This window comes from Podarcis tiliguerta (genome assembly GCF_965153285.1).
Source record: "Podarcis tiliguerta genome assembly, chromosome: Z".
Taxonomy (NCBI): domain Eukaryota; kingdom Metazoa; phylum Chordata; class Lepidosauria; order Squamata; family Lacertidae; genus Podarcis; species Podarcis tiliguerta.
Window position 1 is genome coordinate 44,072,524 of NC_139553.1, and position 144,179 is coordinate 44,216,702.

Genomic DNA, 144,179 nt, shown 5'->3' on the forward strand with positions numbered 1-144,179 from the left:
ATGACAGAAGTGAGATTACTTTTGCTGTTCCTAGCCATACACATTAGGTTTAAAACTGATGGATGGATTTGTCATTTAAAGTTAGTTAGAAGGATTACTCATGCACAGTCTCCTTTGATTAGCAGATATTATGATAACATTGCAAGCAGAACGGTGGGGCATTCCTGAAGGCTAAAGTGATTCTATTTGAGGGACGGGCACACTTTTCTGTTGTTGTTTTATCAAAAAGCTGATCGGCATCACAGAAGAAAATGCTACACTATAAGGAATGCATTGCTGTTGATGCATACTTTTCTTTTCTTCGGCATCCCACATTCCCTCCTGTTCTATTCTTTCACCCCAGATTATTACTGATGTTCAGGAATTCTGTCAGGGGCTGCCTTTTTATATCCCGTTCTGCAAGCGGAACACAAACAACATGACAGCTTTCAGGGCTACTTGTCACAGTGCTCATACTTTGCTCCGGGCGATGCCATATACAGAATATTACATCTCACCTCCTATTTGCATCAACCGAACACTTTAACAATAATGCAAATCATATCAGGGAAGTGTTGATTTCACTCTCAGCACTGGAGAGAGCAGAATAAAATTATGTTCCCCTTTCGCCTACTCATCTGCACTTGGCTTCCTAGCACTGACGGCTACAGAGAATGGCTGCAGTCACACGGCTTTGCACCAGCTGAGGATCTGAACAAGTCACAATTTCTTTCTAAAAAGTACTGTGACATGATCTCCCCACCACCATCACCACTTGTGACTGCTCACATAGGCAGTTTGACAAGAGACTCTGTGTAGGAGGTAGGACTTCTAGCTAGGGCTGACTTCATCATTAGATAACTTGCCTTTTTGCCAGCTAGGGATTACTGAGGGGACCTAATCTTTGTGAATTCTGGTGTAACAAGGGATGGGAAATCTGTGGCCCTCTAGATGTTGTTGGACATCAGCTTGCATCATGCACCTAGCTAGCATGACCAACAGTCAGGAATGCTGTGAGTTGTACACAATTTACATCTGGAGCCCCAAGGTGCCCCATCCCTGCTATAAAGACTCACCTAATTCTCAGGTTCTGGATTCATGTGTGGAGCAGACCTTATTTATCCCCTGGGTTCTGCCTTTCTGATGCAATTTTCCTCTATAAATAAATAAATGCATAGTATTTTGCAAGGAAATGTTTTAAAAATTGACTCTTAGTAGGAGGTTTTTTGAATGTGTATATGTGGGTGTAAACTCTAAACCACTTTAGGAGTCCTTTTCAGCTTCAGACCAGTGTGTGTGTGTGTGTGTGTGTGTGTGCGTATTTAAACATATACAATGTATGTATTTAAACATGAATTTTCATCCAGGTACTGCAGTGACCTGCCCTGACAGAAGGAAGATTCCTCCTTCCCCACTCGTTCACACTTCCTAAAGAATTCCTTTCACCTTTAAGAGTGAATTGTGCTCCCAATTTTAATGGGCGGGGGGGAGAGAACATGTGTCACCTATATGAAGTTTGGAAAATGCTGAGTAAAGGTCACCAGGGGAATCAATGCTCCAGAGTTTGAAAAGATGGGCAGAAGCCCAGAAGGTGCTGCAGTAGGGTGCCGTTCATTAGCCCTCCTGCTCTCTCAGCACAGATGCAATTTGTTAAGTTAGATTCTGAATGAGTGAAGGTTTGTAAATAATGCATGCACAGCTTTGCCAGGGGCATGATAGCGAACAAGTGAACAACTAGGTAATTTCCCCTAGGCCAGCAGCTTCTTGTTGCAAGAATAATGTGCAATAGATAGATAAATAAATAAATAGGTCACCAGGCAGATGCTGGTGCCTGATCACATCACTGCTTACACTTGGGCTGGGTATTGATTCTGGAGGATTTCCAGCCTGAATTAACTGAAAGTTCAATGGGATTTACTTCCAATAACAGTATGCTTAGGATCACAGTTGTCATTGCCAATTACTGTCCTGTTCTGGTCACAAGGAGCAGCTCATGGAGCAAGACAGTAGCCACCACAGCACCAAGGACAGCTCCTATTGAACGATGTGTTCAAACTACATCTGCAGCCGGACTGAATGCTTTGACATCCAGGACCCTCTCTTAGGTTTCTTCCTCTCCTAGAAGAGGAGATTGCCTTAAATGGGTACGCCCTTGGCCTGGAGCCAAACACCCCATCATCTCTCAATGAGCTCATCCTGGGTCACCTGTCTGAGGTGATGCATTGGCTCTATGGAGTATAAGTCATTCAAGGAAAGTCTAATCTCCTTGTGCAAAACCCTTGATGTCTTCTGTCTCTAATTCATGAGTCATTGGCATCTCAGTCCCAGGGGTCTGCAGCTCAGTGGGGAGGTCTGGGGCCTCTTCTGTTGATGCCATTGGCCCCTTAGTCTCTAAATATGTCTTTGGGTCATTGCTGACCTCCAGGGTCATGATAGTAACAGAGTTCTGTTCCCACCCCAACACAATTTCAAATCACATTAATCAAGCACCAGTCATTTTATTTATGCACATTGTCTTGCCCTTTGTCCCCAAGGACTTCCTGATAAATTCCCAAGCAACTCCAACATTCCATGACACAGCTTGAAAAATGCTACATTATTGGGGCTTAGTGGTTGATTTTTGAATGCACAATGTCCTAGGCTCAATGCCTGACATCTCCAGGTGGGGTTGGAAGAGATTGCTGCCTCCAGTCCCAGAGAGCCACTTACAGTACAGGCAACACTAGGCAAGCAAAAGGTCTGAATCAGGATAAGGCAGCTTCCAATGTTCCTATCTGAATCTGCTTCCAGTGTATGCAAGTTCTTGTAAACATAAAAGATAAAAGGGACTATCCAGTATCCTGTTCTTCCTCAGGGTGCCAGGCCTTGTGCTGGTGCAGCTTGTGATCTGAAGCTGATTCAGCTGCTGGAAAAGTGATTTGGGGAAAGGTGGGCTAATCTTATGCATCTGAAGGAGCCCCTGGGAAATCTCATCTCTCAGAACAACAAATTATAAGCATCCCTGTGGCTTCTTTAACTTCTGCCATAAGGAAATCTTCATTTTTCCCTCTCTGTCTCTGGAAACTGAGGAACTGTAATGATGGCTTCAAGCTACATTTGCCTCTTCTTTGCTGTTCTTACAGATTTCTTTTAAGAAATGAGAGCCCTGCTGGATCAGACTAAACACCCACCTTGGCTGCATTCACATGACACTTTATTAAATTTTGCTCACATTTCCTTGCTAATTCCCACATTGTATTTCAGCTTTCAGACAACATGAAAGCCACTTCTGGAAAATTAATGAAATGTAGGACATGTTTAGTGCTCAGTTCTATGCTATTTGATTCTCCCAAAAAATCTGTTCGCATCCCCCTTAGCCCAGAAAATCATGGGAGTAAAAGTGGCCAAATTTGGAGTGGTTTACTGGCATATGTTTCTTTCCTGATATTTTCCTGGGTGAATGATAGGACAGCAGAAGTGCACATGTGTGGAATAGGTAGAGGATTAACAACGTTGCTTGATGACATTTGCTGTTGTGTCCACTGGTGTGAATGACATTTAGTACAACATGCTGCTATATCAGTAAAAAAGCCACCATTCCATAATGTAACAGGTACTGTAGTGTGAAAGAAATGTTAGAAAATAGGACAGAAACACTAGCATTATAACTATAAAAACTAACACAATATTCCACACATCTGAATGCACAGTTAATCTTGTTTCCCACAGTGGCCAATCAGATACCTCTAGAATGTTGTTCTTCCTCATAGTGAGGGGCATGCCGATTCTGAGAACAGAGGTCCTGAATGGCTCCTGAATGTATGACATTCATTGCCATACCCTCCATGAATGTGTTTCATCTAATCACTTTCAGAAGTCATTTAAACTGAAGGCCGCCACATACCGGTATTGAAATATCAGGTTCCATAGTCTAGCAATGCACTGAGAGAAGAATTATTGTCCTTTGTCTGTTCGAAATCTGCCACAATTCACTGGGTGACTCCAAGCTCTAGTATTCTGAGAGAGGAAGAAAAGCTTACATTTATCTACTTTTTTCATCCCATGCATTATTTTATTGATAAACCTACCCTCCCCTGTTAGAGGCAATATACCTCTGAATACCACTTGAAAGGAATAAAAGGTGGGAAGAGAGCTGTCTTGCTTGCGGGCTTTGCATGGACAGCTGGTCAGACACTGTAAGAATAGAAAGCAACATCTGGAGGACACCACATTGACTACCTCTGCCTTAGATCAATTTGCTAAATGGTCTTCTGTAACCATCCCTACAATCCATATCCCCCTTTTTCCCCTATAGTGAGTATTGCCATACTTCATAGTGGGATGGCTGGGACCGAAGTTCTTTGAACTAAGAAACCACCCAAGAAAGCCATAAACTGCAATTCTGTAGTACTAATAATATATGTCTTTAAAATATTATCTAGCACTATATGATTTTCATAATGATTTATATTGCCTTGTTCCTCCAATGGAAGTCCATCTTCTTGAAGAGTTGCTTCAAATCTTTTGTTCCTCCTAAGCACAAATATCAACCAAACCAAATGAGTCACCACCCACACAAAACTCTTCTCCAATCCCACAATTCATACAGAATATCCATAGTTGTAAATCACCTGCCTTGTTCCCTTAGAAAATACATATATTCAAAGTTGGCTGTGTGTGCAGAATAGGAAAGAGGATTTCTTCATGATATCGCCAAACAACTTTATCCATTTGTGCTTACATTTAGCAACCTATTTATCTACCATGGGAGTCTTGCCCAAGCAAGCCATTTCTAAATGTAGAATCCTGTTCATTTAATTGCATCCTTGCTGTACTTGTTACTTTTATCTATCATTGAGAGCAAAACTCTATTTACTCTTTAACCTCTTCTCAAAGGCCTCTAAGCATGCAGAATATATAATGTGATTTAAACAAAAAGTAATGTTGTAATGATGGCAGAGAGATGTGTAGAAACAGTAGTGATGGGGAGGGGGGGTTTCCAACCCAATACATTTTGCTGAGGTAAAGGTCAAGATCCAGTTCTTCCCTGCTCCACCAGGGTGCCAACTTGAATAAAATATTGGGGGGGGGGGGTGGCAGGATAGCCCCATCCTGCATAAGCAGTCTCATGACACAGTGCACATACCCCAATTGAATAGCAATGCCTATGAACTCTGGCCCCCCTTGCCCCCTCAAATATTTTATTGGGGGCATGAAGGGACCTTGGCCCCTAGGAGTTGGCTTTGATGCCCTCCACATCCTATTTGCAGAATCTGACCTGACTGCTATTGAGTCTTGCATCAACACTGGCGATGGGACATCGTTCTCCACTGTACCTAAGGCTAGCTTGGAGATGGAAAGCTGGTTAGCCCACACCTGCCTGCCTTATTACCTGTCCAGAGGCTGGCACTGACAGATTGCTTCCTCCTCCTTGGCCTCAGTGCTGCCCTTGTGGAACTCAGCAGGGAAGAAGATGGGGCCCAACCTGGCTTTGCAATGCTGCGCACTGCTGCCTAACTGTTTCTTTCTCCCTGATTCCATGAACTCTAGTGGTTATATAATGGGAAGCAATATTGCGTGGAAATCCTGGTGAATAAATGATAGGGTAGTAGTAGTAGTAGTAGTGGTGGTGGTGGTGGTGGTGGGTGGGTGGGTGACCTTCTCAAGAGAAGTCTCCAGCCCATTTAAACCACCGCTGTTTTTGTGTGTGAACATATACCTAATGCTGTGGATAGATGTTTGTCACAATTTGGAAGGAAGGAGGGATAAAAGAGTGGGGTTTCAGCTGTGAGAGAAAAGGCTACATGAAATAATAAATAACCAGCAAAGGAAGACAGGAGTACACCTGGCTGTTTCCCACCCAAAGCCTCTACTAAAATGGACAAGGCTGTTTCTAGGGCATCTATTCCAAGGGCAGTCCACAGGGGTTCATGCCAGATATGAGACTCAAGCTCCCATCAGCCCCAGCCAGCCTGGACACTGTCAACTGAGCAACATCTGGAGGACACACAGTGTATATTCTGGCTCTGTACATTAATAATAATAATAATAATAATAATAATAATAATAATAATAATAATAATAATAATTTATTATTTATACCCCGCCCATCACTCTGGGCGGCTTCCAAAAGAATATTAAAATACTGTGATACATCAAACATTAAAAGCATCCCTAGACAGGGCTGCCTTCAGATGTCTTCAAAAAGTCTGGTAGTTGTTGTTCTCTTTGACATCTGGTGGGAGGACGTTCCACAGGGATGGTGCCACTACCAAGAAGGCCCTCTGCCTGGTTCCCTGTAACTTGGCTTCTCGCAGTGAGGGAACCGCCAGAAGGCCCTCGGTGCTGGACCTCAGTGTCCGGGTAGAACGATGGGGGTGGAGACGCTCCTTCAGGTATACTGGACCGAGGCCGTTTAGGGCTTTAAAGGTCAGCACCAACACTTTGAATTGTGCTCAGAAACGTACTGGGAGCCAATGTAGGTCTTTCAAGACCGGTGTTATATGGTCTCGGCAGCCGCTCCCAGTCACCAGTCTGGCTGTTGCGTTCAGGATTAGTTGTAGTTTCCGGGTCACCTTCAAAGGTAGCCCCACATAGAGCGCATTGCAGTAGTCCAAGCGGAAGATAACCAGAGCATGCACCACTCTGGCGAGACAGTCTGCAGGCAGATAGGGTCTTAGCCTGAGTACCAGATGGAGATGGTACACAGCTGCCCTGGACACGGATTTAACCTGTGCCTCCATGGACAGCTGTGAGTCCAAAATGACTCCCAAGCTGTGCACCTGGTCCTTCAGGGGCACAGTTACCCCATTCAGGACCAGGGAATCCTCCACACCTGCCCGCCTCCTGTCCTCCAGAAACAGCACTTCTGTCTTGTCAGGATTCAATCTCAATCTGTTAGCCGCCATCCATCCTCCAACTGCCTCCAGACACTCACACAGGACCGTCACCGCCTTCACTGGTTCTGATTTGAAAGAGAGGTAGAGCTGGGTATCATCCGCATACTGATGAACACCTAGCCCAAACCCCCTGATGATCTCTCCCAGAGGCTGCATGTAAATGTTGAAAAGCATGGGGGAGAGGACAGAACCCGGAGGCACCCCACAAGTGAGAGCCCAGGGATCTGAACACTCATCCCCCACCACCACTTTCTGAACACGGCCCAGGAGGAAGGAGCGGAACCACTGTCTGACAGTGCCCCCAGCTCCCAGTCCCTCAAGACGGTCCAGAAGGATGTTATGGTTGATTGTATCAAACGCCGCTGAGAGATCCAGCAGAACTAGGAAACTGCTCTCAGCTTTGTCCCTAGCCCGCCGGAGATCATCAACCAGTGTGACCAAGGCAGTTTCAGTCCCGTGATGAGGCCTGAATCCCGACTGGAAGGGATCCAAATGGTCCGCTTCTTCCAGGCATGCCTGGAGTTGTTCAGCAACCACTCACTCAATCACCTTGCCCAAGAATGGAAGATTTGAGACTGGGCAATAGTTGGCCATCGTGGCCGCATCTAAAGATTTTTTAAGAAGCGGTTTAATAACCGCCTCTTTCAGCGGGTCTGGGAAGGCTCGCTCATGGAGGGAAGCATTCACCACCCCACGAAGCCCATCGCCCAGCCCTTCCCAGGTAGCTTTTATAGGCCAGGATGGGCAAGGATCAAGGAGACAGGTGGTTGGTTTCACTCGTCCAAGCAGCCTGTCCACATCCTCGGAGGTAACAGATTGGAACTGATCCCACGCAATTTGACTAGACAGGACTCTAGCACTCTCCCGCCCCGACCCTGATCCCACGGTGGCGTCTACCTCTTCCCGAATCTGAGCGACTTTATCTGCAAAAAACTTTGCAAAATCATTGCAGGAGATCATGTGGCCTGTACTGGGCCCCGATGTAGCAGGTAGTTCTGCTAAATTGCGGACCACCTGAAAAAATCTCCTGCTGCTGTTTTCTGCAGATGCAATAGAGGCGGTGAAGAAAGTCTTCTTCGCCGTCGCTACCGCCATTTGGTAGGCTCGACATTGAGCTCTAACCTGTGTCCGGTCAGCTTCAGAATGGGTCATCCGCCACCGGCGCTCTAGCCGTCTCAACGATTGTTTCATTGCCCTCAGATCTGTGGAAAACCACGGGGCTGTCCGGGCTCCATGCAATCGGAGAGGGCGCTTCAGAGCCAAACAGTCAATAGCCCTGGTTAACTCCACATTCCAGCGGGCCACCAGGCAATCAGCTGAGAGGCCATCAACATGGGATAAAGCATCCCCTACCATTCTCTGGAAACCATTTGGATCCATTAAGTGTTGGGGGCGGACCATTAGCGTGGAACCTCCTGAGATGATTAATGCTCTCATCAGTTTTTCAATTCCAATTGAAATTCCACTTCCTGCTTCCCAGAAGTTGCAGCAGTCCTCCTTGGCTGGCAGCTATCTCATCTCTCATCCCCTTTCTACCTCTCCAACAGCCTTCCCAGTTAACCATTTGTTTTTGAGAAAGTTTTCCATTTCTGGAAAAATACTTTGTCCTAATCTTTCCTGGTTATTTTACAAGGGCACTCCACTGCCAAGGCTACACTACCCAAGTTACTCACACTGTGTCTCTATGCATTAATCAAATATGATAGTTTCTGGACTACTCTACCAGACTGACAGCAGCTGTGCTCCAACAGAATAGTGCCAAAGCTGCAGTGGGAATTGGTTCCCTTCTCATATTTGAACTAAATTCCCTGTACTTGTTCATGTTGTAGAAGAGCTTACCCCCTGAACACAGAGCAATAGTTTGCAGATATGTATAGACACATGTTCTGAGCAAGTAAAAGATGCATGAGAATATTTTTCATTCTATGAAATAATAGAATCAAGACACTTTTATAAGGGGTTGGAACCTGTCAAACCACAGCCTAGCATAAAAGTAGGACAATGTGTTCCTCGAATTTGGGTTTTTTTCTGTAGAAGTGGAAGCATGTTAGAAAATTTTGGTGTTTGTGATTTTCCTCCAGGTATAAACAAATTTAAAAAATCAACAAAACGTCTTTTAAATTCTACATTGCACTGCTCCTAGAAACAAAATACTTTATTTTTCAAACAGGAATAACAGGTGGAAAGGAGGACCTGTGTAGCAGGTTGAGCTGTCACTCAGAAAGAGGAGCTCAAGGCCAAATATTCTGCTCTCCACACATTTTCCAAATACATATATATATAGATATGCTCTTCTCGTTCCTTTCATCTCTCTCTCTCACTCTCACTCTTTCTCTGTGTGTGTTAGAAAGAGAGGGAGAAACAGAGAGAGGGAGAGGGAGAGAAAAGCGTGGAGCAGCACTTCTTGCAAGGTTGCTGTCAGCTACGTCCCGTCACTGACAGCGGCTGAGAACGCTGGCAAGCAGGGAGAAGAGATTAGTCTGGAATGCGGAAATGGACAAGAGGAGGCAGGCTGCAGTAGTAACCTGTTCTCCGAGAACGGAGAGCAGTGATGGGGGAGTCCAAGGGGGAAAACACAGTCTGTCAGTTTAAGCTCAGACTAAAAGTCGGGGAAACCGGAAATAGCCTATCCAAAAACTCGTAGGCTCGAGATAGTTTGCGGGAGGCGCGAAAGGGAAAGAAAGCGAAAGTGGGGGCTTTAATGTTGGAGGAGGAAGGGGCAGATCTCAGTCTCAGCAACTGCAAACTCGGAGGAGGACGCTGAGTGACTAAGCTCTGTAATGATTTGTGTGTTTGAGTAATAAATCTGAGAAAATCACTGCCGAAGTTGTCTCGCGTCTGTGGGAGAGACCCAAGCCATTACAGTCGCTCTGGATCTCTTTTAGGATTCAGTTAATCTCTAAATTAATGTTGCTGTGATTAACAAAACAGAATATTTCTTATTTCTGTGGCAAAACGTTTCAGTTTCTGCCTTCTTCAATCCACTGTGGTGAAATTTTACATAATTAATTATGTAACTAATTACATTATCATTACATTATTCTACATGGTTCATTTCAGTGCAAAGGAAATGCAATGCAAATGGGAAAACGAAGTAATCTATTGTGTATCATTTGCAAATTGAAAATGACAGCAACAGTGAATTCCAGTTGCATTCACTGGATTGATTTCCATTCTGGGCATGGGATGAGTAAGTAAGTGGCATTGCCTAATTCCAATTCCATTCCTGTTGAAATTATCTGACACCCCTACCTATCACAGGTATACTACCTTGCAACTTTCTGTAGTTTATTTCCTGCATCCTCTCTGCAAAATGACCATCATGCAATCAACAGGTGACCTTAGATTGCCTCTATTACCAAGGGCTCTATAAGGAATATTAGTGGGCAGAGAAGAAAAATAAAAGAACTCATTCAAAATCCCTTGCAGGGAATCCTGAGGCTAGAGTAGATAAGCAAACATGAGTTATTCAGTCTTGAGCCTCCTACTTAAAACCCAAAGACATGTTTCAAAGCATGGTATTTGACCTTTCAGAGTCAATATTTGACACCCCAAATCCATCATCAGATTTCAAATGAACAGCCACCTAGCAGCAGCCATACCACCAGGCTGAAGAGCATAAGGAAAGAAGTGAAACAAGGCATCCCATCATCCATGCTGAGAGTCTATTTCCATCTGGCTTTCCCTCAACAGCCATTCTCCCTGAATGGTTGACCATTCTAAGAACTGTAGGTTTAAGAACACGTGCCTGTGATTGATATTCTTCCTTCACCCAGATCAGACCATTTTCCTTTTGTACTGTGTATTTTAGATTTACAAGCCTGAGAGCTGGGACTGTTTTACTATGTTTGTTTGGAAACTGCTCAGGGTGACTTTTCAGTGAAACAGTGGGGTAAAAATGCTTTTGGCAACTAAATAAATAGTACAGTGGTGCCTCGGGTTAAGTACTTAATTCGTTCTGGAGGTCTGTTCTTAACCTGAAACTGTTCTTAACATGAAGCACCACTTTAGCTAATGGGGCCTCCCGCTGCCGCTGTGCCGCCGGAGCATGATTTCTGTTTTCATCCTGAAGCAAAGTTCTTAACCCAAGGTACTATTTCTGGTTTAGCGGAGTCTGTAACCTGAAGCGTCTGTAACCTGAAGTGTATGTAACCCGAGGTACCACTGTATTTATCATATCGTTCTGATGTGATGCATGGGTGTAGCCAGGATGTGTATATTTAGGATAAGTCACAGACTCAGAGAATTGTAGAGTTGGAAGGAACCATGAGAGCCATGTAGTCCAATCCCTTGCAATGCAGGAATCCTTTTGCCTAAAGTGGGGCTTGAACCCACGACCCTGAGTCTCATGCTCTATCAGCTGAGCCATCCTGTGCATTAGGATTTTTTAAAAGGAAAATCAGAAATGGGGTGATCTGATACAGAAATGTGATGAACTGCAATTAAGATTGGAAAAAGGAGAAACTGAGATTGAGTGATTCACCCATTCCTAAGGGTTACCAAAGGCCAAACTGGATGTCACAGGCATTATGCTATAGGTTGATGAACAAGTGGTGACTGCAGTTAGGAAGGGACTCTGCAGATTAGCTTTGGGTGCCCTGCTGGAAATGAGCCCTGGCAGCTTCCTGACACTGCTGACCGCTGATGTAAAATGAAGTATGCCTCTTGCTTAGCCAGTAGAGAGGTCCAAAAGCTGAGATTGGCCCTGTGGAATAAAATAGGGATATACCTGCTGGTTTTTATTAAATAAAATCTCTATATAAAAGATAAAGATAACAAGCAAGGTTGCATGGCTGTTTGGAAAACAGTGCATCCTTTTGCTTAGAGAACAATAATTGAGTCCCCCCCCCCTTCTTCTTCTTTTTTTCTAGCATCATTAGTAATAGAATATTCTTAGTATGTAGTCCAGCTGAACAGGAGTTATTTGAGCAACGGGTTTAGATCATTTAGGACCCCAGAATGAAACCTGCATATTAAGTATCCTGAAAGCCTCCTGTCCCCGCTCTCCCTCTCTCCACAGCAGGCTGTAACCACTTATAGAAGAGTGGAGAAATCTCCCTAAACACATATTTGCATAATATATCCTAATAGCTTTGAAGGCCTGTTAGAAGCCATTGGGTTGCTAATGTTCACTTAAATATCCATTCCAGAAAATAAAACGCAAGGGTGAGATAAAGGCTGAGATTATTGTGGTTATGACGTTTCATATTGTCATTCCAGTTATGTCACCGGGCTCAGACTGGTAGACTTTGCATACATATTTATGGAGCCCAGAGAACATAATCACACATTCAGCATGGAGCTGTAGGCAGCCAGGACACTGATGAAGACATCTAGATATCTGTAGGATGGGGAGCACTGTCTAAGCAGTTTCTGCCTTTACCACTGCAAAAAGATAGGCCCCTCACATTGTAGGAATGAGTACAATTAAGAGTTTTGACTCATACATTTATGAGCCTTCCTTTCCATTTGTTCAATTATGAATGATCACCGTATTTTTTGCTCCATAAGACACACTTTTTTCCTCCTAAAAAGTAAGGGGAAATGTGTGTGCGTCTTATGGAGCGAATGCAGGCTGCACAGCTATCACTAAAGCCAGAAGAGCAAGAGTGAGAGCTGCACAGCGCCTCTTGTTCTGCTGGCTTCCCAGTGAAACGGGAGGAGGAACGGAAGGGAGCCCCTTCCTTACGGAGCGCCTTCCATCCCTCATCCTGCTTTGCTGGGAAGCCAGCAGACCAAGAGATGCTGCACAGCTCTCACTCTTGCTGTGCTGGCTTCAGCGATAGCTGCACAGCGCCTCTTCAGCGACATGCGAGGAGGAACGGAAGGGGCTCCGTAAGGGCTCCCTTTGGTTCCTCCTCCCACTTCGCTGAAGAGGCGCTGCACTGCTCTGCTGAACTCAGCAGAGCAAGAGAAGGTACAGAGGGCAGCCTGTCAGTCCCTTCTCCCACCTCCTGGAAAAGCCGGGAGCCGCGCCGAGCAAGCGTGTCTGTGTCTCTTGCTGGCTTTTCTTGTTTCCCTCCTCTAAAAACTAGGTGTGTCTTATGGTCTGGTGCATCTTACAGTGCGTCTTATAGAGCGAAAGATACAGTAAATGAAAAGCTGCATTGCCCACCCAAGAAAGCTCACAATATCTCAAAAACACAGAAAATATAAATAATCTCAAAATTGATACAGGTATCCAAATTATTAACCATTATTCAAAAAGGACAGAATAAACCTTATTTTACAAAAAGCTTGGAAAAAATAGTTTTAAAACAGCAGCAGCTGCAGTGTAGAGGCCATGTGTACCTCTGATGGGAGGGAGTTGCATAATCTGGGGGCCACCATAGCGGAAGTCTTGTTTCTTAAGACTGCCAAATGCATTGACTTCACAACTGGGCACACAAGTAGGGCTTTTGAGAATGAGATCAGTAGCTGGGCAGCTATGTATGGATGCAGTCCTAAAGCACATAAGTGAACACGATTCTACTCAATGCTTTGCCAAACGTTCTGATTTGCAAAGAAAGGGGAGGGGGACATTAAGAAATATATTATTTTCTTTTTCACTTGCTTTGTTTTACTTGAAATATTTATATATGCTTTTTAGGAGATGATCATAAAGCAGATGGCATGGGAACATAAAACAATGCATATCAATTAAAGTTATATACTATAATAGTCAAGGAAATCTGTAAGAGTTTGTGTGGCTGGGTGGTGAGTTATTGAAAGCAACATTTCTCCTCCCCTCTAGCTAGGATGGTTCTTGAGTAGCTCTGTGGTGGAAGTTAAAGGAGGGCAAAGCCACCTCAACCAAAACCCTGGGAATTAGATCATGGGCATCTCTCCGTGCTGCTTGGTCTTCTCTCTACTCCCTTCAGAGCAAGATGGTCCTTGAGTTCCCTTCTTAATCACTTTTGCTGCCATAGAAGTCATCTTTTCCCAAGCTGTCACCAAATCAATCTCTCCTGAGAACTGTTCCAGATGAACATGTATGGTTCTCCACTTCTCCCTTCATTGTTGCTTCCTAGCCTGGCTTAATCTGACTGAGCCCTTTTTAAGGAGCTCATTTCCTTTCTTGAAGTGTTGGCAGAACTTGCAGGCAGTTGCCAGTCTTAACTATAGAAGTGATGAAGCAGTCAATTCTTCTTTCTGGTAGTGCAGCAGTCCATTTGTAAGCTCTTCCCATTTCTTACCACAAGAGCATAAAATGCCTTGCTGCATCCAGCTAAGGGCCCATATGTCCTTCATTCTTTTCTCATATTTTCTCATAATGACCAATCAGGTGTTCATAAGCAGGACTGCTCACCTTTGCATTTTAAAAGTAAAAAAAAACACATTGTTTCAAGATTTATTTTCAAATATAGTACAGAACACTGTTTAATTACAGGTTGGAGCACCTTTCAATTACTTGAGCTCCTTTGTATTTTTCTTTCTACTGAATTACCAATGCATACATCAGCAAGAGGCTTTAACAGAGGATTAAACAAATTCATGGAGGTGAAGGCTATCATTGATGCTGATCTTCCTCCATTGTCAGATAATCCAGCAGCTGCTGGAAACCACAGGAGAGCAGTGTGCTCTTGCGCTTGGGTCCTGCTTGTGGGTTTCCCACAGGCTTCTGGTTGAACACTGTGAGAACAGGACGCTGGACAAGATGAGCTAGCAGACTCTCCTTATGCTCTTCATAAAGGTAAAGGTAAAGAGACCCCTGACCGTTAGGTCCAGTCGTGAACAACTCTGCGGTTGCATGCTCATCTTGCTCTATAGGCCGAGGGAGCCAGCGTTTGTCCCCAGACAGCTTCCGGGTCATGTGGCCAGCATGACCAAGCCACTTCTGGCAAACCAGAGCAGCTCACGGGAATGCTGTTTACCTTCCCACCAGAGCAGTACCTATTTACCTACTTGCACTTTGACGTGCATTCAAACTGCTAGGTTGGCAGGAGTGGGACTGAGCAACGGGAGCTCACCCCATCGCAGGGATTCGAACCGCCGACCTTCTGATTGGCAAGCCCTAGGCTCTCTGGTTTAGATCACAGCTCCACCCGCGTCCCTCTTCATAAAATACTGCAAATACAATAGTTAAACACCAATCTTGACAATGATCAGATTGTGCAGAGCTCTACCAATGCACACATGCAAGTCTATGTCTTGGATGGCATTCAACAAAGTTTTGCTCTGAATAGAGTATAATTAATAGACTTAACTTAGGCATGTTCATTAATTTCAATGGGTCTACTTTGATTAAAACACATTTAAATACCACCCATTCATAGACCAACCTCTCCAAAAATGGAAGAAAAAGAAAGATAAATTTTATATGTAATGGTGCAGTCACTTGCATCAAGATTCTTTTAGCGAGGTGTGAATTCATGCTCAACATGCTATCCCCTTGCCCAGCAAGGCACTCCACCATGTATAATCTGTCTCAGAGAAACACCAGCCCAGAATGAGCTTTAGTTGTAAGAGAAGAAAGGAATGAACAGTCTATAAAACACAGAGCTGGGGAAGGAGTTTTGTGAGACAGTAGGTGTCCACATGAAGGATAGGTTCAAACATACCTTTTATTTCCCACATCTGGTATTTATCCCAGATTCTTGCTTTGGGCTATATTTTTAGCCCAGCATTAATAGGAGTTGCGGAAAGCTGTGTGCTTTGTGCTTAGAATACGCTACTAAATCTTATTTATGGCTTAACTCAACCACACACAAGCACTCCCTTAGAACTTCTTGGATCCTTCGTTTGCAAATGTAAGAGACGGCAGCCAATTTCTAAAGGACTGAAGTGCAAATTACGACTGCCAGTGCCATCGCTAAATATTTATCGAAGCACTGATGGTGCACTCGGAACTGCGCCTAACTTCAAAATGACACAGTTGCTGCCCACAGGGGCTTACAGCAGGCAAGCCAGAAGAGAGCGAAACAAAGACAACAGGAAATGGGCAAACACAAATGGTCCTTTACCAAGCAGTGACTGATGACAGTGAGTGCTTAGCCACTTGGGGACCCGGATTATCAACTTTGTCATCCTGACAACTGACGAGGAGTCTCTAGGAGGGACATACACCACACCTGATGGATCTGATGCTTGAGGTGCTATTTCAGATGGCAAATAGGAAGCAGCCTTAAACTGAGCCGGCACAGTAGCCCATCTCGCTCAATAATGTGCCAGAAGACCGAATGCATAGCATCCTCTTTCAGCCAATCCCTTCCTTTCCAGCTTAGTTGTTCCTTCCCATAATACATAAGATTTTGTTATGACTAATCCCTACTTTGCACCTTTGAAACCTGATGCATTCACAGACAAATCTGTAGCTACGTCTGGGACCTAAAATTCAATCTGAAATTTGAAATGGGCATTTTTAACCTTGCATGCTGCAACAGCCATATTTGTGAGCACACAGGCGCGCCCCCGCACATGCACACACACACATTCCATAAGAGGCAAAAGAAAAAGTCATGAGCATTGCTTTTTAAAGGAATCCCTTAAAATGAGGATACAGTGATGCCAAAGCAGAGGAAGATAAAATACTCTTGACTTATTTTGCTTCTGACAAGGTCAGAATTCTAACTTGCATGCAGTAGTTTATTTCCCCATAGAATAAGACTGTTTCTTGACACTTGATTTGTCCTCTGGAGGGTGATCTAGCCAGATGGCTGGGAGGATGCTGCTAGGTTTGAAACAGTGACGACTAATTTAGGAGGATTCAGAAACCACAGAATGGGGTCATCTCACTATCCCAGAGATGTGTCTTTCCCCCACCCCCACCCCCCACCAATACCGTTATACTGCTTCACTTTAAGCAGGAAACTCTGGTTCGTCTTTCAGATTACACTACAGACTGGATGAATTTATATTGGCATGCTTGCTTGTCAGATTTAATTATGGCAAAGTGAAAGGCATTATTAATACGATTCATATACCAATGCAAAGCGTTTGGAGCGGACAGAGGGAAATTAATATGTAAAAGAATCTAATTTGAGCGCAATTCCTCTGATGCTGGGAAAGGTGGGAGGGTTGCTAATTTCCAACTGCTGCTTGTGAGTAATGTTCATGATTATTTTGCTGAGGAAGGGGGAAAAATGGAGAATAAGCAGAAATGGCAGTTCTGGAAATTGTGCCCTATAAATTATGCTGATAAAGAAGGAAAATATAGTGTTCCTTTTCCTCTTGGTATTCACAATGCTGGAATAAGAAACAGGGATGGATATAAATGAAAGCACTTAGCACACAAAGGTTCAGCACTGCATTCATTTCAGGTGTCAATTTCCTTGCTTTCATTGTTTGTTTGTTCAAATATTTATAAGCTGCACTTTCATTAAAAGAAATAACAAGGCAATGTTCAAAATACTTCTACAATAACATCAATAAAAGAATGTGCCACTATTTACTGTTTTATTGATGTTTTTTACTGATGTTTTAATTTATGGTTTTTTTTTACTGATTTTATTATAATCTTGCATGTTATATACTACCTTGCTACACTTTTATGAATGTGCGTGCCATATACACTACTGTGAGATAAATAAATATAAAATTTCAATAAAGTCTGGTTGGTGAAACGGAGAGAGACAGAGACAGAGAGTCCAAAAGCCTGTGAAACAGTACAGTTTTCAAAAGACATCTTAAAGAAGGCAGGGATCGTTCCTGCTGGTCATCTACTTGAAGTAAGTTCCACAGGGCAGGGCCACCCCAGAAGCACCAAAGATTGACACATCAGAAGATTTCAGTTATCATCGTCAGATGCTCCTTAAAGATTGTTTCAAGCCAAGTTGCTTATGGATTTGCTTTGTGAATAAGCATCAGAACCTTGAACCTGCCCAGTGGCAAATTGGCAGCCACTGCAGCTCTCTCTGTAAAAAGGCACCATATCACCAGTAACCTTTTCCTGTGAACAGTCTGGAATCTGCATTCTATGCTAGTTGCAGCCACTGAACCAAATACAAAGGCAGCCGCAAATGAATTGTGCTATTGTAATCAAGTCTTAAGGATGTCAGTGCATGGACCGGGATGCCACATATTATAAACAGTTGTTGGTTCTCCTCACAGAAGTGTTAGGTTTTATGCAGGAAGTCTTGCATTAGGGGCAATTGGTACTGAGTAGGGGCAGTGACTTGTCCCCCACATGGGGGGAGGTGTCATGTGACACGTCCTGCCCAGTGTGCAAGCATTCATGCGCTGGGCTGGGCCATGTGGGTGTCCCACCCTCATAAATGCAATGCTAGTGCTCACAGGGCCGTCTTACCCATAGGCATTAGGGGTGTGGGGCACCCATGTGCTGGGCTCTCAGGGGTGCCAGGCCAAGTGTCTGGGAAAGAGCCCGCCCACTGGTCAGAGCGCCGTGGTGGGCTCTTCTGCTCCAGGTGGCTCTGCACCGCAAGTTCAGGGGCAACTGAGCCAATGAGATGCTGAGGCGGCTGGCCAGCTCCACCAGCTCCTGTGCGCCTGGGACTGCATGCCTGGGGGGGGGCAGATATTTGCCCCCCGGTGCTGCATATGCTTATGACAGCCCTGGGTGCTAATACACCCATTGGGGAATGGAGAGTATGGAGCTGGGTTCCATTCTCTGCCTCTTCCTCCTCATGCAGCATCAGGCAGGGAGGAGGAAAAGCATGGAGAGCAATTTTTGACCTCGCTTGTCCCAGCTCCCTCCCAGCTCCTGGTTGGGGCCTGGGGCACACGGAGGGTGCCTGACGGTGGTGCAGGATGTCGGCCCCCTCAATATTGGGGCGGCTAGTCCCCCTGTTTCAAAAAGCTGCAAAGTGAAGCCCACAGGTGACATGATTTGTAGAATGAAAGGAAAGGACACTCACAATCATCCCTTAAAAGTAATGCAGGAGTAGAAAAACTCTTCACCCCACCATAAGAACTTCACCAGTCCCCCCTCCCCCACTGCTTTAATAATGTTCAAATTAATCTATTGGAAGGTCTGTTTTTTAGGCAGAAATGGGGGATAAGAAATAGAAACAAAATTAAATGAAACAAAATGGGATAATACCATGTATACTATCACCCTTCGTTGGAGAAAGAACAAGAAAAAATAAAACTGATTTAAAAACGAAACAAAACGTTACCCATAAGGATTTTTCATAAGTATACTTTGAAATGCTTATTATTATTTACTTAACAGCTCTAATTGTATATTTAAACTGAAATAGTCAGAAGGAAAAGTGTCAAAGGGTTATCAAACGCTCACTGTGCACTTGTCATTTTATTGAGATAGTCTAAGAAGCGGACATGGGCTTTAAAAAACACACACAAAAAAATGTAACTTTCCATCATTTTAAATTGGCCAAATACCCAAGTACCTGTTTTACCTAATTACTCCAACTATCCATGATTCCAAATCCAAATTATCAGGCTGTTACTATCATCATTTTTCTCTCTAGATGTTGTTGGCATACTCAGCATGGTGATTATTTTTCAACAGCCTTTCATTTCATATTAAGGGCAAACGCTCCTCTTTGATGGAACTCAGCATTGGAAACTTGTTAGACATTTGTGAATAGCCTTCATGAGAGAGGAACCGATGCGTGCATTTAAAAAACCCTACATTATTTCTTCCTTTGTGTCTTCCTTTGATGTTTTATTATGGTTTATATTTGTTGGAAGCTGCGCAGAGTGGTTGGGGTAAGACAGTCAGATGTGTGGAGTAGAAAATGATGATGATGATGATGAATACTTCCTGTATGGCAAATCAGAACTGAATAGACAGACATAGCGGGGTTCTGAAATCCAGATTTCACATTGAGCTCATACTGACATTATGCATTAACAGTGCTTTCCAGACAATTGTAGGTTGCTTCTGAATTTTGGATTTCAAACTGAAATCTGGATTTCTCTGAGAATTCTGCAGTCCTGAAATTAGCTGATCTGGTATACCTGTGCATCAAAAACTTCTCACTGTTCTATTGTTTATTTCTAAATTTGGCACAGGGCACTGTATAAGTTGCTGCAACTTTCAATTACTTACAGACTTTTCTCCCTCTAACTTTTTCTCCTTGCCAATACACACATCAATAAAATACTGCATAAAAACAATATTGGCATGATCATACACGCAATCAAGCAGAGTGCTACCAATGCATACATGCGCGTGCATACATTCATGGAACACCCCCCCCCCCAACACACACACTAAAGCATTAGCTGGAGAAATAACTAAGTGGTCTCTGAACTCCTTGATGGGTTGATAATTAACTATTGCTGTTTTCTGCTAGCTAACTTGTATGTGTTTAACCTTAGACCAGGTAAGAAAGGTATTTGGTTGCAAATCTCAATTTTGAAAGTAAGTTGCCTTTGGTCTTTGTTTCCAGGCTCTGTGGAAATAAGGATGTGCAAGTGACCCTCTCTAGTGAGGGAAAAACAGCTCCAGGCAGATTGGAGTCTGTAAGGAGATACAGACCTCTGCTTTTACATCTGTTTGTAGAATTTTATAAGAAGTTGAGCCTGTGCTGAACTTGCACATGGATATTTTGGATATATTATTTACTGTTCTTTGTTATGTTTTGAAGAAAGTTCTGCAAGTAAAACTTTCATTAGACTTATGGGCCTTGACAATGTTTTCATTCCAAAAGGAGTCAGTTTTTATGCATCCAGTCGCTATAATCTGTGTGATTTGTTCCTGACACCTGCTCCTGACATGTATGCAGGTCTTATCAATTAAACTCCTCACTAAAAGAATTTCAACATACTTACACAAAGAGAACAATAAGACTGTCTCTTTTTGCTGCAGTGTTTTATCAGCGCTCATGTGCCCTTTGATAAAATAAAGTGGAGAAAGAATTAAATGAACTGAAAGACATGGAAACTGCAGCAACCTGTACATTCTCCAGTTCCAAAATTAATTTTATGATTTCCCCTGAGTCTTTTTGCAAGAATCCAGCCTGGAAACATGAGAGAAATAATGTTAAGGAGGCTTGGAGGGGAGTGGGATAAGCATGTCCAGTATGTCAAAGTGCCCTTTAGTTAAACTGGAATCACAGGCAGACCTTGGTAATATGGCACTTTGAGCAAAGCCAAAATTTGATGCCTTCACCCAGCCCCAGGCTGCCTTCTCACAGCTGGGTAAGGGAGGTGCTGGACTTTGGTAATGAGGCACAAGGCTCTATCAGGGTCCTCCTGCCTCCTTCTCAAAGCTGGCAAGCTGGTATCCCCTTGGCCCCTGTATTGGGGGAACCAGTCGCACTACCCCAAATGCTCAATGTGCTAGGATTCAGAATGAGTGGCATGAAAGACAAAGCAAACCAGGGAACAAATAATACATGGTTTCAGCCCAATGACTCAATAGGTTCATGGAGAATCTTCTCCTGGCCACTTGTCAATGCTGGTGAGGTCAGAGACATAAGTGAGTGGAGCAACAGCTGTGACTCTTGTCTTTCCACATTCCAACCATCCAGAAGTCAGGGGTTCTTACAGACACCCCTCTACATGCAGGCATGCAAGAGGCATTATCACTGTTCCACACCTTAAGAGGGTACAGAGCACAGCCAGTGAGGGGGTGGGCCCACCTAGGGAGGAAGTATTGCATGGGAAGAACTCCAAAAGATGGATACAGATACTTGAAGAGCTATACTTTGCCCCTGCTTGGCATTCAGGTTTCTCATTGCTAAATTTAGGAGTGGATCATGAGACAACCTCTAATCCTTTGATACGGCCACATGCACATATTGATGTTTTCATCCACTTAATATTTAAAAGCATGCAAAAAGAGAATGCCTTTAAGACTAAAGGGCCATGACCATTACAAAGAGTTAAAATATAATGCGAGAATAACAGTTTGCTACATAAAATTACCAGATGCAGAATTTCCATGAAGTAGTCAGTGGGGTTTAACAGATGTAAATGAGAAAAGAATCTCACTGATTTCTTATCTTTCTTTTTTCTCTTCCCACCCCCTTAAAAAAGAGAGAGTGTAAAATTGTATTTGCTGGAACTGTCTCATGAGACAGACGTCTCATTTGCATTAGGGTTTATCTGTCACTATTAAATTAATTTAAAACTCAGCTTGATTAATTCAATTCCATTTCTAATTCTGAAACTTTACTTTAAAAAAAACCCCTTTAACTTCGTCAAGTTAAATATAAAAAAATGAGCAAGGGGGAAAGATGTGTTTTGAATTGGCCCTCCTTCTACACTTGTCAATTAAATGGAAATTCACTAATTTCCCAGTCATTTTAAATTAAAGTGTAATTATTGCACAGATGACAAAGAAATGCCACAGATAATTCTCTTGGAAATGCAAGCATTGCGAGCACAGAGGCTTGCAGCCAAATGGACAATGTGTCATTGCAAGTCTGGGCCTCATTCTCTGCAGGGAAAGGATGCTAAACTTAGCTTGATATAGCCTTGGGTACAATTGCCTGCCATGCTTGCTTAGGAAGAAATATCTATGGGATGGGATTTGTCCCAAGGACTGTGTGCAACAGAGTCCATACTAGAAGCTTCTAGGAAGGAGAAGAAAAAGAGAGGTGACTAAAGTATGGTCTGGTCCCATTGTTTCTCGTTTTGCCTCATTTCATCTCCAGGCATCCAGTGTCCACTATGATTAGGGATGCTGAGGAAATGCCTGTAAATTACAGGTCAAGACAATATTCATATAACTGTTTCTTGCAGAAAACAGATATTGTTTCTCTTCCTTAGGGAGAGCAGCTCTTTGCGGTTGCAGAATGACTCCTCACAGACTCCCCTTTCCTTGTTAATGTAAAGTGATAGTTCTGCTGCATTAGGTCAAAACAAAATAGGAAGCTGGTATACACTGAGTCAGGTCATTAGTCAGGGCTGGCCCAAGACATTTTGGCACCGGAGACTGATCGCAAAATGGCTTCCCCCTCTCCCCACTAGGGAAGGAGTAGTGAGGGAATATCTGTATCAGGAACATGGGGGGAAGAAAGATTGACATCGGGATCTGCTGCCCAAGTGAATCCTGCCACCTGAGGCAGCCACCTCACCTCAGGGCAGGTTGGTGCCTGCTCTGAATAAAGATCTATATTGGGATCTGGATGTCAACTGTTGAGCAGGTCACACACAGTAACGCACAGGCAGATCCTGCTGCCTGAGAAGGTCATCTCATCTTGCCTGATGGGTGAGCCGGCTGTCATTGATTCATCTAGTTCAGTATTTTCCACACTGATGGGCTGCGACTCTCCAGGGAACATTCCCAGACTGATCCCAGTCACCAGTCTAGCTGCCACATTCTGGATTAGTTGTAGTTTCTGGGTCACCTTCAAAGGTAGCCCCACATAGAGTGTATTGCAGCAGTCCAAGCGAGAGATAACTAGAGCATGCACCACTCTGGTGAGATAGTCTGCGGGCAGGTAGGGTCTCAGCCTGCATACCAGGTGGAGCTGGTGGACAGTGACCCTGGACACAGAATTAACTTGTGCCTCCATGGACAGCTGTGAGTCCAAAATTATTCCCAGGCTGTGCACCTGGTCCTTCAGGGGCACACAGTGGTGTAGCGTGGGGGGTGCAGGGGGGGCCGGCCGCACCGGGCGCAACATCTGGGGGTTAGGGTTAGGGGGCGCAAATTATTTGCCTTGCCCCGGGTGCTGACAACCCACGCTACGCCACTGGGGGCACAGTTACCCATTCAGGACCAGGGAGTCCTCCACAACTGCCCACCTCCTGTCCCCCCCAAAACAGTACTTCTGTCTTGTCAGGATTCAACCTCAATCCGTTAGCCACCATCCATCTTCCAACTGTCTCCAGACACTCACACAGGACCTTCACTGGTTCTGATTTGAAAGAGAGGTAGAACTGGGTATCATCCGCATACTGATGGACACCCAGTCCAAACCCCCTGATGATCTCTCCCAGAGGTTGCATGTACATGTTGAAAAGCATGGGGGAGAGGACAGAACCCTGAGGCACCCCACAAGTGAGAACCTAGGGATCCGAACACTCATCTCCCACCACTACTTTCTGAACACAGCCTAGGAGGAAGGAGCGGAACCACTGTATGACAGTGCCCGCAGCCTTAGATGATGAGTGATCCCATGATCTACAGAGATCTTTGGATCTCCAGTTATAAAGATGTTCCAGTTAGCACCCCTACACTCTAGGGAAAGTATAACCCCACCCAAGATGGACATTCTTCACACTTAAGCTATGAAATTTTCTCCCACAAGAAACAGAGATAGGCACCAGCTTGAACGGCTTTAAAAGAGGATCAGGCAAATTAATGCATGATAATTTTATTAACGGCTGCTGGCCACAAAACTATGTTCTGCCTCTGCTGTTGGAGTCAGTATGGCTCTAAATAACAGTTGCTAAGAATCAGATGGGGGCAGAACACTCCTGCACCCAAGTCCTGCTTACATGCTCTTGATGGGGCATCTGATTGGCTACCGTGAGAACAGGATGTTGGGCTAGAAGGGCTATTAGCCTGATTCTGCAGGCTCGTCTTACGTTCTTATGAGGTTCCTTGGCTGTCAGCATGACTGAATCACCACCTTCCAAATTTAAGGCCAGGAGATATGATAAGATATGAGGTGTCATTTTTAATGTTTGAAAAGGATGTGTTTACTATCTTCTAATATAATGGCTTAAAGGCTTTGATTCTTTTCTGATCAAAGAGAAGAGCTTAATGCCATTTGATGAAGCATGAATTCATAGATATAATCAGCAATGTTCTTTCTTTTCTTTTTCTTTTTTTAGCGTGCTCCCACAATAAGCGTAAGTTTCATTTGTGCTGCCGAGGGCTTTGGTACGTCATGCTAGATTTTCTGCGTGCTAAAGCAGGACTATTCCCCACAGAGTAGAAGAAGCAAAAGAGGGAAGCAAAAGAGAAAATGTTCATGCCAGAACTAAACAAGAATCAGGTTGTAAGCAATATTTGCAGGGTGGTGAGGGGAAAGGTGCATTATTAACAAGGAACAGCAATAGAGGCACCTTGAACAAATGGCAGAAGAAATTAGCTTTTCAACTCAGGTAGCGATGCAATGGCAAATACCAAGGGAACTACCAGTCTCTGCTGAAGTGTGTTTGAAAAACTGAAATAACAGAAAGAAGGAAACACAGTCGACTGGCATTTGGAAATAATTGAACACATTATGAGGGTCATATCCTCAGCAGGTGTAAAAGAGAGTAGCTTTGGGGTGTTAAACAAGTTTATCTTGACATCAGTGTTTTATTTCCTTTAAACAGGGCATGTAGAATGTCATCTTCACCCCAGGTGTAGCCTGGTGGTAAAATGCTTGACAATTTTCTATTTTTGAAAAGGGGGGTATCTTTCAGCAGGACTATCTCTACTATTGGACACAGAGAGATAACTACCTTGTTTGGCAGATATTGAAGTATGGGAAGTGGTGGTGAGATATTGGTAGATAGAGCTGCATTTCTCATGTGACCTGCCTTGCAGTCCCTAAGATCACCTGCTGCTTTCAGGTACTACAGAAGATGATGCAATACTGCCAGTGTTGAAATGAGAATCAACAGCCACCACAGCTAGCTTTTGTAAATCAAATTGGTGAGGGGTGCTGCTTTGTCTTTTGCTTCAGGTAGCAAATCTCTTGTGCCCTGTGCTTCTATAATGGACTATGCCATGTGCTTCTATAATGAAGAATATCTATTGTGGGAAAAATGGTGATCTAAATATGTTTCTAACTATACAGCCTCGTAATTTTGACCTAGGTACCACAAAATCATGGAATTGTGGAGTCGTAGAGTTGGAAGGAACCCCAAGAGTCTTCTAGTCCAATTCCCTTTAATGCAGGCATCTCAGCTAAAGCATCCATGACAGATGCTTAAAAAGCACCCAACCTCTGTTTAAAAACCTCCAAGGAAGGACAGTCTACAACCTCCCGAGGGAGACTGTTCCATTGTCGAATAGCTCTTACTGTCGGAAAGTTTTTTCCATATGTGTAGTAAGAATCTCCTATCTTTTAACTTAGAACCAAGATGCAAGCTCCTCCATTAGGATTTCTTTCTGTATTGACACTCCAGCTTGACCCACCCAAATTCAAGAGGCCTCACTATTGACCCACTTAAACCTGTGTAAGGCACCAGCTGGCTCATGCCAGGGAACTTGCACCATACTCTTTGCATCACTGAGAGATTTCATGGGGCATAGGATTGGCTGGCCTGTTGCTCCACAGAGCCCTACTGACAGTGACTGGAAAGAAATGTTCAACTAGTCAGCCAGGAAGAATCGGGTGAACTGGGTTGCTGATAGAAACCCTGCTGTTCTTACGTAAGTCATGCCTTACTATTGTAACATGAATTTGGAACCAACATATATTTTGGCTTAAAAAAAGCCCTGCACAAAACCCCTTGGCTTATTTGAACAACATCTTTGCCCTGGAACCTGCTGCATTCTGCATGCAATCCACCCAAGCTCATTTTTTAAAAAAGGTAAACAGAAAGAAGAATAGTGCTCTGCTGAAATCAGTCTCCACTCCACCCCACATTTCTCAATTTCTACCTCATTTTCAAGGAACTTCAGATTTATTGATTTATTTTATAATTTTTCCGAGTGTAGGGTTTTTGGACTCACTGTATCATTGTGTGGTGGCCAAGGTTAGTTTGTGTTTTTCTTTCAAATAAATATAATCCCAACGCTATGGAAGCCCTCTGGCTGCCTACTCTTTCTGATCTGCATTGGAGGCAACAGCTCATGATGTTTTTCCCGGGCTTTAATTGAATCCCAACCACCCAGGAGGGCAGAGGAGTGCAAATCAATGATGAGTAGATGTGCTGGAGAAGAGAAAGGACACCCTTGACCATCTCAGAAGTAAAGTAAGTGCAACGAAAAAGCCCAGTGCCTCACCTTTGGAAATTTCAAAAAATTATCGCCTTTAGATAAATTTTCAATGCAATTTATTTTCGCATTAATTGATGCAGAATAGTCAGAGGAGTGGGAATGGGAGGAATTCTTGACACAGTGCTTAAAAAAATTATGGAAAGGGATGTTTGATATGCTTGTGTGCTCCATCTATCAATGATGTGCCTACTGAGATTTAGCTGCGAGCTGAACCAGATTATAAAACTTTAATAATTGTCTGCCATTCCCTCAAAGCACTGAAGAGGCCACGTTGTTCTCCAGTTTATATTTGATGTTCGATGCTGCTGAAGTTATTCCATTTTCAATCCAACTGGGAAGTCAGTGAGAAGAGAGAAAGTAAGCGAGGCTTTTCCCTTCTACCATGGCAATTAATGTCAGCTGGAATGATTACAGTTTGGAGTGCACTCTGGATTCTGCTTCATCTAACTAACATATCTGCACATGCTCACTGCTAAAATAATAACTTCTGCAGCTTGCTTTCCCAGAAGAGCCTTCCTTCAGCACACTCAGTAAACTAAAAAGTCAGTGTGCAGAATTACAGGCCTTTTGTTGTAGGGCTGCCTCCTTGTTTATTTTGCATGCAATTTACATGGTTTAACATGTATACCTAGCAATCAGGAAGATTCATGGCCATTGTGAGAGTGTAGTAAAGATTGTGGCCCCTTCTCTTCAAGGATGGAGAGCAAATGAAAGAAGGAATGAGTAAATAAATGCAAGCAAACAAGCACCAACCAACTTTGGTTGCTGTAAAGTTTAGGAATTCAATCTTTGCAGATTCTAATGTGTAGTGACCTGATCCACACCTCATTGACTAATGGGCTTATCAGAACCAGCTTTCACACTCCCTGAATATTCCAATGCAGTGCTTATCTCTTTTTTAAAAAATGTAATGCATATTTTGAGAGAAAATGTTTTTAGAAATCTGTATATATTTATTATTTTTATGCTGTCAACACACTTGGGTTGTGGGTTGGTATGTAACACATTTTAAAATATGTATCTAAATGTAATTTTGTGCTTTAAAAAATGAAATTATAAGTTAATAAAGAAAGAGAACAGATGAAACGTCTGGGTGAACAGATGTGAATGTGACATGGGTTACATGACTTACTTATGAGTAGACAGGGTTAGGATTGCACTGACAGTCTATGAGAAATGAACTGATTTTCCCATTCCTAAAACCCCACATGTTTACACTCTGTCTCAACGATGTCTACGCTGGCTAGGTCATGTCCACAGAATGGAAGATGGCAGGATCCTCAAGAACATGTTCTGGAGAGAGCTGGCTTCCAGGAACCAGGCCCATTGACAGACCAATTCTGTGTTACTAAGAAGTTTGCAAACATGACATGAAGGCTGAAAACATTAACCCCAGCATGTGAGAATCCCTTGAAGGTGGTGGCAAAGGAAGGGGTGGGGGGCGGTCCGCCCCAGGTGCCATCTCTGAGGGGGGTGACAAGAAGGAACCCTGTGGGGGGCTTGCCCCCCCACCACAGGCAATGCAGCGTGAACTGCTGTCATTGCACAGCTACAGCCGCATGAGGAGGATCCCTCCACCGCTGCGAGCAGAGGACCGTGCCGCTGCCACCGCAGCCACGAGCGGAGGATTCCGTACAGCGCATGCATGGCACAGCTGTACATAGTGGTCACGTGCATGCGCCATACATAGCTGCACATGCGCCACTGGGCAGTTTGATCCACCCCTGTGGGCTGTTTGCCCTGCCCCTCAACACCCGCATCGGGTGCCAGAGAGCCTTCCTTCGCCTCTGCTTGAGGGTGATCATAGCACCTGGAAACAGTCAGTCAGGTTGTGCATCCATAGAAGTAACCAGAGGATGAATGAGTGCTGGGAGGAGCACAGACAGAAGAAACACTGTGGTGCATCTTCAGCAGCACAACTGGGCACCTACATCTGTCCCAGCTGCAACAACACATGTCTCTCCTGTATCAGTGTCTACAGCCACGACAGGCACTGTAACACTCCAGTCTGAGCTCACCTCAGATGCACACTCCTTCATTGTCTCCCTAGACAGATGGATGCCTATCTATCACCAGATACAAACTGGGGGGGGGGTCTTCACTTAAAAGGCTTTCTGGGGAAGGAAGGGCATCCTGTATACACAGAGCTCATATGGTTAGAGCATGGTGCTGATAATGCCAAGATCATGGGATTGATCCCCATATGGGTGCATATTCCTGCATCGCAGGGAGTTGGACTAGATGATCCATAGGGTCCCTTACAACTCTATAACTCTATGATTCTATTTATCATTCTATCAAAAAGATAGCGGGAATGGTACCTGTTTGATATGTGGTGGGAGTTACAAAGAGTAAATGCGGGCATGCTAAAGACCCAGCTATATCATACAGAAGGGACCTATTGAAGAAATTATATCTGCAGGAGGCTATCTTCACAAACAGCAGTCTCCTTCATAAATTGCAGTTCTCAATATTCTTTGGGAGAAAGGCATGCATTCCAAATCTGTGTTGGATGTGCTTTAACAATATGGCGCTCATCTGCAGATTGTCAGGATCCAGTCCATTCCTTTTGTTGCTCTCCGGCACTGTGGTCTAAACCACAGAGCCTAGGGCTTGCCGATCAGAAGGTCGGCGGTTCGAATCCCCGCGATGGGCTGAGCTCCCGTTGCTTGGTCCCAGCTCCTGCTAACCTAGCAGTTTGAAAGCACGTCAAGTGCAAGTAGATAAATAGGTACCACTCCAGCAGGAAGGTAAACGGTGTTTCCATGTGCTGCTCTGGTTCACCAGAAGCGGCTTAGTCATGCTGGCCACATGACCCGGAAGCTTTATGCCGGCTCCCTCGGCCAATAAAGCGAGATGAGCGCCGTAACCCCAGAGTCAGTCACGACTGGACCTAATGGTCAGGGGTCCCTTTACCTTACTCTTATAATATCGTATTTTTCTGTTTACATTTTAGCAGCAGCTGTGGGCAGACATCCTGCAGTAACACACCTTATAAATAGTGAAATAAATACCCAAAGAAGGATATTGGGGGAAGGGCTCCAGCCTTACTGGCAGAGATTTCTAGGCAGCAAACACTGAAGGGAAGAAAAGAAAAGAAAAAGTCTGATCCTTCCCCCCCCCCCAAAAAAAAAGGCAACGCGCAATCAAACCTCATTTCCTTTCAGAACTTTGAGAGGCTGCTTTAAAAGCAGGTATTTAAAAACCCTTTCGTCGTTAAGCTTCCTTGATGGGGTCCCATTTTAAGCAGACAAATGGCTTTAGAAAGGTTTGAGGAGAAATGTAAATAGCTAATCTTGCCGATCACACAAGAATGGCAGCAGGCAAAACAATGAACTACACTGCAGGGCCTTCAGACCTGAGGAGAAACCCAGACGAAGGGAAAGCTTTGTGGACTGAATTAATGAGCAAACACAAGCTTGTTTATGAACAGCTCAGGCTCCTGAAGAACACTCAGCAAGTCAATAACCAGCAAGTGGGGATACTTGAATAGCAAAGGGTTGAATAGCCATGGAAAGACAAAAAAAAGTGCCTAAGACTTCTCAAGAACAGCAATGAGGTGCTAAACCTGCTTGACCTGAATTGCTTCAGTTCGCAAGGAAGGGGTTAACAAATGGCTTGCTCCCCCATGGAAGGGTGGCAGTGGTGGAATTGTGCACACAGAACATTTCAGTCAGTATGGACAATACTGAGCTAGAAGGGGGCAGTGGTCTTTCTCAGTATAAACTATTCCTTGTGCTCTTAAGCATCCCACAGTGTCCCTGATACACCATAGCCCCATGCCATTGTGGGAAATTAGAATAGGGACTACCAGAACTAGGGATGGGGGGGGGGTATGCTCAGTTCAGTTCCCATTTAAAGGGAAACCTACCTAATCCACACTTTCCAAAATTATCCGCAAACCAAAAGGAAGCCGTCTTATGAATATTCACTTCTTTAAATTCTACTATGTACTTTTCAGTCATGTGGTCTGTACAAATATGCAAATATTAGGGTAAGGTGTGAAAATAAATACACTTTCCCCCCTGAAAATACATTCTATTAATATAAATTCTTTGCAGAAACAAGAGCATTTAGTACTTCTTGTCAATGTTAGTTAGGAAAACACATGACATCACCATGCTTTGAATATGTGCATGAAGTGACATCACAATATGCATCGTCCTGCCCCAATTCCAGTATTTATTATTGTTTAGATTTTATCTTATCTTATTTTACTTTACTTTATTACCTACCCTTCACCATAACATCAAGACTTGATTACTACAATGTACTCTATGTGAGGCTACCCTTCTGCATGATAGCAGAAGCTCCAACTGGTGCAAAATGTTGTGCCTGGATGTTTGGTGGCGACGTACTACTGACAGCATATGGCTGTGGTCCTTGAAAGCTTGTACTGGCTGCTACATGTTACCAGTGCCGAGTCAAGGTTCTTGCAATAATTTACAAAGTCATTAACAACTGAGGACCATTCCTTATAACCCTGCCTAGTCAGATGTGTTAAGCCTGTCTGTGACCCCCCCCCCATGTCTCAGATGCATGGGTTGTATTCAGTATTGTAGGCCAGCAAGGATTAGCCAGGCCTCATCCATGGTGAACTCCATTTTAGGCACTTAGAATCACAGAATTGTAGAGTTGGAAGGGACCCCGAGGATCATCTAGTTCAACCCCCTGCAGTGCAGCTGCCCTGGATGGGGATCAATCCTGCAACCTTGGCATTATCAGCACCACACTCTAATCAGCTTAGCTCTTTCTATTTCAGGCATTCGAAGGATGTTTTCTGTTTTCATGATTAACTGTAATTGATTTTATCTATAGTATGGTGTGTGTGTTTTATAATCACTTAGATTAGAACCTTTGGTGATTAAGTGGTATATAAAAAGCTGAATTTGAAAAAAGTGCCAAGGAGGCTTTACATTCTAAAAATGCAAGGCTATAGCTAATGTTAGTATTACTTAGAGTAGACCCACTGAAATTTATGGACATGAATAACAGGTCCATTAATCTCGATGAATCCACTCTGGGTAGAATACAACCCCTGAATACAACCCCTTATATTAAAATTATTTGAAATAATTCACAATCAGAATAGGATGGGTCCAATTATTCACCGGGTGTCAAAGGCCAGGGTATTGAAGTGTGTTCAGCATATAACAAAAGCCATGCAGAGAAAGTGCCAGGGACACCTCTGTAAAAAGGAAATTCCACAGTTTAGGAATTAGGGTCAACACACACATGGGTGGTACCACTATAATGGGTGAGAAGGTACTGAATCAAAATCTGAGTCTTGGTTCTAATGTCTTCTAAAATTCAGGCAATTGGTTAATTAAACTGAAAGAACAACTCAGATCTGCTTAAAAATCTGATTCGTTGTTTGTTTTTCAATTTCAGTTTGGGCTTGCTCTCATTAAGATAATCACCGCTTGCCACTCATTTCTTCACTTAATACGTACAGTCTGTGATGAGATGCTAGAAATTCTAGAAAAGCACACACACAGACACAACCACAAATGCGCGCGCACACACACACACACACAAAAACACACACAGAGTTTCACATGGATTGGCAAAAACTAGTAAGCCCTGCCTGCACTGTAGGAAGGAAGTTCAGGAGGTTATTGTAAGAATCACAGTGAGCCATTTGACTCAGCAGGTAGGCAAAGGTTGTGCTTTCCATAATCCCTTCAAACAGACCTAGCTCTGTGGCCATTGAAGTCAATAGCAAATCTTGAACAGAATCACTACAAACTTTGGATCCTTTCAAATGTTCCCTCCCACATAGAAATAGGCAATAACTTTTGTACTCCATGTGAAAAGCATTCCAAAATAGATTTGGAAATGAATGGCTGCCTGCTTTGATTTATGGCTCAAGGCCGCTGCTTCTCCAGAACATAAAGGTAAAGGTAAAGGGACCCCTGACCATTAGGTCCAGTCATGACCAACTCTGGGGTTGCGGCGCTCATCTCGCTTTATTGGCCGAGGAAACTGGCGTACAGCTTCCGGGTCATGTGGGCAGCATGACTAAGCCGCTTCTGGCAAACCAGAGCAGCGCACAGAAACGCCATTTACCTTCCTGCCAGAGTGGTACCTATTTATCTACTTGCACTTTGACGTGCTTTCGAACTGCTAGGTTGGCAGGAGCAGGGACTGAGCAACAGGAGCTCACTGATGTGCTTAATGTTAAACATTAAGTATTGGAATCAGTGGTGGTCAGTGATGGGCACATTTCCCTCAGCTCAGTTTGAAGTTGGGCTTGACAAAATGAGGAGTTTTGCAAAACCAAAAGTGTCACAACTCCAAATTCAGAACTCCTTATCTTGATCTTGATCTTATCAGATCTTGATCTTATCAGAATGGTGAAGGAGTCCATACCCTCCAACATTTCTCCAATGAAAATAGGGACATCCCATTCCATAATGATACTTTTACTATTTATACCCCACACATGTTACTGGGTTGCCCCAGCCACTCTGGGCAGTTTCCAAATGTTTAATGTTTAATCATAAAAACATGATTAAACATTAAACATTAAAAAACTTCCTTATACAGAATTGTGTAGGGTATGGAGTTATACAGGTCAGATAACTCCATGCCCTCCAACATTTCTCCAATGAAAATAGGGACATCCTGAGGAAAGGTGGGACATTCCAGGATCAAATCAGAAACAGGAATGGTTTCTCTATATCAGGGACACTTGGAGGGTCTGGGAGACTGAACACTTCCACTCTGTACACCCAAACACCCCAGGCCACTAGAAATACATAAACCCCTCTTGCCTCCCTTCTCATCTGCAAAAGTCAGCCAGCAACAGTTGTGACTGGCCAGTAAGTGCAGTGAGGCTGCAATGTGATTTCTCTGGAAGTTTCTGTCCTGTGCCTCTTAATTCCCTCTTCCTGGCACCTAGAATACTGCAGTGGCAGCACCCCAGGTGCCAAGAGCCTTAGAAAATTAATTTGAGGGACTATGGTACCTAGAGAACTACTTCTCCCAGACTTCCCAGTGTCTGGGATGCTGCCATTGTAGCATTCTAAGGGAGGGAAAGGAGAACTTTCACAAAGACCTCATGCAACTGGGGCTGCACTCATTTTTATATGACATTTTACACAACTTTAAAACCCCTTCTGAAAATGTAGAATGTAGGGGAAGTTTAGTGCTTCTTTCCATGTTATTTGCTTCCATAAAACACATGCTTATATCCCCATTAACTCAGGAAATAGTGGGAGTTTCATTTTGTAACTTCATGTGAAGAAATTTGGGGTGGTATTCTGCCATCCAGTTCTTTCCTGTCATTTAAAATTTTGCGTGGAAATTATCAAGTAAGGACATGTTGGGGAACTGGAATTGCATCTTGAGGCCCCAAGCTAGCCCCCCATGAAATAACTACACATGGACACAGAATTAAGGTTGAAGGGTAGCATTAAGGTCACAACTTTATTGATTGCAAATTAAATGTGATATAAGACTATAACAGACTATTGCCCCAGTTGACAGAGTCTATGTAGGTAAACCCATAGGGGCAGCAACATTGGGGTTTTGGCCAACAGAAGCTTACCGCGAGGTTCCTGTGACCCGGCATGGCCCTAGCCCATCAAGCGGACTTCGGATGAGATGCGGGGGCCCCAGATTCCTTTAACGGAATACCTTTTGATCATTGAGGGGCAGGTGATGGCCACACCTCCCCTCCACACACAAAATTAAGTCAATGCCTAACCATCAAACCTGGAAAGTTGTGACGATTGCTAAGGGGGTAGGTGATAAACCAAGTGGCCAGTGCCAATTTTCCAAATGGATAAAAATTCCTACCCGTCCCCTGTCCCAAGACAGGTGATTCACACAAAGTCCAAAGCAAGGCTGAGAACGTGCACTAAGAGTGGGAGGGCGGGTGTTAAGCGGTGCCAATCCAGTGCCTAGGGCACTCTTGCACTGATGCTTATATAATTCCTTAACCACCCCTACTCCTTTCCTGATTGGCTGTGACCCGTGATACCTATTTAGAGAAATGAAACTTAGACCTAGAAACGAAACCCACTTAGTCAGGGGTGTGTCCAGGAGCCCAGTCGCAAGGACTGCCTTCTAAGGATGATCCCATTAAAGCACTGCCTGAATGCAACCTATATCCATTCTTGAACTAGATAGCTTTTTGAAGAAAGGACTCCTACAAACAGAGGACTCTCCCTCTGTAAAGTGCAACTCTGTAATTGTGTTTAGAGCAAGACTTTTTAACAGGCCTTCCTGTAACATAAGATCACACAGCAGCAGTATTCAGAGAAAACTATATCTCTCATATTCACATTATTTTAATTATTGTTTTCATTCTTATTGCCAGTTCATTCATTCATTCATTCATTCATTCTTGATATTTCAAGAATCCCAAAAGGGCTTGAATGAAAACAATAAAGTTTTGGTGTGTGGAAAGCCAATGAAATAGAAAAGAAGACAAGGTATTCACAATAAAAGCAGCAATACACCCAACACCTACCTCCCCCAGCTTGAACATTAAAAAGCCTGCAAATATATAAGTATGCCAGGCATATGTGTGCTACAATGATTATTCAAAAGTATGGAGTTAGGCTGATGAATGTTGACAATGACCAACGGATGGTCCTTCATCTCCATTGACCTATTTCTGGGTGATTTTTCACCTGATGTATGCAAGAATGTCAACCTTCCATTGAAACTGCTAATATTTTTGGACGCTCACTGCAATCCATAATGGTGTAGTGTCTGAAGCACCACCCAACTGCATTTAAAACTGAAGTGGCCAAAGAGTAGAAGCATATGGCCTCATTTATTCAAAAGATGTGGCACTCTTTTTTTTTTTTAATGGCCTGTGCTACCGGGGTTTCCATAAGGCAACATCTCCCGAGTGTCATATTTTACACTGCTCTGGTGTTCCTTGCTTTTCCTGATGATTTAGTACAGCTGCAACGAGGCAAACAAAGACATCTATTTTGTTGTTATGAATTGATCACCCAGTGGATTTTGATAAATCATTCCTTTCTTCTTATATCATGGAATTACTGGATGCTGAATATGCTCATGCCACCGAATAATGCCTTGTAATATATCTCTTGTGTTAATGCTAATGCAGACTAAAGAATAATTATTTGCTCTTTTTATAAAGCAAAAAAGCAAAAAGCAAGCTGTCTGTATATAATGCTTTATTGTCATGGCAAACCATTTAGGTTTCAGATTATGGCAACATGCTGAGCTTCTTTTCTCCAAATTACTGAAAATACCTTAAGAATTTAAGCTATTAATTTAACAGAGCTAATAATTCACAGTTAATCAAGTTCATGGTAAGAAATTAACTGCCATTTTTAAATAAAAAGGCTCGGTTGAATATGCATGTCTATCTACATGGGTGATTCCTATTAAGTGCAGGGGGGGGACGACACACCATGGAATTATTAGTTAATGAGTTAGTATTTCTAGATGCCTTTCCAAAAGGGTGAAAGAAAGAAGAAAAAGCCCTAAATTTCCAGTGAGCATAATTACTAAAAAAAGTGCTGTGGCAGAACAATCATTTTTTGAAAAAAAAAAAGACTTGAAAATAGGTCAATGCAATTCAAAAACCCATTACAATGAAGCACAGATTTAATATTTCAACTGTAACTCGCAAGAGATTTGTTCAGAATTATGGGGTGGTAAAAGACAAACTCTGGAGTGAGACCAAATAGCTAAGGACTCTACTAGTGATGTCAAAATGATGGAATAATATGATATAGGTGCATCATGTATAGGAAACTAATTTGGTTCAGTTTGCATTTTAATGTGAACATCCCACAACAATATGTGAACCGAAAGACAGATTTTCTTTGAAATCTGCACTTCTCCAAATGTTGTGATGCAGTCCTTCAAACAAACATAGCTGTCAATTTTTCCCTTTTCTTGTGAGGAATCCTATTCGGAATAAGGGAATTTCCCTTTAAAAAGGGGAAACGTTGACAGCTATGCAACCAAATAACATGTATAAATATGTGTATATTAAATTTTGCTATAAAATGCTTCTGTTAGTGAAAATAACAAAGAGACATGCATTATATCAGGTTGTTTGTGTAACACAAAGGGGAAGTATCTTCCAGCTCGGAAAAACACCAAGATTTGCAAAAGTACCCCCAAAAAAGGGAAGGATAAATAGCAGTGGCAGACTTTGGTTTCAACGGTGCCTTGTGTGGCACTAAAATTTGAGGGGGTGTGGGGGAAGCGCCTCTCATGCCCCATTCTACAGCACTGCTGTGGCGCTCCCTGCAGCACAGCACCCATTGTGACCACACTAGTCATACTACCCTAAAACTGCCTCTGAAAATAGGCAGCTGGAGTGAAGACCCCAAAGTGGCTTAATCCAGGATGGTCACAAGTCACTAAAAATTATTTTATGCAGACTTTTCTCTGACTTCATGCAAATTCAAGGTTGTGATACAGCATGACAAATCCTCTAGTCGGAGCTGTGTGATGACAGTCGGGTGTGTGTATACACAGTTACAAAGGTTCTCTGTCACTCCACAATCTTTGCTGAGCTGCAGCAAGATTCCAGGGGGGTTCCGTGAGCTCACCCAGAACTTGTGTTCCTCTGATCATCAAGATGCAGCAAAGACTAGAGTAGCTTGAGGAAATATGATTTACTCACATATTTCTGCCTGAATTTAAATGGAGGAAGCCCAGATCATACAGTGTGGTCTTCTCAAGAGGGGTTCCAGCAGTGTAGCACTGGAGTACAAGGCATTTTCTCCTAGTTTCATGAATTTATGAGTTTGCTCAAATTCTAGCTCTTTGTTGGTAATCTAGAGAGTCTGTCCCTCCCCCAAACTCTCTCTCTCTCTCTCTCTCTCTCCCTCACACACAAACACATCCAAGTAGCCTTTTTAACCACCCAGCTTAAATATTATGGCTCAAGTGGTAATATTCTTACAGCAGTACCAATGATCTAGAAACTAATTCCTTCCTGTGACAGTGATATATCACCTTTCTGTTCCACGTTACCACAGGACTGAAGCTATTAATTTTTCAGGCTACAATGATATTGAATCATAGCAAGACTTTTGTATGGAATTCTCAAACATCTTAATTATTTGCCAGGTTTGTGTGAGCGAGTCACTGCTTTTCCACAAGGATTGACAATCCCCTCTCTTTTTTTGCAGGATGAGGATGGCGAGTTGCATATGCATTTGGAATATCCAAGCAACTCCACATGCCCACTCTGGAGATATACCGAAGCAGCTCTGGATAAACCAGACTTTGAATAACCTATGGAGTTATTTATTTGTTTATTTTTGCAGCGCTGGCAATGGGACAGTATCATCCACCATACCTGAGGACAGCAGGCTGTCTTAGAGCAGAGGTGGGGAAGGTTACTTCTGGGAATGAGCTATCAAGGACCACATGCCAACAGTGGGTGGGGCCAGAGGCAAAAGTGTGTAGGGCTAGAGAGACAAATTACCTTTATGCAGAAGGCTAATTTCTACACACACTTTCACATACTTTGCTATTGTCTGTCCTTGCAACAAAAAATGCATCATCAGTGTTGAACAAAGCACAGTTTGGTTCTTCATCTCTCAACTTCTGAATCTGTTTGTGATCTCCTCCTCCTCCTTCTCATGAAAATTCATCAGCATGTTCGTGCAAATTTCTCCTAATATTCACATTTTTTGTATACACTTTTGCCTAATGTACAGATTTCTTTTGCAAAACATTTCCCCCTAACATAATGGGTTTTCTGTCTGTTCAATAATATAGTATGCATTTCTATGAACACTGTATACTTTTTTCTTTTTCTTTTGGTACACATTACTTGGTTGGACAACTACACAGCGTCTCCACCCCCATTGTTCTACCCAGACACTGAGATCCAGCGCCAAGGGCCTTTTGGCGGTTCCCTCATTGCGAGAAGTGAGCTTACAGGGAACCAGGCAGAGGGCCTTCTCGGTAGTGGCACCCACCCTGTGGAACGCCCTCCCACCAGATGTCAACTACCAGACTTTTAGAAGACATCAGAAGGCAGCCCTGTTTAGGGAAGCTTTTAATGTTTGACGCATTACTGTATTTTAATATTTGGTTGGAAGCCGCCCAGAGTGGCTGGGGAAGCCCAGCTAGACGGGTAGGGTATAAATAATAAATGATGATGATGATGATGATGATGATGATGCAAAGTGTGAATTCTGAAGTGTTGTTTCCATATTGTTTCATAAAGTATGAATTAGGTAGGCTCATCTTTAAATACTAACTGAATTGAATTTCCCATGTATCTATCCTTTCCCCACTTGGGAATCCCAGCAACTGGCATTCAGAGGCATAAAAAGAATGAGTACAACTTCTGACCATGGTTGGGGAAGAATCCAACCAGATGAGAAGTGTGCCTGGTCAGTCTGTTGCCCAGGTGCTTGCTGCTAATGCAGCTCCCACTTCTTATGGTCCTTTAAACTGGACTTGGACTAGACATGGGGTACCTCAAACAGAGGGCAGCTGCCTATAAAGTAGGACGCAAAGCACTCTATTTCTGTGGCATGTACTCTGTAAAACCAAGAACAGCCCTCTTTCCACTTGCAGGCACAATAAAAACTTCAGGGAAATTCTTTACAAAGATGTCTCTCATACACAGACACCTCCACCCCACGCTTTTAGACAGCATCAGTAAAGAATAAGGCATTTTGTTTTGCATTAACTCTTATTATTGCTACTTTTCTGCTAATCTCAAGCAATTTATTTTCTTCACAAGTAACTCTCTGGCTTTTAATAGTCTAAATCCAGCACTCGGGAAAACCAACAGTTAAGTACTGTGGCGCAGCCTGTGAAATTCAGCAATATATTCAGCATTAAGACTCTTCCTCTACCACTTGTGCAGATTATCAGCTTTTTAAAAATATGTTGTCATGGTGGTTGCTGAATGCAGAAATGAGTGAACGAAAGGTTCTGTAGTGCTGCAGTCCTATATTCTGCTATCTGGGACCTGGAGTAAGCACCATTCAACTCAATGGCACTTAAATATTTCGAGAGCACTAATAAAATATTTAAAACTGTTTACAAAATCAATAATGGAACAGACTCCTCTCCCTCCCCCCCCCCAAACACCCCTACCTTAATTTTATCTGGTTTCTTTTATTTTTGCAAATTCACTGAATACATTAGGAGATGAAGAGTGGGATTGTGTTTAAATTATTAAGGGTGGTCACATTTAAAGGGTAACTGATTGATTGTGGTTTCTGTGGACTAGGAATCTACTTTATCATTTGCATTCGGTGTGCATACTCCATGTGGGACTTAATGTTCTCAGAGTGATTTAAAACAAAGGTAGGCAAACTAAGAAACATGATGCAAAAATAGAAAAGAGATGAAGAATGAAGGTGGGAACCAAGCAAAATCTAGGTACTGATGTCAATGCAGCAAAAAAATATTGGCAAAGAAATGCTTTTTGGAATGTCTCCCAATCTACAGCAATTTTCTGCACACCCCTTCACATCAGGGAAAAGACTTGAGATAGTCTTTTCAAGAGGAGGGTGTTGAGGATCACATGGCCTTTGGAGCACAGTGGGAAGGGGCATGTAACTGACTATTTAAGCTTGTCCCACCCCTAATGCCTCCTGCCTCTCCTCCGTGGTGCCCTCCCTCCCTTGCTATACTATATGGCTTTGCTAGTTGCCTTTTGTGGGGGATGTATGGGAATTTTGGAGGAGCCCCTTCTTGACTTTTGGGCCCCATCTTTTTTGCCTACTCCACACAGTGGGTCTCCCACCTTGATATGCTTCCTATTGTGTTAATTATTTGATTTGTTTGGCATTTATTGTAGGCAGGGAAAGGAAGTTAAAAACCTAATGGACTGGCACCCTGAGGCATGATTAGCTTAAATGCATTATTGGGTCACCCTTGACCTGATCTGATAGAGTTGTGTTTTTTTGGTGGTGCTCTTTAGGCCTGGTGTGGCACTTTGCTGAATGCTGAACTGCGAGGCCTGGGTGCATGTGTGAGAATCCCACCCCACATCTTTGTCTGAGAGCCCATAGAGTGCAGCTCATAACATGACCAGTGGATTGGAGGGGTTCTCCCCTCCTGGATCTTTATTCAAACACACCAGCCTGTATTTTAATAAGTTGGTTAAAGAGCTTTACAGATCTTCCATTGCTATATTCAGTAAATGTAACCATTTAACCATCTTAGTGTCACAAAAGAAGTTCAGAAACAACATAACGATATGAGGTTTTGTGGGGCCCTGATCTAACTGTGGGGTATTGAGATCATACTTCAGCTAAGGATAGGGGAAAGATCCATGAATGACATCGATTCACTAATTATTCACCGCCTTCAATCCATTGCTAATTAATCAGAATAGAAAATTGAAATAGAACCATTCTTCCCAACTGGGTAGATTTTCAACGACAGGGAACTTTTAATATGGAGTGCATTGCCAACATAGCAAGATGTCCTTTGTCACTTTTTAAAATGTATTAATTTTCAAGAACATATCCTTCCACCACCCACTCGATGGAACAGAAAAAAAAAAGTCTGCCATTTGCACTAAAGAGGTAAATTACCAGAAAGGTGTGTTAATGCCATTCTTCCCAATGCGCTGCAGATGAGTACCTACCATTAATCTAAAAGACTTAATGTTGTTGTTGTTGTTGTTGTTGTTTAACTTTCTCTTCTTGGGTGGTCAAGAAAGCGGTCCTCACCAGAGTAAAACCTAAAATGCTGGCATCTGTGAATTGATTTTCTTTCATTCCCCTGCTGCAGCATAACTGTTAATGAAGTTGCTGGGTCTGTTGAGATTCTGGAGATTTATTTGTTGTACAGAACTTAATGTCAAGATGAAGTGTTATTGGTAGCTTTACTTTGATGGTTTTATTCATGGAGCAGAATCCTGGAACGCATGGCAGTGGAGCTCAGCTCCATATATCACTCCTGAAACATAGTTAAGCACCTAATTTTAACTTCACTTAAAAGGAAACAATTGCATTTAACATGCAAATATTTTGTAATAAAAATGGTTTTAAAGATAATTTACAAGAATTATTCAGCCGTATAATCGCAAAGTGAAAATTAAAGGACTGTTTTCCAAACCCAAATAATTGGATCTAGCAGAAGTTGATGCAGTGAATTAGCTTTTTGTGTTGCCACTCTCTCCACAATGCGCACATAACCAGTTGTGAATATACTTGTAAATGCTGTGTTTTGATTTGAATGCCTAAATCAAATCATATGTGCATGCTCTCCCTCGCTCTCTCTCTTTCATTCAACAGTTTTACAACAAGCAGAAATCAATAGGGAAACAATTCCCTGGTTTAGACATGCAGTGAAAGGAGAAACTTCCCTTCTTGATTTCTGCCATCCCTGTTAAAGGAACAGATCTTCAGTATACAAACAATGGCAACTTGAAATCAAATAAGACATATTTAAACTGCAGTGGCACCTCGGTTTAAGAACAGCCCTGTTTACGAACTATTCAGTTTACAAACTCCGCAAAACCAGTAGTGTCCTGGTATGCGAACTTTACCTCGGTCTAAGAACAGAATCTGAACGGTGGAAGGCCTCATTAGGGAAAGCGCGCCTCAGTTTAAGAATGGTTTCGGTTTAATAACAGACTTCCGCTACAGATTAAGTTCATAAACAGAGGTACCACTGTACTTCATATTCTTTCAATAGCCTAAGACTCAGCTATACATCTGCAAATAAACCGTTTAAAATGTGTTGTAAAGTGCAATACACAAATATTACACTAGATGACGAAACTGAGCTATGCAAAATTCAATGTATTTTTCAAATCATTTTTTTAAAAAGCATTTTCACAGTGTTTTTTTTTATATGTGTGTAGATTCCACCCTAGTTTTTCATGACCTCTCAATCTCTGGTCATTTTATGGAGGAAAATTAAGATATGGTTCACATGTGCATGCATTTCAACTAAAACAAGGGCACAAAGTCTCTAATGATGGGGTCTGGAACCAGTGGCTCTCTGAATATTGCTGGACTGCAACTCCAATCACCCATGTCCTTAGGCAATGCTGCCTGGGGCTGATACGTCAACTATTATTGGGAGTCAGATTACATCTAGAAGCTTCTTGGATTCCTGTATTAGTTTGTAGCTTGTAGAATAGGGATGTTGGAGAATTCTGATGGAAATCAGAGAAGAAATGGCCATCGTCAATTTATTCATCCCATGTCCAAAATGGAAATCACTCCAATCAGTATTCACTGTTGTTGTTGTCATTGCTTTCAGCCAAAAAGCAATGAAAAATTGATTGCAGCCCCCCCCCCCCCAATTTGCATTGCATTTCTGTTCCTTTGCATCAAAATGAATGGGGTGGGATATCATAAGAATAAGATAATTTAAATAATTTGTTATGTACTTTACATAAATTGCATAATTTTGCCACAACAGACAGAAATAAAAAAGTGAAATTTGCCGTAGAACATGAACTGCAGAAGAATGGAAGCAGTGCTGCATGTGACAAATATTTAGAGGTGCTGCTCAGTTCAGTATTCTCACTGGAGGCCCATTTGGCACCAGTGGCAAGGAATGTCTTTTTCCAGCTTCAGCTGGTATGCCTTTTGTGGCCATTCCTGGATTTGACTTCAGTACATTCTAAGTTTTTTTTTTCCTACCTCTCCAGACCAATATTCTGAAACGTTTTCCCTTCTCTCTTCAAATGCATGACTTTGCTACCAGGGAGAAAGAAATGAACATAAAATTGCACAAAATAAGGACATCATCTTGGCCTGACTACTTTTTTTTTGTCCTCTTAAGAATAAACAAAGAAACAAAAAATATGTATTTAGAGAATGTATATGCTAATTTTCACTTGTGTGATGAATTATCTTAGCAGTGTTCCTATGAAACACAATACAATACAATATAAGCTCCAGTCATTAAAACAAAATCAAAACAGTGGGGGATGAGAAACACAGCAAAAATGGCCAAGAAAATGCTGGAACACTTCAGGATCTGATCTTACCTCTTTTTTGTTAAGGTGGCTGGGGTTAGGGATGGCACAAGATGCTTTGGCATCTGAGGTGAGCTACAAAATTGTGCTCTCCCCATGAGAGAAAAGGAGTGAGTGAAGATCTACATCAGAAAAAAGGGAATGAATGAAAATCTACATCAGGAATAAGGTGGGGAGGGAAGAAAATCAACCTTACCTGACTGGTAGGGAGCTTGGTTGTAGCCAGCATCTCCAGGTTCCCACATCCCAATTAAAAGTCCTGGGGAAGACATTACCATATTTTTCGCCCTATAGGACGCACTTTTTCCTCTCCAAAAATGAAGGGGAAATGTGTGTGCGTCCTATGGGGTGAATGCAGGCTTTCGCCGAAGCCTGGAGAGCGAGAGGGGGCGGTGCGCACCGACCCCTCTTGCTCTCCAGGCTTCAGGAGAGCCCCAGCGCCAGCCCCACAAGCTTGGGGGACAGTGGGGAGGCGGAACGCCGCCATCCCGCTGTCTCCTGATGTGGTTTGGAGGCTGACGGTGGGGAGACACGTGCTTCTCCCTGCCGCCAGCCCCGCAAGCTCGGGGGACAGTGGGGAGGCGCAGCGCGCCATCCTGCTGTCTCCCGATGTGGTTTGGAGGCTGACGGCGGGGAGACGCGTGCTCCTGTTGTCAGCACCACAAGCACCTGGGGGGGGGGGAAATAATTTTTTTCCCCTTTATTTCCCCCCCAAAAAACTAGGTGTGTTCTATGGGCCGGTGCGTCCTATCCGGCGAAAAATACGGTATTTCAGTTTTAATGTTCAGGGGCTGGGATGACAGCAGAATGCTGTAGAAATGCTTAATGGAGAGTGGAAAAGTACAGTGTCAGCCCACCTATGAGGCAAGGTGGGGTGACTACCTTGGGTGACAGAATCCCCAGAGTCAGCAAATAGCCCCCCAAGGAATACATTGCCCACTGCTCTTGCCTTTGCTGTGGTGGCAGAAACTGCTGAGGAACACTCCTTGGAGGCTGGTTCTGCCTCCTCCTTGGCAGCCCCCTGCCATGCTGCCTCTAGGGATGAAATGGTGGGAGCTGACCTCTGGGGTCCCCTGGGCTCTGCAGCCACTCAGTGTAATTTAGAGAAGCCCCAGTTTCCCCCAGTTTTAAATTCTGTATTCCATATTTTGTGCTTCAATATTTGTGCTTCAATAATCATTTTTATTGTAATTTCCCTTTGTCTCCCCCCCACCCCTTATCTGTTTTTTGTTCCTGTTTTGCTATAAGATAAGGCAAGGCATTGTATGCTTCCTTCCCTCCCACTAATCTGTCCTCCTCCATCAACTTTATTGTAATAAACTTTCTCATTTTTGCTTGCTTGGTAATGAAATTCTAGATGCTGCAATTGCAACCACCAAGTTCCTTCCCATTTTTAACACACTGCAGAACTATTTAGTAGCAGTCTATTCAACAATCTTCTGAGAACCCACCAATCAAAGCCAAAAGCCACTTACAATGGAAGAATGAAATGGAAACTCACCCATGCCCAGACCTTATGCTATGCTATATATTTTTTTACATTACAGAAACAGTTAAGCCTTCAGTGGTAGGCAGACTAGAGAACTATTGACAGCTGATAGGGAAATTACTTTTGCACAAGCTCTGTAGAGTTCTCTCACCTATTAGGCCTTGGTGGGAAAAGGAGATAACTTTACTTAAAACTCATTCTGGGCTTTCTGCCAGAGTTTGACAGAGTTTACTGGAGAAAAAGAGTCCTAGCTTTCCAGTTATTCAAATTTGGATTTGGTGTTTGACAATGTCCTGCTGGATGTGAGTGAGGGTAGAAGGCAGGAGGAGGGAACAAGAGGAATGATTGACTTTGATTACACAAATCCTCAAAGGGCAACTTAACAGGACAAAATGTGGACATTTCTGGAGATGTATTTCACTGGAAAGGAGCAGTGAAGGTCAATTGGGGTTGGAATCCTACTCAAAGTCATCAGAATCTACTAGGGGTCAGTTCAGGTAAACAGCCCCATGATCATTCTCATATTCTAACCCAGACTTCACCAACCTGATGGCATCCAGGTTTTCTGGACTACAACTCCCAGCCAAAACACCTGGAGTACAGTCAAAGGCTGTTTTAACTCAGCCCTTCATTCTAACCCAAGAATTAGTATGATGAAAAGGACAAAAGAATTATCTTAATGAATAAATTAGCCTAGGCTGCTTGCTTAAAGGGTCTCATTTGAATACCTGCTACCTCTTTAAAACTAAGACTCTTACAAGATGCAGATATGGATGGCTTGAACAAGAGCATTTTCTCTCTCTTCACCCACCTTGCATTTTTTAAAAGAAAAACAAACATATAACCTCATGAAGAGCTTTATAAAACTTAAAAGCTTGCACACTATTTTCCCACTGCAGGTTGCATCCAACTAAGTTTTATACAGAGTAGACTCAATGAAGTCAATGGACCAAAAAGATTCATGTTCACTAGTTTCAAGGGAGCTCTTAATAGGTCTTGCATTGGAAGCAACCTTTACTGTCTGACCTTATGAAGGTATTGCCCTAATGTGTTTCGGATTTTTTCTAATGGGACCAAACCATTTGTCTTCACCTTTCATATGTATTTGTTGAAATAATTGCAAGGCTCCAGCAATTGCAGGTAGAGGGAACCATGTCTATCTGTGTCTAGGGATTCTAGATTTCAGCCACTAGTAGATTTCATATCATATCATAAGTTAAAATAAAGTACCATGCTTCTTTCTTCATATCAGCAGGGCCACCTTCTAGGAAATCAGATGTAATTTGTTTCTCTGTTGACAGAGGAAACAAAAACATATTGGGAAGCTTGTCATCAATAATGTACTGGATTCCCCTAGTGGTGCTGTTTCTTGTCCTGCCATGCAGAATGTTTACAGAGCTGTATACATGTACGGCAGCACCCGCAGTGGAAGTGGGTTGCTGTGCATTGCTTGCACAGGAGACAGATTTCCGTAGCTAGTACCTTTATATGCTATGCTTCATTATTTCATACCAGCATAGGGAGAGAGAGGCAAAAAGAATAACTCTCTTGGGAAATTACTCTCCTTCGAAACAACATAAGTAGCACTCACTGCACTGCCAACACATTTATAAGCAGACACGGCCAACTTCTTGACATGCGGGCATTCCATTCAGGTCGGCATGTGGTGATTTAAAATGGTCTCCATATTTCACCAGCCTCTAACAATGGAAGCTGAATTCACAGTGTATCCTCTGGGTCTCAAACAGGTCAGCAGAACAAGGAGGTACAGCCACATGGGTAGTAGCTTGGTCTCTTCTCATAAATCAAAGGGACTCAAGCCAGTCTGAGGCTGTTTTATTGGGACAGACAAAACACCATTGGCCTTTTGTGTCACCTGACAAGCACATGACAATAGATGGTGGCAGTTCCTGCAACTAGAACTCCTGCCTAGTTCAGCCTTCCCTGACCTGGCAGCTTTCAGATGTTGAAAGACTACAGCTCCCATCATTCCTCACCATTGGCCTTGCTGGGTGGGGCTGTGAGCATTGCAGTCCAAAAGCATCCAGAGGGCATGAGGTTGATGGAGGATGCCCTAAGTAGTGCTTCATTGTGGAACAAGAACAGCCAAACCAGTGCTCTCAAGATGTTGTTGGACTATCTTTCCCATCTGCCCCAGTCACCATGGCCAATGGTCAAGTATAATGGGAGGTATTGTCACAGTGCCTCGAGGGAACCACGTTAGCTACTCCTTGTATAGTGGATAGCAGGCAAGCACCTTCCTAATGAGCTACCTCAGTACAAAGAGAGAAGGGAGGGCACCAGTAAATGAAGGAGAGGAGCTCTCCAAGGTACAGTGAATAATATGTATTAGCCTCATGGTGTGTTGATTTTGTTTTGTTTTGTTTTGAGAAAGTATTGAAGACTGTATGATTTATCCTTTGAGGAAGGACTGGAGCAGAGTGGTAGAGCACTTTTCATACAGAAGGTCCCAGCATCTCCAAGCAGGAATGACCCTTTTCTGATACCTACAAAGGTAAACCAGTCATAATAGATAGTACTTAGTAAGATGGACCATTATATAGGGCAGCTTCCTATGTTCCATTAAATGGATTAAACCAGTTGTTGGAATGCATTCGGCTAATTGATTATTTACGGTGTCGCCCAAATATATCAGAGCTGCCTTACTCTGAATGAGGCCATTTGCTATCTAGTTCAATATTGCCTACTCTGACAGGCAACAACTGTCCTGGGTTTCTTTCCTCCATATTAGCTCTATATTACCATTTTATCAGTCTAAAAATGGTCTGGCACAAACAAAAAGTTACCACCTTGGAGAGAATTAAATTTCTGGCCCTGTTTTCATCGGTTACATGTTGGCAGGTCTGACAAACACAACAATGCTAGCTGTCAACTTTTCCCTTTCCTTGCGAGGAATCCTATTCGGAATAAGGGACTTTCCCTTTAAAAAAGGGAAACTTTGACAGTATCCATATACAAAACAAATTTAAGGAAACACACACACACATACACACGGTCTGCCCCGTGACTGTTTTCCAAAACATTGGCTTATAGAATGATATGAACTGTAAACCTGAAATCTAAAACCTGTCAGAAAGATGAGTTGTTCCCGCTGGGGAAAATGTTGCCACTGGAGATTTCATTTTAACAGGGTCCAGCACCTTGATTTGCCCTGTATCAAAACAATAAAACTGTTTGAGCAATGACTCGTCATGTCATTACCCTGGGCCTTCTGAGCCACCTGCAATACTGTCTCATAGAACTCCACATCTAGAAAGTATGCCGTATTCTTTCAAAGTTAAAAGTTAATGCCATTTGAAGCTGTTTATCTGTTTAAGCTACAGTGACATGAAACATTTTTTCAATATAAGAAGATTTAGACACCTATTTGTGACCACTGTCAAGGAAAATTCCTGCATTGTCAGTCTGAGACTACGTGAGAAAGCCAAGGCCCCAGTGAGAATTTCCTGCCACTAATAAAGAAGTATATTTCCATCGATTGTCACTGTGTGTCAGCCTTTGAAATATTTCCCAGCAAACCCTTGCTATCAAGTCAACATAGCACAGGTAAGATTTGTGCCACTGCGAGCAGCCGTCTTAGAGATGGATTTTATTATTATTATTATTATTCTGTTCCTCTCCACCCCCACCCCCTAAATACTGCAGCTGGCTTCTACAGAGAAAAGAAAACCCACTCTTTTCACTGCCAACAAAAGTGTCTCGGGAGATAGCTTGTATTCACCAGTCCCAGGGCTTGAATCCCTTTCAAGGAGAAAGAGAGAAACTCAAAGATTTAAAATTAATTATGTAAGAGAAATTGACAGTGTTTAAAGTAGGACCAACTTGCATAATTGGGGAAGGGGGATTCATTCCGGCTAATTTACACTTCTTGAAACAATAAATGGACTGAAACCGAGTTATCCTTTGAAATTTACACTTCTCCAATTTCATAATATGGTTTTACAACAAGAACAAAAGCCATGCAAAATGTAAATATTAAAAGAAAGTGTGCACAAGAATGTTTATATCAGGACAAGGGAAGCTAATGTTGTGCCCTCCAGTTGTGTTTGGATAACCCCACTATTCTTGGCTAACATCTGGAGAGCACCAGGTTGTCTACCCTTGATAGTAGAGGAAATCATGTCTAAAAATAAATTGCGTGACCAGGCAGCAACTGCCCCAGCCCCCAGGGACCACCAGAAAGGAATAATGACTCGTGACGTGTTATGGAATTAAAATTTGGCCACAACTTTATTAAACATTCAAACGTAGGAAGACATTGGCTTAGGCATTGAGCGTGTATCCCTCCCAGTCCTCCAGCTCGGGGGAACTGGGGCTCATAAGGGTGAATGGGATATGGGGGTGCACTGAAAGATGTGTGTGTATGCAGGCAGACCCCTCCATTTTCCCAATGACAACCAGAGATGCCCATATTATAACCTCTTTAAGAGGGGACCCTGGAATCAATGCATGGGGGGGGGGGTTGAGTCACTACTTCACACACACACACACACACACACACACACACACTTTACAGAAGAAAAGACTAAAGGATTCCGCCAAGGCCTTAAACCACCAAAGTTGTGACAAATTGCTACGGGGAAGACAAAACCTTCCAATGCAGGAAAATTTCTTCCCGGCTCTTCAACAGCAACCAGTCAAAAGACCATAGCAGTGCCCGCTAAAAAAACAGGAAGAAAAAGGTTAACCTGTAAACAAGAAACATTAAACAAAGGGAGGGTTGGGCGGTTGAAGCTCCTGAGCTGACTACCTGGCTGCTGCCGGCTCTTCCCCATATTTATGGGACTGGGCCCCACCTCCCAGCAATGTAACTTGACTACTGAGGCTGGGCATGAGCCCCCAAAGAATAACACTGAGAGGCAGGCCAGCCCACACAAACTGGTAAGTTCTCTGAGGCCCGAAGCACCTTGCGCGATCCTGCAAAGGACACCCACAGCATAAAGTGTGAGTGCTCATTATATCAGGGAAATTGCTTGCAAAAATGGATATATTTGGCAAAATTGTGTACAAAATCAAGGAAGAATCAGGCTATTTAAACAAGCACCACCCCCACATTTCCCTCTTCTATTGGTACCCACCCCCTTGCCCCATAACTTTACAGTATGGGATTTGCTAGCTGCTTTCTTGTGGGGGGGGGGCTGAGTAGGAATTGTGATTGGGAGCCCCTGATTGGCCCATAGGACTCTCCTTTATTGCCTACTTAACATGCTTGGGGTGTGAGACTGGAAAAGCATTTGTTTTCTGAATTTGGTGCAAATTGCATTTAGGCCTGGATGGTGAGGTTATATAATAAATGGCTGCTTGAACACCAGAGGCATTATTGGGTTAAGGGCAATCTTTAGTTACCCACCCCCATTGAATTTCCTCTGGGGTGGGGCCCTGGGGTGCCCTTTATTCTGGCCAACAAGGTGGATTCTGGCCAACAAGGCCATTGTGTGCATGTTAGGTTCACATTCCCACGCTTTCCAAACCTTGCTGTGTGGCCACAGAGTGCAGCTGTTAACATGCCCAGAAGATGAAAGGACATTATTCCCCCACTACCTTGATAATTTATCTACCTAGATGAATTTTATTTGGTTAATTTGCTTTTTATGCAGCTCATCTAATTTTGTTACATTTTAATAAATATAACCTGTTTGCCCATTATTGGTCTTCCTTTGGATGCAATGACAAACCAGAATTCAGAGTCTCACAAATATAAGCGCTATAGATTGTTGGGGTACCTAATCCCCCTTGGATAGAATCACCACATATTCTAGGCTTTGCCTTGCCTGTCAGCAACATTCTATCTCTGATGAGCTTGCAGGTTCCATATTATCCATCCGGCACCTCTGATCAAGGTCATTCCCCAGTAAGACCAACCTGCCCTGGCCTAATCTGGTGGCTACCCACCTGGCCACAGATCCATCCACAAAGCAATTTGGAGACCAGGGCTAAGGCTTTGTTCTGTTTTTCTTTTTTAAAAAGCCTACCATAAATGTGTGTTTGGGATAAGACAGTGTCTCCTCCTCCCCTTTCCATCCAACTGATGAGTTCAGTCTGGTGTGGTGCTGTTTCAGGGGGCAAAAAGGGAGTCCTGGTGGGAAAGGCATTGCCCCATCCCTAACGTCTCCTGCAACAATGCATTTGTCCAGTTGCCTGTTCCTTTCCATACTGTCTCCCTCTTCCCACCCATGCCTGCCTTACCTTCTTGTCTTCCAGCCCTAGATTGCTCTGGAACACTCAGCCCAATCCACAGTGATCTGGGGCTATCTCAGCCCAACACAGACAGTGCCTGGATCCCTCCAAATAAGCCCAATTTGATTCAGGCCTTGACCAAATTTAATGCACAGCTGTATTTATTATGCTTATGAGATTCTTATTTATCTAAACCAGTGTGGACTTGTTCAGGTGGCCCTCAGTGCTATAGTCTATCCCCTGGCTGGTATTCCATAACCTTTTTGGATAGGCCAATGACAACCACACCAGCTCCCTGTATACATAGTGTACAGGCATGCATCAAAGTGGGTGCTTGACAGAGAGCAAAATGAAAGCATGGCTACAGCATGCATCGCTGCAAAGGAGGAAAATAAAGTAAATGAATGAGAAGTAAATGAAGCTATAATTGGAGGAAGGAGGGATGAAATAGTGATACATGTTGAAGGGAGATGAAATTAAAGGAGATGATAGGCAAATTCTGCTTAAAAAGGGGAAACTCCAGAGCCAATGTTTGTGCTGAGTTTGAAGAAAGCTGAGCAGTGAGACTCCCTGCCACAAGCAAATCACCTTGACAAAAGCATTTAGCAATTTCCAAAGAGGGATTAGATAGCAATAGAGAAGGATGAAGGATGGAGAGTGGTGTGTGTCTAACTACACACATTTTTGCCTCAATTACCCATGGCCCCATAAAGATTACCCTGAGTGGGTATGCAGTCCTCATACTGAAAAAGTTTCCCTACAGTCCATTTTGAATGAATGGTAGAGTCTTTGACGTATATGGATACATCAGAACTTTTTCACTCATAAGAATGTGTTGGTTTATATTCTTTATGATTTACCCCACAGGGTGTTGTTGTTGTTTAGTCTTTTAGTCGTGTCTGACTCTTTGTGACCCCATGGACCAGAGCACGCCAGCACTCCTGTCTTCCACTGCCTCCCACAGTTTGGTCAAAGTCATGCTGGTAGCTTCGAGAACACTCTCCAACCATCTCATCCTCAGGGTAACTGGGCCACTTTAAACACCCACATCAGCTATCTAGGCAGCACATGATAAAATGAGGCTGCATTGAATTTTCATGAGATCCATTTTTCACAGGAGGAAAACATTTCAGGAGGCACATTTTTTCACTGAAAAAGCAGCATTCTCCTAGAAAATATTGCCCTTTGCAGCATAGAATCATAGAATCATAGAATCATAGAGTTGGAAGAGACCACAAGGGTCATCGAGTCCAACCCCCTGCCAAGCAGGAAACACCATCAGAGCACTCCTGACATATGGTTGTCAAGCCTCTGCTTAAAGACCTCCAAAGAAGGAGACTCCACCACACTCCTTGGCAGCAAATTCCACTGTCGAACAGCTCTTACTGTCAGGAAGTTCTTCCTAATGTTTAGGTGGAATCTTCTTTCTTGTAGTTTGGATCCATTGCTCCGTGTCCGCTTCTCTGGAGCAGCAGAAAACAACCTTTCTCCCTCCTCTATGTGACATCCTTTTATATATTTGAACATGGCTATCATATCACCCCTTAACCTCCTCTTCTCCAGGCTAAACATGCCCAGCTCCCTTAGCCGTTCCTCATAAGGCATTGTTTCCAGGCCTTTGACCATTTTGGTTGCCCTCCTCTGTACACGTTCTAGTTTGTCAGTGTCCTTCTTGAACTGTGGTGCCCAGAACTGGACACAGTACTCCAGGTGAGGTCTGACCAGAGCAGAATACAGTGGCACTATAACTTCCCTTGATCTAGATGCTATACTCCTATTGATGCAACCCAGAATTGCATTGGCTTTTTTAGCTGCCGCGTCACACTGTTGGCTCATGTTAAGTTTGTGGTCAACCAAGACTCCTAGATCCTTTTCACATGTACTGCTCTCAAGCCAGGTGTCACCCATCTTGTATTTGTGCCTCTCATTTTTTTTGCCCAAGTGCAATACTTTACATTTCTCCCTGTTAAAATTCATCTTGTTTGTTTTGGCCCAGTTCTCTAATCTGTCAAGGTCGTTTTGAAGTGTGATCCTGTCTTCTGGGGTGTTAGCCACCCCTCCCAGTTTGGTGTCATCTGCAAATTTGATCAGGATGCCCTTGAGTCCATCATCCAAGTCGTTGATAAAGATGTTGAATAAGACCGGGCCCAAGATAGAACCCTGTGGCACCCCACTAGTCACTCTTCTCCAGGATGAAGAGGAACCATTGATGAGCACCCTTTGGGTCCGGTCAGTCAGCCAGTTACAAATCCACTGGGTGGTAGCATAGTCAAGACCGCATTTTACCAGCTTCTTTACAAGAATATCATGGGGCACCTTGTCAAATGCCTTGCTGAAATCAAGGTAGACTACATCCACTGCGTTCCCTTCATCTACCAGGCTTGTAATTCTGTCAAAAAATGAGATCAGGTTAGTCTGACATGACTTATTTTTCAGAAATCCATGCTGACTATTGGTGATCACAGCATTCCTTTCTAGGTGCTCACAGATTGTTTGCTTAATGATCTGCTCCAGAATCTTCCCTGGTATTGATGTTAGACTGACTGGGCGGTAATTATTTGGGTCCTCTCTTTTCCCCTTTTTGAAAATAGGGACAACATTTGCCCTCCTCCAGTCTGCCGGGACTTCGCCTGTTCTCCAGGAATTCTCAAAGATGACTGCCAGTGGTTCTGAGATCACATCTGCCGGTTCTTTTAATACTCTTGGATGCAGTTCATCTGGCCCTGGAGACTTGAATACATCTAAACTAGCCAAGTATTCTTGTACTATCTCCTTAGTTATTCTGGGCTGTGTTTCCTCTGCTGAATCATTTCCTCCAAATTCTTCAGGTCGGGCATTGTTTTCTTTATCGGAGAAGACTGAGGCAAAGAAGGCATTGAGGAGTTCAGCCCTTTCTGTGTCCCCTGTTTGCATTTCACCATCTTCTCCTCTGAGTGACCCCACTGTTTCTTTGTTCTTCCTTTTGCTACGAACATACCCATAAAAGCCTTTTTTGTTGCTTTTAACCTCTCTAGCAAGCCTGAGTTCATTCTGTGCTTTAGCTTTTCTGACTTTGTGTCTACACGTGCTGGCTATTTGTTTGAATTCCTCTTTGGTGGTTTCCCCCCTTTTCCATTTTTTGTACACATCCTTTTTTAATCTTAACTCAGTTAAAAGTTCTTTAGATAGCCACCCTGGCTTCTTTAGGCACCTTCCATGTTTCCGTCTCATTGGTATTGCCTGAAGTTGTGCTTTTACTATCTCCCTCTTAACAAACTCCCAGCCATCATGAACTCCCTTTCCTTTTAGTATTACTGTCCATGGGATCTCACCCAGCACTTCCCTAAGTTTTATGAAGTCGGCTTTCTTAAAGTCAAGAAATTGAGTCCTAGTATGCTTGGCTGCTCCTTTCCGTTGTATAGTAAACTTCAGAAGAGCATGATCACTTGCGCCTAATGATCCTTCCACTTCTACCCCATTAACCAGGTCATCGACATTGGTTAGGACCAGATCTAAAATGGCTGTTCCTCTTGTTGCTTCTCCCACTTTCTGGACAATGAAGTTGTCTGCAAGGCCAGTGAGGAATCTGTTTGACCTTATGCTCTTGGCTGAGTTTGACATCCAACAAATATCTGGATAATTGAAGTCCCCCATTACTACTATCTCCCTTCCTTTTGCATGCTTGGCCATCTGTTCCAGGAAGGCATCATCTATGTCCTCCGTTTGGCTTGGGGATCTATAGTAAACTCCCACAATGAGGTCACTATTATTCTTCTCTCCCTTAATTTTGACCCAAATGCTCTCACTTTGGCTTTGAGGTTCTAAATCTTGGATCTCTTCACAGGTATACACATCCCTGACATATAACGCCACTCCTCCTCCTTTCTTGTCTGGTCTGTTTCTCTGAAATAGATTGTATCCCTCCATTTTTACATTCCAATCGTGGGACTTATCCCACCAGGTTTCAGTGATGCCTATTATGTCATATTTAGTTTGCTGTACCAAGAGCTCAAGCTCATCTTGTTTATTTCCCATGCTTTGTGCATTAGTGTACAGACATTGAAGTCCATTAGTCATTCCCCCGTGTCTCTTATTTAAGGATTTTTTCCTCCCACCACTAGGTCTGCTTGCTGTTTGCATAATTAAGGATACACTCATACACACCGAAAGAACATGTGAGGTCATGGCACCATGTGTGTTAACCTCACCACTGCTATCAGCCATACTCCTGCCCACATATTACGCACATACTGATGAAGACAAGTAGAACTCTTCTACATGCAAGGGTACTCTGAGTGGGCCAGAGTCAAATGAGGTGGTTCTAGGTGTTCACATTGATACGCTTGCAGAGTCCCTTCACATGACATCTAAACATGTGAAGACAGTGGGGCAGGGGATGTGAATAACCTTTAAATCCTCACAACCCAGGAGTGACCTGAGGTGTTTCAGCACCTGAGGTGAAATGGTCTAGTGCTATCCTTGCAATGGGGGCACAGCCTTTGTAAAGTGTGTCCCTCACTGGGCTGAGGGGTGTAGATCCTTTTTGAATTCCCCCCTCCCACCCACAAGTGGGGCTCTGCATCAGCTCCTCCCTTCAAGAGAAGCTGGTGAAAAGCCACACAAGTGGGCAGGGGGAGATCTCCCCCATGCTGGGTGACAAAGTTCATTGACTCGGCAAGATGGGAGTGGTTCCATCACCCAGCTTTGCCACCAGTCCCTCTCCACCCTAGAGGCTGTGGATACTGGTGGCAGAGGTGGGCACTGGAACAAGCATGCTGCCTCTTGAGGAGGTGCCACCTGAGGCAGCTACCTCTGCCACAACCCCACTCTTGCATAGTTTCAATGAATAGGGGTAGGTGTGTTCCAAGCTTCTGTAGCTGTAGTACAGTGTGCTCTTGAGATAAGTGTGTGCATTGAGAGACAGAAAATTGGGTTTTTGTGTTGAGTGCATTTTGTGTGCTTTATATCAGAAGCACAGTTTCCAACAGCAATTGCCACACAATAGATAATTCTTTTGGCCTTCATGGGTTGTGGGGTTTTTTTGGCAGTGGGTTAATCTGAGCATTTCAAAGATGTTCTTCTCAATTCTAGTCTTGTCTCTTTCTGTCCCTTAATGACGGTTCAGCAAGCATCTTTAGAAAACAGGGAGCAGGACAAGGAGAGAGATCCCACAAAGACTATAGCAACTATTTGTGATGAGATGCTTTTAACATTTCCTAAGCAATGTACATGGATAAGGCAGAAATAAAACACCCCTCCCTTTAAGGTGGAATACAGTTGCCCACACATATCTAGCTTGCTATCAATTCTTGAAACTGGTAGGGCATAAAAGGTACTTCCCTTGCTAGGCTGAGCAATATGTAACCTATCTATAATGAACCCCCCCCCCCAAACAACAACAACAACAACATGCACAACATTGCTGGATTATTGGAAGTGACTTGGGTGCATTGTTGTTGTTGTTGTTGTTGTTGCTGCTGCTGCTGCTGTTGCTGCTGTTGCTTTTGTTTTAAAGTAACTTTCTAATGCTTATTGACTTTCCTACAGTTATTCTACTACACAGTAACAGGGTTTTTTTGGGGGGGGGGTTGATAGTATGTGTTTCTCCAGTCTTTAAAGGACAAGGAATCCTTCTGAAGTATTAAGATGGAAGAAGCTCAATTTAAGAAAATTAAAATATTGAGAAGTTGCTTTTAGAAACACACCTGAATGAAACACACTTCTGTGAAACAATGAAACTCTTTGTTGTGCCCCCCGAAATGCCACTGATGTATAGCTGAAAAAATAAGCGGTGATTGAAGCATGAACTGTTGCTCCAGGAGCAGTGAGACACTTCCCTGTCCTTTATCCGGCTGTCTTGCATGATGCGCCTGCACCTGAACATCTTGACAGTTGCAGAGATGTGTGTTTTCTCTCTAGCCCTTCCATGGTTCTTCCCCTCTACACACAGCTGCAAAATCTGAATTGAGAAATGGAAGATTGGAACTAGCCTGTCCATCTTTATTTCCTGTCTTGTAACCTGAGATGTGGCCCTAAAAATCATTCCAAGCTCAATTCTCATTGGTGGCTTCCTAAGAGTGCCATTCCTAAATTGTGAGACCTGCTTAAACAATCATGTTTAAGAGAAGGAACATGAGTTATTCACTCTGTTTCCTCCATTTCATTGTAACATCCATGTGATACAAGTTGCTGCCTTATAGCAACTTAAGACTGTTTGCCCATTTGGCCTAATATTGTCCACTTCAACTTACAACAGCTATCATGGGTCTCAATCAGAGCAGGAACTTTCCCATAACTTGTTTCCCAGGCCACTTTTAGCTTAGAGATACTGAGATGTTACATTTGACCATTCTTTATGCAAAACATGTGCTCTGCCGCTGAGGAGCATCCCATGACCTAGGCCCCATTCACACTTAAAACTATCATCCCACTCTCATGGTTTCCCCCCAAAGAATCCTGGGGAATGTAGTGTCTTAAGGGTGCTAAGTGTTCAGAAACCCTCTTCTCCTTGGAGAGCTACATTTGCAGAGCGGGTTAACAGTCAATCCCTCTTCCTGGGGCACTCTGGTCATTTTAGTTCTGTGAAGAGAACAGGGGCCTTTTAACAACTTAGACTCTAACTCCCATCAGCCCCAGCCAGCTGATGGGAGTTAGTCATGAATGAAAGGGGTTGCTGGGACACAGGATCCTCTTTTCCTAATGTTGTGCTGTGGTTTGAGGAGAAAGAGGCAGGGTTAATCTAAGGGTTTTAGACCATGGTTAGCTACAAGTGAGCAACTTGCTCTAACAAAGGTATGTGTGTGTGGGGGGGGGGGTAATCTGAGACCTTTTAAGTGTCTCTAGACTACCTCCTGCAAGCTGCATCCCCTTGTTACAGAGCCTTAGAAGGCCAACCCTCTGGCCTGAAGATGAGCACTCCTCCTCCATTCCATAGTTTCCCTCCTGGTGTGCTCTCTGGCACTGGGCCGGTAAGGTAGGAGCCACATAGTTCTTCAGGTTTGGGCTCAGGTGGTCTGGGAGATTCATCTGGGGCTCCTGTTCAACAGCCTCAGGTGCGAGGGATTCCCAAAATTCCATAACCTCTGGGTCCTGAACCTGACCTGCCTCCCCATCTGGTGCTCCTCAAGCCTCTGACTCTGAGTCTAAATCACTGATAGATTCAAGGGTCATGACACCCAGTTTAAAGGGAAGAATGACTGGGATGGGAGGAAGTGGCTTTGTGGCTAGGAGGGGTAGAAGCAAACTGGAATTTTCTGGCTCAGATTTTAATTCAGGCTAAAGGAGTGAGGGGAAGGATTCTAATGCTCTCTGAGATGAGAACATTGGCTGGCTGCCTGCCTGCCTGCCTATCTCTTAATTACATTTATATCCCACCTTTCCTCCAAGAAGCTCAAAGTGATGTAATTGGCTCCCCACTTCCCATTACATCACCACAGCAACTGTGTGATGTCAGTAAAGCTGAGAGACAGTGACTTGCCTAAGGTCACCCAGTGAGTTTCATAGCAGGAATGCTGACACAAAGGATCTTTCTGTCATACTGGCTTGCAGTACTGAAAGAGAATGCTACTCACCACTCCCAAATTAACTGCACCACTTGGCATAATTGCTTGGCCCAACAAGCAACAACGGATACCTCCACATGAAAAGCAGCTATAAAGTTGTGTTAACTATCGCTCAGCTTACTCTCTTTTTTCTTTTTGTAATCTAGATAGATACTCTGGTAGCAACCATAATGAATAATCCAAGTCATGTTCATTTAAAACCAAAGATGAGTCTAGCTGTCCAGAGAATTGGAAATGATGGACTGATCCCAAAAGCCTTGAAATAAGTTAATTAGCAGGACAAATGCCACCTGGCAATGCTGTCTGGATGCACTTGTTATGATACCCAGCCTTGTATTTCAGCTTCTTAATAATTAGTGATTGGTAGTTAGCCAGAAGCAGGTCAGGAAAATAGTGGCACACCACAAAATTATTCTGTCCAGCTGGGAGAAAGTCCTGAGCAGTAACTACATAAACGTTTGTGCACAGAATATTGATTAAGGGAGTGATCCTATGGCAAAATCCACCAGGATGGGAAGCTGAGGATGCGGTGGATCTCTGGCTCAGCTGGGTGATTCCAAGCTTAGCTAAGTCTCCAGCCCTAGCTCAGCTGAAAGTAACACCAACTGAGCCAAAACTGGCTGAGCAAAGGCTGGTGCAAGCCCCTGAAAGGGAGAATGGTGTGAGTGGGGCCAGAGAGGAGGGATTTAGTCTGGATCCTAAGCAGCAGGCGTCTTTAAATGTGGACTATATATCCAGATCATTAATGGTGTATTTTCCAGCTCAGGAACAAATACATTGGTGCCTCGGGTTACAAACGCCTTGGGTTACAAACACTTTGGGTTACAGACTCTGCTAACCTGGAAGTAGTACCTCGGGTTAAGAACTTTGCTTCAGGATGAGAACACAGAGTGCATGCCAGCAGCATGGCGGCAGGGGGAGGCCCCATTTGCTAAAGTGGTACCTCAGGTTAAGAATGGTTTCAGGTTAAGAACGGACCTACAGAATGAATAAAGTTCGTAACCAGAGGTACCACTGTACTGCCGCTGAGAACAGCCCTAGAGGGAGAAAGCCAAGTGAAGAGGCAGCCAGTCTAGGCCACACACTCCAACAAGCATCACACATGTGCACATGTTGTTGTGTTCACAGGAGATGTGCTACTGCTCAGTGCAGCATTTGTTTGAGGGGCTAGAAAACAGGCTCCAAGTAGGCTCGTGAGGAAGTGTGGTGAGATATTCAGCAGTAGCTGATGCCCATTGCGATTGGTTGGGGGGAAGGCAGGGAGCCCAAACAGTTGATGGGGCCAGAGCCAATAAGCGGCAGAGCCAAATAATTCTAGTTTTCTTCCAACCTCCTCTTTGCTGCTGTGTTCTACAATGGCAACACTGAGGCTAAGGAGAAGGAAGCTGATGACTATGCTCTGCCTCTACAATCCGAGGCAATGCTCCTGTGTTTGTGCTTGCTGATTTCCCAAAGGCATCTGGTGTTGAGTTAGATGAGCTACTGGCCTGATCCTGCAGGCTCATCTTATGTTTTGTTTTTGTTTTTATGTTCTGATGTTTGGTGTTCTGATGGCCTGGTGTTCTGGATGTTTAAAAGAAATAAAGGTTGGGAAAGCCAACAATATATGTCAGATACCTTCATGTTTGGAAGAGCAACCCATATGCAAATGTCTCTATGGTTCAGGATGCTGAAGTGATTTCAGGAATAAGACAATAGATTAAATGCTCCCTTTCCTTCCTTCAACAATCCTGAGAGAGAGGGAGAGCTGTGAACCAGAAAACTAAGTAAGGTACTGTTGGGTTGAAGTCAGCACAGAAGACTTTTTTCCATTTCCAGTTGCTCATGAGTGGTTACTTAAGGATTCATAAGATTGCTAAAATGGGACTCTTGAAGGAATAAAGATCAGTGGGAGGGGGAAATGACGCTTTACACTATCAAACCTGGAGAGAAAAGGACACCATTTATTGTGTCTCATAACACAAACTGTAAGAATGTAACATAGGAAGGCTATTAGAGATCTGTTCTAGTAAATGAAAAGTTTATTTTTGGTGAGTTGAACCCTCTTCAACTGCAACATAAAAACCACATCTGTATATCCATGCCACAGACAGGACTTTTCAGGAAAACCCCTTTTCAATCAGCTTCTCCTTTGCATTTCTTTATATTTTTTGTGCAAGTAAATTAGATCATCAGGAAGTGCTCGTTGACTCAGAGATTGCCTTGTGCATCTTATTTGTACTGCTTTTCTTGATATTGCTAATGAGTCTAAGCAACACCTTGAGGCAAACCCCGATTAGCCTGGTAATTAAGAGGCTCCTAGCAGGCCTCTTTAGGTGATAGTTTTACTCCCATAAACCAAAGATCTCTTCTTCTACTGCTATTTGAATGAAGATATCAAGTTGAACTCTCTTCCCTCAATGTTCACTTCTTCTCCTAGGACACTGAAAACTAGCTGATGCTTGCTTCGCACCATCATTCACTTGTTAAAGCATTTTAACCAGAGCTGAGCCAAAACTTCAGCTCAGCATTATTAACCCATGTGTGCCCTAGATCAAAATATGTATTTTTTTTGGGGGGAGGGGGAGAAGACCAGGGCTGTCTTAAGCATATGAGGTGCTGGAGTGCAAAGATCCACCCGGTGCCCCCCTCCAGGTTGCCCAGTCCCAGGCACGCAGGAGGGCCGCCTCAGCATCTTGCTGTTTCAGTCGCCCCTGAACTTGCGGTGCAGATCCACCCACAGCAGAAGAGCCTGTCATGGCACTCCGACTGAAGGGTGGGCTCTTTCCCGGACTCAACTCTTGGGTCCCGGACTCTCAGCCTGGTGCCCCTGAGAGCCCGGCGCCTGTGTGCCCCACCCAGCGCCTGTGTGCCTATGGGTAAGATGGCCCTGGAGAAGACCATGAAATTTTGAATATCTTTTGCAGAAGAAGGAATGCCTTATCTTGAAAAATAAAATAAGAAGTGCCAAGGACTTACTCTTGCTTGCTTGCAAAAATGTAGATACACGTTTATGGATCGATGAATCTGTCCATTTCGGTTTTCTTCTTTGCTTATTTTTCCAATCTTAAATTCAGTTCCCCACATTTCTACAGTAATTTGTGATTTATTTTTTCATTTATAAAAAAACCCTAATGAACATTTTCTAGTGTTTTAATGAGAATTTCTCCTAATAAGCTTTTTTTGTAAACAGCTTTGACATATACTAACCTTTTGCAAGCAATTTCCGCTAATACAATGCATTTTATGCTATTTTCACTAATATGTGCACACTTTATACTAGTATATTCTACTATAGTTACCTTGTATTATACTTACGTTTTTTACTGTTTGCGTTTGTTGTTTTATTTTTCTTTTCTTTTCTTTCTTTCTTTGTGTATTCAGTAGAAATGCCTGTATTCTTTTTTGGTTTGTATTTGCATAGTAATTCAATTTTTTAAAAGGGTATATACTAGTATATTCATTTTTGTACTCATTGTTTGGTTGGTCCCTTACCTTTCCTGCCCCGACCTGGCCAAAGTGATCCATGTGACAGTCACCTCCAGGCTTAACTACTGTAATTCGCTCTACGTGGGGCTGCCCTTGAAGCTGTCTCAGAAACTCCAGCGGGTGCAGAATGCTGCAACAAGGCTCCTCACCCAGTGCTTTTCAAGCTGCACTGGCTCCCAGTGGAGTACAGGGTCAGATTTAAGGTGCTGGTTTTGACCTTTAAAGCTCTTCACGGCCTAGGACCCTCGTACCTACAGGACCGTCTCTCCCGGTATGCCCCACGGAGAGCCTCAAGGTGCATAAATAGCAACACCCTAGAAGTCCCGGGCCCTAAGGAAGTCAGATTAGCCTCAACCAGAGCCAGGGCCTTTTCAACACTGGCTCCAGCCTGGTGGAACACTCTGTTTCATGAGACCAGGGCCCTGCGGGATCTGATTTCTTTCCGCAGGGCCTGTAAGACAGAGTTGTTCCGCCTGGCCTTTGGCTTGGAATCAAATTGATCCCCTCCCCCTCTTCCCTTTTCCTTTCTTCTTCTGTGATGGAACTCCTATTTGGGGACCTCCCTGGCTTTTTCTAGACCATGTAGGACCAGTCTGGATAGTTGACCTTGGTGAAGACTTGATGTTTTCATCCCCCAAAAAGTTTTTGATTTGAGTTCCTACTGAAATGATGCGGCATTTCAATGTTGTATTTTAATCTTGTTTTTAGGTTGTATTTCAATCAATTGTTTTTATACCGGTGTTAGCTGCCCTGAGCCCAGTCTTGGCTGGGGAGGGCGGGGTATAAATAACATTTAATAATAATAATATTAGGAAACTGCATTACAGGATTCATAGAACTACAAATTTTGAAGGATGGCTGTATTCCGGTTCCCATCTTATGTTAGAAAGGAGAAATTGGGTAGGTTTTCCTTTAAATGCAAATTGAGTCACATTTCTCCTTCACCTCCAGCCACTGCCACTGCAGCTCAACACCACAAAGATCAACAACAGTATCTGTGCCTCCATGAGTTCCACAGAAGAAGGAAGGGGGAATGTAATGTGATAAATAAAACAGAGTGGGGTTGCTAAAATACTATTAGCCTCTCTAGGAATGGGCAAGGCTACATCAACATCTCTTTAAAGACCACCAAAAGAGGCAGTCACATTTCTTCCCTGCCTTGTATTCTGAGGAATCAGCAGCGGTTTCCAAACAAGCTGAAGCAAGCTTTGGTTGCACTCTTGAGCAATTTATATTCTTAACGGTAGCCCTGGTTCTTAGGGAAGAGGCAATTTTATCATTGTCTTCCAGAATCTTCATGAAACACCCTTAAAAAAAATAAATCAAGTTTGATTTGCAAGAGAAGAAAGGGATTAAAAATGGATATTCCCCCACTTCCCTTAGTCTCAGATGTTGAAGCTACAGAGGTAATAGTGGAGGTGATGATTTTGTTTTCATCACATTATTTAAAAACTCCTCAAGATGACTTAAAGCAGGAAGTAAAAAGCAAAGAGCAACTAACAAATAAAATAAAATTTCTAAGAACAGTAAAAATAACCAGGTTCCAAAATGCCATCATTCCACTAGCCCACAACTTCAGAATGGTCCCTATTATAATAGCAAAGCTGACAACTAGCACTTAAAAGAGAATTAATTATCAAATGCCTCAGAGCTAAGGAAAGACTTGATCTGGTGCCAAAAAGGAAGTGAAGCTAGTGCCAGGTGGGATTCCCTGGGGAGAGCCTTACAAAATAGGGAACCACAGGTGAAAAGACCCTCTCCCATGTTTCCACCTCCATACCTTTGTCATCAGGAGCAGCCACCTCCGAAGAATTCCATAATCAATGGTCCTGAAAGCCATCGGGGGATCCTGGAGACAGTTTCAAACTTCTCAAGTTGCTTGCCCGCCAAAGTTAATCACACGGAGCAACCAAGGTAGTTTCAGTGCAGAATGAATTGCTGGTGGAAATGGATCCAGAAAATCAGTCTCATCCAAAGACGGTCAGAATCTGGGTGGCAACCATCTGCTCCACATTTTGACCAGAAGTGGAACAATTTTTATGGGTCAAAAGTTATTCAGAGCTTCTGTGCCAAGCATGGTTGTCTTTAGATGTGGTCTCACTGGTGACTCTTTCAAGTTCCTAGGGATCCCTGCCGGTCTCATAAGGAGGTACTGATTACTCACTTGACCCAACCAGAGGTTCCCTCCCTGCTAGCAGAGGAAAGAGACTCTCGGTGATAATGCCTTGACTATGGACTGCCCTTCCCAATGAAAGCCAATTGGCACCTCTTCACCACTATCCATGTTGTGGCAAGCAAAATCTGTCTTGCTTATGAAAGCCTTTGGTGGTTAGTTTTAATTGAATTTAATGACTGAGCTGTCAATGTTTGTTTTGCTTGCTTGTTTGTTTGTTTCTAATCAAGATTCTGGTTTTGTTGCGGTGGTTGTTTTATTTGGGAAATTAATGAACCTTTCAGCTGCAGTTCCCTGGGTATAGTTAAAAGATTAAAATGATGCAATTAAAAAAATAAAAGAGAGAGAAAATGTTATTTATTTATTATTTATTTAGCTTCAACCCACCTTTCCAAAAATAGTCAAGGCTGCTGAACTAATGCAAAATTGGATAAAACATCTTATGTAAAACAGCAATGAAAAGAGAACCAACAGCATCCATTTGATAAGCCAGATTGAACCATAACACTAATTAAAACAAAGTATTGTACCTGAACAAAGGAATACAGGAGGATGCCTGACACCAAGTCAGAGCATTGGTTAGTCTAGCCAAGTACTGCCCACACAGGCTGGCAATGACTCTCCAAAATCTCAGGCTGGGCTCTCTCCCAGCTTACCTGTAGATGTTAAGGTTTGAACCTAGGATGTTCGGAATGCAAAGCAGATGCTCTGCTGTTGAGCTATGTCCCTTCCCCCGAGTAGGGGGATGAATTAATCACTCTTTTTGTTCAGGGATGGTCAAAAGAAAGACATCTGGTCAAAACAATTCCCATTTATTTTACAAAAGGTAAGGATGAGTTGCTGTTTCCTTAACACCAATGTGGTAGAGATCACAGCACTGGGAGCTGGGCAATCTCTATCTGTGTTCTGCAGCTGTCAAAGGGCACAAGTCAAGGCAGTAGGAGCAAGATGTGAAATGAACAGTGATCCATCTAGCTGGACAGAGGAAGCAGAAAGAGTCACACAGTTCAGGCTGATTTATACATTCTAAGTCTTGGTATGTTGAGCTGGGTGTGTGTGGGAGATTGAAGGGAGAGATAACAGAGAGCCAGAAAAATAATGGAGGTGGAAGACAGAAAAGAAATAAGGTTAAAGGAAAATGCGGGCAGCAGTGCAAGAAGGACAGACAGAAAGAAGGAGGGAAGAATATTATTTTGAGCAGGAATCCGTATTATTTTAGGCAAAATAAAAATGGCAAATTTAATTAATTATGCAGTATCCAAGTAAGTGCTGCTTGTAGTGCTAGGATTTCTGCTTGTGCAATTAACTTCTCCCTCTTCGCCCTCCCCAAATCTGCACCGGAGGTTTTGGGTGCTCTATTGGGTCTCTTAATATGATGATTTTGGGGAGACTAAAAACAAGAAATGTATTTTGGACTCAAAGCCTGCTTTCTCTAATTGCATTTCTAAAGGTGTCTAAGCAAGTAGCCAACACAGCACAATATGCTTCATGAATAAATATTTTCTCTCAAGCTACTACTGCCCTTCTATTTCACTGTGGATCCTGAGTTCTGGAGAGAGAAACAACCCCATGAGTACCATGCAAACATATGCACACAGTAGCACTTGCAAAAATACCTAAAATACAACTTGTGATCTCTTATGCACTCAGATCTGTACCATGCAATCCTTTGAATGTTTATTCAGAATGAAGTCCCATTCTGTGAGTGTGTGTAGTTGCTCCATAATAAGTGTGTTTATTGAATTTGGATAGCCTGAAGGATGTAAACACTGTCAACAAAAATACAGCACAATCAGTGGAGCAATACAAAGTTTCAGTTGGGTCTACATTTTAGTTAATGATCTAGACCAGCAAGGGGCAGTACCAAGGGAGGGGGTCACTATTATTTGGTTGTCTAAGGACCCCCAAAAAACTAGAGATGGTCCTGTCCTTCACTCAGTTTTTAATAGATCAGTTCCCCCAACACCAAAGATAAATGAAATCTGCATTAAACAGATTCTGAAATTACAAGATGCAAAAGAGTCTGGGGGAAATTGCAGTGTAAACAGTTTTTGAGATTTATCACAAAGTGAAGCAGCTACAGTTGTTTTTGACGAAGATGGTACCATCAGATGCTTTTATTTGAGGGAGGGGGAAGGAGAGATGGTGGTGTCTTGCCAGCACTAAATTCCATGCTGCCATTGCAAGCACATCCAGTGAAATTTATTTAATGCATTAAATTCAGGTTAGAGAGGAAAAGACTAGGGAGTTAGTGTACTTAACTTTAAGAAATATGAACAGTGGTTAGAATATGCAATAACCTTACCTTCCCAAATGACAATGTGAAATAGCATAGTGGCTGGGAATAGGGGAAGAGAGAAGATTATATCAAAAAATTTCATTCTTGCTATTAAAATCTTATTTGAACACTTCAATAAGAATCAAAATGACTCCTCTGTTTCCTTTCCAGACGATTGGCAGAGTGGAAAAGAAGTCTAGCAAGTTAATGGGGCGTGGAGAGATTGGTAGATAAGTGGGAATGAGAATCATCCAGAAGGATATTAAGGACAGATCTTTGTCAAATATAGTCCTGCTTTGATTTTTTGGGTCTGAAATCAGCAGTCACACAGAGACACACATGGCATGTCCTGTTGCTTCCACTTGCTAACTGCAACTGGTGTTTTACCACAATTTCTCCACCTTTTATTCATTATATATATTTATTTATAAAATATTTGTGTGCCTCTTTGCATGTGTGTGTGTGTGTGTGTGTGTGTGTGTGCAGTTTACAGCAATAAAAACATGAAATCATACAAAAAAAACCATAAAAAACAGACACCAATTAACCATTGTGGAAGAATGCATTCTTAATTGCCTGCATAGGCCTGGCAGAATAGAAAGGTTTTCAGCAGATGTTTACAAGTTGGCACAGTATATATATTGGAACAGTATTCCACAGGATTGGGCCAATTACACCAAAGGCTCAATTTCTTGTTGTCAGATGAGCCTCACCAAGTCAGGGAATGCCCCAAACAATGCTCCTACTGGTGATCTCAGTGATCAAGCTGGGGTATGCAGATTCAGGCAATCACTAAGGTACGCTGGACCTAAGTGGTTTAGGGCTTTGCAAATTAATAGAGGAACCTTGAACCTGGCTTGGTAGTAAGTAAGCAGCCAGTACACCTGTTTCAACAATGGTGTCACATGTTCTTGACCAGAAACTCCCATCAGCACTCTGACGGTTGCATTCCGTACCAGCTGGAGCTTCAACCCAATTCAAGCTATGTAATCAAATCAAATATGCATGGGCAGGCATGTTGTAAGGGTTTTGATTGCCTCCTTCACACTGGTAATTTCTGAAAGACTGGTTATTTCTGAAAGACAATAACCAGATCAAATATTATTAGAGTCACATGTAGTTTATCCCACATATTTTAAAGAAAGGGGGCACTTTCTGCCACCAAATGCAATAAGCAATATTGTCAGGGTAGAATCCATACCCATTTCTTCAAGACATCATTAGTTCCCTTTCATGGAACTTGAATGCCACCTGGAAGTGAATTGAAGGAAGAGAAATACACCTGCATCTGTTCTGATATTCATGTGGAGCAGCTGACAGAATGATTGTTGGTGCTCTTGACATCTCCCCAATGTTTGTTTTGTCGTATTTGTCAAGGATTTGTCGCAGTTGAGCAGTGGTAGGAATAGCAGTGCTCTGACAAAGCAAGGCTTGGTCATTGTGGTGCAGTGAAAGTTTCCTTAGCCATGTCAGAGAAAGCAAATATGTAGCCAAGGCTTGTTTGCTGAGAACCGGCTGGTAGAGTTTGTCCTAGGAAATAGCACATAGAACATTTCAGCACTTAAAATTGAGGCTTAAAGAAGTCAAATACACAGTTCTTCTGAGTTTCTAGGAAGTAAAGGTAAAGGTACCCCTGCCTGTACGGGCCAGTCATGACCGACTCTAGGGTTGCGCGCTCATCTCGCTCAAGAGGCCGGGAGCCGGCACCGTCCGAAGACACTTCCGGGTCACATGGCCAGCGTGATGAAGCTGCAACTGGCGAGCCAGCACCAGTGCCGTACACGGAAACGCCGTTTACCTTCCGCTATAAAGCGGTACCTATTTATCTACTTGCACTTAGGGGTGCTTTTGAACTGCTAGGTGGGCAGGAGCTATGCAAAAGCACTGGGCCAAGGAACCCATCGGAGAAGGCCTCCAAAAGAACATACCACCACCCCTTCATCTTATGAACAGGCTTCCTCCACAGAGCCAATGCTTCAGGCACACCTTTCTGCACATAACTACTGTACATAAACCTGCAGTTGGCTTCATACCAGTGTTCATTGCTACTCAGTGAACATGATAGCTCCTTTTTGTTTTGCATCCTGCTCCATAGGGAGCTAACCATGATCCTTGCCAGTTGCTGCCAACTAATACTGTTCTCATGTTTAGCTAGAAGGCACCTATAGGCCTCAAGTTGGAATGAGAGAAATCCAAACCACAGCAAATATTTTTGAAACAAGAAAGCAAGAGCAGTGTTGGTTTCTGTAATAAGCACCACCCAAACTGAATGCTTCACCACTTCACTCATTCAGTGGACAATTACATTACAGGTCAGTTCTAACATGACACATTGTACTTACAGTTTTGGACTGATCATGGTCAGTGTCCATCCTACAACTGTAAACAGTTGCCAGCAACCAAGAGGAAGTGCATATTGCTGAAGATGACATGTTCTTGTCCAGATAAAAAGTGGGGAGATGACAGTGGCCCCAAAGAGAGCCAGAGACATGGGCTAGCCATAATAGCATTAGGCATGATGCTTCATGGCACACATCCTGATTTGGAAAAATTACCAAAAGCTGTGTGAAGAATGTATTTAGACAGCCATATCATATTGCAAGAAAAGCACCTTAAGGTAGGATTTCGCTGTACGAGTACAAACACTACAGTGGTACCTCGGGTTAAGTACTTAATTCATTCTGGAGGTCCGTTTTTAACCTGAAACTGTTCTTAACCTGAAGCACCACTTTAGCTAATGGGGCCTCCCACTGCTGCCGCACCACCGGACCATGATTTCAGTTCTCATCCTAGAGCAAAGTTCTTAACCCAAGGTAATATTTCTGGGTTAGCGGAGTCTGTAACCTGAAGCAAATGTAACCTGAGGTACCACTGTATTATCATGAGGACTTAACATTTGTGTTCAAATGTTTTACCGAGGTCAGCAGCCTTTTGGGGATCATGGACACATTTGTGGACATGAGAAATAGTTGTGGGCACCACGCACAAATTGCAAGTACACACCCTTTAATCACTTGCAGCTGAAACATGTACACTCATTGTAAAAAGACTTGTAAACAATAAATCATGGTATTTCTGGTGAGGGAGGGTAACACACTGGAGGTAACTTTACCCCTCCCAGGTGAAACCCTCTGCAATCTCCCTAAGTTCTTTAGAAGAAGCTTCTATTAGTTAATTTCCATTGGAGTGAGAGGATGGATTAAAGGGGGCCCACAGGAGCCCCTTGAGCTCAATAGGACTCCCTCCTGAATAGCCATGCAAAGACTGAGTTCAATGGGACTTTACGCCCAGGTAAGTGGGTATAGGCTTGTATCTGTGGTGAGTTCGTTACAGAGGCAACTTCTTGATTCACAGCTCACCTGCTATTTCTTCCTAGTCAGGTTCTACACTAGGCAAATCAAAGCTATCATGTCTTGCTCTATCTCATGTACATTGCAGAGGTTGCCAAGAAGATGATTTCCCCCCTCTTTACTAACACCATTTATAATTTTTCACAAATACTTAGCAAGTGTCCTACTAGCTCATTACCATCCAATCTGTTATGCCTCCAAGTACCTGTTGGCCTAGGAATTGGCACATTGAGACTATTAGAGTCAATTCATTTCTTTTCATGATGTGCTTCAAGGACGCTTGTGTGCTCTCAACACTCACATGCTGTACTTACAGCAGGAATGTTTGAAATGCAGCATTCAGTCCCAACAAAGCAAAAAAAAAGGGGGGGGGACAGAGGCTCAGTCGACATTAATCAGCTCTGCTCCTTCGAAGTTAACAGACACTAGGCCCTTTGGTGCTGAGAAAGAAACTGACATGAAGCTTCTAAAGAGTCATCATACTGTAAACAACTTTTAGGTTGATCTTTAAAAATATTCAATAAAACATTAATGAAAGGTGTATTTTTAGCTATCGGGAACAGGATAAGTGAACTGATTTTAAATCCCCAAACATACGAAATGAGCCCTGCTGGACCCATCATCTGGCTGTGGTTGCTGGTCAGATGGCTCTAGGAAGTCAACAATTAGGATATGGTGGTAATAGTCATCTTCTCACAGTCATGCTCCAGTAACCACAGGCAGAGATGAGTTATTCATGAGAATACGTTCTCCATATTCTTCCCTTTTCATTTGTTGGAAATGGAGAGGAGCACTCAGAATTAAAGCAGGTAGAAGAATCTATGTCAGAAATCTATTTTTAAAAACACCCAAATTATTTATCATTACCATTGATTAATTGCCTTGTAAACAACAGTTTTGAGATGATTTACGTGTAAATTATTAAAAACAGCTAAAAGAACATTCAGCTTCACTGGATGTCCATGAGAGAGGGAGAAACACTTTTCTCAAGCCACTCGAGTTGCATCACATCATACCTTTATTCTAAACAAAAAATCCCAAACACTGCAGACTTTCTTAATAGTTGCTTGATCCCCTTGATCATTTTGCTTGCCCTTACCCAAACCTCTTCCAATTCCACAATATCCTATGGTGCAACCAGAACTGTACACAGTATTCCAAGTGTGGTCACACCATAGATTTATGGTACCTCGGGTTAATTACTTAATTCGTTCCGGAGGTCCGTTCTTAACCTGAAACTGTTCTTAACCTGAAGCACCACTTTAGCTAATGGGGCCTCCAGCTGCTGCCGCGCCACCGGAGCATGATTTCTGTTCTCATCCTGAAGCAAAATTCTTAACCCAAGGAACTATTTCTGGGTTAGCAGAGTCTGTAACCTGAAGCGTATGTAACCTGAAGTGTATGTAACCCGAGGTACCACTGTAATGGCATTATGATATCAGTAGTTTTATGGAAGGGATTACTCCTGTTTCACAGATGAGGAACACTGAGACTGAGAGATAAATAATTTGGTTAGGTGGTTGTAGCATTTGAGAGTAAAAAAACACACCTTGCAAATCAAGTAAGCTTCGGTAGTTAATAATATAACTACAACATCTAGATTCCACAGGGCATAATTGCGCAATGAGACAGACTATGTAATATTGTTCTGTATGTAATGAACAGATTTCCTCCCTGAACAGTTTTACTAGGTGACAACTAGCAACATGCTGATGAATGTGCAGGAACCATGTTTCCAGATGTCTCTCCCACAGGTTGTGTCACAATATATTTACTAAGGCTTCTTCTTTATTACAGAAAGAAGCATTCTTCCCAAGCAGGGAATGTCCTTGACAAGCACTGAAGAACAGCCTTGTCTTCATAACAAATGACATGCTGAGACGGCTTTCACAAGAAACAAATTGATTTTTGTTTGTCACAACGATGTGCATTTGGCATGTTCAAAATGTGATCTTTTAATGCTCTTGGAACATTATGCCTCCATTAGCTAGTGTAAGGGAAGGCAGACAGGAACAGGGAAGCCTGGGAGCTCTGTTTGGCAGTGGCAAAAAAATGGCAACCAGCAATGCTCCAGCATGATGGGCCCTATGTCTGGCAGCATTTGGGGCCACAGGATTTTTTGGATCTCCCCCTCTGCAGTTAGAGGGGGGTGTCTGCTGTCATAAGTCTCCTCCTAGCCACTGTTGTTTTGACACTGGAGAGGGAAAGGAGGTGGGGAGAATTCCAGGAACATGTCAGGGCAGATCAAGGGTGGCTCCTGACCTAGCATCTTATTTCCTCTCTCATTGAATATGTAATATCACCAAATTGTGGAGGGAAATGAGTAAAAACTCTTTCTTACTCCCTTCTGCATAATGCCAGAAAATCTGGGGTTTCATGGTTCATCTACCATAGCAGCTCCTCCCCAGACTCCATAGGGTTGCTCTGACAGTCTTAACAATATTTTCCACACCCACCCTTATTACTTTAGACCATCTGTTTCAAAGATAGCTTCCTGTCATTGGGACTGGTAGAGCAGAAGACAGGAAGCCCAATGGTAGACAGAGGCGGTGTCAATGACAGACAGAGCCAACTCATTTTAATTTTGCTTCCATCTCCTTCTCTGTTGAGTTCTACAAGGCCAAGACTATGGAAGATGACAGTACCATTCCCTGGACTGGAAAGCAGGCAGGTTGGGCTGGCTATGAGGAGGCTTGAGGTACTTCATTATTTTATTTATTCCATTTATATACCACCTTTCTTACAAGGAGGTCAAGGTGGCATCCATGCCCCCACATTTTTATTCTCACAACAATCTAGCATGTGAGGTTTGTTAAGCTGAGAGACAGTGGCTGGCCCATGATCACCCAGTGAGCTTAATGGCTGAATTTGAATCCTGGTCTCCCAGGTCGTATTCCAGCACTGTAACCTCTACACCACTAATTGGTGGGACACTCCTCTTTCATCTTAATGGATCACCATGGGCCTATGGTGACTTTTCACATGCTCCCATGCATTTCTGTTCAGTGTGTCTTTGGAAAGGTGTTTGAGAAAGATGCTGCCAATCATTTATATAATTTTAACTATCCTTAGGCTGCCTTTAAGTCATTGGACAAGAATATAATTCTACCACCACACCTGGAGCTCCACAGAACAACCAAAGGCTAATGAGAACAGGTGGGAATTATGACACTACACCCAAATGCCTATATGTATAAGGCCTAGGAAAAGCCCACTAGCAATGCATTCTGGGGATGTAGAGCCACCACAGAAATGGCTGTCTCCCTCATGTCCACCAGTCCAGCTACTCTCATAAATGAGTCCATGCAGAGGGCCTGCACTCAGTGTGCAGATAGGTTGGTATTTTAACATTTATTTTCTTACATTTATTTCCTGCCTTTCTTCCACCATGGAACCCAGGGCAGCAGGCATGAAGACTGTCCCAGGTCGTAACTCATCTGGTCGCTGACCAGACCCAGTGAGGTGGTAGCCTGAAGGAAATCCTTCATATAGCTTAGGACCTAGTCATTATCAGACAATACTAGGCTAGGCTGACCAATGACCAGATTTATTATCCCATTTTAATCATGTAGTATGCTCTTGTAATAAGCACATGTTGGAAGGAAACCTGTCTCCTTTGCATACAGGCAATAACTGCATACAATGCTACTTTTCTAGAAAAAGAGGTTCTGGAACTCACCATGAACTCCTCCCTTGTTCTCTTATAATGGCAATGGTGCCTGCCCGAGAGGCGCAAGAACTGAGTTCCAGCGAATTGTGGCTGAAAATAAGCCCTGACTGCATATATTTAATTTTCCTTCTATACAATTAGGCAGCTTCTCCCCGCCCTGCTCCCATTCACCATGTTCACTCTACGGTGAATTGCAGATGGGTTAAATTGTGGTCAATTACAATTATGTACTTGTGTCCCCCGGATCAAGATAACTCACATGAATCCTTTCAACCCGTTTATTACTTAATTTGGGTGTCAACGTGTCGTGTCAGAGATGTAATTCATTCATGCAGCTTTGTGGGTTACTGGCAAATAGCTCTGCCTTTCCCCCATTAACTTGCAGAATTAAAAACCCTGATTTATTTACTGCAAATATTTGGTTTTATTCCTCCTCACCCTTATCAGCCAATATTTATTTTTCTTCCATTTGCACCACTAACCTGAATGTACAATCAGATGTACTGCAGCTGGACGTAGCAGCCATTCATGCAATAAGAGGTATAATAATATGCAATCATTATGCACCATGCAATCTATTTGAAGTCTTTTAACAGATCTCATGAGGGAGACCAAAGACAAATAAAAAGAAATTTGCTTCCTGGCATCAGAGTAGTCTTTTGAGATGTGTTAAACCTTGCATGTTGCCATAAGAATTAACTTTGCATGACATCTTGCATTCCAAGTCTAAATCAAGGCACACACCCCCTCCCTCCTACCAGGCTTGTCAAAATTAGCAGACCAGTAGGGAATATAAACAAGGGAGGAGAGAAACATCACATGGTATTTAATATTGAAATCTATTTAACATCTTTAACAAGTCTCTTTCTCTTACCAAAAGGAGCATAATAATTATATTGAAAAACCCTCTTTGAAAAATGCAAAACCAAGAAGAGAATAATCAACTGAGCACAACAGAGTTTTCTAAAAAATGTTGGCTTCACCCCTTAAGGGCCCTACAATGTTTTATGATCCTTCCGTTTTCTTCTGGTTGTGCCATATGCTCAGAGTTGTCTCTCAAGACATACCCACGACACCATCACATTTCCTTCATTTAAATCCTTCCTCAATATCCACATTTTCTGCAAAGCCTATGGCATAACCTTCTAGATGCCTTTTCCTACTTTAACTTAGCCTACAGTGACACAGAGATGAGTGCTGTTTCTATGCATTTACTCTGAGGGGAGGGACATCCATAGAGCTGAGTCGATTACACTAAAAACATGACTACTTGTTGACATGAGTTTTGTTTCTGATCCATAAGTGACCATTAACAATGCTTCCCCAGATGAATTCAATGATTGACTTGCAACAAAGTGAGTAAGGTCATCCTTAAGGTATCCCATGCTTTAGTTGTTCAGGGCTCTAGTACAATAACCTTGGACCTGGCACAGCAGCAGATGGTGGGGCAGAAAGCCAGCGCAAGATTTTTAGAACTGTTGTTGTTTGTTTAGCCTAGCTAAAAAAAAAAAAAATGTATTCAGCGCCACTTGGAAACAGGAAAGAAGGGACCCCATCATAACTTGCTAGGAAGGGTGTCCAAAAATTTTAGCCCCTCCACACAAAAAATGTACACAAGTTGCCACTAATGACCACCAAGATGTTTAACCTGTACAGTATGGTCCAAAATATGGATAATCATGGTCTTGCAGTTATACAAAAGTTCTGATCTGTTCCTGAATTCTTAATTCCTCTTTGATTTTCATCATGGGCCTTGTCCCGTGGACAGTCTATTATTATGCATTCAAAGAGCATCACAATGATGGCTGTTAACAGTTTCCTAAACCACATGTCTATAAAGCACTCGGCTGGAAAATAGCAGGTGACAATACAAAGGGAAGAGACAAGGTGTTCCTAATCCTCAAAGTCAACCTTTAAAAACCAAGGGAGATCAGGTATATAAAAATGTCCATTAAAAGAAAGCAGAAATTTTGCAGCCATAAAACCACTACACTGGGGCATTTAAATGCTGTTTCTTTTTTTACAACTCAAGAAAAAGTGACTCTCATGTAGAATACCACGCAGCTATAATTTCCTTTCTTCATTTTAGAAGGAGAGCTATTAATGCCTCAGAGATGATCGAAGTACTTGGTTCAATTATGCATTTTAAAACAACTTCTTTCTGATGGGCTTCCCCCTCCCCTTTCAGTCTGATCACTCAGATGCTGCAAAAGCCTTGATGTTTATCTTAAAGACCTATTTGGAGAAAAATAGGTGAATCTGGGGATTTTCCCCCCTCCTTCAAAAAGAAAGTAAAAATTTGGAACTGTCATTCAGGCTTCCATCTCCTCTGCTTACAAGACTAAAAAAAGTGCAGTTGTTGAGCATTTGCTTTAAAAAACAATGACGAGGAGCCATTGAGAGCAAATAACTATATTTGTTACCATATTTTGAATAATTCAAGGACTTTTTTAGGTTGCATAGACACTTGACATGATCATTTTGAAAGAGCTAAATTAACTACTATGTAAACTCTCTGCAGGGAGACAATGCGAGAGATGGAATCCTTATTAGCTTCCTTGTATCCTTTGGGGGCATTTGGATTCTTGTATCAATGCCTTAGCTCATATCTAGCCCAGAGATCAGTGAATATTTCGGTTTCAGTTTCTCTTAGTTTCTCATTTCTTCAGTACTAAATCCAGTTCTTCCACATCAGTTTGCATTTAAAAACAAACAAACAAAAGAGTTGTCATTACAAAAAGTCATCGGCATTTTGTACAAATTTTCCCTACTAGAGGCATTTTATTACCAACTCTGCACATTTTCCCATAATAAAATATGTGTTTGTATGTTATTTTCACTAATATATGCATCAGCATGCACACTTTAAATCCATAGTATATTGCATGGCTAGAGAACTGTTTGCAAAATGTGGAAAACTGTGAATTAAAAATGTGAATTCGGTAAGTCTGTCCTTAAATGTGAAGTGAATCAAATTCCTCCTTCATCCCTATACTCTCTCCATATGTGCTTCCCAGAAACAAGCAATCAGATGCTTTTCTTCCCCATTCTTATTTTAGACAGGATGCTGCTGACAGTTGATGAAATGGATACAAGGCACCTTGGTCCACCATTTAAATGTTGGCTCATCAGTTGGCAAACGGTGATGCTGATGTGTGTAGGTAAGATACAGCTGTTTTGACCTGAGGTCCACATTCCCCTTTGACTAATCCACTGGAGACTATATGCCAGTGGCAGATGTGACTGAATGTCCCACTTATGTGTGTGCATTTTACTGGTGGAGTTACTTTTAAGTTCTCTTTGGGACTTTTTTCTTTACTGTGTAATTGCTTTGAGAGAAAATTATGATGTTACATGGGACTGGAGGAAGCATGACTGTCAGCAAACACATCCTAGCTGTCTCAAAAGTCATGCTTTGGATATTTTGGTGCCACTTTTTGAGCCTCATAGTCCAACTGCCATTTCTTTCTGTCTCTCTTTTGTAATGTTGGTAATATTTCTAGCCCCTTTGCAATCTCAGTAGCATCTTTCACAATTTGTTGAAAACCCTCTTCACATATGTAGCCCACAAGGCAATTCTTGGTCACTTGCAATTGGTTCATAGCTGAATTTAGATCAGCTCCCTTATTTTGTAGTAGCTTGTTTGCAAGATTGATTTCAAAAAGGATATTGTACCATGTGCCATAAACTTGATCTTACACCAGCAAGGGCCTTAGCTTCAATTAGATAAGCATTTTCAGGCTTGTGTCATCAAATATCTCTATCAAAGCATCATATATACTACCCATAGGATATCTCAGTGGTTTCACTCCCAACTCTCCCACCTTGCTTTGCTCAATGGCTTAACAGTTATGCCTATGTCTGATACATGGCTAGTTAGAATTTGCCAATGCTGAGTCAATGCACAGAAATAATTATCAATATTTTGAACAAAACTGAAGAAACAAGTTGTTTCCAGAAAACACTTAGCAGCAGCATTGATTTCCAAGTTTAAAGAGTGCATTACAGAGCACAAAAAGTGTGTGGGTTTATGTCCAGGACTCTCTTTTGTATCCCATTTTCTTTACCTTTCATGTTACTCCCATTAACATAACTGACCATGCAGATTCTCAACTGATAACCCCATTTGCTCAAACTGCCCAGGAAGAGTTTCTGTAATAAAGCAGCTTTAATCTCTTTTATGTAGGGGTGCATTTAGATACCAGGAAAGGATATATTGTTTAGATTTTATCCTTCCTTGCTTACATTTGCGAGATCAGCAGAGTACCATCCTTTGCAGCTTAAACTTGGAAGATAATGTTTATTTAACCTTCTACAATAATAATCCAGGATGCTTAAAGCAGATTTTTTTAGCTGAACAATAGATAGCAACAACAATAACAACACTTTTCGAGGTTGAATATATCAGCCATTGATGACACAATTTGCTAGTCTCCTCTCATTATTTTGGTAAACAAATATTCTGTTCCTTCAGTCTTTGGGGAAATCATGTGATGCAACCTGCTGTGGTCCATGTTGTATTATAAACTGCCACAAATTATCACGGCAATAGTCTATTTAGCAGGGTCCCTGTAATTCGAGTCAGGCACAATACCATCTTCTTTTTAGACTTTGCAGTTCTCTCATTTTTCTTGACATCCTCTTTTTCCTCTGGTGTTTTCCAGAAATGTCTCTAATTTGTGAAACTTCTGTTTTATAGTTTATATCATTTGTAGTATTTCAGGAAGAACCCTCCTTGCTTTGCTCCTTTGCCTTTTCTGCCTTTCATTTGTGGTAGTGAGTTCAAGATGGTCATTCTTTATCACCTGTAGCTTACTAGAAAAATGAATATATATTCTAAATAAGAAAAATATATGACTGAAAGATTTAAAATTAAGCAGATTTTCACTTTTTGTGTACATAGATATAGATATTACATAACCTCCATTCAACTCTATGGTATATGTATTTCATTTGATGTCTGAATTACATAAGAAATGATAAAAAGGTATAAAATAAAAGTAAATTATTATCATAAATTTATAAGATATAACAAAAACCTGTCTGCATAAAACTGTGCCCCTCAAAGGTTAGTATTGCACCCCTCTGAGGTCGGCAGTCTAGGCAGCTGCCCAGTTGGTCTAATGATAGCACTGGCCATGTGAGTACCTCTTTAACCAAATACCAACCTGGGAGTCAATCAGCAACATGATGTGAGATGAGCTCAGAACTTTACCAGTTCTTGCTGTTTTGGGAGACAGACTGCAGAAAAATGAACCCACATTGTGCTACATGAAGGCTCCCAATGCAGCAGGAAAGGTGAAACAGCTGCATGCACTGTGAGGGTAAGCCTACTGAGATACTTTTAGCCTGAGATGCAAAGCTTATGCAGCAACTGAGTGAAATAGAAGCTCAGCTTGAAGAAAAGAGAGAGATGAGTTGGAAACTCCGGATGAATTTCCTGCATTGGCTCTTCATGCAGGGTGAATAATTAACTCAGTCAGGTGGACCAGGGACCAGGACATCAAGATGTGATGCTAATAAACCCTACCCAAGTAAAATTATTGTTTTGTTTTTTTAAAAAAAGAACTGTGCATTTGTAATTTGAATTCCTTCCAAAATGAAACTCAACACTTATAAAGTCATTAGCAAAAATATTCAAGTTCACAATTTTATCAGCAACATCATCTTCTTTTCTTCCATCTATATATATTCATGCCTTCTGCTTTGGAATATGACAAAAGTGAAAACAAAAGCATTGTTACTTTCAGTCTTTTTTTTTTTTTACTTTTGCCACCCATTTACAATTTTTTTGTATTCACTTACCAAAAAAAGGTATCATTCAGCTTAGTTATGGTTCAGGATAAGCATTCTAAAATTACATGTGGGTATTGTAATTCAGAAACATTACCTCGCCTTCATATTAAATCTAGATGTTGAAACATCTCAATATATTTGCATTTAGATTTTTCACTTTATACTATGATTAATATAATCCTATTGATCCTTTAGCTGGTTGAATTATTCTCCATTTTCTGCCTGAAGTTTCACATAACATGCATCACATTTCATTAATGGTCACAGTCGAATTCACAGGCTTGTGTGTCGGTGAAATACACTCTGGGCACAGTTGCTTGAGCTATCCAAAGCCATTCCCAAGGGGTTCCCTTACATTGACCTTTGATGCTTTCCCCTTCCCCCAAAACCCTGTGTCATGGCTCCCATTTCCTGATGCAGTACTCAGGCTCACAGCTCAGTTTATGTAAAAGGCTGCAGTGCACTGGTCACTATAGTACATAAGTCAGGTTACAAGCCACAGGCTACAGCAGGTGCAACAGAGGTTAAGATACAGTACATGGCTAAGTACAATGCAACACCTTATAGGCCTTCTAAGCTCTTTTTTTTTAACAGTGGGTTGGGCACAGTGGATATCTCAAGTCATGGAAGCAGGCAAGCCAACAGACACTCCTTCATGTAAACTTGATTTTCTAAGTATGATAGTGCTGGTACCAACAGCTGCTTGGCATCGGAATTGACAAAGCCAGTTCCTGTTCTTATTGGAGGGCACCTTCCTGATGAGAAGAAGCTTTTTGGGGGCAGGAGGCAGCCCTGACACCACAAAAGGCTGCTTTGACATACCACATGAATTGTCTGATGGCACCAAGCCAAGCTTCTGACCTGGCAGTCCACTTGGCCCCTACTTGGGGGGGGGGGTCAGTGTTCTTCAACCTGATGTTGCCTTCTCCAGAGTTCCATTACTACAATTCCCCTTCCTCCCCTCATTCCTTCCTTGCCCTCTGACCATTCCCTCCCCTTCCCTGCCCAGTCCCTCCAATATATCTCCATGGGGTTCATGACACCCTATGCCCCAGCTCCCCAGCTCAGATCTTCTGGGAGGACAAAGAGATGCCCTATATTTTGTAACAATTTATCACAACCAACAACAACAATAGCCCAATCCCCACCTTCTGCTGGCAAGGCAATTTCATAAGCGGAACTCCAATCAGCTTAAAAAAAGATTTTTTGGGGAAGAAGAAGAAACGTTAATGAAAGGAGGAAAACAAGAATACTCCTCCACAATAGGGCTTTGGATAATGGGGAAGTGCCACTTTTGGTTTAGTTTCCCATTCTCCAGATCTTGAGAGTGCAGGTGTCAGAACCTTTCCCACCATGTCCCAAAGGCTCAAGTGATCGGAGTATACTAGAATATATGTCCTTCTTTCTTTTCTTTTTTTAAAAAATAGCGATAAAATAGAGTGCTAGTTTCCACATAAGCTTTTCCATATAAGCTTTATAAACTAGAGTTTCTCAGCTCATTCATTACAGCCCATGAGAGGAAATTGCTGCAGATGTGAAGAGGTTAATGAGCATGAGTGACACAAAACAGCTCCAACAATGTCAAAAGAGGACACCTAACTCTGTCTCCTAAGCAACTGAAACACACAGAGAGTGTGAAAAATCATTAACTTTATAATAAGCCAAGGTGAAGAAAACCCCTAATTATTACATTGAACATGATGCTATTAGGCAACACATTTATTCCATCATTTAATTGTTGCAAAATCTGCCCTGCTGCTGTTGTTTTTTAAATCATGCTTAATAACCAGTCTCTTTTCATATAGGTCCAGCTGAGAACTCTTTCCATACGCTCCTCAAGATTCGCTCAGAATTTAAATTCCTGTAGGCTACTTCCTTTTGGGAACAGGATGTTATAGAATGTGCAAAATGCATGATTTCTAACAATTATCAGTCCTTACCCTCAGAGCAGGCATGAGATGAACAACTTCTTCTCACTCTAGGGATGAAATTGTCAATCTGGTTTCTCCCAATTTCTCATTTTTCCAAACTTAAATTTAGTTTGCCACATCAGTGTGATTTTAAAAAGGAACATTATTATTTTTTAAAAAGTCATCATGAAATATTGTCAGCATTTCAGTACACATTACTCCTAATATTTTCATTCCCTCTCTGAAGGCAGCATGTTTATCCTCACCTCCTCCTTTGCAAAGAGGATTCCAGACTTCTATTTTCCAGCCTTGTGTACCCATCTGGATTCTCTCCTCCTCCTCCTCCTCCTCTTGTATCTTGGACTAGCAAATCATGTTTGGTCATGCCAAGGGTCTCATAACAACCTACTGCTTTGGGTTTGAGCTGTTTCTTTGGGTGAGCTATGCTGATTATCACTTACAGATTAAGGCCCAGTCACACCCTTTTGCTACTTCCCTGTGTGTGGCAATGAGCATTGGAGAAGGACTGGTATTCCATTTGTATCCCTTGGAATCTTTGCCATACTCTGTGTGGGATAATTCAAAACTATCAGAGCACAATTTAATTTCCATTGACTCCAGCAAAACACTTGATATAGTCACTCTTCTCCAAATCATCTTATAACTCAGACTGACCTCTGAGGTGCATCATAATAAGGGGTGTTTCTTTCCTGGTTGTAATGTAATTCCAAGTGACTTACTCCAGCCACCCATTGCAATATAACTAATCTCCTTCTCGTGTCACAGTAATTACCAGTGACGTCCCCTGCATATCTTAATATCATTTCTGTGCCATGCTGACATTAGGCTCATTATCTTCTGGCAGATTATAAGATGAGGAATCCTGCTTCCAACTGTCCCTGACAAGAACTTGTTTTTGAATCCATATGTCAACGCCTAGAGCTGAGACAAGGGGTCCTTCTGACCTCCTGAGGTAGAAATACGGCAGACCTCCTTATCAGTGCTTTGTATAATGCACAGATACTCAACCATTTAAGCAGGCTCCTGGTTTCTGAAGTGAAGGCACATGAGTTTGCCACATTTATTAAGGTAAGCAGGTCCAGGTCTGGTGAAAGCTTTGATATGTAACCTTCTGAGAGTCAAATGCATGTTGCTTTGGGCTCTATGACAGAAAACAGTCAGGACATGAAATAAGTGAAATAATAATGATAGAAATATAGCTAATTGTTTAATGGTACAACGCTGGTGTTGTCAATAGCTCTTACATTTTTAAAATGGAACTCAGATCAAATATTACAGTTCCAGTACCTGTTCTGAAAATGCTGGCAACCAGGCTAAAACCTACCAAGGTGAACCTAGTGTATGTTATCCATTTGCCATGAAGATTCTACTGCTGTCATACAAAATAGCATGGTGTTATGCATTTTCATGATAAGCTCATTCTAACCACTCCCATCAATTTCCATGATAGCTCATGTCCTAGATTAATGGGGATGGTGTGGTGTGCTTTTTGCTAGCATCATCCTATGCTAGTCCAGTAAGATCACTGAACAGTGTGATCAGAGTTTGAGCACTGGCCAATACTCACAATGATTCTATGTATCTACCTGGCAGAGACTGGCAGGAAGTCAAGGAGACAGGGGATGTGTGGACAGAGGAATGGGAGTGTGAGGAGGAGAATATTGGGTGAGGGGCCAATGATTCCGTGACTCCAGTGAGGAGAAACCTTCAATTCCTTCTCCAACACTGGCAATATCGACAGGACAGTTACCAGCAGAGGCAGGAGAAGTGGAGTGGGAGCCAGATACTGGTCAGCAAGAGCAAGGATGAATGGGAAGGTTCAAGAGATGTGAGATGGGGCTCCAGGGATCCCTGAACTCTTAGAGTATTTGAAGACCCAGTTGAGACAAAGTCTTCAGAATCTCCTGGAACATTCCCGCTGCACCTGCTGTCTCCTCATTAGAGAGAAGTTTGAAAAGATGAAAACAATTAGAGCAGCTCCTAAGAGGCTAACAGTTACTCAAATGTAACATGTCAGTCAAGGGCTTTTAAGAGGAGTGATTGGTGGGAATAATCTGTTGCTCCAACTCTCCAAGACTGGCACATATCTCCAGTAGCAGTTTGCTTAGAGAGTTAATCAGTCAGGAAATTTGCTGCATATCACGTGAGCATTAGGAGCTGATGTAACCCAGTTATTCACCAATAAAGAACCATAAAAATACAGTTTCTTGCTCTTGTTGGTCCAGGTGTGGGTCAGGAAACAATCTATGAATTATATTGTCTGCTTCCCCCTATCCTCCCCCCCAAAAAAAAAACCATGACAAAGCAATGCAGAGTCATACACAAAATATAATCAAACAATTTCATAAAACCTTTAACCAATTGAGATAAAATCTTAGCAGGAGAATATTAAAACCAAGAAAATTGCACACAGAAAAACACAGTCCCTACAGCCCATACAAAGCTGTGGAAGAAAGCATTCAGCTATCTCTCAATGACTGGCAGAGGCCAGAACCAGCTCTATCTTTGACGGGCAAAAGACTGGACAAAGTACATTCTGGTGGACTCTATTGGATCCAAAACTCTCCCCTTCCCCCAACACCTACCACTCACAGGGATGGGAGAAAGTATGGCAGCCGTGGAGCTTGTATACTTCTTTTTCATCCAGCCTCCCCCCTCTGGGTCCTGATTTGGCAGCTCTACCACCAGGCATCTGTAAGACAAGTACTGGAAATTAGAACCTGATTATTTCCTTGATTACACTTCCATATTCTTTGTCGTTGTTAATTTACCTCCTTTTAATTAACCTAGTGTGATTTTGATTGGTGCGTGTGTGTGTATGTGTGTCCCGATAATTCATATTTCCTTCTTCATTACTACCTTGGATACAACCAGGTTTCAATATATGTTTTTAGCTTGCTATGTATATATTTATCATCACTATGTATGTTAGAATTGGTATATATTGGTATATATGTTGCACACCACTTTTAAATACTAAAGTAAAATAAAGTAACTTAAAAGTAAGATTGTTCTTTGATGCAATAAACAGTGACAACTGTTTATTCTTCTCTAATTTTAGAGTGGTTTAAATTCCAGTTAAATTTTATTTTATTTGTTTATAAAACACATTTATATATATATAAAACCCCATAAAACATAAAAACATAAAATTAAAATAACATAAATCTAAACCTCAAAACTTTCTTGGGCTCCATGATCATTGCAGATGGTGACAGCAGCCACGAAATTAAAAGACGCCTGCTTCTTGGGAGAAAAGCAAGGACAAACCTAGACAGCATCTTGAAAAGTAGAGACATCACCTTGCCAACAAAGGTCCGTATAGTAAAAGGTATGGTTTTCCCAGTAGTGATGTATGGAAGTGAAAGCTGGACCATAAAGAAGGCTGGTCGCCGAAGAATTGATGCTTTTGAATTATGGTGCTGGAGGAGACTCTTGAGAGTCCCATGGACTGCAAGAAGATCAAACCTCTCCATTCCTAAGGAAATCAGCCCTGAGTGCTTACTGGAAGGACAGATTGTGAAGCTGAGGCTCTAATACTTTGGCCACCTCATGAGAAGAAAAGACTCCCTGGAAAAGTCCCTGATGTTGGGAAAGATGGAGGGCACAAGGAGAAGGGGACGACAGAGATGGTTGGATAGTGTTCTCGAAGCTACCAGCATGAGTTTGACCAAACTGTGGGAGGCAGTAGAAGACAGAAGTGCCTGGCGTGCTCTGGTCCATGGGGTCACAAAGAGTCAGACACGACTAAACGACTAAACAACAACAACAACAAACCTCAATAAATACTGGCAATGGTAAAAAAATAAAATAAAAATGTTCTGATGGCATGTCTGAACATTACAATTTTCAAAAGACATGTAAAAGAAGGCAAGGATGACTCTTGCTGGACCTCTACTGGCAGGGAGTTCCACAAGGCAGGGCCTGCTCAGACCCCGGTAGAGGTCAATTGAGACTCTGGGCCATGGGGAACCTCTAAACATTGACCCCTCAGAATAACTCATTGACTGGAGCATAAGGGATCGGGCAGCCCTTAAGGTACTATGGACCTGATTTATTTTCAGCTTTGCGAATTAGCGCAATAACCTTGAGCTTGGCCTACCACATACAGTAATCTGATTCCCCACCTCAGCATGGTGTGGTTGGCATGGACAGTGGCTGCACTTCCAGGGGTGAGGTCAAACAGCTGCCTTAGCAGCACTAAGTAACCTCCGCAGTCTGGGCAGTGTGTACGGAGGTCCTGGGATGCCCAGGTAACAAGACTTGCTGATGTGGTCAAAAGGAAAGCAGAGCAATATGTTTGGCACCAGCTTGGCTGCAGGAGTTGCTGGAAGGAGGCATACAAGGCACCATCCAACCATCTTAGGTATTCCACTCTGGATTTGCTTAGGGTGTACTTTTCTTCTTCTGAAGAGGTCCTGCAAGTCAGTGGAGGTTTAGGAGTTTTCCTTCTCCTAGGTGGGCTACTTTCCCAAGTTGACAAGCCCCATCTGCCCTTCATTTCCCTCTACAGCATGTGCAGAAACCAACTTCTTGGCTCTTAGACCCACTACAGGTCTCACTCACTCACTCTGTAGACCCATCAGCTATCCTCACCTGGTTCAGCTCACCAGTAAAAGCTGTTCCTGAGGTGTGGCTGCTATCACATGCTGACAGCTTCTAGGAGGCCCAGGTGAGAGGTGAGTGCAGGGGGGCGGGAACCAAGGGTGGACAAATTACTCCAGAAGGAGCCTAACGTGTCCTCCACCAGATGTACTACCCCTCCCCTAACACCCAATACATGGTGTTTGAAGTAAAGATTCTGAAAATAAGTCCCAGAATATATCACACAGGAATTCTCCTGTGATAGATGCATTTGTTTTCATCTACTAAAATATGTATTTCTGCTGTGGAGTCCCAGGAAAGTGATTTCTTAAAGCTAACAGATAAGAATCTCTCCTCTTTGCTGCTGAGAATAGAAAAAAATGACAATTTTAATCCTTTTCTCTCAGGTTCTCCTTGCAATCAAAAGGTTGACATTCACAGTGTTTTATTACCCAGGTCCCCTTATTAAAATGTGCCCTCTTGTGTGTTGCAGGCTATAATTCAGTGTATTTGTTTATTGAGAAGCTTGAATAAAAGAGGGCTGTTTTGAGAAGGGTTTTTTCTTCTTCTTACAGTGATGTCCTTTATATGTCCTTTGTTGCAATCTAAACTGATCATGCTGAGGGGAAGAATAGAAAAGGTAATTTTCAGATAGTTCCGTCTCAGAATGCCTTAAAAAAAACAGCTTCTGGACTGCAATATTAGTTTTCAAGACTCATAACCTATAAACACATTGTGGTAGGACAAAGTAGGTATTTCAAGCTATGTTTTCCCTGTTATTGCTCATATTTTGACAGCTCTGATCAAAGGGCTGTTTTACATGGGCATGTTCATCATTTGTTTTCTGTGACATCCAAGGATTGTTTGCATATGTCTCTGGTTCACGTAACCTATCTAACCTTCACATGGTGGTGTGTGGAGGGGGGGGAGAAGTGCTCCTCCACACCACAAAATTTGCACAAATAGACTGTGCCCATGTGGACTGCCACACACACACACACACACACACACACACAATATGAGCAGGGCCACTATTCATACCAAGCTCAGAGCTCAGGAGCCTATTTTCTATGAAGCCCAATTTCCTACTTTCTGTGCCTTTGTGAAATTAAGCCTAAGGGATTGCTGTGCACCCCCATATCTCTGTATGGTGAAATGCTTCAGATGTGCCAGTGCTTACCCATGTTTCGGGTTCCTTGGAATGAAGGTCACTGGTGTCTTTTGGATATATGGTTTTCTTTACATATATATGCAACCTGAGCATAGGATAGAAGTGCTCACAACATTAACCCTCCAGCACATCTTGCCTCCCTATTAGTTTCCCAGGGGGAATAATCAAGAGAGAAGCTTGAAGACACAGAAGAAATGAGGTAGAATGAAGTAGAACTTTATGAACCTACCAGTTGGTGGAAGGCAGTTTGCAAACATTTTGGAACAGATAATATGTGCATAGGAGATGTGGAAGGGAATGCCCAAGTTGTGGTGTGTTCCTGCACATAGTATGTGTCATGGCATACTTCCAGAAGACTGTACCTGTCTGGTTGCTTATTTGCATATATGTACAGATCTCTGCATTTAAAATCATTCAGTAGCCTGCTTACAAGTACATGTATCTTGGGTGAACCAAGTCTGCTGACTAAAGAAGATTTTAACAGGAGCCTTAATTGCTACAAGCACCGCTGGTATGAAGAATTAATGTGCGAAGAGCTGTTTCATTATGTTTAAGCTTCCATTGTGTAATTGAATTAAAAGATGTTGCATCAAAACAACACGCAAAAATGCTGTACTGAGCAAATCTGACTTGACAGCTGATGAAATAAGTGACAGACTCATATAAAATACAGCAGTTATGGGTATTGGCATTCTGTAGTAATTTGCATGTGCTGTGCATATTTTGTTTCTTCCAGATTTATTGCGTAGGAGGTGGGGGGAAATATACGAGACCGACAGATGTGGTGCATGAGAAGTCTTCATTTATAAAATGCTAAGCTTAGAAGACTCCAACACTCTCTCTTTTTTAAACAACAACAACAACCTGTCCACCCCCAGCCTCTGCCATTTGTATTTTGATGTGGCTGTTGGTGTTATCCAGGTCTCTGCATCTGGTTCCCAATGTTGCCCTGAGGGTGACTCACAATTGAAGAAACTTAAGGTTACTTTCCTCAAGTGGAAACCATCTACACCTGCTTCCAAACCTTAGTGGCCTGAGGACATTGTCTTCCCATTAGCCTCAGAGTCCAGGGATGATTCCCTGCAGCATCTCCCACTGCATAGTGGGGTGAATAAGGGCCTCTCTGCTTTTATGATTTTTTAAATTGAGTTATTATTATTTTATTTTGTTGGAATGAAAAATGCAAACCGACCATCCCACCCAACTCCCTTTACCCAACCAGAAGGCACAGTACAGATGGAGAGATTTTGAAAGTTTCTGATATCAATATAAATGAAAAAGTTAGCACAACTATATATTATGGAATGCAGAAGGTATAGTAGAGTATTTGTTCATGTGCTGGCCATTATACAAGTCTCTCCTTTTTGTTCTGTTTTTGCCCTCTAGCCATATAAAGTTTTTGTGTCAGTTTTTCAAAAAGTGCTATGTCCCAGTTTACATTATACCATCTTTGGACTTGCAAAATTATTTACTTATTTATAATTTCTAGCTATTAATATTCTTGCTACCATTAATAAGTAACTGATTGAATGTTTATATAACAACCCTTGGTTGTCTCCACTGAATATACCCAACAATGCTATTTTGAGAAGATTTTAAAAACAAATTTTCCCAGTATTTTTTATTATTTTTATTATTATTATTATTATTATTATTATTATTTCTACAAATATATTGTCCCAGAACTGGGAAACTTTGGCAGTCTCATAACACATGTGGGGAGGGACTATGAGCTCTACTCCCCCCCCCCCAGCGTGCAGGTAAGATTTATCAATTTAACTATTTTTGTGGACATTAAATGGCATTTCTGTATTATTTTCAAAGTGTTGTCTTTTAACCTGGCTGAAATTGCTTTATAAGAATTCCCACTACCACATGGTTGCCCAATCTTCAGCCATAACAGTTATATTCCAGTCAAATTCCCACACTCATTTCAGGGCATCTTTTGATCTCATGACTGCTTTAAGTAACATTATATATATGATATAACACTAATCATGATATAGAATAGATGTATGTTTCTGGGGAATAGTTTAGCATCTATAGAAAAATATTGCAATTCATTTAAATTATTTTCTTCTTAGGCATTAATGTTTATTTCCACATTAAGGAGCTACTTTAAGTAGGATGGGCAACCCTCCCAGCAGAAGACAATCACTGGAAGGGAAAGCTCTGTTTTTAAAGCCTTCAGATGACTCTAGTATCTAGCCCTTTGCTGAGACAACATTTTTCTCTAGCTCAGCTAGCCAAGTGCACTTGGCAATATCCATTGTTCTCATCGCTGCTCTCTGGAGGCTTCAGTGACTAATTCAGCAGCAAACTGACTTTCCTTAATTTCAGCTGAACCTGCCTGACTCGGCCTGCTGCTTCCCTTGTGATCCCCTGCTGCTGGCATCCAGAAGACAATGAAAGATTGCACCTTAGGGGTGAAGTGAAACCACTGGAGAGTTACAGCACCTGCTGTAGCTATAGAGACTGATACAGGAAAGATATGTTTTGTTTCAGCTGGGGCAGATGAAGACTTTCTCTCAAGAGCAGTTACAGATCTTGCACTACAGATTCCAGAGCCAGAAGTGTCTCAGTATCTCAGCAACAGATCTGAGAATTGGCCTCAGCCTTGGTACTCACCTACAAACAAATAAAAATGGTTTCAAAATCAGTGGATGACATTTAAACAAACCCAGAAATCACAACAGAACAGGATAGCGAAGAATTTAGAACAGGTTCATGTAACTACAACACATGTAGTGGAGAGCGGAAACTCAATTTTTTGCTTCTAGGCTCATAATGAAAGGGAGTTGCTCACAAATAAACTGTGTGAAGACCCTGACTGCCACTCATTTTCATCAATAGTGGCTTCCTAGTTTTAAATATGAATCACAAATAGTGTGTGTCTGTTCTCTTGAGGGAGCAGGTAAGGGCATATGGTCTTTAACAGATTAATACTTTTTCAGGCAGGTGCAGGAAAATTGTTGTACACTTTCTGTAAATTTGGCCTAGACCACTGAAATAGCACATCACTATAAATTGTGATGCTCATTTCCCCCCATTTGTTTGCACAAGAGCTTGGTCAGGCAGTTTAGGCTGTGTTTCAGGAAGAATTAATTTGACGCTGCATCTTTCTGTATTGATGCAATAGGTATGTTTCCAACATGGCATCGTGTTGTGAAGATGGGAGGTGCTAGAGAAAGGAAATAAACAGAACATTAATAGCACAGAGGTGTATCCAGTAAAGTCATTGTGCAAGTAGAACAACATCCACTTAAGCAAAAGAGTACTCCCTCCCTCCCCTTTCCTCCCCAATGTCCCTGCATTCCCTAAACCTGCTCTCCTCATATACTCAATCCCCACCCCATATAATGCATTTATGTACATTGTTTTCATGAGCATATGTATACTTTTCCAAGTATACAAATGTTTATATATCTATTTGGGGTTGGAGAACTGTATCACAAGATTTGGAGATGACTGGGTTTTGAAATATAGCTGTGTTTCAGCTTGCATATTCTTTGGGAAAGTGCAAATAGCAGCAGCAGCAGCAGCAAAACAACAACAATTTACTCACACGTCAACTTCAGGTCCCAGGGTGTGTCACAACAAATAAGTCACAATATTAAAAACAGCTTAAAGCTATTTGCAATCACAGAAATAAGGTGGTGACCGTAAAAGGTTAAAAATATGGAATAGTTCACAAATTTGGGTAAAGGAAAAATAGCCAGGTGTCAAAAATCCAGGGTAATCAGGTGCAAATTAAGCATTTGCAAAAAGCAAGAGTGTCAGGTGCACCTCTATGAGGAGGGAATGCCACAACTTAGGAGCTGCCCCAGAGAATGTGCTCTTGTGCCCCAGAGAATGTGCCCCTGAATGCCTGAGGGTGGTGGAACAACCAGTAGGGACCGCTCTGCTCACCTCACCCCATGAGCCTACAACCTTGTGGAAACTAATCAGGTCCAGGTATGGTCAATACCTGGATAGAAGGTTGTCTTGGTTTCCAACACTGAGTGGGGGGATTTACATATTTGGGTGTTGTGTTGGGTTGTGTGGGTGTGTACTTACTAATGGGCAGCATAATTGGGATTTTGGCACACCAAAGATGAATGTCTTTGTGAGGAAACAATGGCTCAGCCAACGTGGATGTAAGAAATGAAAAGCTGCCTCTCTCTCCATTTCTCAAGAATCCACCCCCCCCCCCTTTATCTGTACTCCCTGCCTTCTCTTCTATTTTCCTCCTAACTTTTAAATTACTTGGCAGAGATGTGGATGAAAAGAAACGGAATTGTGTCTCTCTGTGTGAAATAGAGTATGTATGTGATTGTGTGTCGCTTGTGTTGTCTGTTGCATTCGGCAAAGGAAGGGTTAGCCCATCCAGGCAGGTGGCAAGCATTTAGGTCTGCTATGCTGCCACTAGCAGACAGGAAGCTGATGTTCAAAGAATTAGACACAACAGGTAGCACATTTTAAAGGGATTAGTCCATGCTTCAAGTACGCCATCATACCTTGGGGCTGAAGGTCAAGTACTGAGAAGAAAAATAATCCCCCCCAGAAGAGCATCACCTGCAGTGATTTATTGCTAGTCCAAAAAAGAAATTATTCAAGAACCATTGAGAGGCATGGGGAGAGTTCGATATATATTACATGGGATGACATTGCACACTGCAAGTCAAAGGTATGCAGAAGCTAGCATTCAAGGCTTTTTAAACAAAACAGCTCTCAGAGCTGATGTCCCATGGGGATATGGGTGATTGAGTAGGCAATCAAGGTGTTTAACCAACAATGAAGCCACAGATTGCTCAGATCAAGTCAGCATCAGCTGCTTTAGATGGCCCATAATGGTCAGACCACCATCTGGCAAAGTTTGCGTTGGTAGTAGCAATTTTTCCCTGCAATGTTGGTAGGTCCATTTTGATGATCCAACCACAGAGACTGGTGGAACCTGATTGATTCCTGAATGCTCTGGAGAACTTTCCAGTTGACAAAGCTGCTGATCCTGGCCTTGCTGTGGAATGACTGGGAGAGATAGATGACTGACTCAAGCATCTTCTCCATCACTGCAGACCCCTAGTGGGGAAAATGCAGGCTCCAAAGCAAGCTAGATGAAGTCCAGAGTGCAAGTGGGGCAAGTCTTGTTAAGAAAAGTGGGAAAGGGTTATTTCTCCATGAGTCAGAAGAAAGGCCCCAACTCCCAGTGCAGCTGCAGACATTTTGCAACTGTCTAATCTGTGTTGCTCAGCACTTTAGCACAAGCACTGAGTAGATAAGATCTCAAGTTATAGTATTCATTGTTGGGGAGTACAGGAGAATCTGTTGGAGATGTGAAGATTGTTGGAACAATTCTTTCAAATACTTTGTGAAGAGTTCATCCGAGGAAAGTTGGACAACTTGCAAGACTTCCGGACTCAGAGAGCTCTGGCAGTTGCAGGACTTTGTTAGCAACTGGACTTTGCACTTGCTTGGTAGACTTTGTCTCAGCAAGGACTTTGTAATCTCAAATCCTCTCCTGGCTTAGAGAGTGAAGGCTTTTTGTAGCAATTGTAAATAGTGAGTGTATATAATGTATTTATTTGTTTGTATGTGCCAAGTGAAAGCTATCTCTGCTACACAATTATTTCCTATGGTGAGCTTAACCACTTAACTGAACTTCTGTGATGCATATACAACATCCAACAAGTCTCTGGTCAAATGAACAATGGATAGTTCCCATAATTTTGCCTACCATGAGGCAGTACAGATGGCCATGGAGGCATATTTTGCAGCCTGCATTACATCTTCAACTAGCTGGCCAATGGGACTCTTCCAGATAGTTTAGAGGTTAAAAAGGTAAAGGTAAAGGTACCCCTGACCGTTAGGTCCAGTCGCGGATGACTCTGGGGTTGCGGCACTCATCTCGCTTTACTGGCTGAGGAAGCCAGCGTACAGCTTCCGGGTCATGTGGCCAGCATGACTAAGCCGCTTCTGGCGAACCAGAGCAGCACACGGAAATGCCATTTACCTTCCCGCCAGAGTGGTACTTATTTATCTACTTGCACTTGACGTGCTTTCGAACTGCTAGGTTGGCAGGAGCTGGGACCGAGCAATGGGAGCTCACCCCATCACAGGGATTCAAACTGCCGACCTTCTGATCAGCAAGCCTTGGGCTCTGTGGTTTAGACCACAGCGCCACCCACGTCCCTGACAGTTTAGAGGTTACTAACACCAATTGTGTTTTAAGGAGTTGTGGAGGCCCAAGGGTCCAACGTGCTGGACAGTTGAAGAGAGAGTCACTCAACTTTCAAGAAACCTTAACTCTTCATTTGCTGCAGTTCTAAACAAAGTGCCCAGTGCCACAGTGAGCAACGTGTTGGGACCACTTCCAATTTATGCAGCCTGATGATGTAAGCAAGACTCTGTTGGCATATTACATTTCTGTCTGCCAATTTGTTACCAGGCCATGCTCATGGTATTGTTATTAATATATAAAGCCCTCAACAGCTTACAACCAGTCAATGTATCCCATAGGTTACCCCACAGATATCTCCGTAGTGAAAGAGGTTGTGGGACTGCGCATTTAGCCACTAATCACAGTTGCACTATTTCTCCTGCCCCTATTATTGCCATTGCCCTATTAAACATAACTTCTGGGGGAAGGGGACTTATCCCTTCAGCATTTAGAAAGAAAGAAAGAAAGAAAGAAAGAAAGAAAGAAAGAAAGAAAGAAAGAAAGGAAGGAAGGCAGGCATTTGATTTAAAGGTGGGAATGCTGGCTATAGCAAGGTTTCCTATATTTAAATTTACTTCTCCTCCCCTCCCACGCCCCACCATATCCGTTCTTACTTTCTCTAGATGGGAGTCTTGAACACATTATTAGCTGGTTTTGCTATTAGCATGCCATATGTGTGCTTCTCTCCAACTGTCATGCTAAAAAGGTAGAAGAATAAATTAAACTGCAAAGACAACTTTATTTTATTTTTATTTTTTGGTGATAATCAAATAATTTACGTACAGTATACTTAACAATGACAATGTTTTATGTACTTTCCATTTTGACTAAACTTAAGCAGCAAGGTACTGCATTTTGATAGATTTGTTTTATTATGGCTTTCTTTCTTTTCTCTCCCCCGCCCCTCCCTTTCTTTTTTATCAGCCAGTTGGTTTAAACAGGCTGCCATGGTTCCTTCCTAATTCTATTTATTTATTAGTTTTATATCCCACCCTTGCTCCCAAAGGGGGGGGGAGCAATAGAAGCAGCTACAAAACAGTTTCCATGCATATCCAGACTGGGAAAGATCTCAACTTAAAAAGCTTGTGGAAGGAGGAAGGACTACAGTAGGTGCTGCAAGAGCAACAGAGATGGTTCCTCTTCAATATTCAAGGGCAAGTAATTCCAAAGAGGAGATGCCACAACCCTAAAGGCACAATTCCTGCATTGTGTGGAACAGACCTCCTGATAAGATCTGCAGAAGGATCTCACCTGCAAAGTGCAATGAGGGATTTGGTATATAAGAGGTGAGACGATCTTTCAGGCTTCCATGTGCCAAAATTTGTAGGCGGTTATACACCTAAACCAGCACTTTGAACTTAGCCCAGTAGGAGTTGGCAGCCCGTGACCCTGTGTTGCTAAGTTAGATGAGATGAAGCTGAACAGGCCTGGATTCTGTCACTATGTGGGTGGGAGGCAACTCTATGTACACTATCTCTAGTTCTGCCGAAGAAAGAAATGAATATGTACAATATATTTAAATATCAACTATATATTTTGGAAACCAGTTAGTTGGTTTATCCATTCATCCATTTGTTTTCTATAGGTTCAGCCACCTCTTGAGATATTATCAACATACTTGGAACAAATGTTCCCAAGGTGGGGGCAGTGTGCTTCATCAATTTCTTGATGCTGGTCTCCATTTTTAAATCGAGATGGTAGGCTGAAACTTGACTGCGGTGTAAGTGACTTGCTCCATTTTTATTTTTATTTTTACATATGTTTCTCCACCTCTTGAGATATCATTGCTAAACTTGGCAGGAAGATTCCCAAGGTGGAGGTGGGGTTCAGCCTCAATGTATGGGTGCAGGGTAACATTTTTTATTCAAGATGGCAGGCTGAAATGTGACTTTGGCATGATATTTGAGATACGTTTGGCTGCTTCTCAAGATACAGTCTCCAAACATGGCACGGGGCTTCCAAGTTGGGTTTGGTAGTCTTCACTGATCTGTGGAGGTGGCTGGCCAAAATGTGAGTTTGGCATGCCTTCACCCCATCTTATGGCATGATGGGTTCAAACTCAGAAATTACACTAGGCATTTAAAAATCACCCCCCCACACACACAAAGTATCTCTGGGCTATGCTGGGAACTTCCTGTGTGTGTAGGAATTTTGAGGCCTGCTGCTGTATTATATTATCTCCTGTTGTCTTGGTTTCTAAATAAATAAATGAATAATCTCTGAACAAATGTGTGCAGCATATCAAAAGTAACACACTTATTATTCCAGGCCATCTGTAGACTTGAACAGAAGTTAATAATTATCAAGCTACAGAGCAGATGCATTTAGTTTGATTTAGAAATAGGACCCCCCCCCCCATTTAGACTTTAGGTATTCTATTCTCTTCTATTAGCAATAGTTTTTTCCCAACTGACTTTGCAACAGAAATTCTAAACAGACAACTATTCAGTTTTAATGAAGGAGAATATATGTATCAATAGCCTTATTTGCCTATTGAGAGACAGAAAAAGTACAGCCATTGTTGGCTGAGACCATCTGCTGGAGTTTAATGTTCCACACTGCAAGAAGAAAAATAAGAGAGAGTGAGAGAGAAAAAAACTGTCTTCCTTGCTCCCAAATTCGCATGCCACAAAGTCAACTTTCAGTGCTCTGTCAGTGAAACAAATGAAATTGACCACCAAATTGAAATCTTCTTAAAATGCAATAGCTACACAAATTGTCCCCTAAGTGAGGTAAAGGTCCCTGTGAACTCTCTTGATATCTTTCGCCCATGATGTGAAGTAAGACTGATACTATTTTTTGAGGGTGGTGAGACAGGTGCGTAGTGTGGGGGAGAAGGAGCAAGATTTTTAGGGGGTGTGAACCAGGTGCCCCCATGTAGGGAACCCCATCCTGTCCTGCCTGCCTCCAGGGGTCTTTGGGCCTAGGAGCCTGGCATGGTTTCACTGCCAGCCTCCCAAGCCCATCACTGAATGGCTGCCCAGCCAGCGTTGGGGAGATTTACCTGCCAAGGGCTGACTGGGCTCCTCCCTGTGTGTGCTGGCGGATGGCACAGCGTGACCCCACTTGACTCCTGTGGTGAAGGATGGGCGGGCATGCAGGCTCCGTGAACCTTCCATGCCATGTATGTACCCTCCCAGGGTCATTGGTGATGAGGGCTGTGCTGGCATGTTGGATTCTGTTCACCCTCCATGCCCTGCCCTCGCCCAGCGTTCACCTGTAACCATCTTCCTCTCATTCATTGAACCAATGCCCAAATCCCCAGCCTCCTCCCTAGACACCCACCCAGCAAAGATTATCTAAACTGCTTCCATTCCCTCGCACCCATATGATTGGCTTCTACTGTTGGTCTGGTGGCAGCAGCAAGCGGGTGTAAATAGAAAAGAGAAATTTCCCCTTTATCACCCTCTCCATCACTAGTAGACCTGGGAAGTGTAGTTTCTCAGTGGATATTGTGAATGTTGCTCTAGAGGAACATTAAGGAAGAGATGGCAATCATTTAACATCCAAAATTCTAATAACTTTACTATTGCTAACTCCTTTTCTGGAACCAAATGAAGTAGATTAAGGTTTACTACAGCTTCAGGATAAATAAATTCACAAATTCATCATACACATTATCCTCAACAGTACTCAATATAAATCCTGGTGTGTAGTAAACAGCTGGATGGACCTTCCTGTGTCCATTGTCTGATGAAGCAAATTATCCAAATTGTGCTTAAAAACTGAGGGGAGGCATCTGCTACATCCTCACTTCCATTGCCAGAAGCAAACCTTCATTCCTCGCACAAGAAGTGCCTCTTGAGAAAAGAAATGTTGTCGGCTTTGGAATGAATCCTTAGATGGAAGTGGAACATGACAAATGTCCTGGAATGATGCTTCCCACACACAACCAACCAACCTGGCTTGGTATGTTTACTTGTGAGTCTCCTGGGCTCTTCCACACACTTTCCAACAGCAATAATCACACAAATTGCAATTCACCAATTTTTATTTCTCTCGGCTTAATTCTATTTCCTCTCAGTGAATAATGCCCCTTCCATATTTTCAATCCACCCTCATCTTTTACTCTTGTCTATAATTGCACTACCATTAAGCTTCCCTCAAAATCTCTCAAATTTGTTGCACAGAAGGAGCATCTGAAATCACCATTTTTGCTTTGCCAAATTTTAAGCAGGGAATCTAGCAATGCTCCAGCCTGCTTGAAATGCACTCATCTTGCTGGTAATGCTGAGATATGCAAGAGTCTTGTGCCCACTCCATCCTCATGATGCCCTTTCCTTTCATGCATGACAACAGGACTTCCTAGGATAATCAATCAATGTTTCCCATGACATGCTAATCAAGAAACCATGGTTACTAAGATCAGAACAAACCAGGCTCTGAAACTGTCATTTGAATTTAGTTTCAGTGTCTGGTTTATTCCAAACCTCGTAACCATCATTGCCCTTTCTTGATGTCTTGGGAAGCCAAGGGTAATTAACCCAAAATGTCCTCTTTTTATGAGGTTACTGCACTGTGGTTTGCTGCCCTCATTACCTTCGAAATCCTCCATAACCTTGCCCTATACTCTTTCTATTCTCATATTTACTGTATCCTTTCCTGTGTCCTCCAAATGACCTCTTTATTGACCGACCATTCTGATTTGCTTGCCCACAGTTTACGCAAAGGTTCAGTCTTTATTCAGCATTCATTGTGATTTTCATATACCATACTTTTCCGTGTATAAGACGAGGTAATTTTTCTCTAAAATAATGTAAAAACACTGGGGTTGTCTTATATACGGATAGTGCATGGGGGGGACTGGTGATTCGTTGCAGCTGTGTGCTGCAGCTTGTCATTGCTGATTTGGTGGATGATTGGTTGCTGCTACAAGGTCTGCTTTGGATTGGCTGCTGCTGCTGTAATTGGGTGGGTGATTGGTTGTTGCATCTAGGGGTGCTGTGGATTGGCTACCACTGCAGGAATTGGGGCTTCTGCGGCATGAGTGATTGTCAGCGTTTGTCTGCCAGGTTAGTGATTCTCTGCATTCATCCCCCCCCAAAAAAAAGCTCCACAACTATGGTCAATCCTCCCCCCAAAAAGCTCAACAACTTTGAGTAATCTCCCCCAATTTTCTTAAATTTTAGTCTCCCAAAATAGTCTCCTGTCTTACACACGGGGGCGTCTTATACATGGAAAAATACAGTAACTTCCTCCTCAAACCAATCAGGGGTCATCTGGATCTTCTTGCATGGCCTTTATACATCATTCTGTTAATCATTTATTCATTGCACACATTTCAGTGCCGATCCCCTTCACTTTCCTAACCCAAGATGTTCGTTTTTTAATTGGATTGAATGCATCTGTTTACATGCCCAGGGGAACAGAGGGATGCTTCCCTCAGATATGACAATTCAAACCCACCTGCCCATACTTAGATAATTTGGTTGTTGTTTGGCAGATCTTCTGTTGTTATATTTGAACTGATGCAGCCTTTCCACCACTACTCTGTCCCTTGAGCCTTCTTACGTGGTATGTTGGCAAAGTGTGAATTATGTAGGTTTGCCTTTAAATCTGAAGTGATCAGATTTCCCCCCCCCCCATCCCCACTTCTGCCTCCATATTCCATGCCAACATTTTACAGGAAACATCCAAGAAAAAGCCTTCTGGTCCCGGGCCATTGCTTTGCTTTCCTAATCAGATGAACAGATCCTCCCCACAAAGAGCTGCTTGTCTTTTATAAGCAATATTTCTCCATCTGTCTCCCCCACTCAGTAATCTGCATTTGGGAAAACGGATGCAAAGAAGCAACAAATTGCTACCAGAGCATAACAACAGAAGGAAGACTTAATGTCTCAGTGTTATCCATGTGTCAATGCTTGTTGGAGGCACATGGATTGCAGATCTGACCTTTATTGTCTAGGACACTAGCATCTTTATCCTTCTTTGTACTTCAAGCTAAATGGAGCTGGGGTGTATGTGTGTGTATTGCGCCATTCCTGGAAAAAGGTCTCAATATACAATAAAATAAAAATATTCTATAGTATATTATATTACAAGGAATATACAGAATATTGCAGATATCGAGAGCTCCTGCTCTGGGGTCTGAGAAAGCTTATACCTCAGTCATTTCTGCAACATCCTGGGTCTGGAATAAAACTCTACAATATAGGGGGGTGAGGCTATCAGTGGCTTTTAGCTACACTGCCAGAGACAGCGTGTCTCTGAATAACAGTTGCTGGGAATCACAGGTGGGCAGAGTGCTGTTATGCTTGTGTCCTGCCTGCATGCTTCCTACAAGCATCTGGCTGGCCACTGTGAAGACAGGATGCTGGACTAGATGGGCTGTTGGTCTGATCTTAGGTATGTCCTTAGGTACACTCTCTGCCAGAAATGTCTAGTTCCTTCCTCTCTATCTTTCAGACATATAGTACAACTTACACACACCCTGACACCACTATGCTATACATTTCCCATCGCTCATGAATCAATGATGTGGAGCAAGTTGTATCCACAATGCATAGCATCATGGCATGGGCTGAAAGCACACATGCAGAAACAGTGCATTGGATTTGAAATGTCACAGAATCATATAAGTTTGTGAGCGCCAAAGCACACTCCCCTCCTGAATTTTCAGCAACTGCCTTCTATCATGGAGACAGAGCATAGCCATCATGACTGGTAACCATCAATAGTCTTCACCTCCCCAAATTTGTGTAATCTTCTTTTAAAGCCACCAAAATCAGTGGCCATCATTGCCATCTGCGGGGACGAATTCCATAGTTTAGCTATGTGCTGCATGAAGCACAGAGACATTTCTCTTATTGACACATACATATTCATCGTAGAACAATACCACCTGCCCTGATCTAGAACATCATACTGCTGTTGCTGGGTCCTTTGAAAAGCCAGAGAGAGACAGTGAATGGATAAGTGGAAAGAATATCAACTTGCCAATTTCTTATTCCAAGATAGCAGATGAGCATGTTCTGTTGTGTGGGAAGGTGTTGGGTGTTTCTTTCTTTCTTTTTAAAGTCATAGGGATGAAACTGATTGCACTCACATTTGTGTCTCAGCTGGAGTGCATGCATCTCCCACTGATAACTCATTTCCAGATGTGGACAAGGTCTGGCCTTAGGAAGTGTTTCAGCAGACCCCACTTCCCCTCCCCCTCTTCCCTGCCTGCTCAGTGAAGTAGAGTGAAGCAGCAACAATGCAAAATATGATCCATGGGGAACAGCATAGCTTCTGATTTCAAAACTAAAAAATAGTGTAGGTCTTTCAAATGCATGGTATGCAAACCATGAGCAGCACACAGCCCCAGGAAACAAATGCATGAGCACAGCTGATATCTGAAGTCAGCTGCTAAGATCCAAATACACTGGACCCCAACACTGATGTTTACCAAGGGCCATCTTGCTTGGACCTCCAGGATGTGTCAAACTTGTTTTCTGCTGTTTGTTCAGTAGGTCTTGAATCAACGGATTCAAAATACAAGGACGATTATTCTGATTAAACATTGGCAATAACATTCTGATGGCAAGAGCTGTAGTAAGGGAAGTGGAATAGACTACCTCAGAGGGTGGTGGACTCTCCTGCCTTGGAGCCTTTTAAACAGAGGCTGGATGGTCACCTGTCAGGCATTCTGTAGCAATGATTCCTGCATTGAAGAAGGTTGGACTAGATTACCATTGTAGTCCCTTCCGACTTTGCAGTTCTATGATCCATAATTCCCATGCTGAGCCATTGCATCCTAGCATTTCTGTGCTGAGTTTCCCACAATGTCCCAAGGCAACATCATCTCTGTCCTGTAAAAGAATGGCTGTAGTGGAAGAGCATGTCCTGGGTTAAGTCTCCAGCAACTCCAGGTAGGGCTGAGAATCAAGTCTCTCTGAAATCCTGGTGAGCCATTGCCAGCCAGTTTTAACCAGGAGTGGGGAATCCTTGGCCCTCTAGATGATACTGAGCAACTCTCATCAACCCAGACAGGCATGGCCAATGATTAGGGGTTGAGGGGAGCAATAGCATCTAGAGGACCAAAGGTAGACAGCACTGAGCTACATGGACCAGACCAAAGTTTTGACTCAATTTAAGGCAGGTTCCCATTTTTCTGGGTCCTGGGGTTATTTGTGGGAAATTCAAACAATGTCTTATCTGAATTTGCCAGGTCTTCATGACTGACTTAAGCAATGAAGCCTTTGTGTACACATATGTATTCCAGGTTTTACAGAAGCCTGCATGCAGTGACACTGCCCCACCAACCCCAGTCTGTCATCAGTCAGCCTTCATCTGCCTTGCTTCTGCTTACAGCCAGCCGAGGGCATGGCCCTGGCAGTCATCTTCCTCCTTCTTTATCTCATTGTTGCAGCGGAAAGAAGGATGGGGACAAAACTATGCAAAGTAGGCTTTACCTGTCACTGGCTGTGGGTCCACCTACCGTTGAGCTTCCTTCCTTCCTACTATTCCCAATGTGTGCCAGGTACCACTGCCTACATGCGTACAAGTGTGCACATGGAGGCTGCATAACTATAGATGACAAACTATTTGCATGAAGAGTTCAGGGTAAGGTCACTCAGCCTGCTCCTTCTCCTAAGCTGTCCAGCATAGATTTCCTATGTCTGAAAGAACTGCCCTTCATCATGCAATGTTTCCTTCTTTCATGCTGTCTCTCTAGACCGTGTATAGTCCAGAAGTCACAGCACCCATGTTGCTGTAAATAAGTGCTTGATGTAATAAAATTTTGCAAAAGGCAACAAGTTTTTAAAACAGGTTTAACCAGATTGGTGCATTTTCTGTCCTTTTATTTCCCTTGTGGAAGGCATACAGTTTGACCTTGTGAAATAAAATTATACAGTTCCAGGTAGAATTTTTCTATCCCCTTTCCTGACTTAAAGAAACCTCAAGGCTTTTATGAACCCTGTTGTGTTTAATTCTATTTAAGCACTTGCATTTTGTGACAAATAGATTGCTAGTGATTATGTGCCAGCCATCTTCGGTGCAAAACCTATGGGCAAATTATTAGCTTTTAAGGAAAATTACTTACCTCACATTGCTTTAAATAGTGAGAGGTTTGTTTACGGAGCATACTTTGGGTCACAGAGGTGGCATTGACCAGAACAGGAAGGATTCTAGCAGCAAATGCAGCAGAATGCAAATCAAAGCAGAATATAGGGCATCCTCTATGGGGTTTCCTAAAGGAGACGCTCCAGTTTCCAGGTAGTGAAAAGCATCAGCAGAAGAGAGGAGTGGCAAAAACAAGGTTGAAGGAGGTGCGGCTGTGTATACTCCCAGAAGTAGATACTAGCAGAAACAGTGGCATACAATGATATTGTGTTGATAAAATTTACAGGCACCTGTAAAAGCACTGGATGGAAATGATAGGACAATTGGAAAACGCTGGCATTGATTGAAATAAAGAGGAATGAAGAAGTTGATATCAGAACAGGAGGTCACCTTCTTTCCTTCTTTTTGGTATCAACTTTTTAAAGGCAGCTTAATACTAAATCATTTTTTAATATAGATAGTATTACAATAAAATAAAAAAGAAGTTTTAAAGCTTGCTTCGTTTCCAGGAACAATCTGACATTTTATAGAGAAATGGCCCAGGTAATAATAAGTTAACACGCGTGCTATATCGTCTGCAAAAGACTAAGACAAACATATATTCATCATTTGTGACAAACAGGAATTGAAAAGAAACTCTGGAATGGAGAGATGATAACCTAAGAACTTTGAAAAGCAATCTTCTTAATGAATGCCCTTGGAACTCATGTCTTGCCAAGACCCAATATTAATGTTAGAGTTTGACAAGTGGGGTCAAACGTTAATGATAAAACATCACTAATCTCTTTGCCCCCACCATCACCTTCTCCCTCTCTGCAATCTGGAATCTTGCCTTGGATTCCTGCTTTGTGTAAACATGACTTGAGAAAGCGGAGAAATAACACTGATATGTGTCCATAATGAATTGCTGTTATTGCTGCTGCTGTTTTATTTTATCTCTTTCCATAACATCAGTGTGCTTGGTACTATGCAACAACACAGGAGGAAGGGTTCAGAGTGGATAGATGACTGGATAGATTATTTGTCAGATGGAATGGACCCTCCCAAGCACCCATTGAAGCAGGGATGTGGGAGAAATTTGATTACCTTTGCATTTAAAGACAAACCTACGTAATTCATATTTCCTGAAACAATATGTAAACCACAGCCGTCCATCAAAATTCACTAAACTGTGCATTAAAAATACATATGTTAATGAAAATATCATGCAAACATGCATTATATATGGGAAAATTGCTTTGCAAAAAAAGTATCTATTAGGCAAAAAAAAAAAGTGTATATTAGAAGAAATTCACACTGGTGAATTTCCATGAGGATTTAAAAATAAAATGGCAAACGGATATGAAAATGTGTTAACCCAAGTTAAGACTTGAAAAAAATGGGAAAGTGAAATTGATAGATTCTCCCATCACTAGCCATGGCACAGGAGGTCTAATATAAATGTTGTGCATATGAATCAAGGATTCCAGGGCTTTACTTGGGGACTCCAGATTAACCTTAAATCTTATGGAAAGCTCCAACAACTTACTGGAGGGAACCGGGTTGGGTAACACACTCCAGAACAGGGCTGAGATTGAACCCACTCATGGCCCCTAGTGGCACTTGACAGTATTCTGCAAAGTCCTGGTTTTGTAAAATGTAATGCATATTATGCACACATACTTTAATTGAAAGAAAAATTGACTTCAGCCTTGCCACATCAGACTATTAAATATGTTCAGAGGGCTGACGGCTGCCAACTCTCTCTTTTTGTAATCATATTTTACGGGCCGACATCAAAATCTATCTGAATTCAATCATAATCTTTTTTAGAAGGGTCCAATTTCCCAATATAGCACAGAATCCATACAAAGAAAACAGTTGGAGTGCACAGTGTGTCTATGTGCGTGTGGCATAAATGCAGTGTGAAGTTTTCACTGACCTTCATCCACTTGCAGAGATATTGGAAAACATAGATCCCCTCTGGCTGTTTATAGGTGAACTTTGAGGACTTGAAAGCAGCTTCTGCAAAATTCAGCTAAGAGTGGTTTATACTCATCTCAGTATCATTTGTGTATCAGTATCTTCATGCAACGCTCAAGATAAGGTCCAGTGCCGCAATGGAGAAAGATTAAGTGACCTGCTTCAGAAAGCACCACGATGTAGTGCTATGGAGGAGAGGGAGTTATTATTAAAATTACAAAGAATCTTCAATGAGAATTACATATTGCTTAACCAACAAAAACCTCTAAGCAGGTTTATTTTCAAACAATATAAAAAATACATAAGGGGTGACTGATAAAATCAAAATTTAAAACAAGCAGACATAAAACATATCAAAATATAAACAGGCTGGGGGGGAAGCAGTTTCAAACACATAAGATTACATGTCTAGGTAGGCTTGCCAAAACACAAAGCTTTCAGCAGGCACCAAAAACAACACAACCAAAGTATGACAGGGGTGTAGAGAAAGGTGTCAAAGAGAAGTTTCTCTCTCTCTTCCATAAAAGTAGAACATGGGGTCATCCAATGAAGCTGAATGATGGCAGAATTGGGACAGGCACAAGAGACTACTTCCTCACACACTGTGTCGTTAAACTATGGAATTTGCTCCTACAAGATGTAGGGATGGCTACTAATCTGGGCACCTTGCAAGTGGGTTAGACACGTTCATGGAGGACAAGGCTTTCAATGGATGCAGGGTTCCTCTTATGTTCTTATGAGGAGGGGATATCTGAAGCCAGGAATTGTTATATGAATGGTGTCACACTTCTGAAAAGTGTGATGACTGTCCCTCCACCCCCCTTTAAAAGGCCAGAACTGCAACAGATCACAAAGGACAGACTGACACTACACACATCAACTACTTTTGCTTGTCTTCTTTCAAGGAATCTCATGGGAACTGTTGTCTGGAGGAAGTTCTTCTCATTCTACACCATCCACCTCATCTCAAAATATGTGTGATTCCTTGTTATGTTATATTCAGACATCTGGCTTTGCAGTGTGTGTGGGGGGGGGGGGAGGGCTGTATTTTGCAGCAATGGTCCCCATCATAGAATTCACCAACTAATCAACCAGAAGAAGGGCAGCACAGCAAATATGCTTCCCCAAAGAACAAACAGGAGGAAAATAGAATCAGTCTTTTGAGGGGTTGTTTTTTTTTTTTTAAATCTCTAGGGCATGCAATATAACTTCTTTTCTTTTGTTTTGGTTAATGCTTATCATTAATGTATGTTAACATGTGGCGGAGTGTTATAAATTCAATTAAATGTTAATGTGAGCATCTGTTCAGCTTCACTTGCATAGCGAGAGTGAGAAGTGTTACATTTTAACACTAACAGGAAGAGCTTTTCTCCCCTCAGAAAAAAAGCTCAGGGTCAGGTGCACAGAGCAGAAAATGTCAGTCCTACTGGGCACCTAGAAGTCTTGGAAACTATTGGAATCACTGAAACTTAAAAAAAGGAAAGAAAGAGGAAAGTGTGACCCAAACAGTTGCTGTCACAAAAAGCAATGGCTTGGAGAAATCGTTGTCAGAATACCAACAGCTATTCAAGGTACAAAACAATGACACTTACAAAGGGGATGTGCTGGGCATTGTAAGAGGGGTGGGGAGAGAAGAAGCAGAAAGAGGTAGAAAAGGACGAGAGATATGTGAAACCTTAGGGCATGTCCCACTTGTCAAACTATGGCATTATTATCTGATGGACTCAGGAGACAAAGTGTCTTCCCCCACAACCTGGAGATATTATCAAAAAGGGAAGAAAGTGAAAGGAGGAATGCCTTGAATTGTGTTCCCTGCTGCAAGAGGAAGAAAATGTAAATGGCAGCACAGATGGTAAAACCAACCAAATGAGGCTTGGAAACACGTTGAAATGGTTTAAAACATTAGCTGGGATGGTTCAGACCTGCTCTGTTTCATTGTTTGGGGTGGGGGGTGGGGGGAAATTAATCACCAAAATGGCTTCTAAGTGGCTTACTACTGTAAAACCAAATATATATTACTCTATATGAGGTGTTAGGGGAGGGGTAGTACCTTTGGTGGGGGACACATTGTGGTCCTTCTAGGGTAGTTTGTCCACCTTTGGTCCCCACCCTGCACTCAGTTCTCACCTGTGGTGCCAAGAATCTGTCAGCATGCAACAGTGGCCACAACTCGGAAACGGCTTCAACTGGTTGGCTATACCAGGTGAGGGTAGCTGATGGGTTTCAAACCCTCAGTGACTTAGAGACTTTTCTTGCATGTGAGACAGGTTTTGGTGGATTGAGTGGACAAGACCAATGCAATGGTACCTCGGGTTACAGAGGCTTCAGGTTACAGACTCCGCTAACCCGGAAGTAGTACCTCGGGTTAAGAACTTTGCTTCAGGATGAGAGCAGAAATCATGCTGCGGCACAGCAGCTGTGGGAGGCCCCATTAAGAACAGTTTCAAGTTAAGAACGGACCTCCAGAACGAAGTAAGTTCATAACCAGAGGTACCACTGTAGTGGGTTCGAGAAGGCGGTTTCTACACATGTTGTAGAGGGAAATGAGGGGCAGATGTAGCTTGTCAACCTGGGAAAGTAGTCCATCTAGCAGAAGGAAAACTCGGATCCTAAACTTTTGCTGCCTTACAGCTATACTCATTACTTTGGGAGTAAGCCCTGAAGAAAATATGTACCCGCTGCCTTGTGGGACAATTTTGGGAGAAGAAATGGCTTAGGAGTAAACCCTACATAAATCTGGAATGGAGTGGAGTCCCTAATGGTTGGGTGGCACCTTGTAGCCTCCTTCCAGCAACTCCTGCAGTCAAACGGGTGCCAAATGTATTGCTCTGCTTTCCTTTGGACCACATTAGCTAGGCTGAGAGTGGAATTTTGTCATCTGGGCAGTCCAGGACTTCCATGCACACTGCCAAGGCTTGTGCCCCAGGGAGGTCACTTCGCTGCTTGTAATGCAGCAAAACAATGCAGGAGGCATCAAGTAGAGTTACCTGTCTCTGCAGTCACAGCAGGCACTGTGATTCTCCAGCAGTTTGACACCCCACCATAAACATTGTCTCACACGACAGCCAGGTGCCAACAAATATTATTTATCTATCAAGATGTCTATCAAGATATCTATCTATCTACACACAGACGCAATTAAACAATTGTATTAAAAGATCAAAATAAAGATCTGCAATTAAAATGCACAATAAAACAAGCCAATTGAAACAGCACAACAATTAAAACAGGAAGCTTGTTCAAACAGGCACATCTTCAAGAGCTAGAGAATTGCAGGTACTGATGGGACTTCTCTTATTTCAGCGAGGAGAGCATTCCACAACATTGCTACCACAAGTGAAAATGGCCACCTCTATGTAACCAAAAGCTAGGAATAGTCATGATGCCAAAAGATCATGATGCCTAAATAAACAAAAGAATAAAGTTCGGGAACTGACACGGGGAAATACTAGAACTGCCACCTCAGTTACTCTCAGCAGAACCTTCTGATCCAGGACCTTCTGCATCCTACAGAGTAATTTGGTGTGGAAGTTGGAATGTCCCAGGGGGCTGTGTAATTAGTAGGATTAATGGCTATGTAAACTAACAGGATTAATTAGACTCTAACAGGATATTTCCTTATCAACCTCAGGTTTAGACAATAGGAGGCTGTGCACAGTGCTCTTTGCTTGGGCCTCCTCCACAGGGAAAACATGATGGTATCTATAAACTGGGAATGCTTTGAACTGTAAGTTGCACTGTAGTGCAGTGACTAAGAGGCAAGTCTATAAGCCAGCAGTCCTGGTTCAAATATTTTCCTCTGATGTGAATTCACGAGGCAACAAGCCATCACAATCAAGTATAGACAAATAGTTTATTTTTGTTTCTCATTTCTTTTCAAGCTTAAGTTCAGTTTGTCCCATTTACACATTGGGCTGCATTCCCCTCCCTCGTTTCGTGCACATTTCTACCAATTTACATATGCAAGCAATTTTGCTTAACATTTAAATGAACAATCCCCCCCCCCTAATATAATGTAGTTTTGTATTCTATTTTTACTAACACATGCCTTATTGTGCATCATTTGGGGTTGGAGAACTGCATCACAACATTTAGAGAAGTGTGCATTTCAAAGGATAAGTGTGCTTGTTTGTTTATTGCATTTGTAGCCCCCATTTTTCTCCATGGAGCTCAAGGTGGCACACATGGCACCCCCCCTCCTCATTTAATCCTCACAACAACTCTGTGTGGTAGGTTAGGTTGAGAAGGAGTGACTGGCCCAAGGCTTCATGAGTGAGTGGGGATTGGAAGCCTGATTTCCCAGGTCCTAGTCCTAGTCCAACACTCAAATCACATTGCTTGGGTTTGCTTATTCACCTGGAAAGTCCAAATTAGCTAGGTGGGAATTTAGGTTGCTTGATGCCTTGGTAGAGCAAGTATGAAACTCTTCATCATGGAAGTGTTAAGCTTCATTGCAAAGTGAAACTTGTATCACTTTAATAAATCCTCCAAACCAAATGGATCAAATGGCATTAAGTTCATAGCAATGCCAATAGTTTTGACAGTCTTTTAACCTTGACCAGCCCAGATATATGATGTTCATTCTGTTCTCTCTGCAAGCATATTCAGGGTGGATATTAAAGTGTTCTGTACAAGCAGGTCTTCCTGGCAGAGGAGGAATGAATGAAAACAACCAAATCTGCATGTGGATCTTTTGTGTGTAGGTCCTCACACCCAGTTCCTCTGGATCACAACTGCAGTCATTCGCTCACATAAAAGTTTCATCTTGTACTCTTATGCCCTTACTGAGGTGTTGTTTATGCAGAAATAACAGCACTAATAGCATGCCAGTTCAAAAGGTCCCTCTTATGATTATGCTCCATTCCCCCTTCAGCTATTTTCCAATCCATTAAACCATAGTACTTTTTCTTCTTCTCCCTCAGCTGTTCAACTTGAACATTAACTTTTGTAGCTGGCCACAATCTGTTAAATACATTATTCCATGCAATGTGCTCAATCCATGTTGCCAAAGTATCCCCCCACCCCAATCAAAAGAGATTAATCCTCCCAAGGTTTATGGAAGTTACATCCCCAAATAGAAGAGGAATGCATCTTCTAGTGTACAAGCACATAAATACACATTCATGAACACTAAGGCACATTCCCATCCTGAGCTAATGTTCTTATATTCAGAGAGAAAAAATTGCAAGATTTGCTCTATTCATGTATATGAATGCACCAAATATTTAAAGGAGGTAGTGACAACATAGAAGCTAGTCCAACTCAATGGATGCCAACATGGACACCAGTCACATTGCCCTGTCATCATGTGTTTGGTGACAGTCTGAAGGGGGCCTACATGAGTACCAATGAATGTTCACTCCATGCTAAGGACATGGAGCATGTGGACTTCCAGATGTCATTAGATTACACTTGCCATCTTTCTGCACCATTGGCTATGGTGGCTGTGACTGATGGGAGTTGGAGTCCAACAACATTTGGAATGCCATGAGTTACCTATCACTTTCCATTAGGGATCAGAACACTGATCAGTCTCTTTTGATGTTGCAGAGGAAGCTGCTTTATACTGGATCATGCCATCAGCGATGGATCTACTATGAAACTTATGAAGCTTATAGGCCACTAATCCCAGAGGGACCACAGAAACGACTTTATTCATGCATGCATATAACATTTCCCAAATTTTCATCCTCTGCATAACTTGAAAACTATAAGGCATGGGAAATATTTACTCACACCAGTTACTTTGACATGTGACATTCAGTACAGCAATTTTAATCAAAATCTGAGTTGTTGAAGTTAATTTAAAAAATAAATAAATGTGGTGATCTATTAAGGAACCCTATTAAGGAACACCATACTGAGACCTAGATGCTGGGTGTGATGGGGACCCCATAAAAGTTCAGGGCCCCCAAAATATAGGTCCACTACTGCGTGCCATTAGCCTATCTACCTCAGTAATATGCAGCGGTTCTCCAGGCATCAGACAAGGCCTTCTGCATGCAGAAAAGATCTTATACCATTGAGCTTTGGCCCTTCCCAAGGATGCAGCATAATGGGGACATTTGAAATGGTGAGAGCCATTTCATGGTCTGAGCTACGGTTTCCAGGGAAGCCCACTGCCATAAGAGTGAGTGGGCAGCTATTGGTGGGCCCTTCTAGCATGCCTGGATGTCAGCACCTACCCTGTTGTGCATGCACAACACTGAGAAACTGCACACAGAAAGTAGGTGTTTCAAGCAAGGAGGGTGTGCTGTCTGAACTGGTACAGTCCAAAATGCAGGTTGACCACCTCAGCTGCTGCTTGTACAAAATGGGTCAGTCATCTATGACCCAAAGTAGAGCTGAAACACACTTATAAAATGCTCCTGTAATTGAAGCAATAAAGAAGTGTCTCACATGTGTGCAGTGGTTGGCACTTTCAAGTGCTGCCTTTTGATGTATATTAGATCTCAGTAAATAATAACGGCATCTTCAAATTCAGTTATTGTTCTTCTCTTGTGTGTCTGATTGAAAAAGAAGAAAAAGGAGGAGGAGGAGAAAGCAGCTATCAGGAAAATCGAGTTTTCCAGTTTATTTGTGAGGGGACTCAAAGCAAATCAACCCCATCCTTGTGCCTTTTGCCTGCTGATAAATCGAATTGACTCAGACAGAACTGCATTAAAATGTAAGATACAGACAAAAAAAAAGAGGCTTTGGGATAATTAAGAGTAGTGGCTTCAAACCACCAGTCTTACTTTTAAGAGTTGTTTGCAAAACCTTAATGCAAGCTCATTAAAGGGGGGGGATAGAAATGCTTATTTTGGTACACTGGAATGATTTTATGCTCATTCAGAGCTGGAGTATGATGTATGACAAAGCTGCATGGATTCTGTGACTTTGTGTGCTAGTGTTTATATTCTTTAGGGCACCTATCATAGATGGCATACAGACTGGCTTCTGTGTGGAGGGTAGAGTCGTTTGTGGATGTGGTTTGGAAAACACCAGCTTCACACCACTTCCCTCTAACCAGTGTGAACTGTCAGTTTGCAAAGTCAGTTTAGGGGAAAGATCTGGCAAGAGATGATGGGATCTGTTCAAAGTACTGCCTGTGACAGCAATCAATATCTGCAGGCTAACTTTTATCACAATAAACCAATTTTGCCACAACATAGGGAGACACATAGTTCCTCTTATCCCCTATATCAGTGGTTTTCAACCAGTATGCTATGGTACCCTCGGTTGCCTTGAATGATCGTCGGGGTGCCGCAGGCAACACTGGCCTCTGTCCCTCTTTCTTTCCTTCTCTCCCTCCTCTGATGCCCTCTCATGTCTCTGTCTCCCAAAGCTTTGCACAGCTGTTTGTTGCAGGGCCCTGGTTACAAGCTCCCCAGGTGAATGGTGCCTCTGGGGCTGGCCAGGAGATGCTTCTCAGGCCCTGTGGGGCAATGTGAGGAGGCACCTCTCTTTGGGGTGGGGGCAGCTCAGAGACCTGGGATGGCAGCTATAGCTTCCCAGAGGACTCCCAAGGAGAGGGGAGAGGAGAGGAGGCTGAGGGAACACTCCACCAGGGTGTTCAAAAAGGAGTTAGAGGCTGCTGGCTCTGCAGGCAAGAGGTGACATAACTGGGCTCTTGAGCCTCACAGGAGTGCTGCAGAAATAATGTACAGTGGTACCTCGGGTTAAGAACTTAATTCGTTCTGGAGGTCCGTTCTTAACCTGAAACTGTTCTTAACCTGAAGCACCAATTTAGCTAATGGGGGCTCCTGCTGCCGCCGCGCTGCTAGAGCACAATTTCTGTTCTCATCCTGAAGCAAAGTTCTTAACTCGAGGTACTATTTCTGGGTTAGCGGAGTCTGTGAAGCATATGTAACCTGAAGCATATGTAACCTGAGGTACCACTGTAGTTGGTCAAGAGAGCCATGGACCCAAAAAGGTTGAAAACCTCTGCCCTATATACTCCCTCAAGACCAGAATTCTGGAATACTAAATAATTAAAGAAATTTAAGAAATGAATAGGCATCAAAAGTGTTAACCCCATGCACATGCTCATAACTTTGACGTTACATAAAATGAGGGAACATCAGGGGTGCGATTAAAGCCACGGAACTTTATGTAATTCGGGCAAAACCTTGCACTAGTGTGGAAGGGACAACTCACACTCACTTTCTAATTGCAGTGACCTATGGCCAAAGGTGTGGATAATCAGCTACAGATTCACACTTAAAATGTCAGATCAAACAGCAACTATACAACTGCAAGCAGTAAGTGCAGAAAGGGTGTTTATCTTAATTTACCCATTTTGCTCCGATAAAGCTGCCAGCATTCCACGCATAATCTCAAATCCAATACTGATGGTAATCACAGAAACTCTTGCTGTCATACCATTATCACTTTCTCGTGTGCAGCCATCACATCATAGATCAGTGATTCCATTTCCATCACAACCAGAGCAGCCAGTCGTCCAGTAATGGTTCCTAATTCTTTGTGATATACATGAAAGGAGCTAATAAGGATAAGGGGAAGGAAGTCATTCAGAGTTGGAGGGGGGAATCTTTTAATCCTTCCCAACATCATCTGCATTCTATGAAAAATAAGTGTGCCAACGTCTCCCTCACTCTCGCATGCATACACACATCCTATATTTCACTGAATAATCCTATAATTACATTAATGCACACTTCAGGCTTTGTCAACTTTTAAAGCAACATTCACCAGACTTTTTCTAAGAGGGTCACTGACAGCATGAAAAATTGTTCAGAAGAGCCCTGTTGACTCATGCTTTATTCACTGTTAGTGTGGCCTTGTTTGGATCTTGTGGGCACCTTCATGTCCACACTGCATCCTCATGAGGAAACAGTTATATTGTGCACATTTGTAGCATTCCCTCTATTAGCAATGATTAGGGATGAGTGTCAGTGATCTTGTACCCAAAACAACAACACCACTTCACAAGAGTGAATTATCAGCATACTCAGATGAACCCAGGATTTGCAGAAGTAAAATAAATAAATAAGGAGTTCGGACAGCCAGATGAGGACTTGTGTATGCTCAGTGGGCACATAATGCTGAATATCTGTCCAGGTGTTTGCGTGGGGCAAGAGAGATAACTGAGGCTGGTCTGTGGAATGTCCTTTTTTGAGGCAGGGCAGGAATGGCTTGCGAGAAATTGAACAGCAGTACCCTATATGGAAACATGGGCAGAACAACACCCAAATTGCCAATGTTCTGCCAAATAGGGTGATCTTCAGAGGTGTCCAAGTCAGTGTAGTTTAGCACTGTCACACCAAAATTTGGGTGAAGTCATTCCAAAGTCATGTTTCAGTCTTAATTCAAAATGTTAGCTGGTGGCACAACATTGATGAAAACCATTGCTCCCACCACAATAACCCTTGTGTCAAGTTAGAAGTCAGCACAGTCAGCCAGCAAAAACTAGTTGAAGTCAAACCAAAGTCATGTTTTGGACTGCCATCTTAATTCTAAATTGTGTTTGGTGTCCCTACATCAAGGACAACTGCCACCTCAACCTTGATATCTCAAGAGATGTGCAAATTCATAGAGAACAGATAGAATTCAGAAAGAAAACTTGTTTACATGTATTTTTCCTTGGGAGCTGGTCGCTATTTTTGACAAACGCAGTTTTCTAAACTATATTTTATTGTGTTGTTGTTGAATATGATGACAATGTTGCTGCTGCTGCTGTTGTTTTATTATTATTATTATTATTATTATTATTATTATTATTTATTATTTATTATTATTTAACAGTAAGGCTCAGTGTGCTGAATGATGCACCGATTAGTTGTTCAAATAAGCATCTGGTAGGTACGCCCCTGCCCAAGCAGGTTTTTAATATAAAAAGAGCGAGCTTTTAATTGGTTTTGCAAACTGTTGCTCCTCCTATACTGTGAGCTGCAAAATCGGTTCCAACTAAAGCAAGGCTTGGGGACCTCAAGCTTGGAGGCTGAATGTGGCCCCAGACCTTTCTATCTGGCCATTGGGTCTTTGTTCAGGTCACATCCCTCATGACTGTATCCTCTGCCCTGTGTGCCCCCTCTAGTGATTTTATCTGCTGTGATATCTTTTATTTGTCTGGATGGACAGTCATGCCCATTTTTGCCACATCTGTGCAGCCCCCTGAAAGTCATTCACAAAGGAATGTGGGTCTCTGACTGAAAAAAGGTGTTTCCATCCTTAAGCTATACCAGGCTTCACACTGCCAAAAGACTGCCAGTCCTTCTGCTACCTGAAGAAAGCCAAAACCACTATGCTCCATTTGCAGGTCAAGGACCCACCCAAGAAATTAAATCAAACATCCAATCCTTCATTGGAGCTATCATCTGCATGCAAAAAAACCAACAAGGAAAGTGGCAAGCAAAACACACAAAAACCAACAAGGAAAGTGGCAAGCAAAACACACAAAAACCAACAAGGAAAGTGGCAAGGAAAACACAGAGGGAGAGCAATGAACACAACAGAAACAACTATGTCTATTGGCAGGAAAACTATGAACGGGTTGGTTTTCAAATAAAACCTTTATACATCTGTATTCCCCAGGGAAAGCTTCCCATGCTCTGATCAGCATAAAACCTGTGTAAATATACACACAAACATTCATAAACATGAATACAAATAAAGCAATAGGTTTAAAAGGAAGGGAAAGCATTATTAAATTAACCTTTCATCTCATTTGGAAGAATTCTTTGTAGGAAAAAAAGCAAGGATGGATGGAAAGAAAGAAATTTCTTTGGAAGAAGTAGAAGATGACAACCCCCCCCCCAAAAAAAAAATAGACACCCACACATTGTAACCAAGATTTTCTATTTTAAGAATAAATTTTTCATTTACTTTATCAAGTCTGGAGAAATATAGATATTTCAGATGAAATTATATATTAGCATAGATATTTTTTTAGTCCCCCCCGACTGAAATTTCTACAAACAGGGAATATAAGGCCATGATGCTCTAAATGAAAGATCAGAAAGAAAAAGTAGGAAGACAAAGTTGTGGCAGTTGCTTCTGGAGGCTGAGAGAGGTGGTACTTTCCACACTCGTGTTGTAAAGGCATTTGTTTCCAGCAATTATTCTTCCTCCTCTGCATAAGCATCACAGCCGTCACTGTTAGCTACACACAGGAGGCGTCTTAAGCACCAAATGCCTTTCCAAGACAGCTTGAAGGTTACTTGCCTGATTCACAATAGATTTATATTAAGGACGGAACAAAAATGCAGATGTTCCTATTAGAGTTACATTCACGTGTGGACCACAGTTTGGGTTCTGAGACCTATACCTTGCCCTTCACTTGACATTGCTGGACATCCCTTGACCCACTTTACACCTTCCTCTGTCCACTATTACCTGTCCCCTCTCCCCATGCTGGACTGAATCATCACACAATTTGTTAGGCCTTAAAAACCAATAATCAGCAATTCCTATCCTCTTTTCTTCTAGATCAGAGGACTCAAGGGAGAAAATAAAATAGTTTTCAAGCTGTCTCCACTGCAACCCTAATGCTGTTAACTATAACCTTGGAACACCCGAACAAACACTGAATAATCAAAAGCATTATCACAGCTCTCCTCTGGTGCTAAACAATAAGAGATTCCCCTCCTCCGCCCCCCCCCCCCTTACTAATACTGGCAGGTAGAGAATTGGCTTGGTGTTAACGTTCTTTGTTCTGTTCTTAAGGGTGGCAACAAATGTCTTAACTCAGATTCATTCCAAGAGAGCTAAAGTATTATTGTGTAGAGAGAGGCGTGGAACAGGAGGAGAGAAATGTTTACTTCTCCACAATAGTGTTGCATAAGGATTTAACTTCGGCTATCTCGTTCAAGCACATAAAAATATAGCTACAGGTTAAAAGCAGCCTAGTGTCAGGTGTCAACATGGCAGGACACGTGCCCAGGGTCCAGGGGGCACTGTCTGGTACCACTTGCCCCTACCACCCTTGCTGCCATAAGCATCTCAGATGGTGGTGATTAATCACTCCAATATATCAGGGCATGTTACAACATTTAAACCACAACATAAAAAACAGTGTTAAAAAAAAGAAAGAACCTTATGATAACAATGATAAGCTGGGTCTTTAAAATATACACCTCAGGTTCAAAAGGGTGTATCTTCAGTGTTTGCCCAAACCTATACAATGAAGATGTCTGTGGAGAAAGACATGGCTTAGGGGCTGCCACAAACAATGCCCTCTTCTGGGCCACCTCACTCTTGAGCCTCTGAGTATGGTGGAACAACAAAGAGTGCCCCTTCTGCCAGTCATAACACCCGAGGCCTCTGAGGAAGGAGGCAGTCTTTCAAGTGTTTGGGGCCTGAGTTGTTCAGGGCTTTAAACCCTAATGTTAGCACCTTGAATTAGCAGCCCATTGGCACAGCACACCTGCTGCCACCCTTGCCAATAACTCCCGTAACTCCTACCCACCTATTTGACACACCCAACTAACATGTTTTATTATTTATCATTTATTGCATTAATATCCCAACTTTTTCTCCAAGGAGATGAAGGTGGCACAGATGGTACTCCCCTTTCCTATTCTATCCTCACAACAACCATGTGACGAAGAATAGACTGAGATGCTGCAACTGATCTAAGGTCACCCAGTGAGCATCATGGGATTTGAGTCCTGTTCTAAGCATGGCACTACATTGGCTCTCCAGTGTGTTTGGTGGGCAGTGGCAGCAACACTCCTGTACAAGAACTGAACTGGAGCATATCTCTACATGTAATACAGTGGTACCTTGGGTTACAGACACTTCAGGTTACAGACTCAGAAGTTACAGACTCAGGCTACAGACCCAGAAATAGTACCTAGGGTTAAGAACTTTGCTTCAGGATGAGAACACATATCAGGCGGTGGTGGCACAGCGGCAGCAGGAGGCCCCATTAGCTAAAGTGGTACCTCAGGTTAAGAACAGTTTCAGGTTAAGAATGGACCTCCAGAACGAATTAAGTTCTTAACCCGAGGTACCACTGTAAAATGCACCACTCTGTCCAGGTGAACAAGAAGACTCAACAGAGTTCAAGGACACATGTCAGCCAAGGGATGGGGAAACATATAGGGTGCAAAGCTAGGCCAATGAAGAGGGTGCCATGGGGAGACTTCTGATGGCCAAACAGAGAAGCCTCAGGGCCACATTCACCTTTTTGAGCCTGAAGATCCCATTTGTTTCAATTAATTTGCACAAGGTTGTAGGAGTATTTTGGTCTCCATCTGAATAGGGGTACCCCTATTCAGATGGAGACCAAAATACTCCTACAACCTTGTGCAAATTAATTGAAACAAATATATTTTCTTTCTTACTCATAATCCTGTACTCAAAGCAAACACGAAAAGTCAGTTTGATCATTTTTTTATGTTTTAATGATGCAATCATTATGTCAGCAGCTACTGTATTGCATCAGATTGTAGAATCCTATCCGACCACCATAGTGTATGATGCAATCATTACATCAGCAGCTACAGCATTTCATCAACTTTTGATTCGATCACCATTCGAGATGGATGTGACATCTAGGATAAGTACAAAGATTGTAACTCTACACGAACACACAGCTAAGATGTATCAAGAGATTGCTTCAGTGGTTGGTATGAGTTTAGTAACTGTCAGCTGTGTCATCATGTTGAAGCAGGAAACCGGATCAGTTTCTCCTAAATGTAAAGGAAAGTGTGGTCGTAAGAAGAAAACAACTCCTAGTGATGTCGCTTTCTTGCTTCGACAAAGCAAAAAGGATCACCGCAAGACAAGTGACGCATTGAATATGGATTTGAAGGAGAAAGGAATTCAACTCAGTTCCCCTGCAATTCACAGGCACCTTATTGCAGTTGGACAAAAAGCTGGAAGACCTGTCAATAAACAGCTTTTAACCAAAAAAAATGAAAGAAAAGTGGTATAAATGGGCAAAAAAGTACAAGGAATGGATGAAAGAACAGTGGAGAAAAGAATCTGTGGGCTATATACAAAAGTCGCCTCTGTGCTGTAGACTGTACGATTATGGAGAAGCTCATTCAGGCACTGATTCAAGTGTGGTAAAAGTAAAGGGACCCCTGACCATTAGGTCCAGTCGTGACTGACTCTGGGGTTGCAGCGCTCATCTCGCTTTATTGGCCGAGGGAGCCGGCGTACAGCTTCTGGGTCATGCAGCCAGCATGACTAAGCAGCTTCTGGTGAACCAGAGCAGCGCACGGAAACACTGCTTACCTTCCTGCCGGAGTGGTACCTATTTATCTACTTGCACTCTGACGTGCTTTCGAGCTGCCAGGTTGGCAGGAACAGGGATCAAGCAACAGGAGCTCACCCTGTTGCGGGGATTCGAACCACTGACCTTTGTGGTACAGGGATCCAAAAATCAACAGTGACTGTTCGAAACTAGTAGACTCCATGCCAAACTGTGTTCAAATGCTGCTTAAAAATAGCAGAGGTCATATCCGTTACTAATGTACGTATATGTGAGCTTTGTACATGTATATGTGAATTTTGTACAATAAACTACTAAATTCATTGTTTGTTTCAATTAATTCGCACATGGCTGTACACTTGTGTTGCAGCTCACCATCTGCTTTCCTTCCTGCAAGGACTCCCAATAAGGCTGAATTGTTTGATAACTTGGAGAGAGAGAGAGAGAGAGAGAGAGAGAGAGAAAGAAAGAAAGAAAGAAAGAAAGAAAGAAAGAAAGAAAGAAAGAAAGAAAGAGAGGTCTGCAAATCATCCAGGTACAATATTATCACAGTCCAGACGTGTGTGGATTAAACAGGGCAAAGTGAACAAAGATTCTTTCATTTTCAAGGTCTTTCATTCTAGTAAATCTAAGCAAACATGAATTAGATTTCCCCATGGTAAAGCTGTACAGAGAGATATGCCTGTTCACACTCCTTTTTCTTTTGTTCCTTCAAAATATACCTGGATTCTAATTGTCTAACAGGCTATTCAGGATAACTCAATAATAATAGTAATAACAACAACCTTTAATGCAATTTAGTTCCTTTGTTGTATCTTTCATGCTGAAGTTGTGCACTTAACTGCAGCATGTGCACATCTTAGCCTGCGCAAGAGACCCTCTCAAACCCATGTCCCACTAGCATCCCTATTATCATCCAAGAAACTTTAGAGCAAATTTGGTGCCCTCAAGATGTTCTTGGAAGCCAGCTCCCATAATGCTTGACAATTGGTCATGCTGGCTGAAGCAGATGGGAATTGTAGTCAAACAATATCTGAAGGGCACAGCTATGGCAATCCTTGATTTTGAGCTTCTCTCTTAAAGAAATTGCATGTGGTCAATCTGCAGAGCAAACAAATGTAGAGCTGCTTTTTCAGATTATCGGACTAATCCATAATAGTTCAATCTTTCATCATCATTATGATATTTATCATCATATTTATTTATTGATGCTGGTCTAAAATTAGACCTAGGCACTGCACGATATGTCAGAGAAAATGATGGCCCATCCAACTGAGTTGCTGTCTAAAATGCTTTAACAAAATTTATATGCCTCTTGATTATACAAAAGTTTACAAAAATATAAAATAAAATACTAAAATTTTCAATAAAAAGATTAAAAACCGGTATTTAAAAGACTTTGAAAGAATATTAACAAAAAAAGATAAAGCACGTATAACTTCTAAATGTCGGAATAAGCTTACCCAAACAAAAATATTTTCAGCAAATACTGAAAAGAGTACTGTGAAGATTCATGTCAATCAGCAGGGAGTTCCGCTGTATATCTTCTGTCATGTGCTGAAGACACACCAATTTGCCTTGACCTTTAACATTATATACATTGGTACCTCGAGTTACAAACACCTCAGGTTACAAACACTTCAGGTTACAAGCAATGCTAACCTGGAAGAGTTACCTTGAGTTGAGAACTTTTCCCCAGGATAAGAATGGAAATCATGTGCCGGCGGCGCAGTGGCAGCAAGAGGCCCCATTTGCGAAAGCACGCCTCTAGTTAAGAACAGTTTCACGTTAAGAATGGACCTCTGGAACGAATTAAGTTCATAACTGGAGGTACCACTGTATTCCTCTGAGTGTAAACTGTTTAAGCTTTTTAATATTGTATTTTAATTTTGTTGTTAGCTGCCCTAATGGGTGGGTAGTAGTAGTAGTAGTAATACAGTAATACCTCAGGTTGAGAACTCTGCGGGTTGTGCGTTTTCGGGTTGCAGACCGCGCCGAACCTGGAAGTACCAGAATGGGTTACTTCCGGGTTTCAGTGCTCGCGCATGCACAGAAGCACCGACTCATGTCACTCGTGTGTGCAGACGCGGTGCTGTGGGTTGCAAACGTTGCAGGTTGCAAACGTGCCTGCCACACGGATCACGTTCGCAACACAAGGTATGACTGTAATAATAATAATAATATAAAAAACCCTCATGTTGTGAACTGTTTCCTGTTTTCCCCACTAAGCTCTGTGTTAGTGAAGAAATAGGAGCCAATAATTCAATGAGATAAATGCTTACTTTGGCATGTTCATATGATAGCTTATTATTGCAAGCTCTTTGGAACCAAATCTGAACTTTCATTTTGTGTTTGTACAATATTTGGCAAGTAGGAATCTTGGCTCATCTATGCAACATTCCTGGACAGTTACATACAGTAGTCTAAATGGTCTAGGGCTTAGAAATGCATGTTGGAAATGCTAAATCACTTACTAGCCCCCCCCTCCAGAAGTGAGTTTGGGTTCAGAGGCTCTTTACAGGTGCCACCACTGTCAGAGAAAATGGAATAATTCAGCATAGCTCTAAGCTAAAGTCCCTTCACAGAGTTTTAGTTGTGCTAAAATTTGGCCAAGGAATAACCAAATCTACTTGCTATGGTATCTCTGTACTATAGGTGCATGATTTGCTGGCCATCTGGCAGTCTACTGAATGGTTTCCATATTTAACAGTATGCGGAAAGGAACAATATAGGAGCCCATTATTTTGAAATAACGGCCATGTAGTGCCCTTCAGATATTGTTGGACTATGATACTATTCACATGGCAGTTTATCAATTTCCCTGACATTTCAACCTACTGAAGGAGGGAAGGAGTAGCATTATATGTAAAGGAGGTGTACTCTTGTGAAGAGAGCCATGACATGGAGCATGGAAGGCAGGCTGAGAGTACATGGGTAAAAAATGGTAGGAGACGAAAACAACAGTGACCTTTCTGGGAGTGTCTGCTATAAACCTCCAAGCCAGACTGAGGACTTGAATTATGCCTTCCTAGAGCAAGCTAACAAACATTTAAAAAGGAGAGACATAGTTATCAGGGGAGATTCAACTACTCCAATATCTGCTGGAACTCAAACTCTGTAAGGTATGCAAGGTCCAACAAATTCTTCCATTGCCTCACTGACAATTTCATTTTCCATAAGGTGGAAGAAGCAACAAGGGGGTCATTTCTCTTGGACCTAACCGGGAGGAACTGATAAATGAAGTGAAACTACTGGGTACCTTAGGAGGAAGTAATGGTGTTCTCTAGGGTTTCATTATACAGAGGCAAGGAAAAGTTGAGTGCAGTTGGACATGCACTCTGGACTTTAAGAAGGCTGATTTCAAAAAGCTTAAGGAACTGCATGGTCAGAAATATTCAAAGACAAGGGAGTCCAATATGGATGGGAGTTTTTTAAAGGTGAAATAAGGAAGGCAATTCCAACAAGAAAGAAATGTGGGAGGCATGTAAAGAAAAGGATGTGCCAGTTCTATGATACTATTATTGCACAACTCCCATTATATTTGAGCTGACAGTATGCATGAAAGATAAAAACATCAATAGTTTACTTAGTAAGGCCAAACTGATTAATAAGTTAAATACATACGCGTAGATCTGGAACAGAAGTCTCACTTTCAATTGGGAAAGCAGATTTCAGTGCAAGGATATATTTTTGTTGTAAACCAGGCTTTGTTATCATGCAAGGATTTCATTGCAGACTTCACTTTAATGTGAGGGTGATAAGTTCCTGGCAAAAAGACTGGATACAGCCAATGGGCTCTACATTATTGATGATTCTTTAATTCCTTGCAAGAAAACCAGAACACATCTTGTGGCATTTAAGGATTAAACGAATATAGCTTGGCATGAGCCGGGGTAGTCAACATGGTGCCCTTCAGCTGTTGTCTGGCTACAACTTCCATCAGCACCAGAGATAATGGAAGTCTGAGGCTGCATTAACCAGGCAGTTTTTGTCTCATTTCCCCAATGTTTCCCTGTCTATTAATTTTTATATTACGTTGTACTGCAATACAGTTCTTTTCTGCTGTTTTCAAGGGTAAATCCCAGGGGGACAGAAGACTGCATGTGCAGAAAGAGTAGGGGCGTAGCAACACTGGTAAATTACATTTGTTGTTGCATCACACTATGCCCGCTGGTATGAACAAAATCTAGTGCAACATGCTGGTATACCAGTGAAAAAGCCTTGTTTCATAATTCAACAGGTGTTGCAGTGTGAAAGGAATGTTAGAGAACTAGCATTATAATCAGGAAAACTAATGCAATATTCCCCATGCATCATTCCTGAATATTGGCCATACTGTCTGGCCCTGGTGTATTCCATAACATCTTGATTGTACCTGTGGTCTCTCCCTGGAGTAGACCATGCAATCCACAAAAGGCTTTAGTTTAAAATGGACAGCTCGACGAGATGGACTCTTAAACTTGACCAGGAGTGCAATTCACCCATTCTTACATCCCAGCTTTTCACCCTCACTTCCTATTAAACCTAAAGAATGAAGCAGCATTTGGGCTCAAATTATGATGTCTTCTTCCTTTGGATTGGCTTGCAAAATATATTAGCCACAAAATATATTGCTGGGAGTTGGGAACCCAAAGGCGAACACAATAGGCTACAAACATTGACTGTCATATAAATGATAGTCTGGGAGCTCATAGCTGTAGATTGTGAGCTATATACTGCTACTTGCTGATGAGATAAGTAGTCTCAAAGGAGGGCAGGAAGGGAGGCACATAAGTTACCTAATTGGTTATGTGGAAAGGGATTTTTTTAAACCACCATGCTCAGAGGTCTATAAATGATGTGGCTGCCATGCAAAGGTTGTTTGCTTGAGTTGCTAATATATATCTTCTGGAATGATGATACCTTTGGAGAAATTGTACTCCAGTCATGAACGTTTATCACACGTTCCTTAGTGTTAACAGTGGGCAAGTTTCTGTCAGGGGCTAGAAATCTGATTGCTCTCCATCAGGTGATGGAGCTGAGGAATCGGAACCTGAAGAGGGCTTGCTACCAGAAGAACTTGTGGGGCCCCTGCCTCCTGCCCCAGTCCAAGAATGTGACTATTCCTCTGACTTGGAGGACTTCACAGTGTTAGACTCTGAATGAACTGAGTCTCCCTTGCTCTGTGGCAGCAGGAGATTGCTATAATAGCCTGGGCTCCTTTATGGCAAGCAGCAAACTACAGTAGAGGTAGTGGTAACAATCAGACTGCATCTGCTGCTATTACAGTACAAGTGCTCAGCTCCCACCTGCTCCTTGCTTCTTCAGTGCTCTTTGTTGAACCCTTTATTGTCCTTTGTTCGGTCTGAACCTCACCTTGTCCTGAATCTTGGTCGAGCCCTGTCATATAGCAGGGCAGGGCAGTATCTGCTGTAAGGGTCCCACAGCAGAAACTTAGGGTCCAGTCCTTACACCACCCATCTCCAACAGATTGGAGTCCAACATTATCTGTTGGGCACTGGTTTGGGGGGAAGGTTGCTGTGCAATAGGGGTAGGAAGCCTGCTGGCCTCTTGAAACTGTTGGGCTGCCATCAACCCCAGCCAGCATCACCAATGTTCAGGGACAGTGGGAGTCAGATTCCAACAACCCCTGGAGAGCTAGAGATTCCCTTCCCTTGCTGAACACACACTGGGAGTATTTCCCATTAAGTCAGTAGGGTTTACTTCTAGATAGACACATATAGGAAAGCACTGCAAATCACTTGATTAAGCCCCCAAATCTTTCTCCATGGGCAGAGTGTCAATGGCAGACCTTAAGGCAGTGTTTCTCAAACTTGGGTCCCCACCTGTTGTTGGACTATAACTCCCATCATCCCTGACCACTGGTCCTGCTAGCTAGAGATGATGCTAGGAGTGCTTCAGCAGATAAGCCAATGAGAAAATTCTTCCCCAAACTTAGACAGTTGGGGAAGAATTACAGTTCCTAGAAAGTTCAAAATATATCTGCATTTGGAAACAAATGCTCTGTTGAAAAATAAATCATTAATGACCACCACCACTAAGCAAAATAAAATAAAAAGATCCTTATGTGTCTATTTATTAACCCCACACAGCAGAGATTTGACATGCAACTTTGCTTTTGACTTTCAGGCATCTCTGGAAGACCTTTTTATGCTGAAAATTCCTGGTGCAGCAAAGGACAAATTGTCCTGATCTGGTTGCCACATATTGCAGCCACAGGGTACAGGTAGAGTGTTTCTGCACAACAATAGTTTCCACATCCCACCTTGAATCCCACAAGACAGAAGTACTATTTCTGGGGGACAGAGGGTGGGCAGGTGGGGGGGGGGGCTCCCTGGTCCTGAATGGAGTAAATGTGCCAGTAAAGGACCAGGTATGTAGCCTGGGAGTAATTTTGGACTAACAGATGTCCATGGAGGCGGAGGTCAATTCTGTGTCCAGGGCAGTTGTCTACCAGCTCCATCTGGTATGCAGGCTGAGACCTTACCTGAGTACTGTCTTGCCAGAATGGTACATGTTCTAGTTATCTTCAGATTAAAGGTAAAGGTACCCCTGCCCGTACGGGCCAGTCGTGTCCGACTCTAGGGTTGTGCGCCCATCTCACTTAAGAGGCCGGGGGCCAGCGCTGTCCGCAGACACTTCCGGTCACGTGGCCAGCGTGACAAGCTGCATCTGGCGAGCCAGCGCAGCACATGGAATGCCATTTACCTTCCTGCTAGTAAGCGGTCCCTATTTATCTACTTGCACCCGGGGGTGCTTTCGAGCTGCTAGGTTGGCAGGTGCTGGGACCGAGCAACAGGTGCGTACCCCGCCACGGGGATTCGAACCACGACCTTTCAATCAGCAAGCCCTAGGCGCTGAGGCTTTTAGCCACAGTGCCACCCGTGTCCCATCTCCAGATTGAACTACTGCAATGCACTCTATGTGTGGCTACCTTTGAAGGTGTCTTGGAAACTACAACTAATTCAGAATGTGGCAGCTAGACTGGTGACTGGGAGTGACCATCAGGACCTTATAACACCAGTCCTGAAAGACCTACGTTGGCTCCCAGTATGTTTCCGAGCACAATTCAAAGTGTTGGTGCTGACCTTTAAAGCTCTAAATAGCCTTGGCCCTGTATACCCGAAGGAGCGTCCACCCTCATTGTTCAGCTCAGACACTGAGGTCCAGCTCCAATGGCCTTCTGGCAGTTTCTTCACTGTGAGAAGTAAAGTTACAGAGAACCAGGTAGAGGGCCTTCTCAGTAGTGGCATCCACCCTGTGGAATGCCCTCCCATCAGATGAGTAACTATATAACATTTAGAAGACATCTGAAGGCAGCCCTGCATAGAGAAGCTGGGGAAACCAGCCAGATGGGCCAGGCTATAAATTGTTGTTGTTATTGTTTGTTTTATTATGTTTTTATATATGTTGGAAGCTGCCTAGAGTGGCTGGGGCAACCCAGTCAGATGGGCAGAATACAAATATTATAATTACTCCTCCTCCTCCTCCTCCTCCTCCTCTTTTAAATATGAACTATGGTGCACTCGTTTACCTTGTTGGAATGCCAGGATTGCATATGCATATTACTTCAGGGGGGAGTGGTGTATAATCCCATCTGCAAAAGTGGTGCCAGGTTCTAGGTGGCACATTCCTGTTCAGGTTTATGTTCAGTTGCTGTTGCCTCATGGTCAATCTCCCTTCTGCACTGCTCAAAGCCCTCCACAGCCACCACTGAGGTTGTCTGCTTTGCTGGCACACTGGGGGCAGGAGCCAGCATCCCTACCCTCACTTCCAAATCAGGGTGGAAACACCTCCTCCTCAATCCTAAGCCCCCACCATTCAGTCCACCGTTTCTTCAGACACTGCCGATCCAAGCCTGATCCCAACAGCTCTTCAGGACTCATGACAATGTCCAAGTTTTTGGCTTTCACAACATCATGTGGATCATATGGATCCACAGCAATCCTCCTACCTTTGTGGTCGGGCACACTTTTTACAAAAATCAACCTAACATGCATGAGTAAACATGCATGGGATCAGTCTGCATATTTCCCTGAAAGCAATAGAGTTTCAGCTAGTCAAGACCAAATTATACCATTATAGTGGTACCTCTGGTTACGAACTTAATTTGTTCCAGAGGTCCATTCTTAACCTGAAACTGTTCTTAACCTGAGGTACCACTGGGGCCTCCTGCTGCCACCACGCAATTTCTGTTCTCATCCTGAGGTAAAGCTCTTAATCTGAGGTACTACTTCTGGGTCTGTAACCTGAAGTTCTGGTAACCCGAGGTACCACTGTAGATTCAACTGATCTTAGTCCCAACTAACTTTAACTGCACAAGGCTCCTATAAAACTCTGAGATAGCTAGCTGGATGATTTTGCTGCTATTAAAAACAGACAAAATTAAACCAGTTTTTAAAAGCAACAAGAGAAAGATAAAGGCAGAATCACAGTAAGCTCTAGATAACAACAATCACACAAAGGAATCCAAGGCTGGTCCCCAAATGACTTTTAAAATTATTTGTGTCTACGGGCACATGAGATCTGCAGCGGTAGCAGGAACTTGGGTGTAAAACCAGCTCAGACAGTACTTGTTCCCTTATGAACTAATTCTGAATAGTTGTGAAATACTTTTGATCCAGTTCTAGATTATGGTGAATCTGATCCTACTGGTGGGTTATATGGAAGCCTTATGTGTGGGTTGCCAAAGTAGGAGCAAGTGCTTTTGTGAGGGACAAGTAAGACAGAACCCAAACAGCCTCACTTGCAATTTCTGCTAATTCAGATGTATAGGCATTGCTTTGAAACTTTGATTTTGCTGATTAATGCCTACTTCTCCTCCCAACATTCACCCACAGGGCTTCATATTTGCTTCTAAGTTCAAAACCTTTGAGTCTTTGCTTGCAGAATTGTGCCATCTATGTTTTCCCAATCTAAATCTGAGTCTTTTCTATATTCAGTTCAGTTCAGTGCACTAACTGAAAGGGGGGATGCAGCCTGCCCTAATACAGAGCTTGTAACAAGAGCTGAAACATCTCCCAAGAACTCTCTTTGCCTTCTAGGGCTCTGTATGATTCAACATAAATTATCTTCTCCAGTAATGCCCCAGATATCTGTGACTATGCAAGCATATCTGCTAGTATCCTCCTGAACCACTTCATGAGTATGGGCAGAAAAGGGAATTCAAGGCTAAGGAGTAGAGGAAGGCACTAGAACAGATTTGAAGAACACGTGAGTTTTCATCTGGGGCAGAGACTCCCTCTCATATGCCACTTTCTGCCTCCAGGAAGCAGCAAAAGCTCTCTCCATGCAGATTTATTTTTGAAAAAAAGCAGTTTGAATAGCCGTATGGGAAAGGCTCTTTTGTGCAAAGCTAACAGTCACTATGGGGATGTGGGTGGCGCTGTGGGTTAAACCACAGAGCCTAGGACTTGCCGATCAGAAGGTCGGCGGTTTGAATCCTTGTGACGGGATGAACTCCCATTGCTTGGTCCCTGCTCCTGCCAACCTAGCAGTTCGAAAGCATGTCAAAGTGCAAGTAGATAAATAGGTACCGCTCCGGGGGGAAGGTAAACGGCATTTCCGTGCGCTGCTTTGGTTCTCCAGAAGCAGCTTAGTCATGCTGGCTACATGACCCGGAAACTGTACGCCGGCTCCCTCGGCCAGTAAAGTGAGATGAGCGCTGCAACCCCAGAGTCGGCCACGACTGGACCTAATGGTCAGGGGTCCCTTTACCTTTACCTAACAGTCATTGTGACTTCAGTGCTATGGACAGCAGCACAGAAAAAGGCTCTCTTTCAGTGGAGGGCTAAAGGAAAGAATGGACAGATTTATTAAAGTCTAATCCATTGAAATTTATTACAGGTGACAGGATTATGTCCACCCCATCAGGTTTTCTGGTATATTTTTAATGAAAAGTTCCTTAAAATTGGCCTGTAAGCAAACCCTAAAATGTACTAATGAGTCATGATGTGGTCTGAGGGTTGGACACTTCATCCATCACCCCACAATTTCCCCCTTCTAAACTTCAGAAAGAGTCAACCCAGCCACCCACAACATAAGTAGCTGGTGTGTGGGGCTTCTTGCTGCTTCACTCTTTGATCCACCTACAGCAAGCCCTGCTGCCCGAGCTCCAAGACTTGATGAGTCTCCATTGCTCCCTGGGAAAATAGCATGTAGTCTGGTGGGTTCCTTGTAATGGAACCCACCTGACTACAGAGTTTAAATTGAACAGTGGTCCAACTGTGGTCATGATCCATCTTGGCCATTTCAAAGGAGTTTGCTTTTGAATCAGAGTTAGGGTGGATTCCTCCTGCATCCCTAGTTAAAGGTCATTATGACATTAGCAGCCATTTTGCTCTGACCTCTGCTCTGTTTGAAAATCCATGCTGAAGTATTTGAATGTTCTCACTATAGGGTGAGCATCTCTGTATTTCTGGAGGGCTCTTTTAATTTTAGAAGAACATGCTAGATTCAGATACCAGAGAGTGCAAACACTGCTGGACAGATGCTTAGCCATTCTCTTGATTTACAAAGGGTAGCTAAGGGACCACATTCTGTTTCATTAAGGGCATCTGGGAAACACAATGATGGCAACACAGAGACAGAAACAATCATTTCAATAATTGATGAATGTCAACAAGAACTGCACAAACATTTCCAAGTCAAAAGAACTAAGTGTCAGGAGAGGATAACTTTTTTAGTTCGAATATTGAAATGCCCTCTTGATATACATTCGGGGATCTAGAAGAATTTCTTTTTGAAATTTGAACTAAATTTATTGCTTTGGTGATTAGGCAAATATTTCCTAATGCTAAATTTAATTATCGTAGAGCCCCCAAACCCCAACCTAGTCTGAACTCATAGCTGGCTACATAGGGTTTGTGTGTGTGCACGCGCACACGCGCGCACAAGAAGAACATAGGCCAAGAACAGCCCATAGGAAGAAGTGGTTAATGTTTATACCAAATCTCCCAGAATAAAAATGGCAAGAAATTTGTAACTAGGGCCTAGTGCCTGAGTTTGCTTCTTTCCTCTTTCCTACCAGCTCCTTTTCCTTTTGTGCCATAACTTTTAGATTGTAAGCTTGAAGGCAAGGACTTTATTAATCATTGTAAGATGCTCTGGCAGCCTTTTATGGCTGAAGAGGCATAAAAATCCATAAAAGAGGGGGCGGAATGTTAGGTGGTGACAGGTCAGAACCTAACAGCTAGAAGTTGATTGTGTATATGGTGACCTAAGGCTTAATAAACCATACCTCAAATCTTGTCAAGAGATAGGGTTGTTGTAGGCAGTACCATGGACACCTCAGTGTGAAAGAGCTCTGAAGGCTAGTCGTAGTCAGCACCATGGGCAGCTCAATGTAGACATTATTAGAAAGCCAAGGGAGAGGACAAAAAGTAGCTGGTTCGATGTTCTGTTGCTCTAGCAATAGCTTAAGTCCCACAGGGAGTTTAGCTATTCTTCAGAAATAGCGGGTTACTCATGCTCTATCTCCTCTGAGGAATACTAGATTTGAACAGGAATGGAATATTTCAGTGATGGAGAACCTGGGGTCGTCCAGACACTGCAGAACTCTAAACCCAATAATCTTGAACTAGCTGGGGCTAAGGTGAGTTGGAGTCCAGATACATCTGTGTGGCTATAGGTTCTCCATGCCTGTATTATGCTAAAAGTGTTCATTCTGATTGAACCGCTGTCCTGCATAGGCTCCAACCCATAGGAGTATCTGATGGGATGGTTACTTCAGAAACTCAGTCCCAAGGTGGTTCCTGAATCCAAACCTTCCCAACTTTCATGACATGGCATTCCTCCTTGGATAATTGGGATCTTGACAATGGAAAGTCTTGCTCATTGGAGGAGAAGGTGTGGGTATTAATGGGTCAAAATGAACAAGGATAGCACCTGAAATGTTATGAATGGAGCCCAATAGGATTTGGTAGCTCCTCTCAAGGGTTGCACCTGTTGGATTCTGCCATTTACTGGCTTTTCGAACATCAATAATGCTTGCTGGACTGAACATGACTACTTCTGCCAGACCATTAAATGTCCAACTGACTGGTTAGCAATTCTGACAAGCAACTGATGGGGTGGGGGATATTTTCTTAAGTCACGCATGCATCCCATAGCAACTTGCTTAACTGACTCATATTGTCAAGGTGGCTCAAATCCTGCTAAAATTAGAAACTGCTTATGTAGGCAAGCATTCAGTTTTTCAGCTGCTGGGATGATCATCTGCAATTCCACCCAGTGGAAGACAGAGACAGGACTGCTTAGAGGCAAGGGGTTGGTGCAAAGATGTCTCTGGCTCATTTTAAATATGATGCTCTCTCCTATTTTAAATCAGAAATACACTATTTCTGGTTTACAGAGTCACCAGTTCTGTAAAAACACACATGTTCAGCCATAGAAAACAGAAGGCTTATTGCCACACACACAATTTGGCACTACTAATTATTGGGAAAGGGATTATAAACAAAATTTGCTGGTATTGTATAACTAGGATGCAGCAACATTTAGAATATTGGTTAACGTTCTGGTTGACCTACTTTTTATTTTTTAAAAAAAAGCTGTTGAAGATATAGAAAAAAAGCATAATTAGGCTTATTGGAAGGAATTCTGAAGGATTTATGCCTTTTCCATATAAAAAGAGGAAAAGAAGTTGAGTAAATGCATGCAGAAATGATAGGTGCTTGCACAAATATGCCTGATATTGGTGGGCACATAGAGAGGATTCCCAACTTCCTATTTCATCTTGTCCTGCTTGCAGGCTTCCCATAGGCACCTAGTTGGCCACTGTAAGAACAGAATACTGGACTAGATGGGTCATTGGCCCAATGCAGCAGAATTCGTCACATATTTTGTATGAAACTTGATTCAGGACGAATGAAATTATATACCGGTACACCCCCAGTTGTGCAATGAACCCTACCTCAAATGAATTGAAAAGAGGGTTGGATAAATTCATGGAGGATAGGTCTTTCAGTAGCTAGTAGCCATGATGGAGATGTGATGCCAGAGCTGTGAATAACAGTAGCCGGAGGAGGATAAGAAATGGAAGACGCCCATTGCTTACAAACCTTTCTGATGGACTACCTGGGGATTTGGTTGAACTCTGCAAGAAAGAGGATGCTTAATGAGATGGGCCCCATCATTAATCAAGACTTCCTATATGGGAGCTGCTTTGGAATAATTTATGATGTAAAGTTGTGTACACCGGTGTGCAGAACCTCTGCTCATAGGCCAAATGCAGCACCTAAGTTCTCTCTATCAAATCCTCATGAGGACCATCCCCAGTACACATCCTCTCCCCAAACCACACTTCTTTTTGGCCAAAGTTGTCCCACCAATGAGGTAGGGCGAAGCACATGTCCCAGGCAGTGGAAGTACAAGAGTCGGGACCTCACCAACCCCAACACTTCCATCGCATTGCAGAATGCTTCCTTTACTCACCAAGTTCCCTGGGTTGGGAAGACAAGTGGGAATGCCTTGTGGAACACTACACACACACACACACACACACACACACACACACACACCAAGTTTGGCAAGAGGCAAGAGCATTCCAGAACATGGAAGAGGTGTGTTGGTGGGGAGCAAGGGGGAAATGGGTAGTACATTCCCAATTTGCCTCAGGTGATGAAAAAGAATGGGTGACCCCTGTTACTGGCCTTGCTGCACATTCTCACAACCTCCTTAGATGGAATCCAAGAGTTCCATGAACTCTGACAAAAGCCACTTTCTTGTCTGGATAGAGGATAGAGAAGGGTATGAGGGTGTGCACAGGAATTAGCCTACTGTACAGAGGTACAGCCCACCACCAGGATTTGACCCCCGGAAGGAAGTGTGACCTTCAGGTTAAAAAGGTTCCCCACCTCTGGTGCATATGAATATTAATAAAATAAAATAAAATCAGTGCTTGGACTGCATTTCACCTGCTGGACCATAGCTCTCTTTGCCAGAGCAAATTTGAAAGCCCTGTTTTCACAGTTAAAAATAACCACCTAACTCTCTCCCAACTCAAGTTTGGAAGCAACTTGAACCAAATATTTGAGGGGCTGTCGGCAATTTTTAGCTTTATTCCTCCGGGCTCCGAGTGTGTTTCAGTTGGTTCACGCGGAGGAACAAAACAAGGAGTGTATTAAAAATTCAAGCACTGGAGAAAATTACTGCGCTAATTATCTAAATGAGTTTATTAAAGCTGCGGGAGGCTCCTTCTGTGAACACAAAAGAAAGAAGGAGTAATATCCTGTTTAAAGAAGGCTTATACATTATTAATGGCCGTTTCTCAGAAAGTAGCAGTAGCAGCAGTGACCTTCTCGGGGGGAATATGGGGGGGGAGAACAGAATCGATATTTACACATACATTACATACTAAAGTGGGCTAAGAAAAAAAGTAATTTACAAGAGATCAGGCTCAGAACTATTTGAGGGAGGGGTAAACTCAATACAACAAGACTTGTTTATTTAGGACACAGGTGAGGCCCTTCCTCAGCTGAGTAAAATTATGAGAATGCCTCTTACTTGCCTGGATGCAGGACAGAAAGTGTGTGTGTGTGTGTGTGTGTGTGTGTGTGTGTGTGTAGAAACTAGCCTCCTGACCAGAGGTAAAGCGTGCATTCATTGCTCTACCCACTTTTGTCTCTGGAACTGCCCGCCACTGGAAAGTGGCTTCCAGGAGATTGCCCAGAATGGAACGTGGTCCTTGGGCTGAAAAGGGTTACTCATATTTGATTCAGAAAAAGGGTGGGAAATCTTTCTCAACTTGAAGGCCACATTTCCTTTGGGGCAAATCTCTAGGGTAGGGGTGGGGAAAATCTAAGGCCTTGCAGGGAGTCTATATGCAGGCACAGTTTTAATCCAAACTGCACCTCCAAATATGCAGCTTGTAAAGGAACCAACAATAACACTGTGTGGGATGGATGGTCCCATATCTTCTGTAAGTAGACAAGTAACATACCATTGCAAAATTTCAGTTAAGAGACCTAATAATAATAATAATAATAATAATAATAATAATAATTTTTATTTATACCCCGCCCTCCCCAGCCAAGGCCGGGCTCAGAGCGGCTTACAAGCAATAATAAAAACAAGTTAAATGATTACAATCTAGTGATTTTTAACAATGTCATACTTCCTTTTTACTTTACTTTTATATCGGGACGCGGGTGGCGCTGTGGGTAAAACCTCAGCGCCTAGGACTTGCCGATCATCAGGTCAGCGGTTTGAATCCCCGCGGCGGGGTGCACTCCCGTTGCCTGGTCCCAGCGTCTGCCAACCTAGCAGTTCAAAAGCACTCCCAGGTGCAAGTAGATAAATAGGGACCGCTTACTAGCGGGAAGGTAAACGGCGTTTCCGTGTGCTGTGCTGCGCTGGCCACGTGACCCAGAAGTGTCTCCGGACAGCGCTGGCCCCCGGCCTCTTAAGGGAGATGGGCGCACAACCCCAGAGTCGGACACTACTGGCCCCTATGGGCAGGGGTACCTTTACCTTTACTTACTTTTTAACACAGAGGGGGAGTTCTGCATGCTCAAAAGCTGAACATCTAGGAATACTGAAAATGTAAGGTGCTTCAGCTTCAAGAGAATGGTATACACGTTCTCTTACGTGCTATGGAACTTCAATGAAAACATAGCATGAGTCACTTCAGAACAAGTTATTGGATATCCAAATAATGTTTTCCATGTACTTACACAGAAAAAAGTAGATCTTGCAGAAAGGCAACACATGGAGAGCTGCAATGATGGTTGAATTGCATCCCTGATTATAATTATTGCATAATAAGGGGCATCACTATGAGGGGCCATGGCTGTGGCTATTGTGAAGGGACCCTGAACTTTTGACTTTGTCACTACTATACCGTTGTGTGCACACCTTACATTTAAAGCATACAAACCCTCCAAGATCTCTGGGAATTGCAGTTTGTTAAGAATGGTGGAAATTGCAGCTCTGTAATGGGTAAACTACAGTTCCCATGATCTTTGGGGAGAAAATGCACTTTAAATGTACAGTGTGCATTCAGTCTTATTCTTTGGGGACACTTTTTTCCTGTAGAAAAAGACTCATTCCAACCCTTCTCATCCATTATAGTTGATCTTATTATGTCATCTCCAGCAGACAACAGAAGCTCAGTAAATAGGCAGAACATTCTTTCTGGAAATGGGGTGCAAAGTCCAAAGCACTGTATATGCCTTGCCACACAGCAGAGATTTTCATTCAACCACTGCAAGCTTATGAAACAGTCATCCCCTGCCCCCAACCCAACACACACCTTCTATATTCTTCAAGCTGCACAGATCATTCAAATGTCAGTTCACTTTTACACTTAAGGAAATAGTGGGTTTTCTCAAAAGAAAAATAAAAAAGATGATGGATCACGCTGTAAACATGTGTTTGTTATGCCGTCTTTTCAGACTGATGCCAAGCTGCCCTCCTCCTGCTTCACTGTCAGCGAGAGCTCAGAAAGAAACCTCATTTTGAGATGGTTTTTGTCGTCGTCGTTGTTTTAGAAAATGAAAAAATAAACTTCTTTTCTTAGGCACCCTGTTTTTTTTTTAATATACTTTGGCTTCCCATTTTAACAGCCCCTTAAGGGAATATATAGCTCAGAGCCTCCAGACAGATGCCAGATGTAGCTGGGATGGTGAACAGATTGTGCTGCTGCTCAGAATATGGCTCAGTAGAGTTTTCACGCTGCAAAAACGGTCAGAGGAAAAAAATCAGAGATGCCATGTGGGATTATTAAAAAAGTTTCTTCTGCCACAGAGAGGTAAACCCCAAGCTGACACATTCACTCAATTACCTGCTGAGTTTCATGTAGGGGAGGTCCCAGAGCTTAGTGATGGAGGGCATGCAATGCCCCGCGTTCAGTCTCCAGTCAAAAAAATAATAGTGGGCTGCAACACTACCTGGGAACACCTAATGCACAACACTCTGAATTCCGTGATGACAGGATAAAAATGTGAAATGCCTATTTAACTTGTATTCGTGTATTTCGAATATTCATATCCCATCTAGGCCTCAAACGGCTTACTACAATTAAAAAAAAAAATTCAAAATTCAAAACTTAAATTAAACTAGCACACCATAACAATACATTTGGCACCAGCTTGGCTGCAGGTATTGCCAGAATGCACAAGACAGCATCCAACCATCTTAGGGATTTGTGTGTCAACACTCCGGATTTGTGTATCTGCAAGAAGACAGAGTCATAGAAAAACAATGAAAATAATGAAAATAAGGCAATGCACAATTCATTATGGAACAACAGGCTATAGATCCAATACCAGATCTGAAACCAGATATGTCCTAATTAGTCTTAAGTCCTTGGTAAAGGTTTTCTCAACAGTCTCCTTGTGGGAATGTATCCAAATAATTCCTCTTTATACATCAATGGCTGATAAGAAATCTCTTAATTGAAGAGTCTTATTGTACTTGTTCTTGTTTGAAGGGATGCTCACTGAGATGCAGACTAGGTGTTGGGACTTTTACTTTAGAATCATAGAATCATAGAGTTGGAAGAGACCACAAGGGCCATCGAGTCCAACCCCCTGCCAAGCAGGAAACACCATCAGAGCACTCCTGACATATGGTTGTCAAGCCTCTGCTTAAAGACCTCCAAAGAAGGAGACTCCGCCACACTCCTTGGCAGCAAATTCCACTGTCGAACAGCTCTTACTGTCAGGAAGTTCTTCCTAATGTTTAGGTGGAATCTTCTTTCTTGTAGTTTAGATCCATTGCTCCGTGTCCGCTTCTCTGGAGCAGCAGAAAACAACCTTTTTCCCTCCTCTATATGACATCCTTTTATATATTTGAACATGGCTATCATATCACCCCTTAACCTCCTCTTCTCTAGGCTAAACATGCCCAGCTCCCTTTGTTTGTTTGTTTATATAAAAAATGGCCGTTCACCTTTTCTTCTTAAGACAAGATAGGCTGTGAAGTTGCTAAAAGTGTCCGGTCGATGCCTTTCCAGCTTCCAATACCATTTTCCCCCAGATGAATGACTGGGGCATCTGAAGCAGCATCTACTGAGATGTGTGAGCTCAGTCAAGGCATCAGACCATCCCATATCATACCCCTCCAGCCAAGCTATGCTACATGGGTCTGGGCATGTAGACCAAGGTGTCGTCCCCATAGATTTGTTGTAGCATATAGCTGTGCCCAGTGCACAATGCTGTGCCCGCAGATCTACACTTTCTTGCAAGCTGCACCTGAAACAGACCAGCACAGGGGAGGGGAGATAAACTTTTAGGCCATTCCAAGGAGGACATAACTCTTGCAGGCAGATGAGTGCCAAAGACCCAGGATCTTTATCTCAGCTGGGGAAAGACCTTACTTGAAGGCTGAGGTGGCTGTTTCAGTGATGAAACAGTGGGCAGCACAATCCATGGGGATCCATGGCCACAGGCAAGGAGGGACTTCCTGAAAACCGCCAAGAACTGACCTTTCAATAGGCAGGCTCCAGTGGTGTGCATGAAGAGGGGGCCAGGGTCAGTAGGCCTACAGGCAAGAATCTTCCTTGTGTCAATCACCAAAAAAGGTCCAGCACCACCCCCTTGCCATACAGGTTGGTTTTGGAAAACCATACATACATCTTAAGGGAAGTCTTGGAAAGCTGCAGGTCATTTAACCTCAGCCTCCAGGTGAAGAATAGCTCTGAGAATCTGTCCATACACTCCCTAACTTGTTGAGTTCCCAAAAAGGCCAGGGAGTAAGCAGCCTGAAAAAGTTTGGTCCTGTATTTTGACCAGCAGGTGGAGCCTATGGATTCCCAGATTTCCCAGAGGAGCTCATGTATAACTAACCTCCTACTATCTAGGACTGGAGGGTGGCACCTACAGCAGCCCACCAGTAGCTTTCATACATGGAAAAAATCACAGGGATTAGGGAACCAGAATAATTTACATGCAAGGACATGGTTTCTGCAGCTAACCCCTGTTCCTTAAGGGGCACTAGGTACTGCAGAACTCCTTCCTCTGATGCGGGGTGGGGTGGGGGTTGCAGGAATCCAGGCCCACCCTGACACAAAACCTAAAGGCTTCAGAGGATGTCCATGCCCTGGAATATGCTTGAAATGTGGACAGAGCAATGGGTTGTAATACTCCCTGTATCGCAAGATGCTTCCAAGTGCCCACAGGTCCTCATGAAAGCAAACCTCCTGAAATCAAGACAGAACATCTGCTTTGCCGTTATTGAGGCATGGAACAAAACTGGCTGAAAAGGGGATGTTAGCCTGCAAGCACTGGAGCACAAATGCCCACAACTTCCTGTCATCAGCCTACATGCTGCACAGCCACCACTGGAACACTTTTGGCCTCTTCCTAAACCCTTCTCATTACTGCCACCAACTCAGACACTGCCATCTTTGGCTGCTGTGGAGGCCTCTTCAGGGGCATCATCACTCTCAGAACCCAGCGATGATTGAGGCTAGGGCTTTGCATTGTTGGACCAGAGGGACAAAGTCTTCCCTCTGATCTGCTCCCCAAGCAACACCCCCGGGATCACCTGCAATTGGTTGCAACCATGGGGAGCCACAGCAGCCAGCACAACAGGTGAAGTGACATCCTCCCCCTTGTCGCGCCAGAGCTAGGAGGTGGCTCCAGTACACCACAGTTGTGATATCCTGCAACTCTGCTCCCCCTGCCCTCAAAACTGGTGGTAAGCAAACTATTCTGCAGTATAGACATTCTAAAAGTAAATATATGTTTGGGTGAGGAGGTAATGTAGCACCCTGCTTGTGGTTAACGCTTAGCTGGAATGAAATATTCAACGCAGCAATAGAGAAATTAAAATAATAATTTATTTGTCAGACAAATAAATGATTGGCACAGTGGTATATTTACCAAAAGCTCTGCACCACCCCAGCCCTGGTGGCCAGCACTTATATTCCCTCAGCCCAGCCTCCTTACTCCTCCTTTGGCTGCCTCTGTCCAATCAGCCTGGTTGAAATTCCTATTGGCTGTTTGCTAGAACCAATCATAAATGATACACCCATTTCCTATTACCTTTTATGGGAGACAAAGGGCTATATTTCCTTCTATCAATATCTTACATTTGCCTTGACAAGGCGTCTTAAATATCAGATCACCCTTTGCTCTTTGCTCTTCTGCTCTTTGCTCTTCTGCCCTTCTAGCAACAGGGGCAAATGGCTAAAACAGATGGCTCATGGTTTCAAATTTTGTCATATAAACAGAGGTCTTGGGTTCACCTTCTCACACACCATCAATGAAATAAGAATCTAACATAAGAATCTAACATCTCTTACTTTCTACATTCTTTTACATTAAAGTCACATTAAAGTCAGTACATATATATATAGATTGATTTTTAGAAGGGAAGAACTTATTAAAAATCAAGTTTCTAAAATGACCAAAAGAACAAGAACTGTTTCCAAAGTAACCCAAAAAAAAGCTGTTGTTGCTTTTAGCTCTTTGCCTTTTAACCTTCTCAGGATATCTTAAACCATGTTTTGATGGGAGGCATTATTTACCAACTCTAATTAATGTTTTTGCAGCTTGGATTGTATTCTGTAAATTGTATGACCTTTGTTCCCAGCTTTTGCTCCTTTTTACAACTTTGAGGTACTGCAACAAATCAATGAGGGGCCCTTGTTCAGGAGAATAAACAAAAAGACTCTCAGCCAGGTGGTTTCTGCCTGGCCTGGAGCAAGCATTTGGAGCAAGCATCTACAAATATATTTTTAAGCTTATTTTAAAATACAGATCTTTGATCAGATGCCTCATTCCCCCCTTTCAAGCTCAAGGACCTTCATCCCAAGTGTCCTTGATAGCTTGACCTTCATCATATTCCTGAGGTAAAGCTCTGTATAGGGCCATGATATGAGGTAGAGTTTCATTTGAAATCATCTTGCTAATTGTACTTCTAAAACATGAAAAGATACATGGCACCATACATAAAACCATGACTACTACCGTCAAGAAAAACAAGCAAGACAATAGTATCCCTTTGAGTCCTGCAACATTTGGTAACCAATTGGTGAGCCATCCCATATCCCATCCTTCCCATGTTTGTACTGGGACATGTGCTATACTCTCCATCTTTGTGGCCAACACACGGATTGCCTCACCATTATCAGAAATGTTAAAGCAACAGGCATTCCCTGTCAAGTTCAAGACTCCACATAGGCCTCCTTGCCTGGCAAGTACATAATCCATTCCCAATTTTAGCTGAAAAATGGCGGCTCTACTTTCATCCAACTGTTGTGCAATTAGTCTCAAACTCTGGGCCGTTGCATTGGTTACAAGTTCCACTACTGCTTGCAATCGAATTATTCTGTTTAGATTATAAATAGGATCCTGTGCCCCTTGTATCAGCTCATCAGGATTCCAGGAGGCAGGATCATAATAGGCTATAATGCGCTCTGGTGGCCAATCATCAGTATCGCTCCAACTCTGGGTACTTCCTCCTGCTATATGAGAAATATCAGCATTTCTTCGTGTACGTTTGACTGAACTAGTGGGCATAACCCACATTGGTGGTAATACCCATCCCAGGAAACAAGTCCCACTCCATTTAGAAGGGAGTTGCTTGTATGCCCATTCTCCACATATCCACCACAACCATCGGGTCTGAGATTTTTGGAACGTGGAGTGCATATGGCGAAATATCACAAGGGGTAAAGAGTTCACAATACAGTATGTTAGATTGCCTTTTGCTGTCACAGTTTTGTTCCACACCATTTTCCATGCATGAATAAAAGGAGGTGCACAGGGCAAGGTATTCCGAGTTCGATAGGAAGTACCGTCTGCCCAGGTTTGATTATTCTCAATATAATTCCAAGTATAGTGGCAACGAGAAGAGCCTACCATGGTAGAATCAGCTGTATCTGATGATTTATGTACACAGAATTCCCCTTGTACAGGTATAACTCGTATTGGTTTAGGTGAGTTCCATCCAGGGAAATTCTGTACTTCTGTTTGATGTGGCATTTCGCTTACCATACCAATGGCATTTAATGGTATCGGTAATAAGGGCATACCTCCCTCTGAATCATCTGGCCCAAGAGAGCAAACAAGGCAATTAGTCTTATTTGTAGCATTGGCTACCATTTCAGCTAAGCCTACCCACATATTGTGGTCATGGCGGAATCCATATTTAGCAAATTTGGTCAGATTCAAGGACCCTTCCCCTCCCCAAGGGATCAGGATTAATAATAAAATCATGTTGATGTCTAGTATATGCATTCCTCCCACAAAAGATTACCTTATTGTGATAGCAAAAAAATATTAGCCCCTATATAATTCCCCCAGTGACAGAAATGGGAAACCACCAAGACCAAAACATATATCCCGAGGATCCCCAATGAGTAATATCCCTGATAATTGTTCCACAAGGGGGGGGGGCAGTCAATCAATTATATAAGAGAATCTTCCCGTTCACAATCGCTGGTTTAGACGCTCCTCAAGCTTCAGGCGTGCGCAGGTCAGCCAGCTTCCAGGTTGTGGCTGCAGCAGGCCGGTCGTCTCAATGTTGCCCGTGACCTAGCCCGTTCCCCGTAGGGCTAGATACAGGGGTTTTTGGAGAGAGTCAGTTTTAAAGGATTAGAGGGGTCACCTTTGCACGTCCAACTGCCTTCGGACTTCTTCAAACGGGAGTGATGAATCCAGGGGGTCACCTCAGCTACCTTCACCGCTGTTGGAGTAGAGAGCAAGACGGTGTAAGGCCCACGCCACTTAGGTGCAAGTGGATCACGTTTCCACTCTTTCACCCATAGCTATCGCCAGCCTGGAACTGATGAATCGGCTCGGCAATGCTGCACGGCGTGCGCTCGAGGGCCCACCTGTTAAGAGAAACAAAAACACGGGAGAGAGATTGCACTTGTCCCTGTGTCACATGGTCTCCTATTTGTTTGAGGTCAGCTGGAATATCCTGAACAAAGGAGGGTGGCCTCCCATACAGGAGCTCAAAAGGTGACAACTTAAGTCTTTTTGTGGGTGCGCACCCTTCTGATTTCTGAATTTTCTTACGAATGTCAGAAGCGCACTGGGCCACAAAAGTAGCAGTAATCATTCTGCTGTTTTCAGGGGCTTCAGGGTCAAAAGGAGTCCATATACGATAGGCTTCCTGCAGCCTCTCTAAAAAGTCTCCTGGACTCTCATTTGGTTTCTGTTCTACTTCTGAAACTTTAGACATATTAGTGGGCTTCTGGCATGCCCTGCGGATACCTTGCACAAGCGTCTGGCGGTAGGTAGTAAGCCTGGCCAGGTGAATTGCATTGTTTGGATCCCAATTAGGATCTTCCAAGGGGAAGTTTGTCCTGGAGATGACAAATATTTCCCACTCTGGCCTGCTCATGCAAATATATCTGTGCTTTTTCAATTCATTAGACCCATAGTCGTGAATGGAATGTATTGGAGGGTCGAAGTTCGAGGTGGCCATGGTCCGGGTTGCCCGTTAACCAGCACAGGCTCCTCAAGTGCATCAAATACTCTTCTAAGAGGGGCTACTACGTGACCTTTCTCTTCACTTTGCTCTAGGGGCCTCAAATCATAGGGGATGGTATCTGTCCCAAGGCGTTCTTTTAGCAGCTTTATACGCCTGGCTGTATTGCTTGTTGACCGTTCAAGGTCTCCCTGTAACTTCTGTAATAATTCTCTAGGACTTGGATGTACAGGGGTTTGGGGTGGGCAATCAGTTGTTCCACTAAAGGAGACTGTAGATGGAGTTCTACTGGGACTCACAGGTGGAACAACCACTTCTGCTTGGGCTTTATTATAGGACTCCAATGCCTCCTGAAGATATTTATCATAATCTATCAAGGAATCAAGGTCTGTGACTTCAGCTCCATTACTCATTCCACTTTCTTGCCTTGGGGTTACAACTGGTGGAGTGTTTGGATTAGGCTCCCCCCGACGTGGAGCATAGGGTGGAGGTGAAAGCACCTCTTCCTCTGGTCCCTCAAAAATGGGTTTGAGTTTATTTGGCAAGATTCCTTTCCTAGCTTCGGCTTTTACAGCCAATAATTTGCATTGTTGGACTTTGCATTCCCTTATCCATGGAGGATTATTATTTAATGTGCTCAGCCAAGAGTCTATATATGAAAATTGTTCTGGGCACCCTCCAGTTTCTTTGGTGATGTTAGACCAAAGTTTGCTTGCTAAATTTATATCAAAAGTTCCTTGAGACGGCTATCCAGTATTTTGTTTCGGCCAGTCTAATTCACATAACGTTCTCAAGCGCTCTGGGGTCATTTTGACACCATAAGCTCCTGAGAAGGCTTTCTTAAAGTTATTTAACATACATTCAAGAGGTGTATTTCCCCCCTTTGAACCTCCAACTCCCATTGTATGGCCCTGTGAAGTATCCACTCAGTCACTCACACACTCGCTTCGTGGGGTTCCTTGCCCAGTGAAGTCGCCTTACTGGGAAACGAAGTACTACCCACTCCACACTCAGGTCAGCTACAAATAGTACTTTCTCACACATACAATGCACTGGATACTTCACCACACTCTACCTCCCAATATTTCCCTTTCCCTCCACCAGACCAGCATCTGATGTACCCAACCACCTAGAGTACTCAGTTCCCCTTTACTGAGACGCAGAAGTTTGATCAAGACTTCTCTTCCTCCCAATTAATTGGAGGGCCACAATCCCTTTTGTGCACTTACCCTTAGCTGGTTCCCTGTTAATTTCTCTGGTTCCCCCCGGTTCCGTCGCCGTTCAGTGAGCAGGGTAGTAGACAGACGAGACTGCTGCGTTCCCCTGGAAAAAAAAAAAAAGGTTCCAGTGCGCGCTGGGTAAACAGCGAGTGTCCTCCCTCTGGTACCCTGCCCACTAAGGCGAAGGGGCTGCGTTCCAGCAGACCACTTATCCGAGTCACAGAGGCACCATAAAATGTAGCACCCTGCTTGTGGTTAACGCTTAGCTGGAATGAAATATTCAACGCAGCAATAGAGAAATTAAAATAATAATTTATTTGTCAGACAAATAAATGATTGGCACAGTGGTATATTTACCAAAAGCTCTGCACCACCCCAGCCCTGGTGGCCAGCACTTATATTCCCTCAGCCCAGCCTCCTTACTCCTCCTTTGGCTGCCTCTGTCCAATCAGCCTGGTTGAAATTCCTATTGGCTGTTTGCTAGAACCAATCATAAATGATACACCCATTTCCTATTACCTTTTATGGGAGACAAAGAGCTATATTTCCTTCTATCAATATCTTACATTTGCCTTGACAAGGCGTCTTAAATATCAGATCACCCTTTGCTCTTTGCTCTTCTGCTCTTTGCTCTTCTGCCCTTCTAGCAACAGGGGCAAATGGCTAAAACAGATGGCTCATGGTTTCAAATTTTGTCATATAAACAGAGGTCTTGGGTTCACCTTCTCACACACCATCAATGAAATAAGAATCTAACATAAGAATCTAACATCTCTTACTTTCTACATTCTTTTACATTAAAGTCACATTAAAGTCAGTACATATATATATAGATTGATTTTTAGAAGGGAAGAACTTATTAAAAATCAAGTTTCTAAAATGACCAAAAGAACAAGAACTGTTTCCAAAGTAACCCAAAAAAAAGCTGTTGTTGCTTTTAGCTCTTTGCCTTTTAACCTTCTCAGGATATCTTAAACCATGTTTTGATGGGAGGCATTATTTACCAACTCTAATTAATGTTTTTGCAGCT